Below are 144,179 nucleotides of genomic sequence, written 5' to 3'. Positions count from 1 at the left end.
CCACTTAACATCCAATTTAATACATGGCCCTTCTTAACCGTAATGATATGATACAAAAAGAGCTATATATCACCTTTTTTCTCAGCGTAGCTGAGCTTTTTCATATAATATATGCCCCTTCTTCAGAACTATAAATGCAATCTACATATATATTTTTCATTTCCTTACTTTTTATATTTAATAGGCTACCTTTTTTTCGAAAAATGGTATAAACTTATAATTTGTAATACCTATAAACTAGGGTGTTTCAAAAAAATGCAAAAATCGAAATGTTTTGGTGCACATGGATTTTCTTGTTCATTTTTATGAGAAAAAGGCCCGCGAAATATTTTAGGTAAACTCGTTAATATTTAGAACTGCCCCAACTAGGCTAAGTTTTACCATTGTAAACTAACCCATTTATAAGCAAAAAAACTTACCTTTTCATTTTCCTAATCTGGAACATTATCTATTTGATTATTTTGCCGCCTTTCGATAGGAACATTCTCATTTAATCTAAAATGTAGGTATATTTTATTGAAAGTTATAGCTTTGAATAATTCTGGGTTTCGTTATCCTAAGTCGGACAATTTATCACTTTATTTGAAAGCAAAGTTAACCTTATAATTATTTCACCTGACCAAATTTTAGGGCTCGATCGCTAGCGCCCCTATAGCCAAATATCCAAGGTGAGTATTAAAAGACAATATCTCTAGCGTACCCTACGGTTACTTAGAATATCAAAACGAAGAATTGTAAAAGAAAATTGTCATCTATTAATTATAAGTCTAACGAAAAAATGTTTGTAACAAAAAACCCACAAAACAAGTTTCCTTCAATCATATAGTTGTAGTATATGAAATTTCTCCCGAAAATAGACTAAATACTTTATTTTAAAACAATTTAAGGTTTAAATTTTTAACTTCTAAAATTGAATTTTTACTAAAAAACGGGAATTAATGTTAATTTGTGTTTATTTTTGGTGAAGGAATTATTATGTTTTATTCTTTATTCAAAATGTTATTGTTGTATGTTTTATTTTGAAACGTTATATAAGTGGTGAAGGAATGATTTTAATTAAATAAAAATATATCATGCTTTAATAAAATATTTTTTTTAAATTAAAATGTGTTTGTTGATTTTAATTATATTCTATAAAACCAACAATTAACTAACAAAGTAGGTAGTATATTGTTTTTGTTTAAACAACAATGTCTTATATAAAACTTCTTTCACCCTTCGGAATAATGGTTTCAGGCCCTACCATGTCAGGAAAAACTTCATGGATTAACTCGCTAATTGGATGGTTTTCGTCGTCCAAGTATCCTACGACATTGCATTCTGCATCGGCTCATCTTTGGCCTCGTGTGAGTAGGGGCCAGTGGCGTAGACAAGGGGAGGGTTTAATAAAATTGGTCTGGGATTTGCCGAGAGTTATTTGTTCCCTGAAGATGACCGCGTTCTCCATCTCGGTTTGCAGTTGGTTTTCGTCGTCCAAGTATCCTACGACTTTGCATTCTGCATCGGCTCATCTTTGGCCTCGTGTGAGTAGGGGCCAGTGGCGTAGACAAGGGGAGGGTTTACTAAAATTGGTCTAAGATTTGCAGAGGGTTATTTGATCCCTGAAGATGACCGCGTTCTCCATCTCGGTTTGCAGTTGGTTTTCGTCGTCCAAGTATCCTACGACTTTGCATTCTGCATCGGCTCATCTTTGGCCTCGTGTGAGTAGGGGCCAGTGGCGTAGACAAGGGGAGGGTTTACTAGAATTGGTCTGGGATTTGCAGAGGGTTATTTGTTCCCTGAAGATGACCGCGTTCTCCATCTCGGTTTGCAGTTGGTTTTCGTCGTCCAAGTATCCTACGACTTTGCATTCTGCATCGGCTCATCTTTGGCCTCGTGTGAGTAGGGGCCAGTGGCGTAGACAAGGGGAGGGTTTAATAAAATTGGTCTGGGATTTGCCGAGAGTTATTTGTTCCCTGAAGATGACCGCGTTCTCCATCTCGGTTTGCAGTTGGTTTTCGTCGTCCAAGTATCCTACGACTTTGCATTCTGCATCGGCTTATCTTTGGCCTCGTGTGAGTAGGGGCCAGTGGCGTAGACAAGGGGAGGGTTTACTAAAATTGGTCTGGGATTTGCAGAGGGTTATTTGTTCCCTGAAGATGACCGCGTTCTCCATCTCGGTTTGCAGTTGGTTTTCGTCGTCCAAGTATCCTACGACTTTGCATTCTGCATCGGCTCATCTTTGGCCTCGTGTGAGTAGGGGCCAGTGGCGTAGACAAGGGGAGGGTTTAATAAAATTGGTCTGGGATTTGCAGAGGGTTATTTGTTCCCTGAAGATGACCGCGTTCTCCATCTCGGTTTGCAGTTGGTTTTCGTCGTCCAAGTATCCTACGACTTTGCATTCTGCATCGGCTTATCTTTGGCCTCGTGTGAGTAGGGGCCAGTGGCGTAGACAAGGGGAGGGTTTACTAAAATTGGTCTGGGATTTGCCGAGAGTTATTTGTTCCCTGAAGATGACCGCGTTCTCCATCTCGGTTTGCAGTTGGTTTTCGTCGTCCAAGTATCCTACGACTTTGCATTCTGCATCGGCTCATCTTTGGCCTCGTGTGAGTAGGGGCCAGTGGCGTAGACAAGGGGAGGGTTTAATAAAATTGGTCTGGGATTTGCCGAGAGTTATTTGTTCCCTGAAGATGACCGCGTTCTCCATCTCGGTTTGCAGTTGGTTTTCGTCGTCCAAGTATCCTACGACTTTGCATTCTGCATCGGCTCATCTTTGGCCTCGTGTGAGTAGGGGCCAGTGGCGTAGACAAGGGGAGGGTTTACTAAAATTGGTCTGGGATTTGCAGAGGGTTATTTGTTCCCTGAAGATGACCGCGTTCTCCATCTCGGTTTGCAGTTGGTTTTCGTCGTCCAAGTATCCTACGACTTTGCATTCTGCATCGGCTCATCTTTGGCCTCGTGTGAGTAGGGGCCAGTGGCGTAGACAAGGGGAGGGTTTACTAAAATTGGTCTGGGATTTGCAGAGGGTTATTTGTTCCCTGAAGATGACCGCGTTCTCCATCTCGGTTTGCAGTTGGTTTTCGTCGTCCAAGTATCCTACGACTTTGCATTCTGCATCGGCTCATCTTTGGCCTCGTGTGAGTAGGGGCCAGTGGCGTAGACAAGGGGAGGGTTTAATAAAATTGGTCTGGGATTTGCCGAGAGTTATTTGTTCCCTGAAGATGACCGCGTTCTCCATCTCGGTTTGCAGTTGGTTTTCGTCGTCCAAGTATCCTACGACTTTGCATTCTGCATCGGCTTATCTTTGGCCTCGTGTGAGTAGGGTCCAGTGGCGTAGACAAGGGGAGGGTTTACTAAAATTGGTCTGGGATTTGCCGAGAGTTATTTGTTCCCTGAAGATGACCGCGTTCTCCATCTCGGTTTGCAGTTGGTTTTCGTCGTCCAAGTATCCTACGACTTTGCATTCTGCATCGGCTCATCTTTGGCCTCGTGTGAGTAGGGGCCAGTGGCGTAGACAAGGGGAGGGTTTAATAAAATTGGTCTGGGATTTGCCGAGAGTTATTTGTTCCCTGAAGATGACCGCGTTCTCCATCTCGGTTTGCAGTTGGTTTTCGTCGTCCAAGTATCCTACGACTTTGCATTCTGCATCGGCTCATCTTTGGCCTCGTGTGAGTAGGGGCCAGTGGCGTAGACAAGGGGAGGGTTTACTAAAATTGGTCTGGGATTTGCAGAGGGTTATTTGTTCCCTGAAGATGACCGCGTTCTCCATCTCGGTTTGCAGTTGGTTTTCGTCGTCCAAGTATCCTACGACTTTGCATTCTGCATCGGCTCATCTTTGGCCTCGTGTGAGTAGGGGCCAGTGGCGTAGACAAGGGGAGGGTTTACTAAAATTGGTCTGGGATTTGCAGAGGGTTATTTGTTCCCTGAAGATGACCGCGTTCTCCATCTCGGTTTGCAGTTGGTTTTCGTCGTCCAAGTATCCTACGACTTTGCATTCTGCATCGGCTTATCTTTGGCCTCGTGTGAGTAGGGGCCAGTGGCGTAGACAAGGGGAGGGTTTACTAAAATTGGTCTGGGATTTGCCGAGAGTTATTTGTTCCCTGAAGATGACCGCGTTCTCCATCTCGGTTTGCAGTTGGTTTTCGTCGTCCAAGTATCCTACGACTTTGCATTCTGCATCGGCTCATCTTTGGCCTCGTGTGAGTAGGGGCCAGTGGCGTAGACAAGGGGAGGGTTTACTAAAATTGGTCTGGGATTTGCAGAGGGTTATTTGTTCCCTGAAGATGACCGCGTTCTCCATCTCGGTTTGCAGTTGGTTTTCGTCGTCCAAGTATCCTACGACTTTGCATTCTGCATCGGCTCATCTTTGGCCTCGTGTGAGTAGGGGCCAGTGGCGTAGACAAGGGGAGGGTTTACTAAAATTGGTCTGGGATTTGCAGAGGGTTATTTGTTCCCTGAAGATGACCGCGTTCTCCATCTCGGTTTGCAGTTGGTTTTCGTCGTCCAAGTATCCTACGACTTTGCATTCTGCATCGGCTTATCTTTGGCCTCGTGTGAGTAGGGGCCAGTGGCGTAGACAAGGGGAGGGTTTACTAAAATTGGTCTGGGATTTGCCGAGAGTTATTTGTTCCCTGAAGATGACCGCGTTCTCCATCTCGGTTTGCAGTTGGTTTTCGTCGTCCAAGTATCCTACGACTTTGCATTCTGCATCGGCTCATCTTTGGCCTCGTGTGAGTAGGGGCCAGTGGCGTAGACAAGGGGAGGGTTTAATAAAATTGGTCTGGGATTTGCCGAGAGTTATTTGTTCCCTGAAGATGACCGCGTTCTCCATCTCGGTTTGCAGTTGGTTTTCGTCGTCCAAGTATCCTACGACTTTGCATTCTGCATCGGCTCATCTTTGGCCTCGTGTGAGTAGGGGCCAGTGGCGTAGACAAGGGGAGGGTTTACTAAAATTGGTCTGGGATTTGCAGAGGGTTATTTGTTCCCTGAAGATGACCGCGTTCTCCATCTCGGTTTGCAGTTGGTTTTCGTCGTCCAAGTATCCTACGACTTTGCATTCTGCATCGGCTCATCTTTGGCCTCGTGTGAGTAGGGGCCAGTGGCGTAGACAAGGGGAGGGTTTAATAAAATTGGTCTGGGATTTGCCGAGAGTTATTTGTTCCCTGAAGATGACCGCGTTCTCCATCTCGGTTTGCAGTTGGTTTTCGTCGTCCAAGTATCCTACGACTTTGCATTCTGCATCGGCTTATCTTTGGCCTCGTGTGAGTAGGGGCCAGTGGCGTAGACAAGGGGAGGGTTTACTAAAATTGGTCTGGGATTTGCAGAGGGTTATTTGTTCCCTGAAGATGACCGCGTTCTCCATCTCGGTTTGCAGTTGGTTTTCGTCGTCCAAGTATCCTACGACTTTGCATTCTGCATCGGCTTATCTTTGGCCTCGTGTGAGTAGGGGCCAGTGGCGTAGACAAGGGGAGGGTTTACTAAAATTGGTCTGGGATTTGCCGAGAGTTATTTGTTCCCTGAAGATGACCGCGTTCTCCATCTCGGTTTGCAGTTGGTTTTCGTCGTCCAAGTATCCTACGACTTTGCATTCTGCATCGGCTCATCTTTGGCCTCGTGTGAGTAGGGGCCAGTGGCGTAGACAAGGGGAGGGTTTAATAAAATTGGTCTGGGATTTGCCGAGAGTTATTTGTTCCCTGAAGATGACCGCGTTCTCCATCTCGGTTTGCAGTTGGTTTTCGTCGTCCAAGTATCCTACGACTTTGCATTCTGCATCGGCTCATCTTTGGCCTCGTGTGAGTAGGGGCCAGTGGCGTAGACAAGGGGAGGGTTTACTAAAATTGGTCTGGGATTTGCAGAGGGTTATTTGTTCCCTGAAGATGACCGCGTTCTCCATCTCGGTTTGCAGTTGGTTTTCGTCGTCCAAGTATCCTACGACTTTGCATTCTGCATCGGCTCATCTTTGGCCTCGTGTGAGTAGGGGCCAGTGGCGTAGACAAGGGGAGGGTTTACTAGAATTGGTCTGGGATTTGCAGAGGGTTATTTGTTCCCTGAAGATGACCGCGTTCTCCATCTCGGTTTGCAGTTGGTTTTCGTCGTCCAAGTATCCTACGACTTTGCATTCTGCATCGGCTCATCTTTGGCCTCGTGTGAGTAGGGGCCAGTGGCGTAGACAAGGGGAGGGTTTACTAGAATTGGTCTGGGATTTGCAGAGGGTTATTTGTTCCCTGAAGATGACCGCGTTCTCCATCTCGGTTTGCAGTTGGTTTTCGTCGTCCAAGTATCCTACGACTTTGCATTCTGCATCGGCTCATCTTTGGCCTCGTGTGAGTAGGGGCCAGTGGCGTAGACAAGGGGAGGGTTTACTAGAATTGGTCTGGGATTTGCAGAGGGTTATTTGTTCCCTGAAGATGACCGCGTTCTCCATCTCGGTTTGCAGTTGGTTTTCGTCGTCCAAGTATCCTACGACTTTGCATTCTGCATCGGCTCATCTTTGGCCTCGTGTGAGTAGGGGCCAGTGGCGTAGACAAGGGGAGGGTTTACTAAAATTGGTCTGGGTTTTGCAGAGGGTTATTTATTCCCTGAAGATGACCGCGTTCTCCATCTCGGTTTGCAGTTGGTTTTCATCGTCCAAGTATCCTACGACTTTGCATTCTGCATCGGCTCATCTTTGGCCTCGTGTGAGTAGGGGCCAGTGGCGTAGACAAGGGGAGGGTTTACTAGAATTGGTCTGGGATTTGCAGAGGGTTATTTGTTCCCTGAAGATGACCGCGTTCTCCATCTCGGTTTGCAGTTGGTTTTCGTCGTCCAAGTATCCTACGACTTTGCATTCTGCATCGGCTCATCTTTCGCCTCGTGTGAGTAGGGGCCAGTGGCGTAGACAAGGGGAGGGTTTACTAAAATTGGTCTGGGATTTGCAGAGGGTTATTTGTTCCCTGAAGATGACCGCGTTCTCCATCTCATTTTGCAGTTGGTTTTCGTCGTCCAAGTATCCTACGACTTTGCATTCTGCATCGGCTTATCTTTGGCCTCGTGTGAGTAGGGGCCAGTGGCGTAGACAAGGGGAGGGTTTACTAAAATTGGTCTGGGATTTGCAGAGGGTTATTTGTTCCCTGAAGATGACCGCGGTCTCCATCTCGGTTTGCAGTTGGTTTTCGTCGTCCAAGTATCCTACGACTTTGCATTCTGCATCGGCTCATCTTTGGCCTCGTGTGAGTAGGGGCCAGTGGCGTAGACAAGGGGAGGGTTTACTAAAATTGGTCTGGGATTTGCAGAGGGTTATTTGTTCCCTGAAGATGACCGCGTTCTCCATCTCGGTTTGCAGTTGGTTTTCGTCGTCCAAGTATCCTACGACTTTGCATTCTGCATCGGCTCATCTTTGGCCTCGTGTGAGTAGGGGCCAGTGGCGTAGACAAGGGGAGGGTTTACTAGAATTGGTCTGGGATTTGCAGAGGGTTATTTGTTCCCTGAAGATGACCGCGTTCTCCATCTCGGTTTGCAGTGAGTTTTCGTCGTCCAAGTATCCTACGACTTTGCATTCTGCATCGGCTCATCTTTGGCCTCGTGTGAGTAGGGGCCAGTGGCGTAGACAAGGGGAGGGTTTACTAAAATTGGTCTGGGATTTGCAGAGGGTTATTTGTTCCCTGAAGATGACCGCGTTCTCCATCTCAGTTTGCAGTTGGTTTTCGTCGTCCAAGTATCCTACGACTTTGCATTCTGCATCGGCACATCTTTGGCCTCGTGTGAGTAGGGGCCAGTGGCGTAGACAAGGGGAGGGTTTACTAGAATTGGTCTGGGATTTGCAGAGGGTTATTTGTTCCCTGGAGATGACCGCGTTCTCCATCTCGGTTTGCAGTTGGTTTTCGTCGTCCAAGTATCCTACGACTTTGCATTCTGCATCGGCTCATCTTTGGCCTCGTGTGAGTAGGGGCCAGTGGCGTAGACAAGGGGAGGGTTTACTAAAATTGGTCTGGGTTTTGCAGAGGGTTATTTATTCCCTGAAGATGACCGCGTTCTCCATCTCGGTTTGCAGTTGGTTTTCATCGTCCAAGTATCCTACGACTTTGCATTCTGCATCGGCTCATCTTTGGCCTCGTGTGAGTAGGGGCCAGTGGCGTAGACAAGGGGAGGGTTTACTAGAATTGGTCTGGGATTTGCAGAGGGTTATTTGTTCCCTGAAGATGACCGCGTTCTCCATCTCGGTTTGCAGTTGGTTTTCGTCGTCCAAGTATCCTACGACTTTGCATTCTGCATCGGCTCATCTTTGGCCTCGTGTGAGTAGGGGCCAGTGGCGTAGACAAGGGGAGGGTTTACTAAAATTGGTCTGGGATTTGCAGAGGGTTATTTGTTCCCTGAAGATGACCGCGTTCTCCATCTCGGTTTGCAGTTGGTTTTCGTCGTCCAAGTATCCTACGACTTTGCATTCTGCATCGGCTCATCTTTGGCCTCGTGTGAGTAGGGGCCAGTGGCGTAGACAAGGGGAGGGTTTACTAGAATTGGTCTGGGATTTGCAGAGGGTTATTTGTTCCCTGAAGATGACCGCGTTCTCCATCTCGGTTTGCAGTTGGTTTTCGTCGTCCAAGTATCCTACGACTTTGCATTCTGCATCGGCTCATCTTTGGCCTCGTGTGAGTAGGGGCCAGTGGCGTAGACAAGGGGAGGGTTTACTAAAATTGGTCTGGGTTTTGCAGAGGGTTATTTATTCCCTGAAGATGACCGCGTTCTCCATCTCGGTTTGCAGTTGGTTTTCATCGTCCAAGTATCCTACGACTTTGCATTCTGCATCGGCTCATCTTTGGCCTCGTGTGAGTAGGGGCCAGTGGCGTAGACAAGGGGAGGGTTTACTAGAATTGGTCTGGGATTTGCAGAGGGTTATTTGTTCCCTGAAGATGACCGCGTTCTCCATCTCGGTTTGCAGTTGGTTTTCGTCGTCCAAGTATCCTACGACTTTGCATTCTGCATCGGCTCATCTTTGGCCTCGTGTGAGTAGGGGCCAGTGGCGTAGACAAGGGGAGGGTTTACTAAAATTGGTCTGGGATTTGCAGAGGGTTATTTGTTCCCTGAAGATGACCGCGTTCTCCATCTCGGTTTGCAGTTGGTTTTCGTCGTCCAAGTATCCTACGACTTTGCATTCTGCATCGGCTCATCTTTGGCCTCGTGTGAGTAGGGGCCAGTGGCGTAGACCAGGGGAGGGTTTACTAGAATTGGTCTGGGATTTGCAGAGGGTTATTTGTTCCCTGAAGATGACCGCGTTCTCCATCTCGGTTTGCAGTTGGTTTTCGTCGTCCAAGTATCCTACGACTTTGCATTCTGCATCGGCTCATCTTTGGCCTCGTGTGAGTAGGGGCCAGTGGCGTAGACAAGGGGAGGGTTTACTAAAATTGGTCTGGGTTTTGCAGAGGGTTATTTATTCCCTGAAGATGACCGCGTTCTCCATCTCGGTTTGCAGTTGGTTTTCATCGTCCAAGTATCCTACGACTTTGCATTCTGCATCGGCTCATCTTTGGCCTCGTGTGAGTAGGGGCCAGTGGCGTAGACAAGGGGAGGGTTTACTAGAATTGGTCTGGGATTTGCAGAGGGTTATTTGTTCCCTGAAGATGACCGCGTTCTCCATCTCGGTTTGCAGTTGGTTTTCGTCGTCCAAGTATCCTACGACTTTGCATTCTGCATCGGCTCATCTTTGGCCTCGTGTGAGTAGGGGCCAGTGGCGTAGACAAGGGGAGGGTTTACTAAAATTGGTCTGGGATTTGCAGATGGTTATTTGTTCCCTGAAGATGACCGCGTTCTCCATCTCGGTTTGCAGTTGGTTTTCGTCGTCCAAGTATCCTACGACTTTGCATTCTGCATCGGCTCATCTTTGGCCTCGTGTGAGTAGGGGCCAGTGGCGTAGACAAGGGGAGGGTTTACTAGAATTGGTCTGGGATTTGCAGAGGGTTATTTGTTCCCTGAAGATGACCGCGTTCTCCATCTCGGTTTGCAGTTGGTTTTCGTCGTCCAAGTATCCTACGACTTTGCATTCTGCATCGGCTCATCTTTGGCCTCGTGTGAGTAGGGGCCAGTGGCGTAGACAAGGGGAGGGTTTACTAAAATTGGTCTGGGTTTTGCAGAGGGTTATTTATTCCCTGAAGATGACCGCGTTCTCCATCTCGGTTTGCAGTTGGTTTTCATCGTCCAAGTATCCTACGACTTTGCATTCTGCATCGGCTCATCTTTGGCCTCGTGTGAGTAGGGGCCAGTGGCGTAGACAAGGGGAGGGTTTACTAGAATTGGTCTGGGATTTGCAGAGGGTTATTTGTTCCCTGAAGATGACCGCGTTCTCCATCTCGGTTTGCAGTTGGTTTTCGTCGTCCAAGTATCCTACGACTTTGCATTCTGCATCGGCTCATCTTTGGCCTCGTGTGAGTAGGGGCCAGTGGCGTAGACAAGGGGAGGGTTTACTAAAATTGGTCTGGGATTTGCAGATGGTTATTTGTTCCCTGAAGATGACCGCGTTCTCCATCTCGGTTTGCAGTTGGTTTTCGTCGTCCAAGTATCCTACGACTTTGCATTCTGCATCGGCTCATCTTTGGCCTCGTGTGAGTAGGGGCCAGTGGCGTAGACAAGGGGAGGGTTTACTAGAATTGGTCTGGGATTTGCAGAGGGTTATTTGTTCCCTGAAGATGACCGCGTTCTCCATCTCGGTTTGCAGTTGGTTTTCGTCGTCCAAGTATCCTACGACTTTGCATTCTGCATCGGCTCATCTTTGGCCTCGTGTGAGTAGGGGCCAGTGGCGTAGACAAGGGGAGGGTTTACTAGAATTGGTCTGGGATTTGCAGAGGGTTATTTGTTCCCTGAAGATGACCGCGTTCTCCATCTCGGTTTGCAGTTGGTTTTCGTCGTCCAAGTATCCTACGACTTTGCATTCTGCATCGGCTCATCTTTGGCCTCGTGTGAGTAGGGGCCAGTGGCGTAGACAAGGGGAGGGTTTAATAAAATTGGTCTGGGATTTGCCGAGAGTTATTTGTTCCCTGAAGATGACCACGTTCTCCATCTCGGTTTGCAGTTGGTTTTCGTCGTCCAAGTATCCTACGACTTTGCATTCTGCATCGGCTTATCTTTGGCCTCGTGTGAGTAGGGGCCAGTGGCGTAGACAAGGGGAGGGTTTACTAAAATTGGTCTGGGATTTGCAGAGGGTTATTTGTTCCCTGAAGATGACCGCGTTCTCCATCTCGGTTTGCAGTTGGTTTTCGTCGTCCAAGTATCCTACGACTTTGCATTCTGCATCGGCTCATCTTTGGCCTCGTGTGAGTAGGGGCCAGTGGCGTAGACAAGGGGAGGGTTTACTAAAATTGGTCTGGGATTTGCAGAGGGTTATTTGTTCCCTGAAGATGACCGCGTTCTCCATCTCGGTTTGCAGTTGGTTTTCGTCGTCCAAGTATCCTACGACTTTGCATTCTGCATCGGCTTATCTTTGGCCTCGTGTGAGTAGGGGCCAGTGGCGTAGACAAGGGGAGGGTTTACTAAAATTGGTCTGGGATTTGCCGAGAGTTATTTGTTCCCTGAAGATGACCGCGTTCTCCATCTCGGTTTGCAGTTGGTTTTCGTCGTCCAAGTATCCTACGACTTTGCATTCTGCATCGGCTCATCTTTGGCCTCGTGTGAGTAGGGGCCAGTGGCGTAGACAAGGGGAGGGTTTAATAAAATTGGTCTGGGATTTGCCGAGAGTTATTTGTTCCTTGAAGATGACCGCGTTCTCCATCTCGGTTTGCAGTTGGTTTTCGTCGTCCAAGTATCCTACGACTTTGCATTCTGCATCGGCTCATCTTTGGCCTCGTGTGAGTAGGGGCCAGTGGCGTAGACAAGGGGAGGGTTTACTAAAATTGGTCTGGGATTTGCAGAGGGTTATTTGTTCCCTGAAGATGACCGCGTTCTCCATCTCGGTTTGCAGTTGGTTTTCGTCGTCCAAGTATCCTACGACTTTGCATTCTGCATCGGCTCATCTTTGGCCTCGTGTGAGTAGGGGCCAGTGGCGTAGACAAGGGGAGGGTTTACTAAAATTGGTCTGGGATTTGCAGAGGGTTATTTGTTCCCTGAAGATGACCGCGTTCTCCATCTCGGTTTGCAGTTGGTTTTCGTCGTCCAAGTATCCTACGACTTTGCATTCTGCATCGGCTCATCTTTGGCCTCGTGTGAGTAGGGGCCAGTGGCGTAGACAAGGGGAGGGTTTACTAGAATTGGTCTGGGATTTGCAGAGGGTTATTTGTTCCCTGAAGATGACCGCGTTCTCCATCTCGGTTTGCAGTTGGTTTTCGTCGTCCAAGTATCCTACGACTTTGCATTCTGCATCGGCTCATCTTTGGCCTCGTGTGAGTAGGGGCCAGTGGCGTAGACAAGGGGAGGGTTTACTAAAATTGGTCTGGGTTTTGCAGAGGGTTATTTATTCCCTGAATATGACCGCGTTCTCCATCTCGGTTTGCAGTTGGTTTTCATCGTCCAAGTATCCTACGACTTTGCATTCTGCATCGGCTCATCTTTGGCCTCGTGTGAGTAGGGGCCAGTGGCGTAGACAAGGGGAGGGTTTACTAGAATTGGTCTGGGATTTGCAGAGGGTTATTTGTTCCCTGAAGATGACCGCGTTCTCCATCTCGGTTTGCAGTTGGTTTTCGTCGTCCAAGTATCCTACGACTTTGCATTCTGCATCGGCTCATCTTTCGCCTCATGTGAGTAGGGGCCAGTGGCGTAGACAAGGGGAGGGTTTACTAAAATTGGTCTGGGATTTGCAGAGGGTTATTTGTTCCCTGAAGATGACCGCGTTCTCCATCTCGGTTTGCAGTTGGTTTTCGTCGTCCAAGTATCCTACGACTTTGCATTCTGCATCGGCTCATCTTTGGCCTCGTGTGAGTAGGGGCCAGTGGCGTAGACAAGGGGAGGGTTTACTAAAATTGGTCTGGGATTTGCAGAGGGTTATTTGTTCCCTGAAGATGACCGCGTTCTCCATCTCGGTTTGCAGTTGGTTTTCGTCGTCCAAGTATCCTACGACTTTGCATTCTGCATCGGCTTATCTTTGGCCTCGTGTGAGTAGGGGCCAGTGGCGTAGACAAGGGGAGGGTTTACTAAAATTGGTCTGGGATTTGCCGAGAGTTATTTGTTCCCTGAAGATGACCGCGTTCTCCATCTCGGTTTGCAGTTGGTTTTCGTCGTCCAAGTATCCTACGACTTTGCATTCTGCATCGGCTCATCTTTGGCCTCGTGTGAGTAGGGGCCAGTGGCGTAGACAAGGGGAGGGTTTAATAAAATTGGTCTGGGATTTGCCGAGAGTTATTTGTTCCCTGAAGATGACCGCGTTCTCCATCTCGGTTTGCAGTTGGTTTTCGTCGTCCAAGTATCCTACGACTTTGCATTCTGCATCGGCTTATCTTTGGCCTCGTGTGAGTAGGGGCCAGTGGCGTAGACAAGGGGAGGGTTTACTAAAATTGGTCTGGGATTTGCCGAGAGTTATTTGTTCCCTGAAGATGACCGCGTTCTCCATCTCGTTTTGCAGTTGGTTTTCGTCGTCCAAGTATCCTACGACTTTGCATTCTGCATCGGCTCATCTTTGGCCTCGTGTGAGTAGGGGCCAGTGGCGTAGACAAGGGGAGGGTTTACTAAAATTGGTCTGGGATTTGCAGAGGGTTATTTGTTCCCTGAAGATGACCGCGTTCTCCATCTCGGTTTGCAGTTGGTTTTCGTCGTCCAAGTATCCTACGACTTTGCATTCTGCATCGGCTTATCTTTGGCCTCGTGTGAGTAGGGGCCAGTGGCGTAGACAAGGGGAGGGTTTACTAAAATTGGTCTGGGATTTGCCGAGAGTTATTTGTTCCCTGAAGATGACCGCGTTCTCCATCTCGTTTTGCAGTTGGTTTTCGTCGTCCAAGTATCCTACGACTTTGCATTCTGCATCGGCTCATCTTTGGCCTCGTGTGAGTAGGGGCCAGTGGCGTAGACAAGGGGAGGGTTTAATAAAATTGGTCTGGGATTTGCCGAGAGTTATTTGTTCCCTGAAGATGACCGCGTTCTCCATCTCGGTTTGCAGTTGGTTTTCGTCGTCCAAGTATCCTACGACTTTGCATTCTGCATCGGCTCATCTTTGGCCTCGTGTGAGTAGGGGCCAGTGGCGTAGACAAGGGGAGGGTTTACTAAAATTGGTCTGGGATTTGCAGAGGGTTATTTGTTCCCTGAAGATGACCGCGTTCTCCATCTCGGTTTGCAGTTGGTTTTCGTCGTCCAAGTATCCTACGACTTTGCATTCTGCATCGGCTCATCTTTGGCCTCGTGTGAGTAGGGGCCAGTGGCGTAGACAAGGGGAGGGTTTACTCAAATTGGTCTGGGATTTGCAGAGGGTTATTTGTTCCCTGAAGATGACCGCGTTCTCCATCTCGGTTTGCAGTTGGTTTTCGTCGTCCAAGTATCCTACGACTTTGCATTCTGCATCGGCTCATCTTTGGCCTCGTGTGAGTAGGGGCCAGTGGCGTAGACAAGGGGAGGGTTTACTAGAATTGGTCTGGGATTTGCAGAGGGTTATTTGTTCCCTGAAGATGACCGCGTTCTCCATCTCGGTTTGCAGTTGGTTTTCGTCGTCCAAGTATCCTACGACTTTGCATTCTGCATCGGCTCATCTTTGGCCTCGTGTGAGTTGGGGCCAGTGGCGTAGACAAGGGGAGGGTTTACTAAAATTGGTCTGGGTTTTGCAGAGGGTTATTTATTCCCTGAATATGACTGCGTTCTCCATCTCGGTTTGCAGTTGGTTTTCATCGTCCAAGTATCCTACGACTTTGCATTCTGCATCGGCTCATCTTTGGCCTCGTGTGAGTAGGGGCCAGTGGCGTAGACAAGGGGAGGGTTTAATAAAATTGGTCTGGGATTTGCCGAGAGTTATTTGTTCCCTGAAGATGACCGCGTTCTCCATCTCGGTTTGCAGTTGGTTTTCGTCGTCCAAGTATCCTACGACTTTGCATTCTGCATCGGCTTATCTTTGGCCTCGTGTGAGTAGGGGCCAGTGGCGTAGACAAGGGGAGGGTTTACTAAAATTGGTCTGGGATTTGCCGAGAGTTATTTGTTCCCTGAAGATGACCGCGTTCTCCATCTCGTTTTGCAGTTGGTTTTCGTCGTCCAAGTATCCTACGACTTTGCATTCTGCATCGGCTCATCTTTGGCCTCGTGTGAGTAGGGGCCAGTGGCGTAGACAAGGGGAGGGTTTACTAAAATTGGTCTGGGATTTGCAGAGGGTTATTTGTTCCCTGAAGATGACCGCGTTCTCCATCTCGGTTTGCAGTTGGTTTTCGTCGTCCAAGTATCCTACGACTTTGCATTCTGCATCGGCTTATCTTTGGCCTCGTGTGAGTAGGGGCCAGTGGCGTAGACAAGGGGAGGGTTTACTAAAATTGGTCTGGGATTTGCCGAGAGTTATTTGTTCCCTGAAGATGACCGCGTTCTCCATCTCGTTTTGCAGTTGGTTTTCGTCGTCCAAGTATCCTACGACTTTGCATTCTGCATCGGCTCATCTTTGGCCTCGTGTGAGTAGGGGCCAGTGGCGTAGACAAGGGGAGGGTTTAATAAAATTGGTCTGGGATTTGCCGAGAGTTATTTGTTCCCTGAAGATGACCGCGTTCTCCATCTCGGTTTGCAGTTGGTTTTCGTCGTCCAAGTATCCTACGACTTTGCATTCTGCATCGGCTCATCTTTGGCCTCGTGTGAGTAGGGGCCAGTGGCGTAGACAAGGGGAGGGTTTACTAAAATTGGTCTGGGATTTGCAGAGGGTTATTTGTTCCCTGAAGATGACCGCGTTCTCCATCTCGGTTTGCAGTTGGTTTTCGTCGTCCAAGTATCCTACGACTTTGCATTCTGCATCGGCTCATCTTTGGCCTCGTGTGAGTAGGGGCCAGTGGCGTAGACAAGGGGAGGGTTTACTCAAATTGGTCTGGGATTTGCAGAGGGTTATTTGTTCCCTGAAGATGACCGCGTTCTCCATCTCGGTTTGCAGTTGGTTTTCGTCGTCCAAGTATCCTACGACTTTGCATTCTGCATCGGCTCATCTTTGGCCTCGTGTGAGTAGGGGCCAGTGGCGTAGACAAGGGGAGGGTTTACTAGAATTGGTCTGGGATTTGCAGAGGGTTATTTGTTCCCTGAAGATGACCGCGTTCTCCATCTCGGTTTGCAGTTGGTTTTCGTCGTCCAAGTATCCTACGACTTTGCATTCTGCATCGGCTCATCTTTGGCCTCGTGTGAGTTGGGGCCAGTGGCGTAGACAAGGGGAGGGTTTACTAAAATTGGTCTGGGTTTTGCAGAGGGTTATTTATTCCCTGAATATGACTGCGTTCTCCATCTCGGTTTGCAGTTGGTTTTCATCGTCCAAGTATCCTACGACTTTGCATTCTGCATCGGCTCATCTTTGGCCTCGTGTGAGTAGGGGCCAGTGGCGTAGACAAGGGGAGGGTTTACTAGAATTGGTCTGGGATTTGCAGAGGGTTATTTGTTCCCTGAAGATGACCGCGTTCTCCATCTCGGTTTGCAGTTGGTTTTCGTCGTCCAAGTATCCTACGACTTTGCATTCTGCATCGGCTCATCTTTCGCCTCATGTGAGTAGGGGCCAGTGGCGTAGACAAGGGGAGGGTTTACTAAAATTGGTCTGGGATTTGCAGAGGGTTATTTGTTCCCTGAAGATGACCGCGTTCTCCATCTCATTTTGCAGTTGGTTTTCGTCGTCCAAGTATCCTACGACTTTGCATTCTGCATCGGCTTATCTTTGGCCTCGTGTGAGTAGGGGCCAGTGGCGTAGACAAGGGGAGGGTTTACTAAAATTGGTCTGGGATTTGCAGAGGGTTATTTGTTCCCTGAAGATGACCGCGGTCTCCATCTCGGTTTGCAGTTGGTTTTCGTCGTCCAAGTATCCTACGACTTTGCATTCTGCATCGGCTTATCTTTGGCCTCGTGTGAGTAGGGGCCAGTGGCGTAGACAAGGGGAGGGTTTACTAAAATTGGTCTGGGATTTGCAGAGGGTTATTTGTTCCCTGAAGATGACCGCGTTCTCCATCTCGGTTTGCAGTTGGTTTTCGTCGTCCAAGTATCCTACGACTTTGCATTCTGCATCGGCTCATCTTTGGCCTCGTGTGAGTAGGGGCCAGTGGCGTAGACAAGGGGAGGGTTTACTAAAATTGGTCTGGGATTTGCAGAGGGTTATTTGTTCCCTGAAGATGACCGCGTTCTCCATCTCGGTTTGCAGTTGGTTTTCGTCGTCCAAATATCCTACGACTTTGCATTCTGCATCGGCTCATCTTTGGCCTCGTGTGAGTAGGGGCCAGTGGCGTAGACAAGGGGAGGGTTTACTAGAATTGGTCTGGGATTTGCAGAGGGTTATTTGTTCCCTGAAGATGACCGCGTTCTCCATCTCGGTTTGCAGTTGGTTTTCGTCGTCCAAGTATCCTACGACTTTGCATTCTGCATCGGCTCATCTTTGGCCTCGTGTGAGTAGGGGCCAGTGGCGTAGACAAGGGGAGGGTTTACTAGAATTGGTCTGGGATTTGCAGAGGGTTATTTGTTCCCTGAAGATGACCGCGTTCTCCATCTCGGTTTGCAGTTGGTTTTCGTCGTCCAAGTATCCTACGACTTTGCATTCTGCATCGGCTCATCTTTGGCCTCGTGTGAGTAGGGGCCAGTGGCGTAGACAAGGGGAGGGTTTACTAGAATTGGTCTGGGATTTGCAGAGGGTTATTTGTTCCCTGAAGATGACCGCGTTCTCCATCTCGGTTTGCAGTTGGTTTTCGTCGTCCAAGTATCCTACGACTTTGCATTCTGCATCGGCTCATCTTTGGCCTCGTGTGAGTAGGGGCCAGTGGTGTAGACAAGGGGAGGGTTTACTAAAATTGGTCTGGGTTTTGCAGAGGGTTATTTATTCCCTGAAGATGACCGCGTTCTCCATCTCGGTTTGCAGTTGGTTTTCATAGTCCAAGTATCCTACGACTTTGCATTCTGCATCGGCTCATCTTTGGCCTCGTGTGAGTAGGGGCCAGTGGCGTAGACAAGGGGAGGGTTTACTAGAATTGGTCTGGGATTTGCAGAGGGTTATTTGTTCCCTGAAGATGACCGCGTTCTCCATCTCGGTTTGCAGTTGGTTTTCGTCGTCCAAGTATCCTACGACTTTGCATTCTGCATCGGCTCATCTTTCGCCTCATGTGAGTAGGGGCCAGTGGCGTAGACAAGGGGAGGGTTTACTAAAATTGGTCTGGGATTTGCAGAGGGTTATTTGTTCCCTGAAGATGACCGCGTTCTCCATCTCATTTTGCAGTTGGTTTTCGTCGTCCAAGTATCCTACGACTTTGCATTCTGCATCGGCTTATCTTTGGCCTCGTGTGAGTAGGGGCCAGTGGCGTAGACAAGGGGAGGGTTTACTAAAATTGGTCTGGGATTTGCAGAGGGTTATTTGTTCCCTGAAGATGACCGCGGTCTCCATCTCGGTTTGCAGTTGGTTTTCGTCGTCCAAGTATCCTACGACTTTGCATTCTGCATCGGCTCATCTTTGGCCTCGTGTGAGTAGGGGCCAGTGGCGTAGACAAGGGGAGGGTTTACTAAAATTGGTCTGGGATTTGCAGAGGGTTATTTGTTCCCTGAAGATGACCGCGTTCTCCATCTCGGTTTGCAGTTGGTTTTCGTCGTCCAAGTATCCTACGACTTTGCATTCTGCATCGGCTCATCTTTGGCCTCGTGTGAGTAGGGGCCAGTGGCGTAGACAAGGGGAGGGTTTACTAGAATTGGTCTGGGATTTGCAGAGGGTTATTTGTTCCCTGAAGATGACCGCGTTCTCCATCTCGGTTTGCAGTTGGTTTTCGACGTCCAAGTATCCTACGACTTTGCATTCCGCATCGGCTCATCTTTGGCCTCGTGTGAGTAGGGGCCAGTGGCGTAGACAAGGGGAGGGTTTACTAAAATTGGTCTGGGATTTGCAGAGGGTTATTTGTTCCCTGAAGATGACCGCGTTCTCCATCTCGGTTTGCAGTTGGTTTTCGTCGTCCAAGTATCCTACGACTTTGCATTCTGCATCGGCTCATCTTTGGCCTCGTGTGAGTAGGGGCCAGTGGCGTAGACAAGGGGAGGGTTTACTAGAATTGGTCTGGGATTTGCAGAGGGTTATTTATTCCCTGAAGATGACCGCGTTCTCCATCTCGGTTTGCAGTTGGTTTTCATCGTCCAAGTATCCTACGACTTTGCATTCTGCATCGGCTCATCTTTGGCCTCGTGTGAGTAGGGGCCAGTGGCGTAGACAAGGGGAGGGTTTACTAGAATTGGTCTGGGATTTGCAGAGGGTTATTTGTTCCCTGAAGATGACCGCGTTCTCCATCTCGGTTTGCAGTTGGTTTTCGTCGTCCAAGTATCCTACGACTTTGCATTCTGCATCGGCTCATCTTTGGCCTCGTGTGAGTAGGGGCCAGTGGCGTAGACAAGGGGAGGGTTTACTAGAATTGGTCTGGGATTTGCAGAGGGTTATTTGTTCCCTGAAGATGACCGCGTTCTCCATCTCGGTTTGCAGTTGGTTTTCGTCGTCCAAGTATCCTACGACTTTGCATTCTGCATCGGCTCATCTTTGGCCTCGTGTGAGTAGGGGCCAGTGGCGTAGACAAGGGGAGGGTTTACTAAAATTGGTCTGGGTTTTGCAGAGGGTTATTTATTCCCTGAAGATGACCGCGTTCTCCATCTCGGTTTGCAGTTGGTTTTCATCGTCCAAGTATCCTACGACTTTGCATTCTGCATCGGCTCATCTTTGGCCTCGTGTGAGTAGGGGCCAGTGGCGTAGACAAGGGGAGGGTTTACTAGAATTGGTCTGGGATTTGCAGAGGGTTATTTGTTCCCTGAAGATGACCGCGTTCTCCATCTCGGTTTGCAGTTGGTTTTCGTCGTCCAAGTATCCTACGACTTTGCATTCTGCATCGGCTCATCTTTGGCCTCGTGTGAGTAGGGGCCAGTGGCGTAGACAAGGGGAGGGTTTACTAAAATTGGTCTGGGTTTTGCAGAGGGTTATTTATTCCCTGAAGATGACCGCGTTCTCCATCTCGGTTTGCAGTTGGTTTTCATCGTCCAAGTATCCTACGACTTTGCATTCTGCATCGGCTCATCTTTGGCCTCGTGTGAGTAGGGGCCAGTGGCGTAGACAAGGGGAGGGTTTACTAGAATTTGTCTGGGATTTGCAGAGGGTTATTTGTTCCCTGAAGATGACCGCGTTCTCCATCTCGGTTTGCAGTTGGTTTTCGACGTCCAAGTATCCTACGACTTTGCATTCCGCATCGGCTCATCTTTGGCCTCGTGTGAGTAGGGGCCAGTGGCGTAGACAAGGGGAGGGTTTACTAAAATTGGTCTGGGATTTGCAGAGGGTTATTTGTTCCCTGAAGATGACCGCGTTCTCCATCTCGGTTTGCAGTTGGTTTTCGTCGTCCAAGTATCCTACGACTTTGCATTCTGCATCGGCTCATCTTTGGCCTCGTGTGAGTAGGGGCCAGTGGCGTAGACAAGGGGAGGGTTTACTAGAATTGGTCTGCAATTTGCAGAGGGTTATTTGTTCCCTGAAGATGACCGCGTTCTCCATCTCGGTTTGCAGTTGGTTTTCGTCGTCCAAGTATCCTACGACTTTGCATTCTGCATCGGCTCATCTTTGGCCTCGTGTGAGTAGGGGCCAGTGGCGTAGACAAGGGGAGGGTTTACTAAAATTGGTCTGGGTTTTGCAGAGGGTTATTTATTCCCTGAAGATGACCGCGTTCTCCATCTCGGTTTGCAGTTGGTTTTCATCGTCCAAGTATCCTACGACTTTGCATTCTGCATCGGCTCATCTTTGGCCTCGTGTGAGTAGGGGCCAGTGGCGTAGACAAGGGGAGGGTTTACTAGAATTTGTCTGGGATTTGCAGAGGGTTATTTGTTCCCTGAAGATGACCGCGTTCTCCATCTCGGTTTGCAGTTGGTTTTCGACGTCCAAGTATCCTACGACTTTGCATTCCGCATCGGCTCATCTTTGGCCTCGTGTGAGTAGGGGCCAGTGGCGTAGACAAGGGGAGGGTTTACTAAAATTGGTCTGGGATTTGCAGAGGGTTATTTGTTCCCTGAAGATGACCGCGTTCTCCATCTCGGTTTGCAGTTGGTTTTCGTCGTCCAAGTATCCTACGACTTTGCATTCTGCATCGGCTCATCTTTGGCCTCGTGTGAGTAGGGGCCAGTGGCGTAGACAAGGGGAGGGTTTACTAGAATTGGTCTGCAATTTGCAGAGGGTTATTTGTTCCCTGAAGATGACCGCGTTCTCCATCTCGGTTTGCAGTTGGTTTTCGTCGTCCAAGTATCCTACGACTTTGCATTCTGCATCGGCTCATCTTTGGCCTCGTGTGAGTAGGGGCCAGTGGCGTAGACAAGGGGAGGGTTTACTAGAATTGGTCTGGGATTTGCAGAGGGTTATTTGTTCCCTGAAGATGACCGCGTTCTCCATCTCGGTTTGCAGTTGATTTTCGTCGTCCAAGTATCCTACGACTTTGCATTCTGCATCGGCTCATCTTTGGCCTCGTGTGAGTAGGGGCCAGTGGCGTAGACAAGGGGAGGGTTTACTAAAATTGGTCTGGGTTTTGCAGAGGGTTATTTATTCCCTGAAGATGACCGCGTTCTCCATCTCGGTTTGCAGTTGGTTTTCATCGTCCAAGTATCCTACGACTTTGCATTCTGCATCGGCTCATCTTTGGCCTCGTGTGAGTAGGGGCCAGTGGCGTAGACAAGGGGAGGGTTTACTAGAATTTGTCTGGGATTTGCAGAGGGTTATTTGTTCCCTGAAGATGACCGCGTTCTCCATCTCGGTTTGCAGTTGGTTTTCGTCGTCCAAGTATCCTACGACTTTGCATTCTGCATCGGCTCATCTTTGGCCTCGTGTGAGTAGGGGCCAGTGGCGTAGACAAGGGGAGGGTTTACTAAAATTGGTCTGGGATTTGCAGAGGGTTATTTGTTCCCTGAAGATGACCGCGTTCTCCATCTCGGTTTGCAGTTGGTTTTCGTCGTCCAAGTATCCTACGACTTTGCATTCTGCATCGGCTCATCTTTGGCCTCGTGTGAGTAGGGGCCAGTGGCGTAGACAAGGGGAGGGTTTACTAGAATTGGTCTGGGATTTGCAGAGGGTTATTTGTTCCCTGAAGATGACCGCGTTCTCCATCTCGGTTTGCAGTTGGTTTTCGTCGTCCAAGTATCCTACGACTTTGCATTCTGCATCGGCTCATCTTTGGCCTCGTGTGAGTAGGGGCCAGTGGCGTAGACAAGGGGAGGGTTTACTAAAATTGGTCTGGGTTTTGCAGAGGGTTATTTATTCCCTGAAGATGACCGCGTTCTCCATCTCGGTTTGCAGTTGGTTTTCATCGTCCAAGTATCCTACGACTTTGCATTCTGCATCGGCTCATCTTTGGCCTCGTGTGAGTAGGGGCCAGTGGCGTAGACAAGGGGAGGGTTTACTAGAATTGGTCTGGGATTTGCAGAGGGTTATTTGTTCCCTGAAGATGACCGCGTTCTCCATCTCGGTTTGCAGTTGGTTTTCGTCGTCCAAGTATCCTTCGACTTTGCATTCTGCATCGGCTCATCTTTGGCCTCGTGTGAGTAGGGGCCAGTGGCGTAGACAAGGGGAGGGTTTACTAAAATTGGTCTGGGATTTGCAGAGGGTTATTTGTTCCCTGAAGATGACCGCGTTCTCCATCTCGGTTTGCAGTTGGTTTTCGTCGTCCAAGTATCCTACGACTTTGCATTCTGCATCGGCTCATCTTTGGCCTCGTGTGAGTAGGGGCCAGTGGCGTAGACAAGGGGAGGGTTTACTAGAATTGGTCTGGGATTTGCAGAGGGTTATTTGTTCCCTGAAGATGACCGCGTTCTCCATCTCGGTTTGCAGTTGGTTTTCGTCGTCCAAGTATCCTACGACTTTGCATTCTGCATCGGCTCATCTTTGGCCTCGTGTGAGTAGGGGCCAGTGGCGTAGACAAGGGGAGGGTTTACTAAAATTGGTCTGGGTTTTGCAGAGGGTTATTTATTCCCTGAAGATGACCGCGTTCTCCATCTCGGTTTGCAGTTGGTTTTCATCGTCCAAGTATCCTACGACTTTGCATTCTGCATCGGCTCATCTTTGGCCTCGTGTGAGTAGGGGCCAGTGGCGTAGACAAGGGGAGGGTTTACTAGAATTGGTCTGGGATTTGCAGAGGGTTATTTGTTCCCTGAAGATGACCGCGTTCTCCATCTCGGTTTGCAGTTGGTTTTCGTCGTCCAAGTATCCTACGACTTTGCATTCTGCATCGGCTCATCTTTGGCCTCGTGTGAGTAGGGGCCAGTGGCGTAGACAAGGGGAGGGTTTACTAAAATTGGTCTGGGATTTGCAGATGGTTATTTGTTCCCTGAAGATGACCGCGTTCTCCATCTCGGTTTGCAGTTGGTTTTCGTCGTCCAAGTATCCTACGACTTTGCATTCTGCATCGGCTCATCTTTGGCCTCGTGTGAGTAGGGGCCAGTGGCGTAGACAAGAGGAGGGTTTACTAGAATTGGTCTGGGATTTGCAGAGGGTTATTTGTTCCCTGAAGATGACCGCGTTCTCCATCTCGGTTTGCAGTTGGTTTTCGTCGTCCAAGTATCCTACGACTTTGCATTCTGCATCGGCTCATCTTTGGCCTCGTGTGAGTAGGGGCCAGTGGCGTAGACAAGGGGAGGGTTTACTAGAATTGGTCTGGGATTTGCAGAGGGTTATTTGTTCCCTGAAGATGACCGCGTTCTCCATCTCGGTTTGCAGTTGGTTTTCGTCGTCCAAGTATCCTACGACTTTGCATTCTGCATCGGCTCATCTTTGGCCTCGTGTGAGTAGGGGCCAGTGGCGTAGACAAGGGGAGGGTTTACTAGAATTGGTCTGGGATTTGCAGAGGGTTATTTGTTCCCTGAAGATGACCGCGTTCTCCATCTCGGTTTGCAGTTGGTTTTCATCGTCCAAGTATCCTACGACTTTGCATTCTGCATCGGCTCATCTTTGGCCTCGTGTGAGTATGGGCCAGTGGCGTAGACAAGGGGAGGGTTTACTAAAATTGGTCTGGGATTTGCAGAGGGTTATTTGTTCCCTGAAGATGACCGCGTTCTCCATCTCGGTTTGCAGTTGGTTTTCGTCGTCCAAGTATCCTACGACTTTGCATTCTGCATCGGCTCATCTTTGGCCTCGTGTGAGTAGGGGCCAGTGGCGTAGACAAGGGGAGGGTTTACTAAAATTGGTCTGGGATTTGCAGATGGTTATTTGTTCCCTGAAGATGACCGCGTTCTCCATCTCGGTTTGCAGTTGGTTTTCGTCGTCCAAGTATCCTACGACTTTGCATTCTGCATCGGCTCATCTTTGGCCTCGTGTGAGTAGGGGCCAGTGGCGTAGACAAGAGGAGGGTTTACTAGAATTGGTCTGGGATTTGCAGAGGGTTATTTGTTCCCTGAAGATGACCGCGTTCTCCATCTCGGTTTGCAGTTGGTTTTCGTCGTCCAAGTATCCTACGACTTTGCATTCTGCATCGGCTCATCTTTGGCCTCGTGTGAGTAGGGGCCAGTGGCGTAGACAAGGGGAGGGTTTACTAGAATTGGTCTGGGATTTGCAGAGGGTTATTTGTTCCCTGAAGATGACCGCGTTCTCCATCTCGGTTTGCAGTTGGTTTTCGTCGTCCAAGTATCCTACGACTTTGCATTCTGCATCGGCTCATCTTTGGCCTCGTGTGAGTAGGGGCCAGTGGCGTAGACAAGGGGAGGGTTTACTAGAATTGGTCTGGGATTTGCAGAGGGTTATTTGTTCCCTGAAGATGACCGCGTTCTCCATCTCGGTTTGCAGTTGGTTTTCATCGTCCAAGTATCCTACGACTTTGCATTCTGCATCGGCTCATCTTTGGCCTCGTGTGAGTATGGGCCAGTGGCGTAGACAAGGGGAGGGTTTACTAAAATTGGTCTGGGATTTGCAGAGGGTTATTTGTTCCCTGAAGATGACCGCGTTCTCCATCTCGGTTTGCAGTTGGTTTTCGTCGTCCAAGTATCCTACGACTTTGCATTCTGCATCGGCTCATCTTTGGCCTCGTGTGAGTAGGGGCCAGTGGCGTAGACAAGGGGAGGGTTTATTAAATTGAACCGCCTTTTCAAACCCTCTCAGGTATTTTACATAGTTTGAACCCCTCCCTTGAAGGATTTCTGGCTACGCCACTGGTCGGTGCTTGCCATCATATTAATTATGTGGTCGATTTTTTCGTAACCACCTTTGTTATACCGTTTCTGTTGTTCTGGCTGATTTGAGTTCTTTACTCTCGGCTTTCGCTTGTGCCACATCCTGCCGTAGAAAATCCCTACAATATTTACAATAGCTTATAATACAACGGAATTTCTTAGATTTTAAATCTGAAAAGCAACATTTTAAAAATACATAGAAAGTTACAGAAACATATTTTAAGACAATTATTGTAATAATATTAATAGGTAATAAAGTCATACAAATTATTTATTATTAATTATTACACTAATTTTATACATTTGGTCATTGTTTTCACCAAATCCAATATTTAAAATTTTAGATTAAAATTTCAAACCTATGGTTGTGAAGTTTCAGTTAGTAAACTATATTATAAATTATTTACAAATATAATTTAAAATTAAGTTTAATTTTCTTTTGTGACAAATTGAGCAATGAAAAAATTGCTGGTATATTTTTCAGTATATTTATCAAATTTGATATTTTGAAAATTATTTTGAAAACCATAATTTAAAATAATGGCTATTTTAAAAAGCTATTCAGTTCCATAATGAGGCTCAAAAAACATAAATATAAAAATGAAGTGCAACAGATATCGCGATGTTTTACAGAGAGATTCAGTAAATTTGGATGCGGCCGTAAGCATATGTGCCGCTTGTAGTAAGAACCTTGGGCCGAAAGAGAAAAATCGAACCCACCGAATCGACCGACAAACAGTTGTCTCCATCTATTGATCAGTCAATGAAGCTCCGTGAATGTTAAACAACGATAAATGTGGCACTTAAGTAGTCTTAGGTTATAATGATTTTTGATTGAAGTAAACCAGATATAAAGAGTGAAAAATATATATAAAATTTTTTCAAGGGCAACGGAAACAACCAGCCACGATTGGAAATATAATGTGGGCACGACGAGGTCTTGTTACAAGTTTTTCCGACGATAGATGGCGACACGCTTCCTATAACGTACACCTAACTATTCCTCCATCGTTTGCCTAGCCCCTCTCCTTACAGATTTTATTTCGTTGAAAACGTGGACATTGCCTGTTTAAACAAAGTACGACGGGCCGCACTATATCATGCTAGTATATTTAACTAGCATTTAGTTACGGGAAAAAACCATATCTTGCATCACCTCGGTTTTCATACTAAAGTATAATTTAAAATTTTGTGCTTATTCATTAATTTTTAAATAAAGCGAAGTATAACATAAAAAACAACTGTCTGCTCTACCATTGCCACCTATAATGATCAGGCCCTTGTTATTAGAAATGGCCATGAATATGGACGATTCTTTGAAAAAATGACTTTACTGGAGAGCGTGGTACCATCTATTAATGGCAATGGAAGCTGAAATTCAAAATAACGAAATGATAACGTCGTCAGATAACCATTTATAATTAATATAACTATACAAATTATACTCTACTTACAACGTTAGTGAACTTTAACCTAAATGATATATCCCATTTAAAATATATTGTTAAAAATTACTATAATTTAAGTTATAGACAAATTTATAAAAAAAAAAACAATCAACGCGAGGGGTACTTTAAGTCCTGCCATTCGGGTCGAAATGTAGCGTAAGCATCTTGTTTTGATTTCGACGCTAGCGACATATGTTGAAAAAAGTGCTACTTCACGTCAAGCCAACCCTTGCTTTAAATATTTAAATATGTGGGAGAGAGTAATTATTCCACTTATAGGGTTGAATAACTATAACTTTTATAAAGTAGGATACATGACAGTTAGCCGGGTTTTCCCCCTAGATTTTCTCTTTCCCCTTTCCATAAAAACTTGTGTAGGTCAAAGGAAATAGTGACTGTTGGCTCGTGTGGCATAACGGACTTGCTACCACCCTCCTACACAATTTAACCCAGCTACCTGGGATGAAGGCAATAAAAGTCTCTAGATGAGGTGGGCCTTGGTGCTTTGGGTCTTAACCTAGCTGGTTATTATTATTGTTATAATTTTCTCATTTATAATTTTCTTATAGCACCTAGCGGTTAAAATTTAAATTTTCAAAAAACGTGAAAATATTTTTCGATTTAGATGCAATTTTGGTAGAAAGTGTCGTCCCGCGGCACGTACAAGTTTCAACTTTCTAGAAAACATAGTTTTTGAAAAAAAATCACTTTTTCGAGCAAAAAGAAACACCCTGTATACTATTGGTACCATATAATTGGTTTTACTTTGATATAATTTATATACTTTGCTGTACCAGTATAGATGGCGCAAAACAGCACAGTGACATATTTTTTTCAACGGGCTGAAACTGAAGAACGAGTTTCGCTGACCCCTATAAAATGATTCCACTAAAACAGTCTATTCGCTACGAAAGCGAAATAAATGGTTTTATTTAATTTCTTATATGTAGTTCCCTGTACACGTATAGATGGCGCAAAACAGCACAACGAGAAATTGTTTTCAGCGGGCCAGACGCGGTTCTAGGGGGTGGCCCAATGGGTCCGTGCCCACCCAAAAATTTATGATTTATATAAACTTCCATTCGATTTCCTCCCCCACCCCTTATTATTTCCTGAAGTATACGCCCACTCCTAAGTATAACTTTCTAGAACCGTGACTGCAACGGGCTGAAACTGGCTGACCTTAATAAAACGATTCTACTAAAACAGTCTATTCACTACGACAGCGAAATAAGTCCTTATATTTAATTTCTTATATGTAATATAGATGGCGTAAAACAACAAAGTTAGATATTTTTTCCCAAGGGCTGAAACTGACGAACGAGTTACGCTGACTTCTCTATAAAAAGATCCTGCTAAAATTGTCTATTTCCCAGGATAGCAAAATGTTTTACAATCTTCGTGGAAGCATCCAGCGGAGAGCGCAAAACACTTTGGTCCGTTGTCGGAACGAATCGCGTCAAACGAGCCCGCCAAGACGGGTAGACAATAAATTTCCATGCGTTCCACCACTACCCGTCCACTCTCCACACGATATTCCCTACACGCCTGGAGACTAAGCTACGTCTAAACTACTCGCAGAAGCGTATAAGATTTCACTTACGCGATAAGTATTCATCTCCGTTTCCCGCTCATATGCTATTCCCTTTCTTCGCAGGTAACATAAATCATTTGACTCGTCTTTTAAAATGGGTTATGTTCTTGAAAATTAAGTGGAGTGCATCGTATAATGACTTACTAAAACTATTACATTGGTAAAATGTTTTTTTATCATGCACAAGGAGTTTAATTCTTACATTTTGCATCGTAAGACGGAGAAACACGCGGTGCATTTGAGCGGTGACGCGATGTACACCTCTGAGGTTGTCGGCAAACTCGCTCTCACTGGAAACTATACCGAGCCTGCAAAGTATAGAGCTGTATTTGAAACAAAAACCCATTCGCATTTCATTCCATATCCGTTCAGATATTGCACTTCCAACCATTCCCATTCCATATCCGTTCAGATATTGCACTTCCAACCATTCCCATTCCATTTCCGTTCAAATATTGCACTTCCAACAATTACCATTCCATTTCCGTTCAAATATTGCACTTCCAACAATTACCATTCCCATTCCATTTCCGTTCAAATATTACACTTCCAACCGTTCCCATTCCATTTCCGTCCAAATATTGTACTTCCATCAATTACCATTCGCATTCCATTTCCGTTCAAATATTGTACTTCCAACCATTACCATTCCCATTCCATTTCCGTTCAAATATTACACTTCCAACCGCTCCTATTCCATTACCGTCCAAATATTGTACTTCCAACCATTACCATTCCCATTCCATTTCCGTTCAAATATGGCACTTCCAACCATCCCCCTTCCATTTCCGTTCAAATATTACACTTCCAACCGCTCCTATTCCATTACCGTCCAAATATTGTACTTCCAACAATTACCATTCCCATTCCATTTCCGTCCAAATATTGTACTTCCAACCATTACCATCCCCCTTCCATTTCCGTTCGATTATTACACTTCCAACCATCCCCCTTCCATTTCCGTTCGATTATTGCACTTTCAACCGTTCCCATTCCATTTCCGTCCAAATATTGTATTTCCAACCATTACCATGCCCATTCCATTTCCGTTCGATTATTGCACTTATAAACCATTCCCATTCCATTTCCGTTCAAATATTGTACTTCAAACCATTCCCATTCCTTTTCCGTCCCAATAATAACTTCCAACCATTCACATTCCATTTCCGCCCAAATATTGCACTTCCAACCATTAACATTCCCATTCCCTTTCCGTCCAAATATTGCTCTTCTAACAGTTCCCATTCCCTTTCCGTCCAGATAATGCACTTATAACCATTCCCATTCCATTTCCACCCAAATATGCACTTCCAACCATTCCCATTCCATTTACGTCCAAATATTGCACTTCCAACCATTCCCATTCCATTTTACACAAATTTTTCCATTACCATTGCATTTTCACCCACATTTTTGTCTTCCAACCATTCCTTTTGACTTAACCCTTCCATTCCGGGCATTACCTGAAATTCCAATTCCCGGTTCAAAGTATTGCGACGAAAGAAAAATCTATCCCCGAACTCATAAATCCGTTCCCCAACCCAGATGCAGACATAAATCTCATCCCCACCCATTCCCGAGCTATTCCCACGGTTACCATTGTAAATGGTAAAAAACTAAAAAACGATTGCACGCCACTCTCTACGGCGAAGTTACTTACAATTCATTTAAAGCCGTCGATAAGGTGATCTGAGCCTTCAATAAAATGATCTCGAACTTAAAAAATTTTATTTAAAAAATATAATAAAATCTTATTTTAAAAATAAGTACTATAAACGAGGAAACCTTGACTTTCAAAAAGGTGTTTTCAATCTTCAAATCAACGATCTTGAAAATTGGAATTTCGCGCATATCTGGCGTAGAAGATACTTCAATCATACAAGAATCATTATAAGCTTCTGGTAGCTGTGAAAGGCGTCAGTCGCGCAACTTTGGAGCGGCTAGAGTTGGGAAAGCCAAAGTTTTGCCGAGAACGATGGCCATTTTGCTGAACAAATCAATTTTGCCAGCGCCAAAAAGCGAGGTTCGGTTGCTACTTTTATTCTGTCACATCTGCTTAGAGAAGTTACTCTCTGCCTGCGCTCTTCCCAGCGCTACAACACAACGGCGGAATTAAGTGCTGTACCTACCAAGATATTTTTTCGGTTATAGGAAGGTATGGGCATCGAGGGATAGAGGCCATTCAGGTACCAAAAAATATGGTGGGGGGGGGGGAGAGGGGGCAGGTAAATTGTCTCGAAAAAACGAATATGGTCCAATCTGGAAGGCTTCGAAATTTAATGGCTAATTAACTAAGCTCGAAATGATTTGTCTCGAATACGAAAACCTTCGAAATTTAGTAACTAATTTACTAAACTCTATAATGGTTTATATCGAATCTGGATATCTTCGAAATTTGGTAACTAATTTAGCAAACTCGAACCTGATTTATATCCAATCAGGATAACTTCGAATTTGGTAATTAATTTTCTAAAATTGATAATGATTTATCCCATATCTGGATACCTTCGAAATTTGGTAACTAACTTAAAAAGGCTCGAAATGATTTGTCTCCAATCTGGATACCTTCTAAATTTGATAATATATTTACTTAACTCGAATGTGATTGGTCTCGAATATGAAAACTTTTGAAACTTGGTAACTAACTTACTGCACTCGATAGTGATTTGTTTCGAATCTGAAACTTTCAAAATTTGGTAATTCATTATTTAAGGATCAAAATATTTTGTCTCGAATATGAAAATTTCTAAATTTGGAAAAAAAATTTTAAAAACTCGAAAATAATTTGTCGTGAATCAGAATTTGCTGGAAATTCTTTGGTTAATAATATAAATTATTCTACATTTTTAAAGCGTCAATTCTAATAAAGTTTAGATCCCCCTAAAGTTATTCTTTTGTTTTAAATTTTTTGCGCAGTTTAAATATTATCTTCCGTAGCTTTCAAAACGTTTTAAATATTTCTTTTTAAAAGTAGATACTGCGCTATATCTTGTCTGCCTTCCTACCAGCTGCGAAACGTCGTTGCGCTGTTGGATTTTGCAGCCACCTAACGGCCACCATACTGTTACATAATGACACTTCCTATTGTTTTAATGCAAATTTTCTGACTGAGCCTTTTAACGACACTGACACCCTCACCTGGGTTTAGGTAAGAACCTTTTATATGTTTGTCGAATTTTTGGATTGCTCGAACGCACCCTAAAATTCTTAAGGGGGGGGGGGCTATGGCCCACATTAGAAACTATTGGGAGGGCTCAGGTCCAATGCGAGGGGTAAGACACACTGCGAACTCGGTGTACACTGCCGTACCTTTGACAGTGCTAAATGGAACTCGCGAACTCTTGAAAATATGTACCTTTAACAGTGCTAAATGCACGAACTCGGTGTACAGATTATCTGAGACTGTCTTACCCCTCGGTCCAATGCGCTTTTAGCGTTACACTGTAAACTGCTGCCCAACGACAACCGTGAATTTCAACTTCATTTTATAGTCTTTCCCAAATGCAAGAATAAAGAGAGGTGATTCCTTCGTACCGTTTGAACTCCGAGCAGCTCCGTTGGTCTGGCAGAAGAAGATATCAATAAAATAAATAATGAAAAAATAAAAATATAAAATGTTTTTATCTGCATCAAGAGCTTAAAGCAACTGTCGGCTCTATCACCTGTATTATTAAAAGGCCCCTGTTATTAGAGATGGCCATGCGTCTATCCGAACCTTCGCAAAAAATTACTTTAGTGGAGAGCGTGGAGCCATCTATTAATGGGAACTGAAGCTAAAATTCAAAATAGCGAAACAATAACGTCGTCAGAGAGCCATTATAGAGTATTATATTTAGACCACTTTTACTCTACTTAGTGAACTTTAACCTAAACTATATATCCCATATAAAATATATTGTAAACAATTATTATAATTGAAGTTATTGACAAATTTACAAACGAGCCAATCAACACGACGCATACTTTTATGTTCCGCCTTTTGGGTCAAAATGTAGCTTCAGCATCTTGTTTTGATTTCGACGCTAGCGACATCTGTTGAAAAAAGAGCTACTTCACCTAGAGCCGACACTTTCTTTAAGCTTATTAGTACTTTATCGGCACGCGTGTTTCGCACGTCGACTTCAAATTCCAAAATCTGTGTCTAATCAAGCACTCTTTATCTTTAATATCTATAGCTATAGTGACGTAGAAAAAACAATTACACGTGACCTCCCGTATTTTATACATACACCTATTATTAGTAAAATGTGTTAACCTATAGTCCCAGAACAGGTGAATAGTATTTAGCGTTCAATTGTTCGTTTTGGGAAACCTCAGATGTGTGACCCCAACTATTCGCGAGATCAGAATGACAGTAAAATGACGTGAAAGACCTCTAACTACCATACCCCGAAATACTCGAATAAACGATAAAAATATCCAACTTAATACTTTTGATGGCTGTTTCTAATTAGATTATTTAAAATAATACATTTTTGATTTTGGAAAATTATCGGACGACGTGTGTCACCATTGTATCTACTGAAACTCATTTTGAAAAATCAGTCGTGCATGATTCGAGCGAATAACATTAGCAGAACAGGGAGATTGATACTTTTATCGTAAGACGATGACTGTGTTATATACCTCTGTATATAGCAAGGCAATCGATAGCTGGAATCACTGTTTGTTTATATTTTAAAACAAAATAGTAAACTTAAAAACATGGTAAGGATAATGGAACATTTCCACCTGTATAATGATAATGATAAGGCCCTTGTTATTAGATATGCCATTAATATAGACGATTCTTCTAAAAGCGATTTTACTGGAGAGCGTGGTGCCATCTATTAATGGCAAAGGAAGCTAAAATTCAAAATAGCGAAACGATAACGTCGTCAGATAACCATTTATAATTATTATAATTAGAAACTTATACTCTACTTAGTGGACTTTAACATAAATTAAATATCCCATTTAAAATATATTGTTAAAAATGACTATAATTTAAGTTATTGACAATTTTACAAACGAGCCAATCAACGCGAGGGGTATTTTTACGTCCCGCCTTTTGGGTCGAAATGTAGGGTAAGCATCTTGTTTGGATTTCGACGCTAGCGACATCTGTTGAAAAAAGAGCTACTTCACAAAAAGCCGACACTTGCTTTAAAGCTATAGTTTATTATTTTTCAAGTTGACGTGATATGGTAAATTTTCTAAAGGTAAAAATAAAATACACTACCTACAAATAAACTACCATGATACAGGGTTGCCAGTTGCGTTTTCCACGAAATGGAGAGACAAAGTCCGCAAGGCAGGTCCGCGGATATTTTCGGAGAAATACGAGAGGCCGGAAAAGGCAGTGGAATGGCAAGCACATCCTGATAAGTAGATAAATCTCCCATCGACATCAACGCGTGTCTACATATAGATGCCGCTAATGGAAATGCCATGGAAATATGACAAGAACATTCTGCCGCTCCCCCTTCTTTTGTAAGTAGCTGTAACAAGAACTTATTTAGGTTCCTAAGAACGTAAGAATTATACTATGTAGAAGCAAATTTTAGAGTTGCTCCTACCCTGAAATATTTATCAATTTTTCACGATATCTCAATGGTTCGCTAAAACTAACGTCTTATTATGCATGACGTAAAATTATAACTTTTTGGTACAGTTGACCCTTGACCTCTTTAATGTAAGTTACAATCTTTGACATTTGACCTTTGACCTTTACACTTAAACTAGGTACTCTTTTATTTTAATTATTTATTTCAAATTTCCTGGATGTATTTCAGTAGAAAATGCTAAAATCCCAACATAATGTTTTTAGTTAGTAACCCCATACCAATAAAAATCTAAGAGTAAAAACGGTTTTGATAGGAGGGTCACTACCAAATATTTTTCTCCTGGAGAATAAAAATTATAATATTGCCATTTTAGCATTGCATAGTAAATAAACTCGGAGAAATCAAAAACAAGGGTGGAAATTATTTTGAGTTCAAAGGTCAGAGTTCAAATATTTTAAACTGCAGTGGTGTAGCCAGAAATTCGTCAAGGGGGGTCGAAGTATGTGAATGTTAAGAAGGGGGTTGAGAAGGGGGTGGAAATTTAGTACAGTTGAAGGTAGGCCCAAGGGGGGTCTGGTCCCGGAAACCCCCCCCCTTGTCTACGCCACTGTGAAACTGCATTTTAAGGGTGAAGGTTTAAGGAAAATTAATTTTCTAAAAATGAGACTGAAAACACAAGAAAATAGATTTAAAATGAGCAACGTCACAATAAAATCGGTAAATTATTGAAAAAGTTATGTTCCTACATTCTTAGGGTCTTGAAAGTTCATTTTTGACAAATAACGGAAAATGAAATATTTTATTGGTATGAGGTTTGATGAATTATTATATTTATCGAAAACTAAAAAGATTAAATTGGGATTTTAGCATTTTCTACTGAAATACATCCAGGGAATTCGAAATAAATATTTTAAATATATAAAGAACCTAGTTTAAGGTCAAATTTTAAAGATATTAAACTACATTAAAGAGGTCAAAGATCAAACTTATTTATCGAACGCGCAGGAAAAGGTCTTTAAATCAAGGTTTGTTTTATTAAGATATTTCAGGGTCAAGGCCATTTTTGGCATTTTTCAATTTTTCGCAAAAAAGAACTACATTAACGAATTTTAAAAGAATCTAAGGGGTAAGGTTGACAACCTGTGACCATTGTCGTGGAATGACCCTCGGGGGACCAGGTCGTCACAATATCGACAATGAAGAAACTATCCCTGAAAAGTTGGATGCGTAAACCCCCACTGGGGATTTCCCCATCACCACCAGCAGCCTTTTCGATTAAATGCCTGGGCAGGTCTAAAAGGCGATAGAGTGGGGTGGCGGAGTGGTTAGCGCTTTCGCTTCGCAGCAAGAGGAGCCGGGTCCGATCCCAGCTTGTGGCACTGGGTGAAAACTCCTTCTACGTTGACGTTGAGTTTGCAAGTTCTCTCCCCACTGGCTTAAGGGGTTTTCCCTCGAGCTCTTCAGTTTCCCCTTTCTATAAAAACTCGAATACCAGACCTCTGTGGCGAGTGAATTTTACGTGGCTTTTAATTTTAAACATTATGTATTTGAAACAATTATTTAATTATTTCAATTAAACAACATTGTTTTACTCAATTTATTTTACAAAAAAGTAATTCTTACGAATCAACCTTTATGTTTACAGTTTTCTGACAACATAGCTTTTGCCTCCTACTACCAACTTGTTTTTTCTTCAAGACATCGTATCTTAGTGAAAAATTGGCCTTTTCCGACAGAACCAACGTTACTAGTAGGTTTTCGAGGATGCTCTGCAAGTTTCTCATTGAATCTTTAAAACTACCAACAAATTTACAAAATAACTATAGTAAATGGTTTTTGAGAAAAATTCTTGGATCCTGCAAATTGGAACACCCTGTATAATATAGATGTTAGAGATAAATATTTATCTATCCATCCTGCTAAAATTATTCGCTTGAAACAGTTTTCAATTTTTAGTGCTTCCACCGTGTTCTTTAAACCACCCTAAAATTCGAGGTAAGGAATTTTATCAAAACTGATGCTTGTAAACGATAAACTTAAACTGCCAAAACGGATTTACTAAGACTTCGGTAAAATACTAATGATAATTTTAAATAATGATAATAAATATCTACTGATTTATTTTCAAAATCAAACATTAAAAGTAAAAATATATTTATAACAGATGGTCTGTAATTTGAAATTTGTGCTTGGTATTATCTTTGTATAAACTCTTAATGAAAATTATGTATATATTACTAAAATGTTTCATTTAATGTTCTTAATATTCCCAATTTTAATTATCGTCAACTAAATGTTAAGAACTTAAATGTTTATATGCCTTCCAACAGCACTACACGGGAGTATAAACAGCGTTCGGGGGTTGTATAAAAATAATAATATGTTGCCTCAGACAACCACTTTCACTTTAAAACCTCCGCATGTTTTATGGAAAGAGGCAACCGCAGTACTCGAAGGGAAACTCCTCAGAAATGGAACAAAATCAATGCAGAATGAGTAATTTCGAGTTTTTACACCACGTCAACAGTTGGGATCGAACCCGGGCTTCAATTGCTGCGAGAAGAAAGTGCTAGACAATCCGCCACCCTGCCATTTAGAACACTTGTATACTTCTCTTTAAAGTAAGTTTCGGCTCGATGTGAAGTAGCTCTTTTTTCAACAGATGTCGCTAGTGTCGAACTCAAAACAAGATGATTAAGTTACATTTTCACCCAAAAGGCAGGACATAAAAGTACCCCTCACGTTGATTGGTTTGTTTGTAAATTTGACAATAACCTAATAATCGAAACTCCATTTGCAAAAAACAGTCTTAAACAAAACTCCATATTTTGTATAGGAACGAGACTTTTTAACCAACTCAATGCGCCAACTAATATTGGTTTGAATAACTTTAAAAAAATTGCACGAGAATTTGTAAAAAAAAAGGTCCCTCCTGGTAAACTCGTAATATATCTAGAATTGCACACGTTTAATTTAAAAATATCTAAAGTTATACACAGGTCTTTAATGTAAAAATATCTAATATTATGTTTTTTTCTGTATTGTCTTTCATTTTTTTTGTTTTGCTCCGGAAATGTAATCTAATTTGATTGTTTTCGGTGTTGTGGCATAAAAGTCGCCTCGCGACTTAGCCCGAAAATATTTGTAATGTGTTTTTGTTTTTCTCCATAAGATAAATAAATAAATAAATAAATAAATAAATAAATAAATAAATTATAGTCATTTTTAACAATATATTTTAAATGGGATATATAAATTAGGTTAAAGTCCACTAACGACGTAAGTAAGGTATAAGTGGTCTAATTTTAATACTCTACAATGGTTTTGTATCGACGTTATCGTTTCGCTTTTTTGAATTTTAGCTTCCTTTGCCATTAATAGATGGCACCACGCTCTCCAGTAAAGTCGTTATTTAGAAGAATGGTAAAGATACATTGTCATCTGTGTTAACAAGGGCCTTATCATTATACAGGTGGCAATTATAGAGCCAGCTGTTGCTTTAAGGGTAGTTTAGAAAATTTGTCAAAACTAAGGCAAATCGATACACAACAGTTACAAGTCAGTTTTTTGCATAAGTAAACTAAATCAATTGTTGCTAAGCTGATAATTGAAATGACAGACAATTCTCGGATGATCGAATTTATATTTCGTTTTCTTTAACGTTGATACCAATTTTGTTCCCATTTAAAAAAAATTGTGTCTATTTAAATTTTTAAACCTTTTGCTGCCTAATTTGGTCTCGAATTGGGTTTCAAACATCTTGCGTCGGTTCGATTCTTTTTGGTTCCTATTTACAAAACATTTGGTGTGTATTTCGCTTTTATTGTTAAAAATGTGGTGTGTATTTGGGTCTATTGTTAAAAGTTTGCTACTTATTGGGCTCCTATTTTCTCATTTTTTTCTCTTTGATTCTTATTTTCAAAGCTTTGGTGCTTATTTGGTTCCTATTTTGAAACAAATCACGTCTATTTGGTTCCTATTTTGAAACAAATCACGTCTATTTGGTTCCTATTTTGAAACAAATCACGTCTATTTGGTTCCTATTTTGAAATGTTTTGTGCTTATTTGGTTCCATTTTTGAAAAGTTTTGTGCTTACTTGGTTCCTATTTTTATGTGTTTAGTGCTTATTAGGTTCCTTTTTTGATACGTTTTGTGTTTTTATGGCTCCTATTTTGAAACAAATCGCGTTTATTTTCTTCCTATTTTGAAACATATCGCGACGGTTTGGCTCCTATATTGAAACAAATTGCGTCTGTTAGGTTCTTATTTTGAAACAAATCGCGTCTATTTTCTTCCTATTTGGAAACCAATCGCGTCTGTTTGGTTCTTATTTTGAAACAAATCGTGTCTATTTTCTTCCTATTTGGAAACCAATCGCGTCTGTTTGGTTCTTATTTTGAAACAAATCGCGTCTATTTTCTTCCTATTTTGAAACACATCGCGTCTGTTAGGTTCTTATTTTGAAACAAATCGCGTCTATTTTCTTCCTATTTTGAAACCAATCGCGTCTATTTTCTTCCTATTTTGAAACAAATCGCAACTGTTTGGTTCCTATTTTGAAGCAAATCGCGTCTATTTGGTTCTATTTTCGAAATGTTTTGTGCTTATTTGGTTCCTATTTTGAAACAAATCGCGTCTATTTGGTTCCTATTTTGAAACAAATCGTGTCTATTTGGTTCCTATTTTGAAATGTTTTGCGCTTATTGGGTTCCTATTTTGAAAAATCTACTGTCTTCTTGGTACCTATTTGAAATAATTATGGGCGTTTATGTTTCCTATTTTCAACAGTTATCGCTCTTAATTTACCCAATTTTGATTGTGCCAAAAAATATCTCCCCCCCTCAATGTTTTCCGGTTTTCGGTAGCCACCCCGAAATTTCCATCCGAAATGTATACTTCTCTCTTAAGATATTATTTTCTTCTGGTTATACGGGATAGCACGCGTGAAATTTATTTTGAGAAGCTATTAAAGTGATTATATAGTAGAAGGTTGAGAGAGATGGTGGGCTTCACTTCGTTTCAGTGTTCGCTATATCTAATTGGTTGTCCGGAGATATGGTCGCCGGAGACGACAGTAGCAGGGCGTTGCGAGACATATTGCAGGGTACCGTCCTTCCACCGTCTTGGCGGAAAATATATTCATTTACGACAACTAAACGGAAGGCATTTGCTATTGAAATTAAACGCAAAGCCACGCGTTGCGGGAAAAGGACAGAATCGAATTTAACGACTAATATCATTAGAGTCGACGCTCTCTGAGCTTGATATTTCAACAGGAAACTAATAATGGACGGAGAATTATATACAGGACGGTAAAAGCTCATCTATTGCTCTTACCATAAGTAACGTAATTAACGTAAGTATGATAATTAATTAAATTTGCGTTTTTGCCTAGAGATATTTAAGGGCTAATTATTTCCGGTAATGATACGACAAAGGGCTACTTGTTTCCTATAATTTTACGACGAAGGGCTACTTGTTTCCGGTAATTTTACGACGAAGGGCTACTTGTTTCCCGTAAATTTACGACGAAAGGCTACTTGTTTCCGGTAATTTTACGACGAAGGGCTACTTGTTTCCGGTAATTTTACGACGAAGGGCTACTTGTTTCCGGTAATTTTACGACGAAGGGATACTTGTTTCCGGTAATTTTACGATGAAGGGTTACTTGTTTCCGGTAATTTTACGACGAAGGGCTACTTGTTTCCGGTAATTTAACGACGAAGGGCTACTTGTTTCCGGTAATTTAACGACGAAGGGCTGTTTGTTTCCGGTAATGACTCGACGTAGGGCTGTTTGTTTCCGGTAACTTTACGACGATGGGCTGTTTGTTTCCGGTAATGACATGACGTAGGGCTGTTTGTTTCCGGTAATGAGACGACGAAGAATAGTGGCAAGCCATCCATTCCACGTGAGCCAACAACTTCCTACATTTACTATTACCCTTCAACACAAATTTGTTTTATTGAACTCGGGGAAAACCCTTTTAACCAGTGGAGAGATATCGTGGAAGGATTTGTTGCGCGTTTTCACCCAGTGCCACAAGCTGGGATCGAACCCGGCTTCTCTCGTTCGCTCACTATTATCGTTACCCTTAAGTGAAAACCCGAAAGTGTCTTCCTACGCGCCAAGAAAAAATTAATTGTGATTGGAAACAACGACGTAAGAGTTGCATTTAAACTGGTGCCCCATTTTGGTCCGACCAGGCACCTATTTTTCTCTCCAGTAACTACCGGCGCTATTAGTCTTCATAATTTTGGTAACCCTCGAAAAAAAGCCAACGAAGGTGGCCGATTGTGTCCTGTTTAAGTGTCTTTGTCGAATGAACTCTGGAGACATTCTGCGAATGAGCGAAAGCCCGCACTCGGAGCTGCGCCAATGAAAGATTCGAAGCCGTCGTTTCGGGGACGCGGCGGAACGGGCGGAGAGGCATAAAATCGGCCGTTTCCAAACAGAGATATCGACATCGTTACGGATTAGAGATTCCCTTCGACAATAAGCCGATCCCACCCTGCCATGGCGACCAGCTCGAGGAGCGCCGATAGCGCCGCCTTTAGGTTCCTTCCCAAACTATTCATTAATAATAAAAATTTAGACGGAAGTCTAATTTAGGAATTTTCGATCGCTACGACATCATTTTAGATTAATTTGAATCTCTATAGTCTCATAAGTAACATAATAAGAATAAGTATGACACTGAACGAATTCGGTGAAAGATATTGCGCAGTTAATAAGTAAACCGGTTCTAGAAACTGTCGTCTGCTAAATAGTGGTTCAGCAACGACTCTAGACATGAAATGGCTACAATTTAGAGCAGGTTGTATATCTATTATCATAGATAACGTAATAAATGTAAGTATGACTCTGAATATTTTGCTCAATCGGAAGTTCCGGAAAAGGAAATTCAACACAGCCTCCTCTATTCGTTGGAAAATTCAATGTCGGTTTACTGTGATGGAAAAAAACGCGTATTGGTCTCAGATTCCAATTATTTATCTTCAGAAATGAAATAATGAATTATGAATCAACTTCATGGTCAGATTCAATAATTGATTCTAATTTATCCAAAGTAAACGCTATTTCTACCGACGTTGAAAGACTTTTAAAAATGTTTGTGTACTGAGAATACGAATTGCCCTACTTGCGCTTATTTTACTTATCTGATTACTAAACTACCTTTTATGTCAGAGGTGTTAAATTTTCCAATTCTAAAGATCGACACTTGAATCGTCGAGATCACCATTATCTAAGTTTATAGCACTTTGCATCCCGGTTTTATGTACTAGTGTTTGTGCAAACGATCTCTTAAAAGTCAAATACACAGTTTCATAACACTCCTGAAAGCTTTTTAAAGCAACAACTCTAAGTAAAAAGCAACTTCATCGCCTTCTATTGATGGCATATTTTTTCCAAGGCTTTTATAATACCTCCGTACTATGAACGTATTTAGGTTTAACTGAGAACGTACGGATGCAAGATGAGCTACGTAGACCAGATTGGGCGGGGCTTGTATAACAATGCTTTTTGTCGAGGACTTGTTTTAGACCGATAAATGACAATCTACTGATTATAAGTCAACGCTGAGCTTCCGGTCCTGATTACGTCAAAATGTCATAGAAGATAAATTATACAAAGCCATTTGCTTAACGGTTTATATGAAAGCAATCGGTTAAAAAAATTAATTCTAGTTAACCGTATCTTTAACGATTTCGGTGGCCATTTTTCCAAGATGGCGGAATTTACACCAACGGCAGAATGTTGGAAACTTCACCACGCGTTTTTCGCGTAATCTTCTTATGGTAGGCTTAATTTCAGAATAAAAGTGATGTAGTACTCTTTTGCCTCGACTAACAAACTGTTTTATTATTTTATTATTTTTATTCACTTAATCCGCGTAATCATTGCTTTACACTCGACGTAATCTATAAATAATCTTCGTAATATTCGTTTAATCTTGGCGTATAATTGACGTACTAATTGATTACGTCATTGGTGTTCGGGCAAACTCGGCATTATTTATTCCCTTCGCCTCAAAATGTTTGAATTAGCGCCATTTGAAATAAATAATAATAATAATCAGCTAGGCTAATACCCAAAGCATAACCTAATGCCTAAGTCATCAAGCGACTTTTAAAGCCATTAATTCAGGTGGCCAGGTTAAATTCCGTAAAAAAAACAATAAAATCTAAGAACGTGATGGCTGATTTGCTGAACCAAAATGTTTTGGTTTAATGTATACAATTACATTTCGTTAGTCGCGAATCCTACTTTAGTTCAAATTTATTTATTTTAAAAACAATCGCTAGACTTGATTCGATGGTTTCAGATTCGGAATTTGACTCACCGTCTAAACTAATTGTCCGCCACTGTTCCAAGGGTTTTCGCTTTAAACGCTTGTTTACCTGCAGTCAATTTCTGAATCGGACTATACTCCTATCTTCATAAAATCCGGAAAAGATGCGCAACAACGTGGCCGGAAAAACGAGCGAATGGGATGAATAGGAGAGAGAGAGAGAGAGAGTTTGGGAGGTCTGTTGTTGTGAGAGAGCGGGGAGCGGCGATCTGATCTAACCCGGCTGTAGTCGGACTCGGACAGTCGCGAAGAGCGGATGAGCGGAGAAAACGTGCTTAGCCCAACTTGAATTCCATCGCGAGTCAAATGATACTAAATAATTATCATTAACAACTGTACTTCATTCAATCTTACTCGTAATTTCAATAATGAATTTAATGAATAAATTCGCGAGGAAGTAATATCGATGTACGTGAATTGGACCCGCTAAACATCGAGTTATTGATATGGGTAAGTTTGAATGTTCTTGTTAATTAAAGGGTGACATTTAATTACCAAGGTTAAAATTAATTACTGCAATGTTAGAAACAAATTGTTTAAATTCTAGAGAGTGACAAAAATAGTTCATTAGGAAAAGGGATAAAAATGCTAAACCCTAAACAAATTTGAGAAAATTCAAAAACTTAAAAATAGCGCGTACCAATAGGTCTTCGAGCAATCAAAAAGACGCGAATCTCGCACCAAATACATCTTCGAGTGAAAATCTAAATTCTAGGAAACCCCGAACTTTATTAATAAATATATAATATATAGTATTATATTACTATTTAATTTATTTATAATAAGTATACACGGTGTTTCTAAAGGTTATGCAAAACTTTGAAGGAGTTGTAGGGGGTGAGTTGAGAAGTATGCCTGGTTTTTCCCATTTTCCTACGATGAGTTAAAAGAGCGCCAGAGAGCTTCAAACTGTGGCCTACTAGCCCCTGGAAATAGGCTGCGACAAGCGCAAAACCAAGCAGTAGGGACTTTAAATACTGTTTAGGTTTACTTTTTTACGCTGGTTACCTCGATTGGGTTGCAAAGTCCTTTTTTACCTATCACACGAACCCAAACATTAATGTTCGCATTTCCCTGCTGTTTGTCTTTGCGCTTGTTGCAGTCTACTTCCAGGGGCTAGTGGGCCGCACTTTCAAGCTCTCTGGTGCACTTTTAACTCATCGTAGGAAAATGGGAAAAAACAGGCATAGTTCTCAACTCACCCCCTACAACTGCGTAACCTTTTTGCATAACCATTTGAAACACCCTGTATAATATATAAATTATACATTATATATTAATAAATTATTATATATTTTTAATAAATATGAATTGAATTTAAAATATATTTTACCCCGCGCACAACAGGTTCAAAAACTATTTTAAATGTGTTACTGTCTTTAAATTAATATATTATTATAATATTATTAAAATTTCAAAACATTTCGTACTAGAACATTGCGTACAAGTTGTTTTCGTTAGTTTTTATACATTCAAAGTTGGAATAATCCAAATAATTTAAAATTAATATTACATACTTGAATTGTCATTAATTTAAAGTTGAAAATTTATGAATTTTTCCTATAATCAATTGCTCTTGATACATTTTCGCCATAAATTCCACATTTTCGTGTTTTGAAATATTATTCGTTAAATGGAAATTAAAAATCTCACTTAAATTTGGTTTCGCTTTTAAAAAACCTTTCTGAAAAGCATTTTCAAAAAATCAGCTAAAGCTTCGGATTTTTAATCAGATGTAAACATTTTTCTACTTCATCGTTTCTATTTTCATTTATTTTAAATTTTAATATTTTATTATAATTAATTTCGCTTAATTATAATTATGATTATTTGTGGCGTTTCAACTACGTTTTTCCATCTAAGTACGACAATTAGAGCCCCCTATTCCTACGCTCTCTGTACTCAATTTCATAAGAATATTAATTAATTTAAAAGTTAACTCCCAAACATTTTCGCTCATTTGAAATGTTTGGGACTCTTTGATCAGATTTTTATTTTATTTTTCGTTACTCGTATAATTAATGGAATGTGTTACGCCTAATAAGACATAATTCATGTACGCTACACAATTTTAAGTTTAAATATATCTATTAAAAATGTAATGTTAAATTGGTAATTATATTAATACATTCCGGATATTTAAATAACGCATTGATTCTGGTAAGGAATTTTTCATATGAATTTAAGTTTCTTAGTTCAATATCAAAATGATTATAAATCTTTGACCGTAAGAAATCCACATTTTTTGGGGTTTCGCTTTTAAACATAGTGGCACTTTTCCATTTTTTCTTCGGTGTTTGCTCTGATTTTCTGACTATGTTTAGTTTTAAAATTATTTTAGAATACAATTTTAAGGAATAATAATTTAACCGGGGAAATTCTAGTTCTTGGTATTAAATACTGTTGGGATTATTCCAAGGTTTTCTTAGACATATTCTTATACATTGATTTTGCAATGCTTCAATACTTTTAACGTGAGGGTCGCAAGCTTCACCTCAACATATTAAACCATAATTTCGCATAGACTAAACCAAGCTAAAATAAACAATACATAAAAGATTCAAGGCAAATAAATAAATTAAAAAAATAAGTCACTCTCGGATGACCTGTACACCGAGTTCGCGTACTTAGTACTGTTAAAGGTACGGATTTTAAAGAGTTAACGAACTCTTATTAGCACAGTCAGAGGTACGGCAGTGTACACCGAGTTCGCGGAGTGACCAACCCCTCGAAATAATGCTGAGCGGATTCTTCTCGTCACATATCTTATATGTACATACCAATTTAAATGGTTATTACCGATTATTCCAAGATATTTACCGTAATTGTTTTTTTGGGCAAGTACATGAACTATTATTTAATTGGGATTCACAATAAATATTTACATGAAGTTTAAATGGTTTCACCAGCTTTTGTAAGATTTTTCAGAGTTTATGCTTAAAACATTAATATGCAATGAGTTTTTAGCGCCTATAAGACCGAGATTAGCTGCTTTTGTAAAGACTTCGACCATTGCAAAAGGGATTCGCTGTATAAGTGTTGATTAAATAAACATTCATTCTGATAAAAAGAAGTTTGGTTGTTACTTAAACTATTTTGGATTTTAACTATAGAATTTCTACTATTTAAATAATTTTTAAACCCTTGCAGAGTATGATCTAGTTTATCAAATAATCGTCGGTGGCTCACAGTGTCGAAGGCTGTAACCAGATTTAGAAAAAATTGCGAGAACTTTACGGTTATTATCCAGCGCATTTTTAATGAAGATCTGGAAGGAACACAGCGCGTCAATTCTACTGAGTCCTCTTCTAACATAAGACCCAAATTGATTTTTAATCTAATATAATTTTAACAGATTTTTCGATAGTGGTCGATAGACAATTATTGAACAGATATTGGTCTATAATTATACACGACAGTTATATCGCCTGCTTTGAAAATCGATGAAATTAAGGTGGTTTTACATAAGGCAGGAAATTTTCTGATACTTAAACTTAGATTAGTTATTTAAGCAATTAGGTCTATAGCCTGGTTTTGATTTTCTTAATCATAACTGAATTTATATTGTTGATTCCTAGGGCGTGAACTAATTCATTTACTAATATAATTTAGGTTAACAGGATTATAAAATAAAGAATTACCTCTGTTACGGGTACAATTTAGATTTGGGTAAAATTGTTGACGGTTTAACAAGTCTCTAGAATTCATTATCTTATTTGCTAAATTTTGGCCGACATCGGAAAAATGTTTATTGAATGAATTTTCTATTTCAAGCGGATTGTTTTCAACATTATTAACCTTCCCTTTTAGTTTAGTTTTTTCCTTAGAAAACGTTTTAATTAGTTCGTGGATCACGGACCAGAGTTTTGTGTTATATATTTCTTTTTGTCGAGCAATATTTTGTTTTGGTATATTTAATTAGGTTAATTAATATATTTTTATAATTAGTATCTCTTGTTTTTAAACTTTTAATTAAGGGAATACGGCTTCTTCGCTAGTTTGATATAGATTTGGAGACTTTTTGTAAACAAGTTCGTGGCTATGTATCTACGTCAGTTTCTGAAGAAAGTTTTCCAACGCTTCAAAGGGTAACCACAAATTTAATTGGTCAAAATCTATATCTATCCTAGTATGCATTTTGTCTTCATTTCTATTTTTGGGTTCATTATCTTTTTTTATTTCAAGAATTATTGGAAAGTGGTCAGTTATAAGAGTATGAATTCTCGAGTATGCTGTAGCTCAAGGTTGTATTAGCAAAAAAGTGGTCTATACAGGTTTTGTTTGGGTCCCCTTTTCAATTTTCAACATTTACATCAAATGTGGGTAATATATTGGTTGGCGTATCTCAATACACGGTTTAACAAATTAAAATTTAGGCCAGGTACCGACAGAGTACCTCGGTCGGTCTAAATTAATTTCAGATATTTCATGAAAATCAGTTAAATTTTACTATGCCTACGACGATGACAAACATTTCGAGATTGAATAATAGCAAAGCTACGCTGTGTTATAGAAGCGATTTGAGACAATTAAAATTCAATAAAAAACTATTGAAATTAATTCAATTATATTAAATTGGCCTATATCGACCTACTGATCCGGTTATTCATCTCGTTATTTTAAGATACCTGAAGAAAATTAGTTAGTAAGATCAGAATTATCTTTTATATCGCCCTTAACTATAGCAAGCTGATCTCAAATTGTATCGGATTAATTATCCCAAGTAACCGATCTGATCTGATCTGCTATTATTAATCTCACCAGATTCAGTTAGCGTAATATAGATAAGCTTTGGGAAGCAATTTAATCGGTATATGCAAAATCGATAACTGCAAGGCGGTTTACGATAAATTCGGATTAGTTTCGGGTTTCAACTATCAGGTTTGCATTTTGACCCTCATCAACTGACCTGATTGAAAATAACTGAGCGTAAATGCAGATAATCTGATGCCTGATTTATCACAATTATATTATCGGTTCAGATAACGCTATACTGGTGTCCCATAATCGGTTTGTTAGCGCTTTCAGGCCGATTTCACTGGTTGGATCTACTCCATTTAAAGAGATTCGCAAATCTGATTGCTAGTAACTTTCTGGCACGTTCAAACCATCCTTAGTAAACCGTAGTAAATTAAAATATTAAAACGTCTGTAATTAGGATTGATTGGCTTGAAATGTAGTCTTCCTATATAAATCGTCTGCTACTTCAAATTGCGTTCATGTAACAAAATAGCTTTTACTCCAATTATTCCTTGATTCATTAAAGCGGAACGGCCAAGCTTTCCCAAATATGACCTTATTTCCGTATCAAAAGATTAACAAGACGTTCAATATACTAACACGTACCTTTTTTTGGCTTGAAAAAATAGCTTTTGGCCCAAAAAGTTGAAACGAAAAATAACGCCGGTTGTTTGGGTTTGTATTTTCGCCGCCATCTTAGGGGCTGCCGCCAGCGCCCCTAACTCCGATTGGCGAACTATCCTAACTTTTAAAATCGCGCAATTTAGGCTTAAGTCTCTTATAACTGGAACGCGCCGCGCGTGCAAAACAAATTTTTCGCGTCTTCAGCAGCGCGCGCTTTTACGTTGTTTTTCTGTCTCACCGACTTCTCACCAGGTGTCGCGGCGGACGCGCGCTTTTCAATTTCCCGAAATTTCTTTATTTTATTAAAAATTAACCACTCAATATTTTTTTATGCGGTTTTCGCCATAAATTTTAGTTTTTAATTGGCTATAGGGCTATCTATCTGGTTTAAGCTTGACCGTTCCCCTTTAAGGTTACAAAAATATCTTGACACTCTTTTCTCGACAATAAGCGAATGATTTCCATCGATTGTTGTATTATATTATACTCACGCAATACCTTTTTGCTCACATTTATACAATAATAATAATCATCATCATCAGCTAACATTGTAAGTTAATACCCAAGGCACCACCTTAGGCCTAAGTCATAAAGCGACTTTTAAAGCCATTAATTCAGGTGACCGGGTTACAATGCATAGGAGGGTGGTGGCAAGCCCTTCATTCCACGTGAGCCAATAGCTCCCTACACTTACTATTACCGTTAACCTCAACAGATTTTTATAGAAGGGGAAACCGAAGAACAGGGGGAATACCCCTTTAACAAGTGGTTTCGAGTTTTCATCCAGTGCCACAAGCTGAAAACAAACCCGGCTACTCTTGCTGCGAGGCGAAAGTGCTAACCACTCCGCCACCCCAGCAAATCCCTCTAAACACTTTCTACGTGAAATAATAGACGTTTCTGAACTCGAAAGTGACCTCTAGCGTTCGTTTCTCTAAAAAGGGATTTGAGTTGTAAGTTTCGGCTGCTTAGAGTATTTAAAATATTATTATTTAATTTTTACAAATTTGAAACAATTTATTAAAAAATCATTAGCAAATATTTTTACAAGTTTCTAAAATTTGGGTAATAATTGTTTTGAAATTAGTCGGATATTTTCAACAGACGACTGTCAGACCACTTACGTTCAATGGGACTCGGAATATACTGCCATCTAGGAGTAACAAACACAAGGAGAACGCAGCTAGTCTTTAAACACGTGAACGCATTGTTGTGTACAAATTTCATTGGACTAGCCTTTACGCTGAACGTTTTACGGGCGGGGGGGGGGGGACAATTTCCGAATTTTCCAGTTCCGATGGCCGCAGGCGCTAAAACGTCTAACCAATGAAAAGTGTACGCAAGAAAATGCACGACTTTTGACGGGTTGCGTTCTTCTTGTGTGGGGTGCTGTGTTTGAGAAATTATTATCGCAGAAACGTGGATAGTTTAAAAAATATCGAGTGAAGTGACATCAAAGCTCAGTACCTGTAAGCTTTGAAGGTGCTTCGTGAATTAATATTTTGTTAAAACATTCGAATAGTTTCTATAAGCTTTGTTAATAAATATTTAGTTAAAAATATTTTTTATTTTACTAATTATTGCGAATCAGTTCTTAGAACGTTCTTATTAAATTAATATTTAATTATTTATTTTTAAATATTTTACGAATTATTATTCATAATTATATTTAAAGGCACCTTAAAGGTTTGCATGAACGGACAAAAGATGGTGCCACCAAAATATATCCTCTATCATCAGGTGACGAATAATTTCACGCCCCTTGGTTTTAAGTGGTCTCCCGTAATAGTTCTAATTTCCAAATTTTAGGAATATTTTATATCTGTTTCTCATAACTTTTTTTGGTACAGATAACATGACAAACAAATTTTACACGTTCACTACCCCTTTATCAGAACAAAAAAATCGGTTTTCCTTATCCAAATATGTTAACTGATTACTATAACTGATTACTATAACTGATTACTATAGCTGATTACGATAACTGATTACTATAGCTGATTACTATAATTGATTACTATAACTGATTACAATAACTGATTACTATAACTGATTACATTAACTGATTACTATAACTGATTACTATGACTTATTACTATATCTGATTACTATAACTGATTACTATAACTGATTACTATAGCTGGTTATATTAACAGATTACTATGACTTATTACTATATCTGATTACTATAACTGATTACTATAACTGATTATATTAACAGATTACTATGACTTATTACTATAGCTGATTACTATAACTGATTACTATAACTGATTATATTCAGTTATAGTAATCAGTTATAGTAATTTAAATATCAGTTAACCAAGCTCTGCTTCAGATTTTTTAGAAAATATAAAAATTAAAGATTATTTAGGCTTAATCGAGTTTTTAAAAAGAATTACCTCTCATGAAGTAAACCCACATTTTTTATTTTCTTTTACTTCTATTCCATTAACAGTTAATCGGAGATGATTAAAATAATCTAGGGGTTACCAGACACGAAAACAGATAAATTATCGCGGTTGGAAGCGCGTTTATCAAAAAATGTCGCTAGAGGTTCATCAACATCTAATCGTGAACAAGCTCTAACGTTTTAGATATGTGTTTCCGTCATTTCCATTTTGTTTGTTGTTAGAACTGTTGTCGGTCTCGGTTTGTTTGCATCTTGGTAGAATGTCAACTGGGTGTGTTATTTATCCAGAGCTATCTGTTCTAGAATATGCGCTTAGCAAATAGTAATCTATGGATGGCCGTCAGACAAGTTCATTGCGCGCCACGAAACACGCAGGGAAAACGTGTTTGAGATTGAAAACGTCATCGTATTGTGTAAGACTGGATTTCTTGCAAGTTCTAATCTCCCCGGGGCTTAACTTTTCTCGAGAAATTCTCCATCGATTGTCATTATATTCATTCATATTTCATCGGTGGTCATTAGTTTATTTTGTGAAGTTTTCCTTCGATGTTTATTCGATTATGTCGTGAAAATGTCGTGAACATGTCGTAACTTGGTAATAAGATTGTGCCTTGGGTATTAGCCTAGCTAATTATTATTATAATTAATGTCCATTAATTATGTCGTGAAAATGTCCATCGATAGTCCTTCGATTATGTCGTTCAGAAATCCATCGATAGTCATTCGATTATGTCGTTGAAATCTCCATCGATAGTCATTCGATTATGTCATTGAAATCTCCATCGATAGTCCATCGATTTTGTCGTTGAAATCTCCATCGATAGTCATTCGATTATGTCGTTAAAATGTCCATCGATAGTCATTCGATTATGTCGTTCAGAAATCCATCGATAGTCATTCCATTATGTCGTTGAAATCTCCATCGATAGTCATTCGATTATGTCATTGAAATCTCCATCGATAGTCCATCGATTTTGTCGTTGAAATCTCCATCGATAGTCATTCGATTATGTCGTTAAAATGTCCATCGATAGTCATTCGATTATGTCGTTGAGAAATCCATCGATTGTCATTCGATTGTGTCGTGAAAATGTCCATCACTAGTCATTCGATTATGTGTTTGAAATATCCATCGATAGTCATTCGATTATGTCGTTGAAATCTCCATCGATAGTCATTCGATTAAGTTGATAAAATGTCCTTTGATAGTCGGGGAAATTCGATAAGGTCAGGGAAGTCTCCATCGATGGTCATATATTATCTCGTGAAAATCTCTATCGATGATCATAAGATTATGTCGGGAAATTTTCCAATGAAGATCACTAAATTATGTCGTGAAATTTTATATGATAGCCACTTGATTCTGCCGTTCAATGTTCCATCGAAAGTCAATTCATTCTGCCCTTAAATGTTCCATCACTGACCATTAGATTCTGTCCTGAAATGTTCCATCAAATGCCATCGTTCCTGTATTTACTCTTAGGTATTACTTTACTACTTCTTTAATTAATGATACATTTACAAACCTTTCTCAGGAAATAAATAAGCCCTTAAGATATTTATTAGTTTGTCTAAAGGAAAAGCCAAACGAAAATAGCTCGGGTTTTTCCTACTGGTTTTTGCTTTAAAATACCCCTTTAAGCCATTATATTAGTTATAATTACTTTTCAGAGTTATTTTCTCTAGAGGTTTTAAGTCTCTATTAAACTATAAAGTATTCTACATAAATTATAAACCTACTTTACAAAACGAGAGTAGTATCCAGCTAATCCATTAAAATGAAATGTGTGCCATCGCGGGATAGAGGATATTTGCTAATATAAGATCCATATTTTCTTCTTCCGAAATGTATTTTGAACAATGCAGCTTTAAAATAAAATTAGCGGGTTAGAAAAGTGAACACTATTGTTAGCGCTTTACCGTTGAAACTTTGCTCGTATTAAAACTAAATAAAAGACTAAATTGCTTAAGACATTAATCTAACGGGTATTTAAATTCATTTTTTTCAGACATCAAGATATAAACTAAAAGAAAAAGTTACCCAAAATGGAAAAACCCCAGTTTTAAAAGTAAGTAATTTTTCATTTGGAAAAATAATATAGTGTTCCTTTTACGGGGGTTTTACAATTGATCAGCTTTTGTTAGTCGAGTTTAAACCGTCGTAACTCTCACTTTTATTGAAAATCTCTTCTGAACATTATCTAAATGAAATTATTAAATAAATAAATAAATAATAAAAATATGTTTCTAATATGGCAGAAAATGGTCAATAATAAATTATTAACAATTATTTAAAAAATTAAATTTAACTCGGAATTTTTCAGTGACTCATTGTAGTATTAATTAAGTACTATTTTTGGGATGTTAACAATATTTAAAAACTTTAATTTAAATTTGATTTTCAACTTAAGCTAGATCTTTCTTAAAACTTGTTAATTTATGTTAACTTTAAAATGGATCTTTCTCAAAATTTCTTTATTTAAGTTAAGTTATCAATTTTAAAAATTTTTAAGTTAACTTTAAATTCAGCTTTTATCAAAACTTGATTTTCCAAGTTAACTTTAATTTTCATTTTTCTCCATACGTTTTTATAGCTAATCCTAAATTTGCGCGTTAACTTTGTTTTATTCTAAAATATTGATTTTTCAAATTTAACTTGAAATTCAATATCTTTCTCAAAACGTGATATTTCAAGATACGATGTTTCGCCAACTCACGCAACGATATACATTGGCTATTCTGGAATCCTGTGCTGAAAATTGTAGCAGTGACGGGTTCACTTTAAAACTAATTAACTGAATATTTTGATAAATTGCTGGACGCCGGTAAAGAAGACTAGATATCCAGGAAGCCTTAAAACCAACAAAGGTTTAGCACGAGAAAAAAATCGCGAAAAAAAGCTTGAAGGGGTTATTCGAAGATTGATAAGTTCCGGAGTTGCGGCCGAGTTGAACGTCAGATTATAGCCAGAAGAATAAATTTGAACGCGAAGTAGAAGAAAGAAAAATACGAGAAGCGTATCAGCCTTTTTTCGATGTATTTCTTAAGCCTAACACGTTTACAGGTACGAGTCGTTAAGCTTATAGGAAACGCTCGACGTAGACGTTTGTTTTGGCCGTTCTTAAGCTCCGTATATTTACCGAATCTGGGATCGAGAAGATAGCTAGATAATGTCGGGGTTAAACAAAGTTCAAAGGGAGAAGTTTGGAAGGCGTTGTCGCCACTGTCAAATAAGCTTGACGTTACGTCTAAGAAGCGGCGTCAAAAGCGTAGACGTTCCCGTTTGAAAACGTCTGGCGCTTAACTTCCTTACTGGGGCGAAGGTGCAATTTATTACGAAATATAAAAGCGAGGTTAGAAAGGTAGTATATTTTAAAGAAAAATATAACACATTTTGTTCGCAGCGCCATCGTACGGAGAAAAACAACGCAGGCCTTAAGGGCAACGAAAAACTTTAATTTATTAGACTACACAGAGCGACACGCCATTACGCGCTATCGCCCCCTGGTGGCCGAGAATTACCCGACTCTATATGTAATTATAGTCCACGGTTGACATACGGAAACTCCGACAAAAACCAGCAGACGCCAGAGACGGTTTCTCCAGAAAGTTGATCAAGATGGCGTCCATAGCTCAAAGGCTGGCTAGAGGGGGGTTTAAATGGGTGGAAACTATAGACGATGACGTCACCCGAAAACTTTACTTACGGCAACGTATAATGTAAAGACGGTGACGTCACCAGCGTCTACGGATCAAACGCAAAGCTTGATGACGTCACCCGAAAACTTTACTTGTAAAAATGACCCACAGGCGGCGTACGCGTATAATTTATGGTCAAAATGCCGCCATCCATTCCGTTATCTGCATATTTATGACGCCCACAAGAAAGAGTGTTTACTGCAGGCGACGTCCAAATAATGCTAAATTTGGATAACTTGTAAATTTCCCAGATTCCCCCCCACCCGCGGCCTCTTCCTTTGAAGACAACTCCGCGTATTATACCCCAATCAAAGGACACAACCAAAAGTAAATAAATTCGCTTTTTACAAAAAGAAGTAGAAGTCAGCTAAGTTATAAAGAATTTGATAATTATGGTATGAGGTTACGCGTCAGAAACCTTTCCAAGTAAGTTATTCTGAGAACTTACGTTCTTGGTGTACAAATGGTGGAAATCGAAATAATGATTTCCGGAAATCTAGAAATACCGGAGAAATATTAGAAATATTTTCGATATTTCTGGAAATCTAGGAATACAGGAGAAATATTAGAAATATTTTCGATATTTCTGGAAATCTAAAAATACAGGAGAAATATTAGAAATCTAGAGAAATTCAAAGAAATAGTGGAAATCTAGATAAATAAACGGAAATATATGCGATATTTTTGGAAATCGGGAAATCCAAAGAAATATTGGAAATTTCGGGAAATCAAAAAAATATTTTGGAAATCTAGAAATAAACGGAAATATTTTCTATATTTCTAGAAATCGATAAATATAAGTAAATCTCGAGAAATCGAAAGAAATATTGGAAATCTAGAGAAATAAACGGAAATATTTTTAATATTTCTGTAAATCTGGAAATTTTTAAGAAAAATCGGAATTATTTCAGAAATATCGGAATTATTTCAGAAATATCGGAAATATTTAAGAAATATCGGAAATATTTCAGAAAAATCAGAAATATTTCAGAAATATCGGAAATATTTCAGAAATATCGGAAATATTTCAGAAATATCGGAAATATTTCAGAAATATTTACAGAATTTTTCAACCGGCCAGAGAGAAGGGTAGAAAACACGTCACCGGCGTGTGCTTTAATCGCGTCGGAAGACGTAAATCTTAGGTAACCAATGAGATAACCATGCAGAGGTGGGAGGAGCTTACTCTCCGACGATATTCGGAGTAAAGCTAAAAATGTTCTCAACATTTGAAAAATGAGAGGAATCCTGAGAAGCGGCATATTTGAAGTTACATTCAATTTTCGATAAAAGCAAAAAGAGTATAATAAAATTAATTCTATTGATTTAAAGGCTGAAAGACATTTTAGTATAAGCTTGTCCAATTATTTATGTTGTTTGACAAAAAAACTATTTGATCGTTATTTTATTTTATTTATTTTATTCTGTTTTTTTATTGTATTGTATTTTATTGTATTTTATTTTTAATTTTTTTTAATTTAATTTAATTTAATTTTTTGTATTTTATAATAGTACACAATTATTACTGTTATCTAAGTTTTATTCTAAATTTTATAAACAGAAACTAATAAGATGTACTAATTTTATAAATAATAATAACCGCATAATGTAAAAGAGACTGTTTAGCTAATTGTATCTCGCTAGATTAATCCGTTACTTGGGATAATGAATCAGATCAAACTGCTTTGGGGAAATGTAAAAGATAAACCTAATCTGACTTAATGATTATCTACAGATAACTGAGAATCTCAATCTCAAAAACCTGATCGGTAAGCGCTACCAGTTTCAGTGATTACTAATTCGAGCTGAATAGTTAAAGTTGTTTACTTCTGTCTTAACTTTTAGAAAGTAACCGCGCGGGTAGCTGAGAAAAAATGCAATTCTCAGATGGGTTTTTTCAACATGCTACGTAAGCCTCCTGATTCGAATTTTCTCGCTATAAAATTTCCGTTCGTGTAAACGAAAGAAAGTTTTGACGGCGAAAATTACAGCTTACGGGAAAAAAGACTGATTTTCTAGGAAAGTGTCGCGCGTTTTGAATCTCTTGACGGGTGCGGGTCAACTATAGAAAGCGAAGGGTTCGCGAAATGTCATTTTTCGGTCGAGTTCTTTAAGCACCTCCGACTCCCAGAAGCGCCATTTCCCCAGAGAGTTCCATCTAGTCTGGATACAAATTGTCAATTTCAGATCCAGGTACAAACATTCTAGAAATAAAAGTGTATACACGCTTACCATAAATCAAACTTTTCGTCCGTTCCGACGGTGTATTTAGTATACATTTGTACTTTGTTGAAAATCTTTTCACTACGCCTATGTTACACCAACCCAACTATTCTTGAAGGCCGAATTAGAGTAAAAATTAGCTATCGTAATTTGAAACCCCGAAGTACAACTGGAATTCACATTTACACCCAACAATAAATACCAATATCAAAAGTCAAAATTTAGGCCAGAGATTCCAACAGTAGAGCGGTTTCGCCCTTTTGGGGCTCATCAGTACTGTGTAGGAACTCTGGCTAACCTCGGAAATCTGCCGATATCAGTAAAACTAATAAACATTCAGAGCTTGGAATTCAACGGAAGATGTCTGCTGAATAGCGACCACCATGCAATCATTGGTGAAAAATTTCCCTTTAAGTTGCAATGGACTGCTCGCATATAGGGCACTCTGAATGTTTATTAATAGATATCAAACCTTTATAGACTTTCTTAGCCTTCGGAATATTCACCCGTGTAGTAAACGATAGCCAAAGAAACAATATCGTTAAATATTAAACGTTTCTTTAATGGTGTAAATTGACCCTAGGTTATATACAGGATGTTTCAAATGGTTATGCAAAATTTTTAAGGAGTTGTAGGGGATGAGTTGAGAAGTATGCCTGTTTTTTCCCCATTTTCCTACGATGATTTAAAAGAGCGCAAGAGAGCTTCAAAGTGTGGCCTACTAGCCCCTGGAAGTAGGCTGCAAGAAGAGCAACACTTTTTAAGTTTACTTTTTTACGCTGGTTACCTCGGTTTGTTTAATAAGTCCTTTTTACCTATCACACGAACCCAAACCTTAATGTTCGCGTTTCCCTGCTGCTTGGTTTTGTGCTTGTCCATAAGCAACGTAACAACAATTCTGTATCACACTTACTATTATTTAATGCAAATTTCACAACGGAACCTTTTTTCGACATGGGCACTCTCGATCAACTTCTACTTGAGCTTGAACTGAACTCGGTAAAATATTTTCATCCTTGGTTGATAATGTATTTTTTGGGAGCTAAATAGTCACCATTTTACTTAATTTCCATACTTTTGTTATTCAGTTACTTAGGATTAGTTGAGTAAACGTTTGCTTGATTTTTTTCTTTCTGTGTAAATAAAATTGTTGTCTTCAACCTTTAATCGTCTTTGACACCAGTTCACACTCTTAAATTATTTGGGCCACTTAATTGTAAACAAGAAAATTGTATAATGTGAACGGAAAAACTGAAACCATTGTTCCCACTTTTTCAATTAACACTATACAATTTAATTGCTTACAAACAGTTGGATACAATTAAGTGGCCCATTAAAATCAATAGTGTGAACTGGGCTTTACTTTCAGTATTTGAACAATTGACAATCTTGCCTAAGATAGAGAGCTCAAATGGCGAACTTGGAAAATTATAGAGAAGAGGATTTTCTTAGTTAGATAAAGGAGTAGAAACTAAATCGAAAACTCTTCCATGCTAACACGCGCTACGACGACTTTTTAACGCTACTAGCGACAATAATTCCTAGATTCGGTTAAACTTGGTGGTAAAAATGTGAAATTCGTTGATGCACCGAATGTGCGGTATTTTATACTCTCTTTAAGGCTTTTTTATCTAAATTTAAAAATTAATTAGTTGGGCTTGGAGAGGTGTCACCCTTTGGAGATTTTGAGCTTTTTCTAAAACAATAAATTTAGTCCCACTTTCGTTTTGGCTAAAACTAACGAAAAACTAAAAGCTATTGGCTTACAAAATTTACCCTAAATCGTGTAAGATATTCATTAAATAGTTTAAAATCAAGATAAGCGGTTTTTTTAAACAATGTATTCATCCGCGATTTCCTGCCAAAAATGAGTTGGAAGTTTAGAAACGATTTACACCAGTGAAAGGTAAAAAGGGACACGTACCCTATTTAAGGTTCAGGTTTCAGGTAATAAAATATAGTTAATCAATTCAATTTAATAGCCATACTCTTTCTAAAAGATTTGGAAAATAAGATATTATCATTTGGGGAGACAAAAACTATTAATTTTCACTCAAAATCTCTAAATAATTTACTAAGTTTGCGTCGTTTCACAGAAAGTCGACCGAGGAAAGGCACAATAAACGGCTGAGGCTTATAAAACTTAGTATATTTTCCGTGGTTTTGCGGAAAATGCATAATTTACATGTCCTCAAATAAAAATATTTTATTTTCCAAACTTTTTCGAAAAAGTAGGGTTATTATTTGAACTTAATAACTATTTGCAACCGAAAGTATGGATAATGCCTCTTTTAGCATGAGCTGAAACCACTAAGAGGTCGCGCGTAAGCAGACGTTACTGACAATCAAAGTCTTAAATAAAAATATATTTTATCCCTTTGGAATTATTTGTTTAACTATTATAATACAACAGTACAGAACAGAATCGACTCCCAGATTTACGCAATTTCGATTATAGCAGACGATAAAAACACAAGAAATGGCGAGGGAACGGCGGCGTCGCAGCGCCACCTAGAACAGTTTCTGTCGCGAATATTCAATTACCTTAAATTAATTTTTAAATTTACACTAAAAACCGTAACGCTATGAGAAACCATTATCGTCACTGAGAAACTCCTCTTCTGGCGAATTTTCGAAATCCGCCACTAGAGGTCTTGGGCAAGATTATCAAAAAGTCTCTCTATAAAATAACGCGGCCTTTTTGTTTGAATGTTGCTGTTACGTTACTGTCTTTAGCTTTTAAAAGCTACAAAGTGCGCGCTATAGTCACGAGGAACTTCCGGTTTTTTAGTGCGCGTGTTCAAATTAAAAACAAAGCTCAGTCTTGAGACGTAAGAGCAGCATTTTATATTTCTACTTTTCATACTCATTTTATTTTATAGAAAAATATGGTAATACTTTCAGCGATTTTACCTGTGTCTAGCCCTTTTAAATAAAGTTATTTTCGACGATCTATTTTTAAACTACGCAAACCGAAAATATTTTATGAAAAAATATTTAAGTCCTGTTTTATTTCCAAAATAAATTTATTTTAAATGATTAGATACATATATTTTCGACTTTTTATTTATAAACTAACTGTTTTAAAAAATATTTTAGTAAATTTATTTCAAATACTTTTATTCGATTACATTAATTGCAATGTTATTTATAAACAACAACTAAAAAAGATTTATTTTATTCGTTATTCAACAAATGATTTTTTGCCCATCTCTGTCACTGTGTACGCTTTGTAACTTAGCGCAAAATGGACGTCCAGGTGGCGCTAGCGAGCGCTCAAACGCTTATTTCCATCCCTCTAACCCCGACAAATAGGCACCATAGCGACTGGGCATGCGCGAAGGCAACACGTAGAGCGTCCATGTTTAAAAATGAAGTAAGCTACGCCACCTTACAGCTCTTCATGATATCACTACGTCCAATTTAAAAAACACGCGCAAGAATCGTTCCATGAGATTGGTGCTTCCAATTACGTTCACCATTAATTTCTCTAATAACATCTAGATTTTTTTCAACATAAGCCAAATCATATTAACCAATTTTTTACACATCTGCAGTTAGATGTTTTACAGTAATCCGAATAGAAAACATAAAATTCAAAATTTATGTCCTTTTTAAAAAAGTTGCTTCAGCCTAAGAAACCCTTTTTTTAAATAATTTCTTATACACTAATAAGTTAAATAGTCTAGGCATTAACAAGTTCCGTACCCGCCATTTTTAAAAATTTGAAACCACTGAGTTTCAACATAAACTATAAAATTAGGCCTCTGAAGATAAGATTAGCAACGGATGTTTTTTTTTGCAATTTGTTCAATATAATTATTTCAATTTTTTTTAAAGTGTATTCTAAAGGTCTGAATTTTCTTAAGGGCCCCCAATTCTTGTTTTCACAGGCCCCAAATAGTGTTAATCCGGCCCTGACATCAGTACTAGTACGCCATAATTATGTAGTTCCATGGTGGATCAGTCCTGTTATTCGATTTTAATCATGCTGTATGCTTCGCCCAAACGACGTTTTATGATGTACTTCTAAAAGATTGTAACGAACTCAGTTGGAACAAGGCCCTTAATCCCCGGAACCGAGAGGCTGTGAGGGAAAAAACATGAAAGTGGTTATGGAATGTACGCAATCTTTTTCTGGTCTTCGTCTACTTAATTAAAAACTGCTGTCGTCATCTCATTATTCAAACATTTACTCAAAGGAGAAGACAGTCGCGCGGCTAAATTCTTAGTCGCCAAAAGACCTAAAAATTATACCTTTAATCAATAGTTTTTTGGGCCTAAGGAAAAATTAGCTCGTATTTCCTTGATTTAAAGCATAATTTTCACACGTTTTTCTGCGTGCATATTTAGTCAGAAGTTGATAAGAACTCTTTTACGAAGAAGTATCCATGTACTTGATAGTTTTCAATTACGAATAATTGTTGTGTTTATTTGTTGATGGCAACAAATTTAATCTGAAAAAAGTATTTTGCTAGGGAAGTATTCGACAAAGACACTTATTATTAAATTTCCCAAAATAAATCATGTATTTTGCTGATGCAAAAAAACTACACTTTGATCTTAGTGAAACGAAAAACCTTTTTATTGAATTTCCAATAATATATTTTCTACTAAACAATGCAAAAAAAACTACATTTTGAAGAATCTTTATATTAAATTTAATGAAGGGTATTTTGTACATGCCTATCTACACATGGTTTTATTTTCAGAATTACACCAAACGCTATATAGCAAAGAAAGGTATATCAATTAATAATTTGATAACTTTCTTACCTTTTAGAGAAATGTAACGTTAGTTATAGTGTCACGACACCAACAAACAAAATCAATTTAGAGTCTAGCAATAGTTAAAGCTCAACCGATTAATAAATCGAATTTGGAACAAGGTTATTTTTCTTTCGAAATATATTTGGAAAAATTCGCGGGTGCTTCCGATGAGACGTGCTTCGAGGGAACCATATTAGCAGAATTAGTGCCAAAACGTATTCGACCCCTCGCCGAAATTACTGCACATTATTGCGAGTGTGATAGGGGACAGTGGGGACTGACAAAGGGCGAAAAATAAATAAACCACGTACACACAAAGGGTGAACAATAAATACACCACCTACACGCAAAGGGTGAACAATAAACACACTTCCTACACACAAAGGGTGAACAATAAATACACCACCTACACGCAAAGGGTGAACAATAAATACACCACCTACACGCAAAGGGTGAACAATTAATACACCACCTACACGCAAAGGGTGAACAATAAATACCCCACCTACGCGCAAAGGGTGAACAATAAATACTCCACCTACGCGCAAAGGGTGAACAATAAATACACCACCTACGCGCAAAGGGTGAACAATAAATACACCACCATGAAGTATCTTGGCTTTTAAAATACTGTTGTTTTTATTTTTAAATTCTAACGCCATGGTTTATCAAACATTTAAAATTAATGATCAAACATTTAAAATTAATGAATAAATACACCACCTACGCGCAAAGGGTGAACAATAAATACCCCACCTACACGCAAAGGGTGAACAATAAATACACCACCATGAAGTATCTTGGCTTTTAAAATACTGTTGTTTTTACCTCTCTGAGGGGACAAAGTCCCCTAGGAGGGGTTATACAACCAGCGTGTCTGTCTGTGGGTCTGTGGATCTGTGGGTCTGTCAGGCCTGCGAACGCGTTCGCATTTTCGGTGCAAAGTGTAATCACTGCGTACGCAGTTTCTCAAAGGGTTGGCAAAACCACCGTGTGACGGTGAGCGTTAACGGATGCATTTGCGGTTTGGTTTGGATGGTGTTTTTTCGCTCACCGTCGTGACGGTTTGGTGTATTACGTTTTTGTAATGTTTATGCGTAGGTTGTGAGTGTTGAATTTGTTGTGTTTGTGTTCTGATGGTTGTGCATGTTGGGTCTGTTGTGTTTATATGAGCGTTTTCTCTCCAACTTCTTCTTAATGACTTTGGGACAGACCGAGTGCTGAGTGTAATGCTACCTCTCAACGTCCAATGGCAGGGTTTCCACCAGTTGTACACGGTATTCGTCTTAGTATCAATTTGCGATCGCATCGGGCGGGATTTGAACCCGAGTCCTCCTGATTGACAGGGGGACGTTCTACTACAGAACCACCGACACTTGTTACGCCTTATTGAAAATTAGACCTTCAGCTTTATCGGAAGCGTATTTAATAGAGTACGAAATTTTGGTTTAATTGAAATAGAATTGAAATTGAAATTATTGCATCGAAGAAATTCTAATTTAGCGTTTCTCTATTGATTAAAAACAAATGCGCCACCCAGGTTTCGAACCCAGACCATTCGGCTTGGCAGTCGAGCGCTCTACCACAGAACCACCGATAGCTGCTTCGATTCATTGAAATTAAGACCGGCATCGTAAGCATAATAGGTAATAAAGTCTTTTTTTATTAATGAATTTATGAAGGCCAAATCTGGTTTTTTTTAAAGGTTAAATCTTGTTTTAGCGCAGTCAGCCGAGATTAGAGGGTTAAAGGGTAGACCCTGTGGGTGGTCCACTTTGTTAGTTTTTTTTGTTATTTATTTACGGGTATTATTAACGACCTATATATAGTTGTGTTAATTCAAAGGAGATAATTTAACGTTAATTGCTTTAAGAGCTGGCGGTTAGTCAAGTGGCTCTCTGTGCTTTGTTGATTGTAAGGTTTTTGCTTCTTGTAAATATATTTGGTGTGGATATTTGGATATCTACGATTTCTAACGCAGTCAATGATTTCTTGGGTGTGCGAGTCATTATATGATATTGGAAATTGGACGGCATTGGTCTTTTTCATGCGGTATGTGTCACAACGTCAACTGGAAGTTGAAATAAAATGAGCGTTAAAGATGCGGCAAGTATTTCGTAAGCGAGAAAAATACAAATACCATCGGTAGATGTTTCTTTCATTAAAATTTGCTTAATATTATATTCAACTGATAAACATGTACTGTAAAAAGGGTTAAATTCAATTGTGCATTGTTTTAGTGAATCTAACTCGCTGTTGTAACTACTTAATTTATAATATTCTGAATAAATTAAACTCGATTGTTTCGTCTCAATTATTTAAATTAAAATTAAAATTTTATACCGGGCAGGATTTGAACCGAGAATACGTTTTTCGTAAATAACTCTGAATTGCGGAGATATCTTTAGGGTCGTATCGAGAAATTAATACCACTAGGGACCATACTTCCGAGGAGAGGTATATTTTGTCTTGCCAACTTGTTATTTTTAAATTCTAACGCCATGGTTTATCAAACATTTAAAATTAATGAATAAATACACCACCTACGCGCAAAGGGTGAACAATAAATACACCACCTACGCGCAAAGGGTGAACAATAAATACACCACCTACGCGCAAAGGGTGAACAATAAATACACCACCTACGCGCAAAGGGTGAACAATAAATACACCACCTACGCGCAAAGGGTGAACAATAAATACACCACCTACGCGCAAAGGGTGAACAATAAATACACCACCTACACGCAAAGGGTGAACAATAAATACCCCACCTACGCGCAAAGGGTGAACAATAAATACCCCACCTACACGCAAAGGGTGAACAATAAATACCCCACCTACACGCAAAGGGTGAACAATAAATACACCACCATGAAGTATCTTGGCTTTTAAAATACTGTTGTTTTTATTTTTAAATTCTAACGTCATGGTTTATCAAACATTTAAAATTAATGATCAAACATTTAAAATTAGTGATCAAACATTTAAAATTAATGAATAAATACACCACCTACGCGCAAAGCGTGAACAATAAATACACCACCTACGCGCAAAGGGTGAACAATAAATACCCCACCTACGCGAAAAGGGTGAACAATAAATACCCCACCTACACGCAAAGGGTGAACAATAAATACACCACCATGAAGTATCTTGGCTTTTAAAATACTGTTGTTTTTATTTTTAAATTCTAACGCCATGGTTTATCAAACATTTAAAATTAATGATCAAACATTTAAAATTAATGAATAAATACACCACCTACGCGCAAAGGGTGAACAATAAATACCCCACCTACACGCAAAGGGTGAACAATAAATACACCACCATGAAGTATCTTGGCTTTTAAAATACTGTTGTTTTTATTTTTAAATTCTAACGCCATGGCTTATCATGTTACAGCGAGAACGCGAAATTAAATATAAAACTGAATTTATCTAAAAAAGGGGTGAAACAACCGGGAAGGGTTCGTACAATTAGTAGCCGCGATTAATTTCTACAATAAACGATCGAAAATAGTTGGTTACAATGGGCGGAGACAGGCACCAAATTAAATAACATTCTACTCTCCTTCACAATAAAAATGCAACTGACTCTTTATTTGATTTAAAAAAAAAATCGTTCGCGGTTTACATGGCGCGCGTTATTTTTTCCTTGCAGCTCGCGTCCCATATTTTATGTGAATTCGCGCGCTCAATTTCGAATATACAAACGCGTAAAGGGTAATTATTTGAATTAGTAAAATAACAAAAATTATATATGTTGAAATGAGATGTGATTTAACATTCTCCCCGCGATTGAACTATTTTTTTTGTTCAATAATTTTAAAAAGGTCCATGTTAAAGTTCTAAATGGTAGAGAAGCTGGATCGGTCTGCGTAGCTTAGTTCTGTCCGGTAATCTCACCATGCAAGATCTGATATGTCCGTCGCGACCTTTAAAAGTCTCGTCTATGATGCCTAGTTTCCAGCTGCGGCGTGGCATTTTCTCTTCTCCGATGAGCACGACGTCTCCGGCTTGAAGAGGGGTTGTAGATTGGTTTGCGGTTCGATGGTGAGCGGACCTGAGTTGTAGGAGATACTCAGACTTCCAACGTTTCCAGAAACTCTCGATGAGGGTTTGGCGGTACTTCAACCGGCGAGTGAGTTTCACTTGGTTGACGGGAAGATTTATGAGCTTAGGGTAGGTTCTAGACGGTAAACTGGCTGTTCGGTCCCCGATGAGAAAGTGATTTGGAGTTAATGGCGCTGGCTCGTTGGGATCCTCGGAGACGAAGGTGATTGGACGCGAGTTGATCGCCGCTTCTGCTTCCGCGAGTATAGTGGAAATTTCTTCGAAAGAGAGTTTGGCGGTTCCGATTGTTTTGCGAAGAGCGTTTTTAACGGAGCCCACTAGTCGCTCCCAAAAGCCACCCCACCAGGCGGCGCGATCCGCGATGTAAGTCCAAGAGATTTGGAGGTTTCCAAAATAACGCCTGACTTCTGGGCTATCTACGTTTTGCAAAAGTTAACTGAGGTCGGTTTTGGCGCGTTTGAAAGTTTTTTGCGTTGTCGGAATAGATGCGTTTGACCATACCGCGACGACTTATAAATCTCCGAAGTGCAAGGAGAAATTTGTCTGTCGACTGGTCTGAGACCAGCTCAAGATGAACTGCTCTCGTGACAGCACACGTGAATAAAGCAACGTAACTTTTGCTTCCGTCTCTCGCGTAGAGAGGTCCTGCAAAATCCAATCCGCAGCTTTCGAAAACTGGGGTTTGGGTTGTCCGGAACTCTGGGAGGGGTGCCATCACCGCGTCCGAAGGTTTGGCACGAAAATATTTGCAAACGTTGCAACCTTTCAAAACCGATTTTACGAAATTACGTGACTTGATGATCCAAAATTTATCGCGTAACGAAACGGTGGTAATAACGACTCCAGCGTGCATTACCCTCTCGTGCGCGTTTCGAACTAGAAGGTCGGTGTAAGGATGATTTGGCGCAAGAATCCAAGGATGTCTTTCTGAGTGTGAGAGTCCGCTTCCTCTCAGTCGTCCTCCTAAGCGCAGAAGTCCGTCCGAGTCGAGGTGTGGGTGAAGAGTCAGGATTTTAGAATTCTTGTCGATACTCGAGTTTTTGGCGAGGCGTTCGATTTCTTGCGGGAACTGTTCTTTTTGGGTAGTGCGAACCCAGTAGATTTCAGCGAGGCTTATTTCTTCGGCGGAAAGCTCCCCTGTAATGCGTTGATCTTTAAAGCGAAGGTTGTGTAGGTAGCGGCGAATCCAGCCAGTATGGCGATAGAGATTTTTTAAGGAGTTGAATGTGCGAATGTTAATCGGCGATTCGTCATTCGTTGCGGAAATGGTTAGCGTGAGCACCCTGTTGCGTAGCTCCTCTTCCACCTCTTCGAAGGTTTCTTCACTAGACGAGGCGTCTTTAAGGTTAGCGGTTTCTTTAAGCCAACTTGGGCCGTGCCACCAGAATTGGTCTTGGGCTAAGTTTAACACATGGCATCCGCGTGTCGGAAGATCGGCGGGATTTTCGGTACCTTTGCAGTGGTTCCAAAACATAGGATTGGAAATAGATTGGATTTCTCTTACTCGGTTCGCGATGAAGGGTTTCCAACGATCAGCTGTTCCTTTGATCCATCCTAGGGTTACATTTGAATCGCTCCACATGAAAATTTTCTTTGGTTTTAGCTCCAGTTTCGCCAGCAGGTGTTTTACGAGTCTGGCAGCTAAGAGCGCTCCCATCAGCTCGAGTCTGGGTAGAGTTAGCTTTTTGAGCGGAGCCACTCTCGATTTAGAGGTAATGAGATTGGTTGCAATGTTTCCTCCTTTGCTTCGGAACCGGATATACGCTACAGCGGCATAGGCTTTTTGGCTGGCGTCTGAAAAGCAGTGGACTTCGAGGCTTTCCTCGTCCAGTTTGTTGGTTCCTTGAAAGTAATACCGAGGAATGACGACCTTTCTCAGATCTCGTAGTTCACAGCACCATGATTCGAATATTTCGGCTAAATCCGCTGGAAGTGGCTCGTCCCAAGGTAAGCCATTTTCCCAAAGTCGCTGGAAAAGTAGCTTGGCTCGAATGGTGAAAGGTGAAAGAAATCCCAAGGGGTCGAAAATCTTCGCGACAGATTTTAGGACCCATCTCTTGGTACTTTCTCGCCTCTGAACGAATTGTAGTAAATCCTTGATCTCAAAAGTCAGAATGTCTCTCGAACTGTCCCATGTGAGACCAAGAACTTTAGTTGTGGCGAAGTCTGTTTGGGTAATTGTGGGCTTCCCATCTTGATTTTTGGTGGCCAATACGTGTCTCAGCCGGGGCGAGTTACTTTGCCATTTGGCGAGCGTCATGCCTGCGTTTCGCATGATTTCGTTCACTTCGGAGATTATCTCCAGTGCTTCTTCGTCTGAATCGGCGCCGGAGATTAAATCGTCGACGTAAAACGAGTCGTTAATCAGTTTGCTCACTCTGGGTTTGACCTCTTGATACTTCTTGGAATGAAGGCGGATCGTAGCGGCCAGTAGAAAAGGGCTGGAATTGGCGCCGAATGGAACACGTGTCATCCGGTAGGTTTGGAGTGTGTGACTTCCGTAGGGCTTATAAACGTCTAACCAGAGGAATCTCAAAGCGTCCCGATCTTCCTCGTGGATTCCGATTTGCAAAAACGCTTTGGTAATATCACCGGTGAAAGCGATTTTCCTTTCTCGAAAACGAAGCAATATATCAAATAGTTCGGGGTTAAGTTTAGGACCTGTTTCCAGGCAGGAGTTGAGGCTTGACACTCCGGTTGCGTGTGAAAACGCGTCATAAACGATACGAGTTCGCGTAGACGTGCTGGATTCTCGTATCACGGCGCGATGCGGTAAATAGTAGAGTACTTTTCCAGTTTTCCGAGCAGGATCAACCTTTTCGACGATGCCCGTGGTGACTTGATCTTTGATGATGTCATTGTATTCGTTGAAAATAGCCGGATCTTTGCGAAGTTTGAAAACCAGGTTTGATGTGCGTTTGGCTGCGACAGCGTAGTTGTCCCCCAAATTAAAATTGCTCGTCTTGAACGGTAAACCGACGGTGTAGCGACCGCCTTCAAACACAGTTGTTTGCGCGAATTTATCTAAAATTCGGTTACCAGATTCGGTGTCTTGATCATTGTCGTACACTCCGATAGATTCCAAATTCCAGAAGCTGCGTAGTTGGGTTGAGAGGTCTTCATCGTCTTGAAAAACGCGTGAACCGGTGTGTATTAGTGAGACGGCGAGTGTACCAACGTTACGTGATGTCGTTGTAACGGGGCCTTGAAGTGTCCATCCGAAGATTGTTTCCACGGCGGTAAGGGTCGGACTGAAGCGTTCAGTTTTTCAACTCAAAGTAACGGCCCATAGATAATCGGCGCCGATGAGTATGTCAACTGCTCTCGAATCTCGATTTGCGATTTCGAATTCGGGACAATCGGCCATTGGAAGTTTCCGTTTCTCGAATTCCTTGGCGAGGTCGGCGCCCGGTACAGCGAATACCGAACCGCAGATTTCGGGGGTTTCGTAGGCGTCGATGACTACGTTCTTTTCGGGTTTATGGCGACTTCTAAGTTCGACGCGAACCCTTCGTCTTAGCATTCGTTCCGGTTTTGAATTTCCGAAACTATTGGTTTCTAGGACCTCTTCGTATAACACTTGTAGACCAAGTTCTCGTGATAACTTTTCTTTGATAAACGTCACGTGACTCCCGTTGTCGAGGAGACACCGAACTGGTTTTTTTGTCGGCCCACGGGACGTTGGGCCACCGCTAAGGCGGTCTGGAGGTAAACGGCCCCCGTTTGGCTCCTCGGGACTCCGGCTGCCATTTGAGCGACTCCGTTCGAGTTTTCCGCAGCCCCTTTGTCGTTTCGGTTTCCAAGTTGATCGCAAATGCTGGTGTGATGTCGGTTGTTACAAATTTTACAGGTACGATATTTTGAAGTACAATCACGCGCTTGATGGCGATCTCTCAAACAGATGAAGCAACGTTTTTTTTGAATGAGTAGGGCTTTTTTCTCGTCTACCGTAAGTTGTCTGCACTGCGTGGTAGTGTGGTCATTCTTCTCGCAATATAGGCAAGACCTAGCGTCGGCATTAACGGCGAGTGCGGCGGCTCCATAAGGCGGTTTAGATCCGCGATTATTGTGACGAGAATCCCGCGATTGCGACTGTCTCTCCGATGTTCCGCGATCTTGATCGGCGTCTCTGCGGTCCGAGTTCGTAGCCCTTCCTAAGACGGAAGCACGTTCTCGGCTAGCGATTTCTTTTTGAGGAAAAAACATTAAATCTGTAATTTTCAATTCTTGTACCGCGGCATATTCTCGGCTGAAAGCTAGCGTGATGTCTTCCGGGAGGCGTTGCGTGATGATTGGACAAAGGAGACTTCCATAGTTTTGATCAATTACGTTTAAGCCTTCTAAACTTCTGAGTTGCGTCATACAGGAATCGTGCAATCTTCTGAGGCCTACTACGTCGCTTGATTTTCTCATGGCGGGAAGGCAGAGTAGGTTGTTCATATGTTCACTAATTATGATTTCTTTACGTCCAAATCTTGTAGTTAGCGTACTGATGGCGGAGTCGTAATTAGCGTCTGACATCGGTAATCCGTCTATGGCCTTTAGTGCGGCGCCGTCTATGTATGATAACAAATAACTGTACTTATCGGTTTTGCTGAGGTTAGGATTATCGTGAATAGCTGTTGCGAAGCGTGCCCAAAAATTCTGCCATTCACTGATTTTTCCGGTAAAGCGGTGGATTTCCAATTTTGGTAACCTTACGCTCGGTGCTACGCCGGTGACCGATTGCGATGGTGGGATGGGTCCCGAGTTAGGGACTCCCGTCTGTGTGTGAACAGGCTGGCTTAAATTGTTAAGCGTGGAAGAGTTCCCAAGTGGCCTAGAATTTGCGACTAAACCTTGTGACATTGAAATCGCCGTGGATGAAGCGAGATTTGCCGCTAGCGATGCGGCTTGCGTAGCGAGCTCGAAAGCTTTCTTCCCTCGAAATATAGAGACAATAAGATCGTCGATATAATCTTGAGCGATTTGCTGATCATCCTCTAATTCTTTTTCCGTGGTGAAAAGGGGTTCAATAGATTCGTTTAAACTGACCAGTAGATTTTCCTTGGCTTGAAGGATTTTTACGTAGCCCTCGATGGCGGCGAAGTCTGGCGAAGGTTTCATCAGCTCCAATTCCAAGTTATTCTTCGTCCGTGTAGCGGATTTTTTCGTAGCGGTTCTCTTAGACTTTAAGCGAGTAAATTCATCCATTGTGAAGTTTTATGGGTTCTTACTCGTAAATCGTAGAGCTCGTTCAATGTAGTAAAAAAAAAGCGTTACCAACTCTCCCGGGTGTCGGCACCACAATGTTACAGCGAGAACGCGAAATTAAATATAAAACTGAATTTATCTAAAAAAGGGGTGAAACAACCGGGAAGGGTTCGTACAATTAGTAGCCGCGATTAATTTCTACAATAAACGATCGAAAATAGTTGGTTACAATGGGCGGAGACAGGCACCAAATTAAATAACATTCTACTCTCCTTCACAATAAATATGCAACTGACTCTTTATTTGATTTCAAAAAAAAATCGTTCGCGGTTTACATGGCGCGCGTTATTTTTTCCTTGCAGCTCGCGTCCCATATTTTATGTGAATTCGCGCGCTCAATTTCGAATATACAAACGCGTAAAGGGTAATTATTTGAATTAGTAAAATAACAAAAATTATATATGTTGAAATGAGATGTGATTTAACATATCAAACATTTAAAATTAATGATCAAACATTTAAAATTAATGAATAAATACACCACCTACGCGCAAAGGGTGAACAATAAATACACCACCTACGCGCAAAGGGTGAACAATAAATACCCCACCTACACGCAAAGGGTGAACAATAAATACACCACCATGAAGTATCTTGGCTTTTAAAATACTGTTGTTTTTATTTTTAAATTCTAACGCCATGGTTTATCAAACATTTAAAATTAATGATCAAACATTTAAAATTAATGAATAAATACACCACCTACGCGCAAAGGGTGAACAATAAATACACCACCTACGCGCAAAGGGTGAACAATAATTACACCACCTACGCGCAAAGGGTGAACAATAAAAACACCACCTACGCGCAAAGGGTGAACAATAAATACCCCACCTACGCGCAAAGGGTGAACAATAAATACCCCACCTACGCGCAAAGGGTGAACAATAAATTCACCACCTACACGCAAAGGGTGAACAATAAATACCCCACCTACACGCAAAGGGTGAACAATAAATACACCACCATGAAGTATCTTGGCTTTTAAAATACTGTTGTTTTTATTTTTAAATTCTAACGCCATGGTTTATCAAACATTTAAAATTAATGATCAAACATTTAAAATTAATGAATAAATACACCACCTACGCGCAAAGGGTGAACAATAAATACACCACCTACGCGCAAAAGGCGAACAATAAATACACCACCTACACACAAAGGGTGAACAAGTCGTGTTTTGTTGAAAATGTCGACGGCAAATAAGGAGATGGATACTTATCTCGTAAGAGAAATGTTATATTACTTCTGGTAGAAGTGCGATGATCCGACATACCTTCGAGCACGGTGAATTAAAAAGAGCGCGGTTGTAAGGTGAGAGAAGAATGTCCGTGAGAGATGCTGAAGTACCGTGAGTTCTTGTTTTTTTCCTTTTGAAATGAAGGACAAGAAATTCAAAGAGGGCACGGCTTCAAAGAATTTGCGTCGCTCCGTCCCTTTGAATGGTAATATTGAATTAGCGTGGGAGTCCTAGAAGAGATTCTTAAAAATATGAGCTAGTTCGCGTTGAAATGAAAACTACTTCAAGTGGCATCTTTTTTTCAAAATTTCTTTACAAACGAGGACAATATTACAAAAGGGAAAGAACCTTTTACAAACATATTTTGAGAACATCATTTTCGTTAATGGAATGGAAAGGGCTGTAGCATTTCCAATTAGAACGTGTTCGGGTTACTGAGGACGTACGGGTCGAGCTGTTTACGGAAGCGATAATTACAGCCCTTAGACCTGACTGAAAGAAAAAGCACTAACGCTATGTTTAGAAATTAAAAAGGTACAAATAGGATTTCAAACGGAAGTCATCCACGTTAGTGTCCCATTAGTTTGTGAGTAAGATCTCAGGTCACTTATAAAACATTTATCGTAAAAATCCCTTTGACTCGTTTATTTTTCATTAGATAGCGTACTTTAATTATCGTTCACTTAATTTCTACTTCACACGATAAATAAAAGGATAATTTTTAATTAAATTTCAGCTTTACAACTGCCACAGATTTCGCTTTGAACGCTCCACAAAAGATCCTCAGAATATTAATTTTAGATCCGAAAAATAAATACAGCACCTTCACACAAAGAGTGAACAAAAATACTCCACCTTTACAAAAAGGTAAAATATAAATACACCACCTTCACACAAAGAGTGAACAAAAAATACTCCACCTTCACAAAAAGGTAAAAAATAAATACACCACCTTCACACAAAGAGTGAACAAAAAATTCTCCACCTTCACACAAAAGGTGAAAAATAAATGAACCACGTATCTGAATCTCCCAAAAACATTATATTGCATTGATATCCAGGTTTGATTGAAAAATCTTACATTGCTTATATCCAAATATCCAAATAATAAATATATCTGGGACATCTTAACATCGTTGATTTCTTCCCAGAAAGTGCCATTAAAATTAATCCTTAAATGTCTAAGTATTGAAAATCTAGAATTATTGCTCAGCACTTTGTTTTATCCATGAAACATTTTATAAAATTAAATACTTTGTTTTGTAAATTTTGTACAATTAATAATATAGGCTCGCGTGGCATGAAAGGCTTGACACCACCCTCCTACGCATTATAACCTAGCCACCTGTTAAAAGGCATTAAAAGTCGCTCGATGACTTGGGCCTAAGGTCATGCCTCGGGTATTAGCGTAGCTGATTATCAAATAAGGTTTAAAAATAACAGAAATGGTCTGAAAAACGCCATTTACTAATTTTACGGGCAGCTTTGAGACCGGAATGGAATAGGTGTTTTCATAAAATCCCCATCAAAGAACAGCCTAGGAGGTGGTATACTCTAGGAAGGGACATGTAACTGGCTGTAGTCTTTGGTTTTTATTGCTTTTTCGGGAAACATGTTTGGCAGCTTATTGACGTACATTAATGCGAGTCGCGCCGATGGTTTTAGAACTGGAACGTACTGAACTGAACTCCCATCAAAGATTGAGGAGGCAATTTTTGTCGGGGGGGGGGGGGACAACATAGCCGGATTTAATGAAAACACCTATTCCAAAATTACCTTATGTCCGACGCCGGTGCTTAACATTCGCAGGGTGTGCCCTTAAATCAGTCATTTATCAAAATATATTTGAACCATAATAAACAAAATTGGAAGGAAACTTGAGAATTCCTCATGAATAGTTAAATAAATTGTGTAAAAAATAAACTAATTATTTTATTATGATTCTATCATCAATCCGTAGGTGTACATGGATGGTTTACTAATTTATTACTTAAAAGTTTAGTTTAAATCAATTGGCGTGTTCGAAAAGAACTAAATAAACTGTAAATAGCAAATATCATGTAAAAATATTTAAATTTTTCTGGCTTTATATAGTGTATTTATTTTTGTTTTTGTTAACTCTGTTTTTTTATTAATAGTTTTCATTTTTTATTAATCGTGTTTAATGTAATTATTAGTGTTTATTTTTATTAATTATGTTTATTTTTATTAATTATGTTTATTTTTATTAATTATGTTTATTTTTATTAATTATGTTTATTTTTATTAATTATGTTTATTTTTATTAATTATGTTTATTTTTATTAATAATGTTTATTTTTATTAATTATGTTTATTTTATTATGTTTATTTTTATTAATTATGTTTATTTTTATTAATTATGTTTATTTTTATTAATTATGTTTATTTTATTAATTATGTTTATTTTTATTAATTATGTTTATTTTTATTAATTATGTTTATTTTTATTAATTATGTTTATTTTTTATTAATTATGTTTATTTTTATTAATTATGTTTATTTTTATTAATTATGTTTATTTTTATTAATTATGTTTATTTTATTAATTATGTTTATTTTATTAATTATGTTTATTTTATTAATTATGTTTATTTTTATTAATTATGTTTATTTTTATTAATTATGTTTATTTTTTAATAATTATGTTTATTTTTATTATTTGTGTTTATTTGTATCTAATGTGTTTATTTTTAAATATTATAGGAAAAAGCTCAGCTACGCTGAGTAAAGAAGGTGATATATAGGTAGACCTGAGTCATTCGCTGCGGCCAAGAAGGGACAGGTATTTGAGTGGATAATAAATGGTTTTAAATGTAAATTAATTACAATAAATTTTATTTTTCGGAGTTACACACGTACGTAATTTACGAGGTTACCGTATACCTTTAAAATTGTGTAGTTTTGGAATATCGCCTTCTAGTGACCGACGCTGTATGTATATATCAAAACACACTAAAAACTACATAACCGTAATGGCAAATAGGCAACCACAATTGTTTACTACCCGTAAACCGCGTATTTGATTAATAAAAAAACGTTGAAATTTTAACAAAGTGTACAACACCAATGTACAAATATCATCTTATGTATTGCTGTTTTCCTTTTCAGCCTATATATAGCGGCCATATTTATTACCTTTCATTACTAATATTCGAAAACGATTCGCCGAAAAGGTTTTAAAACACCACAGTATTAGTTACATATAGTATATAGTACGCAAAAGAGGACCATTTTATAAAAATTGTTTTACTGATTAGAAGGATAACCTTTCAACGATTGTTAGTACACTATAAACACTTAATTTTTAAGGTTTAAATTTAATAAAGTTCGCGTTCGGTCTTGGGCGAGTACGCCGTTTTCAAACACTTATACAAGTGTGACTATTTTACACGTTATTATTGTAAAACTTAGTCTAAATTTTATATATGTACTAAACAGTGTGCTTTTCCACTAAGTTACCAACTTACTTCAAAATGGCCGCTATATATAGGCTGAAAAGGAAAACAGCAATACATAAGATGATATTTGTACATTGGTGTTGTACACTTTGTTAAAATTTCAACGTTTTTTTATTAATCAAATACGCGGTTTACGGGTAGTAAACAATTGTGGTTGCCATTACGGTTATGTAGTTTTTAGTGTGTTTTGATATTTACATACAGCGTCGGTCACTAGAAGGCGATATTCTAAAACTACACAATTTTAAAGGTATACGGTAACCTCGTAAATTACGTATGTGTGTAACTCAAAAAAAAAATTATTGTAATTAATTTACATTTAAAACTATTTATTATCCACTCAAATACCTGTCCCTTCTTGGCCGCAGCGAATGACTCAGGTCTACCTATATATCACCATCTTTACTCAGCGTAGCTGAGCTTTTTCCTATAATATATGTCCCTTCTTAAGAACAATACACGCATATATTTCTTGGACTGTTTTATTTGTTATATTTTATAAATTATATAGTTATTAGGGATGCAACGGATAACCGGAACCGGAACCGGAACCGAGAAGAAACGAGTAAATTCTAGGAACCGGAACCGAAACCGGAACCGATAATATAAAAATTTGATAGCCGTATCCGGAACCGGAACCGATATTTGTAAAAAGTTTATAACCAAAACCGGAACCGGAACTGAGTTTTTCATTGTTTTAAACGGTTCTATAACTTTATTTACCAACATTTAGCGCATGTTGAAATTTAGTAATTAAACCTCCTAATTTACCATTAGTTTTTCATATAAGCTCATCTTTATCCTATCTTAGAGCACTCTATGTGGGTTTCTACGTAACTCTCAACTGACACACCCTTACGTATTCTCCATTGAAAATGGGCTCGTCCTCCAAATGTTTGCTTTATTTTTTTCAGTCGGAAAACTAGACACAATTTCACAAATGTAGCAAAGGCCACAATATCTACTGCCACTAGTGTGTCTTCCGAGCAAATATTTAGTGGGGCAATGGGCAAGCATAATTGTTGATCCCCTTCGCAACCAACTTAGAGGAGAAACGGCAGAAAAGCCAGTGGCGTAAATAACGCCCCGGCAGAGTCCGCAATGTGGGGGGGGGAGAGGCTTCCATCGAGGGGCCCCCAAATTGCCTATGGGGCTGTGTACAGTCCAACCGCGCGAGGCCTCGTCTAGTTTTTTCTCTTGTCAGCTCAAGTTAATGTTTTACTTGCTTCAAATATTTCTTTATGTTTCAAAAGGCGCGCCCAAAACTTTAGAAATACAACCACAATAACCGTCGCATAAATATCCAAACAACGTACATAATGAAAGTAACATACTGAAGTTTGAAAAGTATCGATACAAGTGTTTTATAGCAGATCGTTAAACCTTGTAAATTAATAATTAAGTTGTGTTTCTGAATTTAAAGATTTTAAGGTAAGGCTAATTCTTTTGCATAATATAATCGCTGGCCTGGGTAGTTTTTGTCTAGAAAATCTAAAATTTCAACTTATGCATTTGCTTACATTTCACAAATGACAATGCTTATTGAACGAAATAATATGGACTCCATTTAGAACGATATACTCAAATGAAATCAAAACGAGTCATTGAAATCCCGTCTTTATATTTTTCATTTAAATGAGGCAGGGGCGTAGGAACCAGGGGGGGGGGGCAATGCCCCTCCCTAGAATTTTGCTTTGAGGGGCAACTAATTTTATTGCCCCTTCAACTTTTTGGTCAGTTGAAATCTTCAAAAGCTCAAATTCTCAATTTAAAAGCATATAAAGCTTACAGAAGCTCAACTGTGTCTTTTCCCGCTGTAACGGAGTTTGCCTTACCATTGCCAATACACCGCTCCGTACGTTATAATTAAATTAGTCATCCCGGGTAAACGCTTATCGTTCACTATCGGAGATAGCGTAGCTGCTGGTCTAGATTTTAAGTAGGCTTACACTAGAAATTAAATTACTTATGTCAGGAATTGCCAGGTTTAATAATATAACACTTAAATCAAAATATAACACTTAAATCAACATATAACACTTAAATCAACATATCACACTTAAATCAACATGTAACAACTACATCAACATGTAACACTTTAACACCTTATCTCAAAATAATCGTCAACAACTTAAACCCTAACATTACCGCGCTCACTACCTCACCCTTTGGTATTTCAGCTAGAGTCAAAAGCAATACTTATATGTTCAGTTCTCAGCATCCCTTGGGTCGAGTTCACAACCGCCGAAAACGCGGCACTCCATGTAATGTCTCACGCGTAACCAACCGCACATATCCGAACACCAAAAATCTCGCGGCTCTTGGCACACTGAAGGAACGGCAGCTTAGGCGTTCGCGTACTTCTCAGGGCGCGAGTCGAGGGTTCCTTAACCCTTTACACTGTCTTATAGCAGACGGGTAACTCATTTTACATACTAAATGTTGCTTCAAGTCGCTTTTTGCTCAAGAGCAATATCTTCCGCCAGAACCTGAGATTCAGGTCGTCATCCGGCGCAGAAGTTCAGCAGACACAGTTTTTACTCTCAAAACTTCTCGAAGACACCCTATTCCAAAACCCCCAGATCGTGGTTTTTCCGCGAGGCACTCGCGTCACCAAGGGGCTGAACTGATTTCGCCCAATCGATGAAAGGGGGTCACCCCTTTGCACCGGGCTCGCGTTATTTCCATTTGGGACTAATTGGGGAGTGAGGGTCATAGGTCGAAAGTTGTTTTTCGACTTTGGAGAAATATTTAACTGGGCGCTACAAAACGAATCACACTGGCAATCCTTATTTTCTTAAAAATATGGTTAAGATAAAAGACACTGTTAGGAGCGGGGGTACATATGGTTTCATTTATTAACAAAGGGGATACTTTTAACTTTAAATTCGACACTAGCGCGAGGGGCAGAAAGACAGTAGCTTTACGCTTTCAAGCTACAATAGCGAAAAGGTTTTTACGACAGGAAAGGCGTGGGGAGCGCGGGATTTCGAGGCCTACGGAGGCATCGCGTCCCTTCTAAGAATGTCGACGTTATATGGTTCCAATGGACGCTTCAATAAAAGATACTCGGTTTCTACTCCCCTCTCCAAATTCTTCTGGGAAGGAGCTATTTCCGGTCGGTCGGTTAAACGGTTAGAATGGCTAGCCACAAAGTCATATTTAAGCCAATTTTAGACGCGTTTTGGCCCTCATGAGAATTTTGCGTCAGATAAGAAACGCGTCGGCTCACGTGTATAAGGAACATACTAATGTTTATTTTCGATAATATATTTTAAGGTAACATATATAATGTTTTTTAAAACTAAGTATAAGAAGATAATATTATTATTATTATCATCCTCTTATGGTATAAATAATTAAAATTATATGTAATATTTTTATAATACCAGGCAATTTTAAAGCTTCTCATGGAGGCAGAGTTAATTCATTTCGCATAAAATTATCTTTTGGAAAAAGATGAAAACTCATTCCTTTAGAACTAAACATATAACTTTTGCAATACGGTATGCAACAAGTGTTTCCTTTTAACCAGGTAACATTTTTGGCATGTTAAGGCTTAGCAAAAAACTGATGTTACGTTCGAGAAAGTTTCCAGCTTTCTAATATTTCACCCAGCACTATATAAATAATAACTTATGAGTCCTGGCTGTCGGAAATATTATTTCTTGGCAATTTCTGGGAAGATGTTTTATTTAAGCGCCTATTACTCCACCCACGACCAGCGTGAGATTCGCATTTGGAACCCGCTCGAAGAAACTCTACAATAAGTGCTATTCTAAAAATAGCCGATTCTTTAAATTATTTAATAAGCTAGAGAAAGCCCAGAAAAGCAACTACCATTAATATTTTATTTGTTAAAAGTGGAGAATAAATAAGAATATCTAATAATATACGTTACAAAAGAATATCTATATTAGTCAAACAGTAACACATAAATTCGGTGAAGCTACACTCCTATAAAAATTCAAAACCATTCTCATTTTATTATTGTGGAATTCTGTATCTTAAATTCATAAACGACTCTAAAGACTAAAATACACTTCGTATGATAACTGTTGTTACTGTTAATGCCTTAATGTCATTCGCCACCGATTACTCCCTCTACATGGGGGGCTAAGCTCCTAGACCCCGTTTCGTTTCTCTTTGCCTCCTCCAACTTTTAAAACGTTCCTACGCATTGTAACCTGGCCACCTGAATTAAATGCTTCAAAAGTCGCTTGACGACTTAGGCCTAAGGTGGTGCCTTGGGTATTAGCCTAGCTGATTATTATTATTATTATTATTAATGGTGCCTCTGATTTTTACCTTTTAAAAAAGTTAATAAATATGCATTGAACTGCATTAGAAACATCTTGTTTCTAGTGTGAAAGTAAGATTAAATTAAACATTAACTTAGATAGCAAGTGTTGGGTAGTATTTCAAATACTTTTTCCGTGTTTTATATTTTATTTCAAATACTTCAAAGAAAAGTATTTAGTATTATCAGAAGTAAATGAACCGCAGTTATCAGACTGCTATACTCCCCATGTTGGATGCGTTTTCCTTATGAAGTTACATTTTTACCTCGAATTTGAAATTTTGCGCGCTCCTAGACCGAAAAAAAACCTTTTGGTTTTTTATGAAACCATTTTTTTATACATAGAAATAGCTATACCAACAATTCCCAACTGAAATTTATCACGTCAAAAGACGAGGATGGAAATTAGCTTTTATTCGACTCGATTTTCTCATCATTTTCATAAGGAAAACGCCCTCCGATTCTGAGCGCTATTTCAATAACTTCGGTTAATTTACTTTTAGTATTATATTTTAAATATTTTTTGTATTTTGAACAAAATACTGATTTTTATTAGCAAAAATACTTTATCCATCAAATAGTCTCCATACAACACCATCAAGCGGAAGAAATACGCGTAATTCATACTCACGCACAAACGCGTGAAAAATTCCACTTATCGCACGTGGTGGCGTTGGAGTAGGGACTACTCGAGACTTACGAGACAATCTGCCTTTTAGATCGCGCTTAAAAGTGGAATATTTTCAATCTTTCGAACAGTCTTTAATTTTTTTCCGCTTTTCAAGAATTCACAGTATTTTGAGTATTTTAATATTTTAAAATACTAAAATAAAGTATTTTATTTATTTTAAATACTTTATGCTGTGGGTATTTAGTATTATATTTTAAATATTTTACCGTATTTGAGTATTCAGTATTTTGTTAAATACCGAAATTAAAGTATTTTACCCAACACTGCGTAGCCAGAAATTCGACAAAGGGGGGTCTAACTATGTGAATGTTAAGAAGAATCGAGAAGGGGTGAAAATGTAGTACAGTCAAAGTTAGGTCCAAGGAGGGGGAGTCTGGACCTTGAAAACCCCCTTGTCTACTGAAGAAGAATAATAATAATTGAAATATTATGATCTGATTCCGTTTTGTATAGATTAAGTAAACATGATATAAATTAATTTGTATTATTAAATTAAAATCCTAAGTGTAAATATTATTACTCCCTTTAGATAAGATTCGAGCCCGTCTTTCCCATAACCGCATTCAGCTCAGATATTTCACATTTAATCATTCGACCACGCACGGATTACAAAGAGGATAGTACAAAAAGTGTTAATAATCGAAGTGTAAGCCAAGGCTTACGTAAATCACGAGCTAGTGCATCGCGGCGATACGCCATTTTCTTTTTGATGATGGAGTAGAGACATAATCAATAGAGGCTAGACAACCAAGGTGAAAATATTTGGAGCTGTAGTTATATCGACATCTGGTGGTATTAATTTTTACAAGAATGTTCTTAAATTAATTTTCAAAGACTTATTTGGTAATTAATTTAATAAAATATGCAAAAGCACACAACCCACTCTTAAACGAAGATTCCTTTAAAAAAATTATAACAATCGTATAAACCATTCTTAAGTTAAAAATGCGCCAAAAATAGTATTGGGCATATTGATTTTGCCATAGCGTGAAGCCCATTAGAAAGTCCCATAGCATTTGGTGGAAAAACAGGTTAATTTTTCCATAGCGTTACGATGGGGGAAGGAAGAGGTTTTAATGTTAAACTCGAGACTACCTATATATACACACAGACGACCGTCTGTGTGTCTAATATTATGTATCAAAAATTAAATCGAGAGGGCTATAAGTCGCATGATTACTTGGCCCTCTAATCCAATTGTCAAAAAACTAAACAGAATAATGAAAAATTTTAATTTGAAAAAAAAAGCGTAGAAGTACGCTGTAAACGATAGTAGCAACTTCGACAACCGAAAGGTTCTTAGCATTTCCAATTACGTTAAAATATCAATAATGCTAGATTTTGCATTCGAAGCACTAGACATTTATCCGATTGTAATTTGAGAAATCTACTATATATATATATATATATTATGTTTAATATATTTATCGCTGAAAATGGATTTTTTAAATATCTCTAGTATTTCCCTATAACATCCCCTGGATATTGAATATCCTGCGTTTTCCTATCTACTCGATCTCCAAGCCCGTGATGTTTGGATATCTAGTGATAATCTAATTTACATCGAACCTGGATATCTTAAGGACATCATGAATATACAATGGCCCTATTTGTGTTTGCTGGCTCATTCCACGTTGAGGTGGCAAACTCTCTATCCAGAGATTAACGGGGTTTTTATCCCCGCTAAAAAAAGTTGCCGCCTCCCGACAGCGGACTAAGTGTGGTGGCGCTATCGTTAGTCCGTTAATTATGTAAACTCTAAAGTGCCTTTTCAATCTAATTATTTAATATTTCAACTACATTCTAATTTTCGAAGCTCCGTCAAATCTTATGGAAACTAGTTACAGATGTCGCGTCATTCAACTTTAATAAACTATCCACGTTTCTATGACGGCACATTACACTATTACCATATGTAACATAATTACTCATAAGTATGCCACTGTACGTTTATTCCATTCAAAAATCTTCACTAACGGTTTGTTTCACCACGAACCAGTAAAAAGGTGGACTACGTTAGATTTTAACCTTTTTATTGATCCTAGTAATTTTCTGAGTCACACTATTGTCTACTAACATATGTATTTAAGCCAATGGAAAACATCTAAATTGAGAACGAATTTTCGGTGTCGGAATTTTTGTCAGCCGAATGTAGCTTTATTGAAATTTATAAACTAGCTCGATTTGTGCGGATGAAGTTAAATAATGAGTAGTTTAGAAAAATAATGAGTAGTTTAGAAAAATAATGAGTAGTTTAGAAAATAATGAGTAGTTTAGAAAAATAATGAGTAGTTTAGAAAAATAATGAGTAGTTTAGAAAAATAATGAGTAGTTTAGAAAAATAATGAGTAGTTTAGAAAAATAATGAGTAGTTTAGAAAAATAATGAGTAGTTTAGAAAAATAATGAGTAGTTTAGAAAAATAATGAGTAGTTTAGAAAAATAATGAGTAGTTTAGAAAAATAATGAGTAGTTTAGAAAAATAATGAGTAGTTTAGAAAAATAATGAGTAGTTTAGAAAAATAATGAGTAGTTTAGAAAAATAATGAGTAGTTTAGAAAAATAATGAGTAGTTTAGAAAAATAAAAGGTTGGGGAAAATGACCATGCAATAAAAGATCGCTTTCCGAAAATGGAACAAGTCGTTGAAGTGGGATATTCCATATAATTCCACCAGCGTTATTAAAACCCTAGAAATTTAGGCCTAGGCTCAAAAGAATCTGCGCCAGAAAAGCTCAACCTGAATTTCCACTATTTCTTTCTATAAACCTGCTTCTTTTATTTGACAATGTAAATTTATTTTAGAACGTGAGTCTCCGAGAACTTCATTAATTTGCAAATTAATTACATTAACAGAACTTGACACTATATTGTAGTTCATTTTAGCTCCTAAGCCTTCTTTGTTCAAACCAGTTTGTTTACTAAAATAATGGCCGTCGGTTTATCAGACGTATAGCTAATTCTGCAACGGCATAATCTGCATTTGAGATTCGATGACGTCAAATATGACATCAAATATGACGTCAAATATTACGTAGGGTACAGATGACGCAATATCTGTGAAAAAAAAACCGTTAGTGAAGAAATAGAGCTAGTAGTGCTCATACTTATGAGTAATTATGTTACATATGCTATTACAAGTCTCGTAGGATTTAAGTGGTCTGAGCTCTGACGATGTAAAGGAAAATGAACTTGAGTGTAAACCTTTTACCCTAAATCAAACTATTAGGCTGTTCCGGCGGTGATACTCTGCACCGTAAACTATTGGGCAGTTAGTGCAGAGGATTAGGGCTGCAAACTATTCTCCCCTCAAAAAAATAAGAGTGAAGTAGATAAATTTGATTTGTTCTTCTGTAAAACTCATAGTCATCTGCCTAAATGTCCATCTTGGAGCTGTTCTATTGGTGTGCCAATAGAGTAAAAGTGTACAATTTCAGTTCCAGAACAGTCGAAAGGTATTTAGTATAGAGATTTCTTTTACTCCGGCTATGTTACTTCGAACTATTGGCGAGTGGAGAATTGAAGTAAAATGACCATATTTACTGCATAGCAACAGTTTCATAAAGTCACTATAGGCCCTATAGGGGGTGTTCACAAAATACGCACCACACTAACGGGGAGAGGGGTTTTGTTCAAGCGATTCTGAATGTTACACTGAAATAGGTTACGACGCGTATCATATTTCTATATTGAAACAAAAATTATCAATTTAGTACTTTATTATTTATTATATTACGATTAGTATTTTCGATGGGAAATAAAAAGGTTTGATTTGAATTTCGAATTATGTTGATATTTTAATTGAGGGAGTTTGAGATAAAGATGTTTTCCCACGAGCTCTTCGGTTTCCCCTTTCCCTAAAAGATTGTTGAGGTTAATGGTAATATAGCTAGTGTGGCTTTCCACCTGCCTCCTACATGTAATTTCGGGAGTGGATTCTATTACAAGCGCAATATTTTCTGCGTTCCGTAATTTGTGAACGGTCCCATGTGATTGGAGTGTGCAAAATATTTGATATCAAATCGGATATCAAATGGAGACGAATACTTCTGGTTTAAGCGCTACTATAAGGCGTACTCTATTAGTTTAGCAAGTCTTTAGTAGGAAGTTCTGGTCTTGAGAAGTGGGCTATTAACCTTCTCAAGGAAGAACCATGCTACAGCGGTTTACGTTAATATAGTACGCCGGCTTTTGAAAGGATTACGAAATATTATTCATAAGCATTTTTATACTAATTAATTATTATGAATATATAACTTTTAAAATACGTTGTATTTTGTAATATTAATATATAACGTATTAAGTACATTTCATTCATATTATCTTTCGTTTCTTATTTTATATATATATATAATTCAATTTTAATTCATTAAAATTATATGTGTAAAAAGGGTTTACCCCCATTTCACCCAAAATAGTTCTCCCAATTCCAGTTGCTCCCAATCCCATTTCTTCCAATTCCCATTTATCCCAATCCCATTTCTCCCAATCCTATTTGTCCCAATCCCATTTGTCCCAAAATAGTTATCCCAAATCCCATTTGTCCCAAAATTACACTTGGTATATATTACATGAAATAAGTCCAAGTAACTCTTTATATTACTACAATTAGGATATACCTACTGACCTAATCTAACCTAACCTAACCTAACCGCGCAATTACCATATATTTGGAAAATAATGATTGGGAGAAAGGGGAATCCATATTTTTGGGAATTACACTTGGTATATATTACATGAAATAAGTCCAAGTAATTCTTTATATTACTACAATTAGGATATGCCTACTAACCTAACCTAACCTAACCTAACCTAACCTAACCTAACCTAACCGCGCAATTACCATATATTTGGAAAATAATGATTGGGAGAAAGGGGAATCCATATTTTTGGGAATATTGATCGTTGGGAGAAATGGGAATCCATTTTTTTGAGAAACTTGATCGTTGGGAAAAATGGGAATACATATTTTTGGGTTAAATGAACTCCGGTTCGGAGAAATGGAATTGGGACAAATGGGACACCATGTTTTTGGGAGAACTGATAACTTTGGGAAAAGGTAAAATTGGGTTAAATGGGAACATACCGTAAAAAGTAACCATTTTACATTAAATATTATCTTTATGATATTTTGTATAAGTAATTATGTATATTTAGGATTAGTTAGAAATTGGGAAAGTTTGGTGTTTCCGAAAATTTTCATTAATAATAATTTCGATTTCGGTGTAAGCAATTAAAAAATAGCCATAACTACATGGATATTAAAATTTAGCAGGCAACAAGTTAAACCTCACATAAATCAGTTCTTAACCTTACTATTAACCACGCTAAGTTGTTTGGCTAGGTAATTGTTAAACATCAGGGTTAAGGTCTAATTTTGGTATAAATCTACGGTAGCCTACCTGAAGAGAGTAATTTCGAAATCTAGCAATATTATTAGTGAAAAATTAACACAATTAATGATATATCGTTATTTCTAAAAGTCACCGATAAATGAGTAAAGTTTCGCACTCTGTTGAATATTTGAAGGTTCAACTTAAAGTTGAAGTTAAAATAATACACAATAAACTAAAATCATTGAAATGCAAAATTCTAAATAACATTGTAAACGTAAGTTACGTTACTCTATAAAACTAGAGATGCAGCTAATTTTAATTAGAATAAGGAGATTGTTGCGGAACACCCCTTTTTGTATATAAAATGAACTCTACCCCACAAATAAACATCTATATTGCCCGGGCGTGAGAAAGTCCGTTAGGAACGAAAGTTCGAGAACGTCTCGTTTGAGAATTTGAGAGAACAAAGACCGAAGTAAAAGGGACGCCGTCAAAAACGGTAATTAATTAATTAATAACAATAATTTGTATTTCAACTCCAGTTGAGTTTCTGTAATTCAGTAAATTTATTAAAACCTTTCTTCGCAAGATTATTCAGTCGGTTTTGTTAACATAGTAAAATTTAAGCTAAAAAATGGACCAGGGCGACTATCTCAAAATGTGTTTTAGCTACGATATTGAAATTTTAGGTGCTTTTAGAGCACCAACTATGAAAATTTCAATGACCTTGAACCGTGTCTTCAAGGTCGTTCAAAAATTAACTTGTGAACCGTAAGAGTTACGAAGTTGGTTCCAATTAGAAAAGTGTTCCCCGTCTCATTTTATGGCTTACTAGCTTTGACTCGATCTGATTTGCGAAATAGGAAGTCGAGAAATGTTAGGCCAAAAACCAGAAGGTCGTTAAGTTGATAACGTGTGGAAGACGAGTTTTGGGAGCTGAAATTTTCAAACTAAAGACCCTCAACCACGATTAGGTTGTCTAACAAATTTCAGTACTCTAACAAGAGTACTTTTAAAGTTATCAGTTGAACATCGTCTTTAACACGTTAACAACTTAACGACCTTCTTGTTTTTGGCCTAACATTTCTCGACTTCCTATTTCGCAAATCAGATCGAGTCCAAGCTAGTTAGCCATAAATGTGACGGGGAAAACGTTTCTAATTGGAACCAACATCGTAACTCTTACGGTTCTCAAGTTAATTTTCGAACGACCTTGAAGACATGGTTCAAGGTCAGTGAAACTTTCATAGTTGGTTGACCCCTGAGCGCTCTATAACAACCTAAAATTTCAAAATCGTAGCTAAAACACATTTTGAGATATTCGCCCTGGTCCCTTTTTTAGTTAACACCCTGTATATATTACGTCGAACATAGGGCGTAACACACTCATTTCTAGAAGCGTAACTAATTTATAGGTTTGCGAGATTAGTGAGCCTCCCTGGTTCTAGAAAAATCTGATGAAACTCTCTTACTTTGAAGGGGAGCCTTTCGTGGAATTGAAGTTACGAAAACACTCTCCTTAAATAATTTCCCGTAGACATTTGATGTTCCTGCAGGTACTTTCCTGACGAATTTTAGTACCCAACTTCCCCAAAACATTTTCGGTACTTAACCTCTCCATTATACACACCGAAAGCATTCCGGCAAAAGATAAAACCACGACTTGATGGCATTGCTAATGGGGTTCTACTTAGAGACCTATAAAAATCCAATTCTATTTACGACATATCCGACTGCTCTTCAAACCTGGCCAGAAAAACTTTATATTTTATGGATGCCAAAAAGCCGATCGCACTACCTAAATTGGTAAAAATAAATACTCTCGTAAGTAATGTTATTCTCTTAAGTGTGACACTGACCCTAATTTCTTAATGATAGTCCTTCGGATACGCTATCTTGAGTAAATGTTGACCTTGAAAATGGGGTTCACGAAAATATACCAAAATGGTATAATAAAAAATAACGACAATAATTGAGGGGAGACCAGTTGTGAATTTTCCTGCAGTTAGATTTTTGGTAAAATCATTCTTGTAGGATATAAAACTATGTGTATTATTGAAATTGTTCAGATAAATGTTTTTATTAACCCTTTAGTTTCTGTTCTATTGAATAGAACCTCACGAATAGTGCTTCCAAGGGTCAACTGTTCAGTTAAGACGAACCACGGCTATGGACTGCATTGCAAAGGATGATCAAATAAGCGAATATGAAAAAGGATAAAAAAGCTAAGCCCAAAACAATGAAAAGAAATTTAAAAACATACATATAGCTCGAACCAAATAGATCATCGAGTGAAAACTAAATTAATTGTACAGGTTGTTAAGGTCGTAATTTTAGATAACTAACTGAAGATAATAAAATTATAAGTTTTATCTTTCATATAGGGATGTACCGATATATCGGCCTATTATTCTAATACCGGTATCGGCCAATATCGGCTTCGCTTAAGCCGATATTGACCGATACCGGTATTTGAAAATATTTTAAGAAAAACATTTAACAATATTTAAGAAGCTAGATCATACTTTTTTTAGAAAGGAGGTTAAGAGTGTAAACAAATATAAAACAATGATATTCAATTTGTGATAGAAAATATGTATCACGTAAAACATATTCGGATATGCTCTTGCAAACTTTTTTTCATGAAAAAGTAGAATAAAATGGTATGACAGTGTACTGAACCATCTTTTACAATGATTTTATCATATACACTACTGATATGATAGATAATTTGGTTAATATCGGATGATTTATCTCCCGATATATTACCGCCGATATGTCGGTGCATCCCTACTTTCATATTCTCCCTTCGCAGCGATCTTATCTCAGTTTGTATCTGATTCATTATCATAAATAACGGACCTGCTTTAATTATTAATAATCGTAATCAGCTAAGCTATTACCAATGGAACCATACAAGCCTACGTCAACTAGTGAAGACAAATCCCGGTGCTAAGCCCTTCAAGCCACGCGAGCCAACAGTTCCCTGCACTTACTATTAACCTCAGCAACCTTTTATGGAAAGGTGAAACCGAAGAGCTATAACTTACAAACTCAACACAAGCTAGGCTCGAACCCGGTTCCTCGTGCTAGGATTGGAGAGTACTAACCACTTCGCCACCTCACTTACAAACTCACTTATAAACACACCAAACTCAGTTAGCGGAACAGTAAGCTGACTGAATTTAGTAGTTATATATAATCTTGGGAAAGCAAATCCAAATAAACAGTCGTCAAAATGTTGAAAGAAATTTAATCAGATGATGTGTAAAATCGATTACTGCGAAGCATTTGAAATCTGCTCACATTCTGTATGTCGGTTTGCAATGAATTCGCATTAGTTTCTGGCTTAAATTATCTGCTTTGCATTTGGTCCCATTTCAACTGTTATGATAATATCGAAGCTTAAATGCGGATATAGTTCGATATCTGACTTATCGCGATGGTTTTCTCAGATCAGATCGGTGGGAAGCACTGTATAGTTAAGGTAATGATAGTTAAGGTCATCGCGGGGTTATTTAGCCTACTCTCTTCGTTAGTGTCATATGCCAATAAATTCAAGCCAAAACCATTGAGTTGAGAAAAATATAGAGCCCCAGACCGGGTTTTCTCCCATAGATATAAGAAATTTATATAAAGGTCTAGATACATTTCGGGGCGTCTAAGCCTAACATAAAATACGGAATTGACACTTAGCAGACACCGAGGAAGGCACGTGACCAAGAGCGTGAGCTCTCTTAGCATTTTAGTACTAGTGCTTGACCTTTCCGCAGGCCGTAGTCTTTAGACACCATCTGTTTGGTGACTTTTAGTATAATTTAGCACGAGCTTTCTTACCGATAGATAGCGCCTTATAAGGATAGCCTGCAGAATTTACGCGTTTCTGCTATCTGTCACCTCCGTATTCACTCCCTTTGAAATATTTTATCTAGAAATTTATATACGTTTCCTATATCTATGTTTTCTCCGTAGGCTTTAAGCTTACCATTAGTAGCAACGGGACTGAAAATCAATTAACTTTATCAAAGTACGCCTGGCGCCTTCTGTTGACAATCTTAAACAGCCTTTCAAAGAGCATTAATGTCTCGTGGAGTTGCATGCGCGCGCAGTTTGGCGCGAGACGAGAATGCGTTGTAGAAGGTAAATGATAAAGTTCCTGGATTTTCAGTCCCGTTGCCACTAATGGTAAACTTAAAGCCTATGGAGAAAATCCGCTCTGGGGCTCTATATTATTCTCAACTCAATTTCCAAAACCCGTTTTGGTCTCAATTTTGAAAATAGCTGCCTTCAGAAAAGAAGAGTTTCTTTGAAATAGTCATTTCATTTTCCGAGTTTTTAATTTATCATAATATTATAAACATTTTTATTGTTGAACAGCGTTTCAATGTTCAATAAGCCTTGGCTCATCTTTCAATCTGATTATTGTACTATACTAGAACCGAAGAATTTTTAAACCCAAAAAAATAAATACCACCGAAATAAATAGATGCAATTTGTTTTACTTTCTGAAACATTTAGTAATTTAAAAATTCTTCAGATCACATTTCCAATTTAGATTCTTAATTATTTTATAAACAATGTCTAGAATATAATTGCCGATTCAAGTCACACTTTAGTCATTCACAAAATCGTTCAGTGTCATACTTATTTTAATTATGTTACTTATGAAACTAGAGATTCAAACTAATCTAAAAGAGAAGGCGGTGATGAGGTTTCCGGAACGTCCGATTAAGCAAAATATTCAGTGTCATATTTACGTTTATTACTATACCAATGATAAAAGAGATACCACCTGCTCTAAATTGTAGCCATTTCATGTCTAGAGTCGTTGCTGAACCACTATTTAGCAGATGACAGTTTCTAGAACCGGTTTACTTATTAACTGCGCAATATCTTTCACCGAATTCGTTCAGTGTCATACTTATTCTTATTATGTTACTTATGAGACTATAGAGATTCAAATTAATCTAAAATGCTGTCGTAGCGAACGAAAATTCCGAAATTAGACTTCCGTCTAAATTTTTATTATTAATGAATAGTTTGGGAATGAACCTAAAGGCGGCGCTATCGGCGCTCCTCGAGCTGGTCGCCATGGCAGGGTGGGATCGGCTTATTGTCGAAGGGAATCTCTAATCCGTAACGATGTCGATATCTCTGTTTGGAAACGGCCGATTTTATGCCTCTGCGCTCGATCCGCCGCGTCCCCGAAACGACGGCTTCGAATCTTTCATTGGCGCAGCTCCGGGTGCGGGCTTTCGCTCATTCGCAGAATGTCTCCAGAGTTCCTTCGACAAAGACACTTAAACAGGACACAATCGGCCACCTTCGTTGGCTTTCTTTCGAGGGTTACCAAAATTATGAAGACTAATAGTATTTACTAATATTAATGGGGCACCAGTTTAAATGCAACTCTTACGTCGTTGTTTCCAATCACTATAAAATATTTTCTTGACAAGAAAGAAACGGGTTTTCACCCGAGCTGATGGTTATTTAAAATTTATTTAGACCTAAGCTCTTATAGAGACCATCATTAAGCGAAATCATTCTGTGCCCTCAAAGCTATACTATAAGTAACATAATAATAACTAGTATAACATTTCATATATTGTTATAATGCTAATTTCCTGACCGAACCTTTTTCGACACTGACATTCTCGCCAAGCTCCAATTTGGACTTGCACTCGAATTGACAAAGAGACATCCCGAAGTGTAACCCACCGATTTTGTTCTAACTCGGGGGTTTAGTAGAACTTCATGTAACTTGAAAAATTCTAAAGGGAAATTATTCAATGGGCAACCGTTTTGCCATGGAAACCTTAAGTGTTTTTGACAACACAAAATGGAAATTTTCCCATTGAAAATAACATGAGATTCTGACCAAATTCTGAAAAATTTGAACAAATTTCAAAATTTTGAAATTGCCCACAATTTAAGAAATATATAAAAATTGACGAAAAAAAATCAAAATTGATCAACCTTTGATCAATTTGAACATAATAGGTGAAAATGAACCAAAATGGCTAAAATTTGGGAAAATGTGAAAGAAAATTTTAAAAAGTACAAACATTGAAAATATATTTCGAAATTGTTTGAAATAAATTAATTTTTCAAAATTGAAAAAAAAATTTTGATCTAAATTTGATCAAAAACGATTCTAATTGATAGTAATTGATTGAAATAGATTATTTGTGAAAATTCGGAATAATATATAGATAAATTGGTTTATTTGAAAAAAATGTTGGTCAATCTGGTCAACAATTATCAAAATTCGAATTAATAGATCAAAGTGGGCAAAATTTTTATTTTAAAGAAAAATTTAAATGTCTAAATTTTACCAAAAATCTCAAAATAATTTAAAATATTTTTTTATTGATAAAATTTAATAAATTTGTACCAATTTTATCAAAAAAAGTAGTTTCGATCAAAATTGAAAGGAATTAATTCAAATTTATTAGATGTGTAAAATTGGATTAATATATAGATAATTTGTGTTTTTTGAAAAAATTGATTTATCTTGGTCAATTTGGTGAAAATTGGAAAAACATAAATCGATATTAGCAAAATTTCAAAATTTTTAAAAACAAATGTATAAAAATGCTCAATTCGACAAAACATCTAAAAATTGTTTGAAATAAATTATTTTTTTTTCAAATTAAAATTTTAATAGTAGTTGTTTTGGTTGTGTTTTAGTCTAAAAGTATTAAAAAAATTATTGAATTGAAAAAGTAAAAATGATCTAAAATAACTTTATTTTACCTAACCAATATAATCTTAAATTTCTTTTGTATCAAGATGGATGTCAATCCTATAAACGTTGTAAATTGGTTGAAAGATATAGTGGAATTATAATTTTCTTCTATTATTTTAAGTTCAAATAATTCAACTGAATTTAATGAAAATGAAAAATATTTTGCTCAGCAAATTTTTAGTAGTATGTGTAATTTTTATCGTAGAATATTTTGCAAGAAGAGGAGTTATATTAGTTGGTAAGAATAGATTTCATCTTTTCAAAAGCAAGTGGAGTAAATAAGTAAATATCTTCTTTAAATAGGTACTTAATATAATTTTAATCAATAATTATTATTATTATTAATTTTATAGACATACAAATTTAATTACTTTGATACCAAAATAAATTTCAGTTAAATTAAAATATTAAAAATTAAAAGTAAAATAAAATTTAAAATAAAATAAAGTACAATGAATGAAATGAAATTAATTTATTAATTTTACGGGGAATATTTAGTGATTATGTGAAGAGTACGGGGAATATTTAGAGATTATGTGAAGAGTACGCGTAATATTTAGAGGTTATGTAAAGAGTACGCGTAATATTTAGAGGTTATGTGAAGAGTACGGGGAATATTTAGAGGTTATGTGAAGGGTACGGGGAATATTTAGAGATTATGTGAAGATTACGCGTAATATTTAGAGATTTTGTGAAGAGTACGCGTAATATTTAGAGGTTATGTGAAGAGTACGCGTAATATTTAGAAGTTATGTGAAGAGTACGGGGAATATTTAGAGATTATGTGAAGAGTACGGGGAATATTTGAGATTATGTGAAGAGTACGCGTAATATTCAGAGGTTATGTAAAGAGTACGCGTAATATTTAGAAGTTATGTGAAGAGTACGGGGAATATTTAGAGGTTATGTGAAGGGTACGGGGAATATTTAGAGATTTTGTGAAGAGTACGCGTAATATTTAGAGATTTTGTGAAGAGTACGCGTAATATTTAGAGGTTATGTGAAGAGTACGCGTAATATTTAGAAGTTATGTGAAGAGTACGGGGAATATTTAGAGATTATGTGAAGAGTACGGGGAATATTTAGAGATTATGTGAAGAGTACGGGGAATATTTAGAGATTATGTAAAGAGTACGCGTAATATTTAGAGGTCATGTGAAGAGTACGGGGAATATTTAGAGGTTATGTGAAGGGTACGGGGAATATTTAGAGATTATGTGAAGATTACGCGTAATATTTAGAGATTTTGTGAAGAGTACGCGTAATATTTAGAGGTTATGTGAAGAGTACGCGTAATATTTAGAAGTTATGTGAAGAGTACGGGGAATATTTAGAGATTATGTGAAGAGTACGGGGAATATTTAGAGATTATGTGAAGAGTACGCGTAATATTTAGAGGTTATGTAAAGAGTACTCGTAATATTTAGAAGTTATGTGAAGAGTACGGGGAATATTTAGAGGTTATGTGAAGGGTACGGGGAATATTTAGAGATTATGTGAAGATTACGCGTAATATTTAGAGATTTTGTGAAGAGTACGCGTAATATTTAGAGGTTATGTGAAGAGTACGCGTAATATTTAGAAGTTATGTGAAGAGTACGGGGAATATTTAGAGATTATGTGAAGAGTACGGGGAATATTTAGAGATTATGTGAAGAGTACGGGGAATATTTAGAGATTATGTGAAGAGTACGGGGAATATTGAGAGATTATGTGAAGAGTACATGTAATATTTAGAGATTATGTGAAGAGTACGCGGAATATTTAGAGGATATGCGTAAGTCGAAATATTTTGGATTAAAAATCTCGTAAGTTGATATCTTTTGATTAAATTGGAGATGGCGTTTCCTTGTGTATATTGATATTTTTTTTAAAAATTCGACTTTTACACAATAAAAGTTACTTTATTAAAAACAAGTTGGCAAGCCAAAATATACCTCTCCTCGGAAGAATTGTCCCTAGCGGTATTAATTTTTCGAGATGACTTTTAAAGATATATCTCCGCAATTCCGAGTTATTTACTAAAAACGTAATCCCGGTTCAATCCCGCCCGGTATAAAATTTTAATTATAATTAAAATAATTGAGACGAAACAACCGAGTATAATTTATTCAGAATATTATAAATTAAGTAATTAAAACAGCGAGTTAGACTTACTAAAACAATGCACCCTATTTACGGTACAAGTTTATCAGTTAAATATAATACGAAGCCAATTTTAATGAAAGAAATATCTACAGAGGGTATTTGTATTTTTCTCGCTTACGAAATACTTGCCGCATCTTTAACGCTCATTTTATTTCAAATTAAACAGCTTAATCGGTCGAGAAAAAGATTAAAATAAATTACGAAGTAATGACGACCCAGTTAAAAACCAGATCAACATAAGTGTAAGCGCACGATGTATACAACTCGATAAAAATATACGACTGAAAAAACGAAATAAAATACAAATAAAACGAAAGATATTTAAAATTAAAAAAACTGATCCTAATAAAACGTGAAAATACCCTCCACGTCACGCACATTCGAAATACGCAGAAGTAACGTTATACTTGTAGCGTCTTCGTCTGTTATTATAAGATGTCGGAATCGTATAAGACGCTACGTGAGTTTCGGGAGAGCTGTTCCGACTTTAACTCAAATCATTTGAATTCCCTGTACTATTATGACTATATTAACTAAAAACGCATCTGTTGAGAACAAACAGGTATTTAATAACACTTTTCGGTTATTGCAAACGGAGCTCCACTTTTCGGGAACTTACAAACTCTAATTATATTTCAAATCTAAAGATCGTTGGGTTTTCTTTTTATTAACGTTCGAAAGAGCGCGCGATTTAAAGGAGTGAATTTCAAATCACGCGTCTGACACCGTTAATTTCCTTCAATATACAGGGTCTTTTTTTGCTCGGAAAAGTGTTTTTTTTTTTAAAACTATAGTACCGATTTCAAATTTGGAAGGTCAATTCTCTATACCGGGGGACATCAGTTTGAGAAATTTGAGCGTTTTCGGTAATGTTTTCACCAATTTTGAAAAATTATTTTTCGACCACTAGGTGCGAGATAAAAAAATTCTATTATAAAGTTGTAGGCCGTCATCGAAAACCCTTAAAAATTGTTCACTGGACGAAAAACAATTTATTTATCAGTGAAAATTCGAGCTTGAAAAATTTACAAGTTGGTGAAGCCAAATTACGATTGTTTGAAACGATAATTGAAAAGGGAACAAGTCTAATACAAACGTAGTAGAGTTTTCACACTTGAAAAAATGTACACGTTTGGTTTTTAAATGCAGATATTTTATTCACATAAATTTTTACAAAACATTTTCAATAATATCACCATTGGCTGCAACACAGGTTTGTGCGCGGACAATTAAGTTCTCAAACGATTTCTCTACCATTTCTGGTGTGACGTCTCGGCTTGCTGAAACCACATCTGACGTCTTTCAGCCAATGGAAGGTCGTCGATTGCGTCACTCAGTTCGTTCTGTAGAAAATGTAAATACCTTTGGCCGTTGAGGTTCGTCGGCAGGAAAAAGGGACCAATCAAACGGTTTCCAACAAGTCCAACCCAAACATTGACCCGTTCAAATTGAACCAGGTGATGATATTCAAAACCCCAATGTGGGTTGATGTCAGACCAAAGATGGCTGTTTTGATGATTAAAGGGCCCATCTCTAGAAAATGACGCTTCGTCGGAGAACAAAACATGGCGCAAAAATTGTCTATCTTCTTGGACAGCATTTAGTAACCAGTTGCTAAATTCATAACGTCTTTGATGGTCTCCGTCAATTAGTCCTTGGTGGAGCGTAGCTCTGTATGGGTGATAGCGATTCTTACGAAGAATTTTCCACACACGATTTGCAGAACAACCCAAATCAGCAGCGGCGTTAGCGCAACTGTGACGAGGATATGCCACAAAGTACGCGAGTACATTGTTCTTGAAGTCTAAATCCGGTTGACCCAATCCGCGAAACCTAGGTTGCAAGTTACCAAATTGATTGAAATCGTGAATTGCTCGTCTTACTGTATTTACAGATGGTGCTCCATTTGGATGTCTTTCTGCGAAGATTTCAGTCACTCTTCTAAGGTTTTGCGCTGCTTCTCCATAGTAAATGGCAACTATCTCGGTACGCTCAGCTACTGAATAACGAGGCATTGTTCGAAATATTATCAAACACTGATAATAATCTCCCAAAGTTTTCCTTTAAATACCCAATGCATGTTTAGGATTGACCTATAGCCTCGTGTTTTTTAAATCCGGTCGTTTTTTTAACCAAAGTTTCAACTGGATTAGGTAATTCGGTTTCAATTATCGTTTCAAACAATCGTAATTTGGCTTCACCAACTTGTAAATTTTTCAAGCTCGAATTTTCACTGATAAATAAATTGTTTTTCGTCGAGTGAACAATTTTTAAGGGTTTTCGATGACGGCCTACAACTTTTTAATAGAAATTTTTTATCTCGCACCTAGTGGTCGAAAAATAATTTTTCAAAATTGGTGAAAAACATTACCGAAAACGCTCAAATTTCTCAAACTGATGTCCCCCGGTATAGAGAATTGACCTTCCAAATTTGAAATCGGTACTATAAATAGTTTTTGAAAAAAAACACTTTTCCGAACAAAAAAAAAGATCCTGTATATTACATTGGTTATAGGTCTATATTCTGTTAGACATATATACGGGAATACTATTTGATATAAATATACATGTGTTAAAATTATATATTTTTTCTATACCAACAGTTTTTGCTCTTTTTACATAATAAATTTTGACAGCGTTACATTTTTAAAATCAATAATACAAATAAAACTAATTATACTATTTAATGCGCGATAATTTTCAACACTCCCCCCAAAATAATGCTATACATTAGTATTATTTTACTCCTTTTTTTTTACACCGTAGCACATTAATCATTAATTTCTAAAGCGTATAGGCGCGATATCGGTCGTCTTATAATGTTTCCATTTGGGACTCTGACTAAACACGATCTAATTTTCCCATCGCGACCCCTTTGTGTTTCAGTTATCACTCCCAATTTCCACATGTGTTTGGGATATTTCTCTTCGTGTACCAGTACTTCGTCATTTTCCTTTATTGACGATTCTTTTCGCACTTCACTGTCGTAATGCGCTGAGCGCAATTCAAGTAGATATTCTTTCCTCCACCGATTCCATAACCTATCTAAAAGCGCACTTCTATGTCGCTCCCGTCGGGTCATTTCTAATTGATTTCTCGGTATTTCTATTTCTCTACCTCGCTGAGACGGTAGACACGTTAAACGTTTTCCGGTTAAAAAATGGGCAGGGGTTAATGGTGATGGTTCATCAGCATGACTGGGTACGTATGTAATCGGTCTAGAATTAATCATTGCTTCAGTTTCTGCGAGACTTGTTTCCATTTCTTGATACGTTAACGCTGCACGACCCAGAATTTTCCTTAAAGTTGTTTTTGTAGAGCGAACTAATCTTTCCCACCATCCACCCCACCACGCTGCTCTTTCACCGATGTAGCGCCATCGAATACCCTTGTTGGCAAAGATCTCTTGAGTTTCAGTACTCTTCATATTTTTCCATAGCAATCGTAAATCCTCTTCAGCTCGTCGAAAAGTTCTCGCGTTGTCCGAAATGGATGGCTCTTGTTACTGCGCAAGTACACAGACAAATATAACATTTCTCTAGATTTCTATTCATCTTCACGAATAATGGTCCGGCGAAATCTAAACCAATTATTTCGAAAGGTGGAGACTCTTGGATTCTCTCCATAGGAAGTGGAGCTGTTGGGGCTTCACCTGGTTTGGATCTCAATCTCCTACAAAGCATGCACCCTTCGACAACAGATTTTGCCAATTGCCGACCGCAAATACACCAATATCGACCTCTCGCTTGTATTTTGTAGTCCCGAATAAAGAACTTCGATGTGGCTTCTAATCATTAACAACTTCGACAAGTCTTGTTTGTACGGAAGAATTATAGGGTGTTTTTCATCTTCACTTAAATCAGCTTGTTCGAGGCGTCCACCGACACATAACAGACCATTCCTTAAAATCGGTCGTAGCTTCATGATATTAGATTCCTTGGGAATCCCTTGGTTCCTTTTCAAAGATTCTATTTCTGATCCGTACTCCAAGATTTGAACATTTTTAATCCATATTTGTTCCGCTTCTCGTATTTCATCAACCCCGATGGGCCCCGAGTTGACTTCTCTCCTCCTGATTTTGTTCACAAATCGTAGAACGAAAGCAGTTATTCTGAACACCTTGTTTACATCGCTGTACCTTTTTAACTGCAATATATTGTGGATTCCATTAATTGTTTCACGGTGAATCGTGAGGACTGTCTTTCTCTTCTCAAAATCAATCTCTTCAATAGGATCTGCTTTCATTTTCTTTTCTTCAATTGTAGGCCATGTAAATTCTTCCTTTAAAATCCACTTCGGACCATTCCACCATCTATCACTTTCAACTAACTCAGTTGCCCTTAATCCAGAAAGTCCGCTGGATTATCTGTACCGGGACAATATCGCCATTCCTTGGCCCTAGTTATGTTTTGAATCTCTGCTACACGATTTTGTACGAACGGTTTCCAAGTTTTAGGTGATTTCTTCAGCCATGAGAGCGCGACCATAGAATCTGACCAATAGACAACCGGTATTTCTTCGATCTTCAAAGCGGCCTTTACGTTTTTTGCGAGTCGAGATCCCAACAAGCAACCCATTAATTCCAACCGAGGAAGAGATAATTTTTGTTTCATTGGCGCCACTCTTGCCTTTGACGTCACAAATGACGTTCCCACCCTTCCAGTGTTTGTTTCATAACGAAAATACACCACACTGCCATACGCCTTTTGACTGGCATCGCAAAACACGTGTAATTCTTTCCAGGCCCCTTCATTACTTCCCCCGAAGTAATAGCGATCAAGATGGATTTTTCGAATTGTGGCTACTTCTTGGCACCACGCTTGGAACTTGTTGTTCAGACTTTCTGGTAGTGGTTGTTCCCATTCAAAAGGAGGATCCCATAGTTCTTGGAACAGTAATTTGGCGCGTATCGTGTACGGCGCTAACATTCCGAGAGGATCAAATATTTGAGAAACTGCACTCAGTACGTGGCGCTTCGTTCCCTTAGTATTTTGTAAAATTTCTGCCAATTTGGATAGATCAAACGAAAAACTGTCCCTTTCTGGGTTCCATAGCAGTCCTAAGATTTTCTGCTCGACGTTGGTTTCGTGTTCGATTTTTGTATTTTCGTTCGAATCTGCCGCTTCACTTCCCCATTTTTCCAGTAATTCGTTGGAGTTTGATTTCCATTTTCGAAGGTTCATATTTGCTTCTTTCATAATTTGCAAGGCTGCGTTCGACAATTCGTAGGCGCCTTCGACATTTTCCGCACCAGAGAGATAGTCGTCCACGTACAAATCTTCATCTAGTGAACGAACGACTTCGGTTTCATCACCTTTGTATTTTTCAATATGTACTTTAATCGTAGCTGCCAACAGAAACGGACTGGCCAAAACGCCGAATGGAACTCTTGTCATCTGAAGTATTCGAAAATCGTCTCTTCGAAACCCTCCATCTTCGTGGATTTTCACCCATAAGAATCTCACTGCGCTCCTATCTTCTTTAGAGAGGCCGACCTGAAGAAATGCCTTTTCGATATCAGCAGTGATGGCGACACGATGGCTTCGAAAACGAATAATGAGCTTCAACAGATCCGGATTTAAGTTTGGTCCGCTCGATACGCAATTGTTTAATGACGGTGAACCCTTGACGTGTGACGATGCATCAAATACGACCCTTAATTTTGTGGTCGCACTGGCTTCGCATTTAACACCGTGATGTGGCATGTAATATGTACCGACTTCATTTGTGCCTTCACCTGGCAAAACCTCTTCGACTACGCCTAGCTGAATTTGTTCTTCGACAATTTTCCGGTAGTCTTCAAAATATACTGGATCTCTTGAAAATCGCTCCAGAAGATGTCTCATTCGCCTGGTGGCCACCGATTTATTATCTGGTAGAATTTCTTTAGCAACAATCCAGGGAAATTTCACTTCATATCTTCCTTCTTCGAAGATGATCTCATTTTTAAACCTGTTCATTATTTCGTCTTCACTTCCAGTTTGATTTTCATCGCTGTTGATACCTAGCGATTCAATTTCCCAAAAGGATTTCAACGTTTTGGCCACTTCCGATTCGTGGAGGCCTGTTTTCATCACAGTAATTCGGTTTGTATTTACACCGATCAAATTTGACGTTGTGGGACCTTGGATAGCCCATCCTAATTTCGTTTCAATCGCAACTAACGAATTAGTCAATCGCTCGAATTTTCCAGTAACTACCTCATAGTAGGAATCTGCTCCAATCAAAATACCCATGCTTGATAGAGCAGGTGTCGTTTCGTTTGGCTCGTCCGCCAGTTGATAACCCTTCGATTCCACGAGATCCTTAATTTTTTCACATTTTACGAGCGAAAGAGCGTGACATAAATACGGGACTTCTATGGCCGTTATAGCGATCACTTCTCTTGGATCTTTCACATTCTGTAAATTCACTCTAATGATTCTTCGATTTGATTTCGTGGGGTTTTCGTTACCGAAGTTCTGGATTTCGATTACTTGTTGCCCCAGCACTGGCAGTTTCAGTCTTCGCGCCACGTCTTCTCTTATAAAAGACGCTTGGCTTCCTGTGTCCAACAGACATCTTACTACCAGAGATTCTCCGTTGTTATTCGGGCCCTTTACTGTGGCTTTAGCAGTTTGTAGAAAAACAGTTTTCTGGCAATCTATCAGAGAAACCACCTTAACTGACGTTTCATCTTGAACTCCTTTAATTTGTGTTTGCGGTTGTGTCTTCTTGTTCACTTTATTCTCTTCGCATATTGCAACGTTGTGTCTTCGTTTACAAATTTTGCAAGGATGGAATCCAGATCAACAGTTTTTCATTCGATGGCCCACCTTCATGCAAATGTAGCATCTGTTCGAATCTTTCAAAAACTTCAATTTGTCTTCTAAGTTCATTTTTGCGCATTGATCGCGGAATGAGTGTTGTTCTTACAGAAAATGCAGTAGGGTCCTCGTTGTGATACGTTGGTTTGTAGCGCTGTTGCACTCGCGATGATTTCTACTTCAAGTTCTTCTTTATAAAACTTCTTCGCAGTGGCCTGTTTACGTGATTCCTTGACTTGAGTAGGTTTGGCACTTTCCTTTAACATAGCGCATCTCTCTCTACCTTCAACTTCTTTTTGAAAAAATGCCATTACCTCGCTTATATCCCACTCTGAATTTCTACCCTTTTTCATGCTATACTTTAAACGAATCTCGTCAGGCAGTCGACCGAGAATTATGGGACAAAGGGACACTCCATTGGCTTCGATATCGACTCCTAACGCCATTAAACTTCTAATATTAGACTCACAAGTATCATACAACATTCTAAGAGCTGACAAATCATTACAATTATACACTGACTCTATAGAGTGAAGTCTTTTCATGAGCTTGTGTACGATCATGTCTTTACGTTCGTATCTTTCTCTTAATATTCTCACAGCGACATCGTAGTTTACGGCCGACGCCTTCATGCCTCCCAAAGCGCTTTTGGGTTCTCCCTCCAAATACGAAAGTAGATAATTAAACTTCTCTACCTTATTTAAAGTTGATCTTTCACCAATCGTCGACTGAAACTGAGACCAGAAGCCAGGCCATTCGGTTATCTCTCCACTGAACTTGGTGATGACGAGAGTGGGAAGTCTTGGCTGATTTCTCGAAGCTGTAATTGCTGTTGAGTTGACTGATGTGGCATCCGAATCGTCGTCCGAGCTCGATGATACCTCAGTTCTTCGTCGTTTTAGCGATCTCCGAACCTTATTCTTGAAAAGAATGATTTGGTCGTGACATTCGTGGCACTCCTTCGCTTCCAGTTCAATTTCTCCCTCACTAGCTGTCGTCATCAACGCCGCTATTTTCTCGTCGACTTTAAGAAGGGCCTTTTCTTTCTGTTCAAGTAGGGCTAGTTGGTCTTCGAATTCGTCGCGTGATGCACCATCTTGTAGTAATGATTTAATCTTATTTATGATTTTCGTTACGTTGTTTCGAGTAACTTTCCGGAACGTCTTTGCTACGGCAAACTCTGCCATTTCGTCGCCGTCAACTGTTAATCTTGTCGTCAACTATATACTTGTACCATGGTTCTTGTCCCGGGTTTCGGCACCAAAATGTAGCGTCTTCGTCTGTTATTATAAGATGTCGGAATCGTATAAGACGCTACGTGAGTTTCGGGAGAGCTCTTCCGACTTTACTCAAATGACCGACTGAAAAATCATTTGAATTCCCTGTACTATTATGACTATATTAACTAAAAACGCATCTGTTGAGAACAAACAGGTATTTAATAACACTTTTCGGTTATTGCAAACGGAGCTCCACTTTTCGGGAACTTACAAACTCTAATTATATTTCAAATCTAAAGATCGTTGGGTTTTTTTTATTAACGTTCGAAAGAGCGCGCGATTTAAAGGAGTGAAATTCAAATCACGCGTCTGACGCCGTTAATTTCCTTCAATATATATTACATTGGTTATAAGTCTATATTCTGTTATACATATATACGCGAATACTATTTGATATACATATACATGTGTTAAATTTATATATTTTTTCTATACCAACAGTTTTTGCTCTTTTTACATAATAAATTTTGACAGCGTTACATTTTTAAAATCAATAATACAAATAAAACTAATTATACTATTTAATGCGCGATAATTTTCAACAATACTATATCTAGTTTAAAATATTAGAGTGTCAAAAAATAAAAATAACGAATAGAAAAATACACAATAACAACCCAACAATCAGACTTCAGAAACAAAACTCATAGAAAAATATTATAACGCAGTCAAGCAATCAGACTTTAGAATCAAAATAATTCATAGAAAAATATTATAACGCAGTCAAGCAACAAATTAGTTCAAATACTTAGAAATCAAGCAATAGAAAATATAATATCAAGAAGCGCAACACCTTACCATTCACAAATACGATTTTTCACGTTATTATAATGAAACCGGATAAGCTTTTGGGCATGACTTACGCTCTTAAATGTTCATCTAAGACTGGACGATTTTGCGGGAAAAAGGAAATAAACTTAAAAAATAATAGATACAAATATAAGACAGAAAAAACCAACAATACCAAAGATTAGACAAAAAAGAACGTAATCTCGATCAGTTAAAAAACACAACAAACAAGATTTGACCTATAAATTTTCATACGTAAATAATGTAGACTTTAAAAACCATTAATATACTCTTCTGCTAAGCTGAGTTTATAATTTTCTAAGAGGTGTTATATGCAACGGTGGTTCTGTGGTAGAATATTCGCTTGTCATATAGACGGGCTTGGGTTCGAATACTGAACGGCGCATTCTTTTTAATCAACAGAGAAGACGTTACATTCGATGCAATAATTTAAATGAAACACGAAATTTCGTTCTCTTTTAAAACCTGAAATTTAATGCTCTGTTAATTTGTAATAAACGATTCCGCTTAAGCTGAGCTTATAATTTTCTTTGAACCGTAACATGTAACGGTGGTTCTGTGGTAGAACACTCGCCTGTTGCCGGGAGTAGTGGCTCACTCCTGTAATCCCAGGCGTCCGGGAGGCAGAGTTTGTGAATGGCCGTGTGAGGACGACCACCAATCCCCCAACGGGTGGTCGGCATACTTCCGCCACGGGTGTCCCCACCCCTGTCCCCACGTATCCCCCCCGTTGGCGTGGCCGTTACACATATCTCGCCCTGATTAATCAGTTATTGTGTGTGCTGGTGTCTAAGGCCTTGGGTCGACCCCGATGTGTGGATGTCAAAAAAAAAAAGAAAAAAAAAACACTCGCCTGTCATGCAGGAGGGCTCGGGTTCGAATCCCGACCGATGCGATGGCAAAATTTATACTAAGACGAATACCGTAAACAATTGGTGGAAACCCTGCCATTTGGACGTTGAGACGTTTTTCGTAACCCTCAGCACTCGGTCCGTCCCAAAAGTCAGTGTGAAGAAGTTGGATAGCAAACACCCATACATACAAAACGCATACACAACAAAATCATCACCCACAACCGCCATAACTCAACATTCCCACACTACACATTACAATAATAACATTTCCAATGAAACTAAATTGAAACCGTCTTGACGGTGAGTGTTCGCAGAATATAGACACACACCCACACAGACAGACAGACAGACACCCAGACACGATGATTTTAAAACCCCTTCTAAGGGACATAGTCTCCTCGGAGAGGTAACAATAAAGGCACTACATATTTCGACGTTCACTCACGTGACGACGACGTGAGTTACTTTATTAAAAACATGTAGTGCCTTTATTGTTTTTAATAAAGTTACTTTTATTGTGTAAAAGTCGAATTTAAAAAAAAACGATATATTTTGGATAAAAAATATCGTAAGTCGAAATATTTTGGATTAAAAATCTCGTAAGGCGAAACCCTTTCGATTAAAAATAAACGATATTAATTATTTGTAAAAAGTAAATTAATTTTTATAGAAACTTGTAGCCAGAAGGACTGCCTAGATCAGACTAAAAAACGCATTTTAAATTGAAATAGTCACACCATCTGAATGGGACCACTTTAAAATGTTTTATCTCAACAAAACAAAACTGAGAATATACTTTTCTACAGGCCCGTAGCCACGGGGGGGGGGGCATTCGCGGGGCCATGCCCCCCAAAAATAAATGTTGCCCCTCAAATGAAATTTTGATTTGCCCCCACCTACCCCCTCAATTTAATCCATTCCCCCTCAAATAATATTCTCTGCCCCTTCATCTTTATTAGTTTTTTAAACTTCTCTTCGTTGAAAATTTCCTTTTGAACCACTTGTCTTTGTCTAAGGTTTAGATCGTTATTTATAGCTAACTATTTCTTAATAAAATACAAGTTGTAGAATGGTCTGCTCGAGAAAGCAAGGTTTAATTTTTTGTGGAACACCAAAACATTTCACGGCGCCACTTATGTTAATTTTCGAAATTAGGTAAACGAAAATAATGTGCCCCTCACAAAGAGCTACTGCCCCCTGAACGACATTTTTCTGGCTACGTGTCTGCTTTTCTATACATAACGAATTAAAAAAATAAAGTGTTCACGTACTAAATTGGGAGTTATATCAAACATTTCGGTACCAATAGCATCTCGATTTTCGGCTGTATGAAATTCGGTCTGGGTCCGATGGCCCGAAGAGCAACCGATCGAATGGGGGTCCAACGGACCGAAGTCCATCCAATCGACCGAAAATTAAAAAATTCCTTTTTTATGAGTTAATTGCAGAAGGTTTCAACGGACCGAAATATATATTTTTAAAAAGCTGAAAAAAAACGTTACTATAATTGAAACCAGGTGGATTATGTTGGCATTATCTGTTAAAAATAAATATCAAAACAAGAACATGCAAAGCAGACCACCTTGAAAGGGCAAAAAATATACACCCCACAAGAAATTGAACGCGCGCGCGTTTTTGTTTTTCACTCGAAGGCCTTTCCTTTCGAATAGTAATTAAGAATAGTAATTTAATGCAATAATTTTGCTTTGGGCCCATTCGACCGAAATCCAATTCGTTGTAAAACGATTTAACATTGAGTTCCAATCGATCGAAAATACCCCAATTGTGCGGTTTACAGCCCAATTTTGCACCTTTATATTTTTTTTAGTACATCGAATTAAGGGTTTTTTTTATAGATATATAACCTAACCTAACCTAACTTAACCTAATCCGAACTAATCTAATCTAAAACGTTTTTCGCGTACCCTGTTATATCTCGGGGCAGAAGTAAAAAACAAAACAGTAAACTTGAACAGTAAAAAAGTTATTTTAATTTATATTTAACGATATACAACTTTTCGGTCCGTTGAAACCTTTTCCCTTTTGTTGCTATAAAAAACGTATGTTAAATTTCGGTCAGTTGGTCCTTTTTTTTTCGGGCCGTGAGTTTTCGATCCGTTGGCCCCTTCGATCGGTTGGCCTTCGGCCCATCGGACCTACCCCTGAAATTCAGATTTATCGATATCTTTTAGAAAGTTTCTTACGATCGACACTAGATGATGCTATACCATTGGTAAAATGGAAGGTTTTATTGAAGTCTCAGTTAGCGGGTGTTCTTGGTAAGATATTAGATAAGCATAGACGAAGAACGGGTAGGTTTACTCGTCCTTCGTCTATGAGACAAGTAACGAAGGCCAGAAACAGTTATTTCGGGGAATGAACGGTTGTGAATATAGTGAGCCGTTCTTCGCAATGCTGGCCACATTGAATAGAAAGGGCCCAATTATTACGGTTCCTAATTGGAGTTTAAAAGATTTGCCTTTTCAATAATTTGTAGTTCCTATTTAAACGGCATCTACCGACTGACGGGGGAATTACTATTCTTCGGGGGGTGCGGTTTATCTTTCGTTTTGATCTCGTTCGACTGACATTGTTGAGGGATAAATAATTGTGACTCTTGATTAATAAGTTGACCAAGGGAAAACTACCGTCGGCGCTTGTGTCGCCATCCACATTCGGAAAACCGAACATATTTGGCGACAAAAAACCACAGTATTAATATTTTTATTATTAAGTTTATTAAATTAATTTAATATTAATTTAATTTATTCACTTTTAAGTTAAAATAATTAATTTAATATTAATTTAATTTATTCACTTTTAAGTTAAAATTATTAATTTAAAATTAATTTAATTTATTCACTTTTAAGATAAAATAATTAATTTAATATTAATTTAATTTATTCACTTTTAAGTTAAAATAATTAATTTAATATTAATTTAATTTATTCATCACTAAGATAAAATAATTAAATTAATGTTAATTTAATTTATTCATCATTAAGATAAAATAATTAATTTATTATTAAGTTAAAATAATTTATTTATTATAAAGGAAAATATTTAATTTATTATTAAGTTCAAATAATTTATTTATTATAAATTAAAATAATTAATTTAATATTAAGTGAAATTATATATTATTAAGTTAAAATATTTAATTTATTACTAAGTTAATTTAATTAATTAATTACTAAGTTAATATAATTATTTTGATTAATTAAATAATATGTTAATACTAAGTTACTTAATTAATTACTAAGTTAATATAATCATTTTAATTAAATAATGTGTTAATATTAAGTTAATTAATTAATTACTAAGTTAATATAATCATTTTAATTAAATAATATGGTAATATTAAGTTAATTTTATTATTTTATTAAATTAAATAATGTGTTAATATTAAGTTAATTAATTAATTACTAAGTTAATATAATCATTTTAATTAAATAATATGGTAATATTAAGTTAATTTTATTATTTTATTAAATTAAATAATGTGTTAATATTAAGTTAATTTTATTATTTTATTTTATTAAATAATAAGTTAATATTAAGTTAATTTTATTATTTTAATTAATTACATATTAAAATTATTTGATTTTATATTAAGTAAATTTAAATAATTTAACATTAATATTAATGTCTTACGAATCGAAATTTGTTTGACAAGAGCGTATCGCGGTCTCTCTTTTCGCCCTCTAACTCCCACTATTGGTAATAATATGGCTTTTTAATTATAGTGGACTAATTAAAGGTGGTCTCTTAAAATGCGCCGTCTATAATGACCCTTAAGACTTCAATATATAATAATAAATAATGAATTGGTATAAATAAACACGTTTAAATATTAATATATTATTAGAAATGAAGGATACACACGCATTTGAAAAATCTGGTTGAAAATCTAGTAGCTCGATGAAACGTATACTATTTAAGCTTTAATGCTTGTAGTAATTCAAAATTTAATATTTCCAGCTTTGGCTTAAAACAAATCCTCGGAAGATGGACCCTTGTACCCGGGAAGAATCCAACTCGTCGGACGCCGTCGGTAACTGCAGCTCGACGGCGGATATCCTGCTGAATGGCACCATGGTCGTGTCCCGAGACACAGCGAACGTCTCCTTCAGCAGCGCCGAGCAGATCTTCAACTACACGGTGGCCATCATTGCCCTTACACTGATCATCGCGTTCACCGTCGTCGGAAACGCGTTCGTCATCTTGGCCATCGTCTACGACAAGACGCTTCGGAGGGTTGGTAATTACTTGGTCCTCTCTTTGGCCGTCGCCGACTTGATGGTATCCGTCTTGGTCATGCCTCTGGGAGCCGTATACGAGGTCCGCAAGAACTGGATATTCGGACCGGAACTGTGCGAGTTCTGGACGGCGAGTGACGTCCTGTGCTGCACCGCGTCCATCCTGCACTTGGTGGCCATCGCGATCGACCGCTACTGGGCGGTGACTCGCGTCGATTACGTTCGTTTCCGCAGCAACCGACAAATATCTGTCATGATCTGCCTTATTTGGTTCTCGGCTGTCGTGGTCTCCTTCGGTCCAGTTTTCGGCTGGAAGGACTCGGACTTCCTACGACGGGTCGAGGAAGACGAACGCTGCCTCTTGAGTCAGGACATCAGCTACCAAATCTTCGCCACAATGGCTTCCTTCTACGTCCCTTTGGTGGTCATCCTCATTCTCTACTACAAAATATTCCGCGAAGCTTCCAAACGGATCCGACACAAGCCGGGAAATCGAATCGCGATCGGATTGCGCAAGATGTCCTCCAGGGTCAGACGCAAGGCGACCGGGTCGACCTCGACGGAACTGACGACCTTCATCGAGAACGCTCCCAGTCCGGACCGCTTGAGCACCACGAATAACGGTGTCAGCGGCACCTTTTCACGAAGCGAAGACTGCGGTTTGGTGGTGGTGACGGCCACGCCCACGGCGCAACCCAAGGTCAAGAAGGCCAAACCCAAGAAGAAGGAGTCGGTGGAAGCCAAACGGGAACGAAAGGCAGCCAAGACTCTGGCGATCATCACCGGCGTTTTCGTCATCTGTTGGTTGCCCTTTTTCATCATGGCCCTCTTAATGGCCTTGTGTCCGGTCGGTTGCGAACCTTCTCCCATCTTATTTAGCGTCTTGCTGTGGTCCGGCTACCTCAACTCGCTTCTCAATCCAATCATTTACACCATTTTCAGTCCGGATTTCCGAACCGCCTTCCGGAAAATCCTGCGCGTCAAAGCGTGCGCTCCCAACAGAGCCCTTTAAATGAAGAATTTCACCCCGTTTCGGGAAAATTTCATGACGATAAAAAAAAAATATTTTTTATGATTATCTCTTGTGTCTAAATAATATTTTGTCTCAAAGTATATTGTTAACCAGAGAGAATAAGAAATGGTGCTTTACATTCAGAGTAACATAATATATAATATTGAAAATAAAATAAATAAAATAAAATAATTTATAATATATAATATATGAACTTAATTTACAATGTATTACGTAATAGACAGGTTAAACCGTTCAGCTAAAACGTGAACGGTGGAACTTATACCAGACTAGATTGCGCATTATAGAGCTGCGTCACAAGATTACCCACTCACGTTTTGGAGGGGTGGTTTAACCTTTCTAATACGTAATATATCATTTATTCATTAGTATCATAAAAACAATTAGTGTGACACCCTTTCTATTATTTTAATGCAAAATTATTTTTTCAACCCTAACATTGTCACCCGCTTCCGAATTGGACTGAGTAGTATATTACACCTTGAGCACATTTAGACCCTAAGGGGTTCTGTGCTGACCACAATAGATCTGGAAATCACTTTGGTAATAGTTTGCGCTAATTGTCATACTTATTGGGATTATGTTATATATTATATATTACATATTATATATTTTATATATATAGAGTATTGTAAAAAGGTATGATATAGAACAGATCAACCCGTATTTACCCCGTAACGAGCCTGTGTATTGTTTCTTTATGGGGGTAATAAAGGGACTTGACTAAGGATAATTTGTAAGTCTGACCATAGACTAAGAAAGGTTTCACAAGGACATTTCGCGTGTGACCCCCCCTTAGCCTTTTCCTCTATAACCGGCGGCGCGAGACCCCCCGACTTCGTTAATGGTGCGAACGGCCGCGCGCCTAGCGGATTTTAAAGAAAGTGGTGATCACGTGCATATTATTTTCATTTGAATTTCAACAGAATTTCGTCTGCATTGCTCTTCTTCATAGTTTCATTTTGAAAATGGTTATATTTTCTAGAATTATTTAATAATTTTAGGAAATTTATTCCTGAACAATAAACTGAAAAGGTAAATTAAATTTTTCTCACATTTTGGAATTTTATTGTATGACCTGTATTATTTTTAGTTCTTTTTTAAACGTTGAAAATGCCGAAAAACAAGGGGTGCGTTCTGATTCGTCATTTAATTCAAATGATTACATAGAATCTGAAACAATAGATATATTATTTAATTAGTACTGGAAAGCTAATTTAATAACTTAATACATACCATGATTGAAGAGACTTTCCAAATCATGCATATTAGTATCCAAGTCATCCATATTTGTATTCAAATTCATTTTTAATTAAATGTATACGTTTTCAAACCCATATACTACCTCACGTGTATCACATCTGATTTCTAAAACACGTGCTAATAAGAATAATATTTGAGTCCTTCGATGCTGTCACGTCTTTGGTAAACTTTCACTAGTCTTTGGTTCGCACCAGCATTTTAATATACGTGGCGCCCTCCCATGCTGAGACTTTACATGGTTTTAAATTCGCGCGCGAAATGTCCTTGTGAAACCTTTCTTAGTCTATGGTCTGACAATCTTACAAAATAGTGGATGCTACTGATTTTCAACCGAAACATAAAATACGCGGGTACGTTACGAGGTAGTGCGAGCAGATTCACAGATCCAAGCGGTACCCTGTGTATAATTTAAAGATGAAAATAAATAAAAGTTCAGAATATTTGTAGAGGTCGGTACGCTAAGCGAATCCATCGTAGGGGCTTCTGTCGGCGTTCTCATTTACTCGAAAATGCAGTTCGTCGATAGGATGGACTCGCTCAGAAACCACAAATATTTTGCTCCATTGAAATCTAACTAAGCATGTTGCCTTGATTTCTCTCCTACTGACTAGATCAAAGGATAATCGATACCCACTAACTAAAGCCATGGCATCGTCAGCGAACAGATAAAATTCACTAACTATAAAGGCACGGTCACAGGACAGCTAAATAAACCTACTAAAGCCACGGCTACAAGACAGATAATTAAGCCCACTTACTAAAGCCCTGACTACAGGACAGCTAAGACCCATTAACTAAAGACACGGCTACCGGGCTATACTACAGCTAAGTCCCACAAATTTTAGCCATGGCTACCGGGCTACACTACAGCTAAATTCCACAAATTTTAGCCACGGCTACGGGGCTACACTACAGCTAAGTCCCACAAATTTTAGCCACGGCTACGGGGCTACACTACAGCTAAATCCCACAAATTTTAGCCACGGCTACGGGGCTACACTACAGCTAAATCCCACAAATTTTAGCCATGGCTACCGGGCTACACTACAGCTAAATCCCACAAATTTTAGCCACGGCTACGGGGCTACACTACAGCTAAGTCCCACAAATTTTAGCCACGGCTACGGGGCTACACTACAGCTAAATCCCACAAATTTTAGCCACGGCTACGGGGCTACACTACAGCTAAATCCCACAAATTTTAGCCATGGCTACCGGGCTACACTACAGCTAAATCCCACAAATTTTAGCCACGGCCAACGGGCTACACTACAGCTAAGTCCCACAAATTTTAGCCATGGCTACCGGGCTACACTACAGCTAAATTCCACAAATTTTAGCCACGGCTACGGGGCTACACTACAGCTAAGTCCCACAAATTTTAGCCACGGCTACGGGGCTACACTACAGCTAAATCCCACAAATTTTAGCCATGGCTACCGGGCTACACTACAGCTAAATCCCACAAATTTTAGCCACGGCTACGGGGCTACACTACAGCTAAGTCCCACAAATTTTAGCCACGGCTACGGGGCTACACTACAGCTAAATCCCACAAATTTTAGCCACGGCTACGGGGCTACACTACAGCTAAATCCCACAAATTTTAGCCATGGCTACCGGGCTACACTACAGCTAAATTCCACAAATTTTAGCCACGGCTACGGGGCTACACTACAGCTAAATCCCACAAATTTTAGCCACGGCTACGGGGCTACACTACAGCTAAATCCCACAAATTTTAGCCATGGCTACCGGGCTACACTACAGCTAAATCCCACAAATTTTAGCCACGGCTACGGGGCTACACTACAGCTAAGTCCCACAAATTTTAGCCACGGCTACGGGGCTACACTACAGCTAAATCCCACAAATTTTAGCCACGGCTACGGGGCTACACTACAGCTAAATCCCACAAATTTTAGCCATGGCTACCGGGCTACACTACAGCTAAATCCCACAAATTTTAGCCACGGCTACGGGGCTACACTACAGCTAAATCCCACAAATTTTAGCCACGGCTACGGGGCTACACTACAGCTAAATCCCACAAATTTTAGCCACGGCTACGGGGCTACACTACAGCTAAATCCCACAAATTTTAGCCATGGCTACCGGGCTACACTACAGCTAAATTCCACAAATTTTAGCCACGGCTACGGGGCTACACTACAGCTAAGTCCCACAAATTTTAGCCACGGCTACGGGGCTACACTACAGCTAAATCCCACAAATTTTAGCCATGGCTACCGGGCTACACTACAGCTAAATCCCACAAATTTTAGCCACGGCTACGGGGCTACACTACAGCTAAGTCCCACAAATTTTAGCCACGGCTACGGGGCTACACTACAGCTAAATCCCACAAATTTTAGCCACGGCTACGGGGCTACACTACAGCTAAATCCCACAAATTTTAGCCATGGCTACCGGGCTACACTACAGCTAAATCCCACAAATTTTAGCCACGGCCAACGGGCTACACTACAGCTAAGTCCCACAAATTTTAGCCATGGCTACCGGGCTACACTACAGCTAAATTCCACAAATTTTAGCCACGGCTACGGGGCTACACTACAGCTAAGTCCCACAAATTTTAGCCACGGCTACGGGGCTACACTACAGCTAAATCCCACAAATTTTAGCCACGGCTACGGGGCTACACTACAGCTAAATCCCACAAATTTTAGCCATGGCTACCGGGCTACACTACAGCTAAATCCCACAAATTTTAGCCACGGCCAACGGGCTACACTACAGCTAAGTCCCACAAATTTTAGCCAGGGTCACTGTACCGATAAAAAACACTAACTAAAAGCCGCCCCTACTTACAGATATTTAGACCCACTATTTAAAGCCACGGTAGTTATGATGGATAAATCACTCGCTTGTTAGCTAGTGGGATAAGCCACAAAAGTGATTTAACGATATTATAGTAGTTGTAAAAAGGCCAAAGGACCGCAGTTAGTGCTTCCCATTGCATTGTTGTGTTCCATACTTTACCCCAAAAAAAACCAGGTCATCATCAAAAATACTAGTAGATTTTTGTGAACAAATAAACTAATATTGAAATCGTTTCCGGTAGCTGGATTTAAACGCAGCGCAGTATAGAAAAATTTGAGCAGCAATTTTCCGGGCCCTAGTCAAAGTCTTCGACTCGGGGCCCATTGTTGCATTTTATTTATTCCTAAAATAACTGTATGCAAACCTATATTTAAACGTGCGGGCCTTATTCATTTGCTTATGTTGCCGTTGCCTATTGAAGTTAACAAAATAATCTGTGGCTCCATCTGATGCATTAAATAGCTAATAAAATAACTTTCCATTCTAAACGAGAAAACCTAAAGACCGCCGTGAATTCAGTTAAGGTCCTATAAACCTTGTTGATAATTAAAACAATTATCGACCTGATTACGTCGTTGAGACATACGTTGCTAGCGGTTTTGGCGCTGTTTATAGCTGCCAAAAATCTCCTTAACCCGTCAATTTTCTCTTAAGACCCAAGCCTTTGGCGAAATTAAAAAGCTTTCGTAATGAGAACTGAAGCTTACTTTGGCGAAATTATTATAAATTATTAAATAGAATCATAATAATCCCTATTTCAAGACACTGGTTTCGTTATTATTAATTTGAGATAGAAAATGCGTATTCACTGAAATTTCTCGCCATCAAGGAAACCTGGTAGTCTATATGACAACTACCAGCTTACCCTCAGTTGCTAAAGTATAGTGTTTCCTCTTTGTAGACGAAGTTTAAAGTAACTTTTCTTTGATAATTGGTTCCTAAACGTTTCACCAGGCTAGAAATCCAATTTAAACAGCCGACCGTTCTCGCGGCCCAATTAATTGCCATAGTCATCCGATATTTAATGGCAAGAATGCATTCGGCTGAACAGAGAACACACCTCGCGATTCCCGGGAGAGAGACCACGCCCCTCCGCCTTCCCTCGCGTGATCTTAACCCGCCCACTCCGGAAAGGGGGGGAGACACTGCTTCGGTCTCCGGCTCTAACTCTCCTTCTGGGCGGAGACTATCTTCAGGGGATCATGAAAACGGAGGCTACAATCGCGGCTTGGTATTCTCTGCTCACCTGAACACATTCTTGTTAAAACGATATGAAAGATGAAAGGCGCTCTTAAGGCAACATTCCGTTCGCGGTGTTGTACCGATCTCAACCGCTACGTGGCGCTTTCAATTATGGAAACCAGATATGGGGATTTTCGGAAAGTGCTTAACGCTTAAAAGTGGGTTTTAATCATTTTCTATATTTAAATTAATTAATCTTTTTGTAATAAGTGCCAATTGATCAGGTTTTTCCGGTCATACTTCTCAGATATCTGAAGATAATCGGTTGATGAGTTTAGGTTTAGGTTTTATATTCCCCTCACAGAGCAATCTGATCACAAGTTGTACCTAATTAACTATCAGAAAGTAAGCGACATTTATCACGGCATTCGTAGTTCACCAAAGAGCAGAAATTCCCCACCTGTGGGTGCTCATGACCTAAATCCCTTGGCTAAGACTAGCTGGTCGACAGAAGTTGAAATGAAATGTTTCGTCTATGTATAAGAAGTTGAAAGCCCCTTTCGTAACGCCTAGAAAACGTATCGAGAATAACAGGCTGTTTCAAAGAATTTCTTAAGCCTAGAACGCGCTTAGCTAAGAGTCTTTATAGCCTATAACCATATGTAACATAATTACTCATAAGTGTGCCAGAAAGAACTTTTTATCAATGAGACCTTGTTGCAAGGATAGGACGTAATTGACGTCACTTCGCCGTCGATGACGGTTTTATCGTCATCAAAACTAGTTCTGGCGGGGAGGGAAGGAAGTTAAAACCAGGTTTACGCGACGTTAGTCCGTATTTTCTTTGGTGGCTGTGAAACAAGGTCTCATTTAAATTTTTAATACAGTGATGTTAAACAGAGGCACACTTATGAGTAATTATATTACATATGCTATAACCTATCGTTATAGCTAGAAAGAGTCAAACAAGGCGAGATTCGTGACTTTGGACCAAATTAAAAATTATAAATAAGAATCCTCGAGTGTTGTTAAATTAGGCTGACTCGTATTGTTAGCTTCTTTTTCGTGCGTTTCATTTTAAGTTTATTATTGTCAGAATGAATAAATTGATGCTTCAATTTATCAGTCTTAATTTTGTAACCGCCTCGAAGGCATATTCTGCCGAAGTATAGCGCGTTTTTATTTTTTTAAATAAAATGAACAGTCCTATTACTATGGTAAATCAATGACGGTGATATTGTTGGCTCGTGGGAATAGGAATTTTAAATCGATAAAATATTTTCACAACGTGTTGGCCTCGTAATTGCTTTTGATTTTCAAGTTATTAATGGTTAGTTTTTCTGACCAAGGCTTTGCTTCATATAGGCCTATTTATATCTATTAACTTTTTTATTGCACTATTAGTTTTTGCAGCCAGTAGCGTAAGGAGTTTTTATGGTACGCAATAACGCGCGTTAGAGGGGGGTTTTTTTTACTCAAAGAAGAAAGGGCTGAATTGAGTCTGAGAAGACCGCGAGCCCAGTGAAGACACCATCTGATTAATCACGGCGAGATATGTGTAACGGCCACGTCAACGGGGGGATACGTGGGGACAGGGGTGGGGACACCCGTGGCGGAAGTATTCCGACCACAAGTTTTTATGGAAGGGGAAACCGAAGAACTCGGGGGAAAACCCCTTAAATCATTTTTCTGTAATATGTCAGTAGCAGCGGCTAGATCATGAGGGCTACCTCGGTGGAGCCATCTAGACTCGTTATCGGTTGCGAATATGTTCCGGAAGAAACCATATCGTACGGCGCTAAATACGTCATTACATTATAAATTAAAACTATAAATATCGTAATAAAGAATTTTCTTAAATTAACTGTAAATATCGGCTTAAAAATTCTTTATAATTACGTAAATGCCCCTACGCAAACAAGGCTTTGCTCCTAGCCTCTGACGTTACCATGACTACGCATATTAAATAATTTAAAATTAAGAAAAGTGAATTACCTTGGTCTACGTGTTTTAACCTAGTTCTTAACTGCCTTCCTCCCCGGCAGCGTCTGCCGCTCCTGCGAGTGCTCGCAATACGTTAGAGATTATCAAATAAATTTAAAATAAATGAATAAAACGTTTATGAATTAAAGGAATTTGAGAATTTAGAATGAGTCATTTTATGCGTTTTATTATAAAGAGACATCTATATAATAATTTTCTAAATATTTGAAATAAAAACAAGACAAGATTAAATTTAAAATAAATAAAATTTTAATGGAATACCGGTTCGCAAGAACTTCGAATATAAGCCTTTCACCTAAAAAAAAGTCGGAAAAAATTGACATATCAATTTCGCGCTGACTTTACGGACGTAAACGTCTAATTTTACTTCGGGGCATTTCGACAAGCTTCCTTCCCGTTAAAAAATCAACGGAGGGCTAGAAGCGCTTAACCTCTAATATCTTTGTCGGCAAGAAAACACGCGATAAAATGTTCCCGGAACTGGAAACTCCATTTTCTTTTCGGACAAAACCATAAAAAAGCCTGTTTTCCGGCTCGAAGAAAGCTTTACATTACTGTCTAGCTTCGCTCCGCGTAACGGCCAGCCGGAATCCGGGTGCCTTATTTCTAAGTGCCCTTGTTATTTATGGTCCGAGGACAGGCGTCAGAAACCTTACCAGGAACGTATTTAGGTTCTACTGAGAACGTTCTTACTCGAGAAGTACTACTAGAGATGAGTCTTGGGCCCGCTAAAGGCGGGCTTACCCGACCCGACCCGACCCGAGGCCGCCTTGGGGTGGGCCGGGTTTTGGATATTGAACTTTTTGGCGGGTCGGGTCGGGTCGGGTTTCATTTTATATTTTTTTTTCGGGCCGGGCCGTGTCGGTCTTTTTTTTTTTGACGGGTCTGGTCGGGTCGGGCTTTTTACATGAAACTGAGTAGGTCGGGTCGGGCTTTTATGTATTAATGATCTGGCCTTCCGAGTTTCTATTCTATTCGCAACCGCTAATCTCATCATGCAGAAAGCGAATTATTTCATTATTGCTTGTTAACAAAAGCGACATGATAAGACTCAAAAACGTTTAAACGCTAGCTTTGCCATCACAATTTTTTTTACTATGAGCTAGTTTCACAACAGAGTACAGACTACATAGTCTATTAATTGGAAAAAACACTTAATATTTAGTCTATATACCCTGGCGCCTTTTCACTCTTAGATTTACTCGCCCGTAGAGAGACATACGTTCTAAAACGCCTCACTTGGCGGCGTTGAAGTAAACCAAAATTTTAATTTGGTTTACCTATGATTCCCCCCTCTCCCGAGTCTCCCACGTGACTCTATCTTTTCACTTCGTGACAAGCGTTGTTGTGGGAAACTGAGAGGTTCACAGTTCATTCGATTTTCGAATTTCTGACTTCAAGTTTATCGGGTCGGGTCGGGTTTCATTTTTATCGGGCCTTGGCGGGTCGGGTTTAAATTTTTTCAAATTTTATCGGGCCGGGTTTCAATTTTGGCGGGCCGGGTCGGGCCGGGTCGGGTCGGGTTTCAGTTTTAAAGAATTTTGGCGGGTAGGGTCGGGTCGGGTTTTCGAAATAAATAATTTTGGCGTGTCGGGTTTCAGTGTTAATGAATTTTGGGCGGGCCGGGCCGGGTCGGGTTTTAGAAATAGCCGGCCCGACTCATCTCTAAGTACTACCAATAATGACTATGCTCAGACGGTCCGCGCAGCTACTATAGTCTAATTCATTTTATTCATTTCGGGGGATGCAGCTCACATTTAAGGCACGATCGGCAAATTACAACGGTAAAGGAATTGTTTAAATAAAAATATTTGTCCCAAAACAAAAGTGGTTGAAAGACTTCGAAGGAAGATGACCTAACAGACGACGTTTTGACGTAGGGAGAAACGAATTTTCACCAGCTGACTTTCGGAATCGATTACACACATTTTGTCGAAAGATGAAAAATGTACTTACGACATATACTAGATGGCGCATTACAAATTAAAAATTTCCTGTTTATTCGCGCCTTCCTGCAACCATTTCTATAATTTAAACTGCATTTTTTTAATTAGCAGTTATTACTTAATTTATACTGGGATTACTTTTAATAATCAGCTAGGCTGGGCTAATACCCAAGACACCACCTTAGGCACAAGTCATCGAGCGACTTTTAATGCTTTTAAACCAAAGTACAACAATAAAATATCTCAAACTGTGGGACAGAGTAAATATCCAATTAAAATAACGATATATCCTAGGAATTAGCCTAATCGCTCAACAACAGAAAAGTTGAATGTATTAGCCTAGCTTATTATTTTGATGGCGGTAGGCTTATGTACAATTATGGGAGACTGTTTCTGAAATCTCAACTTTCAACCTTTATTACAGTTAGCATATGTAACATAAGTACTCATAAATATGCCACTGGCTCTATTTCTTCACTAACGGTTTGTTTCACAGATATTGCGTCATCTGTGCCCTACGTAATACTTGACGTGATATTTGATGTCATCGAATCTCAAATGCCGATTATGCCGTCGCACAATTAGCTCTACGTCTGATAAACCAGCGGCCATTATTTTAGTAAACAAACCGGTTTGAACAACCAAGGCTTAGATGCTAAAATGAACTACAATATAGTGTCAAGTGCTGTTAATGCAATTAATATGCAAATTAATGAAGTTTTCGGAGACTCAGGTTCTAAAATAAATTTGCTTTGTCAAATAAAAGAAGCAGGTTTATTTACAAAAATAGTTGAAATTCAGGTTGAGCTTTTTTGGAGCATCTACAAGATTGGAGTCTTTGCAGATTCTTTTGAGCCTAGGCTTAACTCTTCTAGGCTTGGTATGGGTTTTAATAATTAACGCTGATGGAATATCCCACTTCGACGACTTGTTCCATTTTCGGAAAGCGATCACTGAACCGAACCGTATTGGTCATTTTCCCCAAACCTTTTATTTTTCTAAACTACTCATTATTTAACTTCATCCGCACAAACCGAGCGAGTTTATACATTTCAATAAAGCTACATTGGGCTGACTAAAACTGCGACACTAAAAGTTACTTCTCAATTTAGATGTTTTCCATTGGCTTAAAGACATATGATACTAGCCAATAGTGTAAATCCCAAAATTACTAGGATGAATAAAAAGGTAAAAATCTAACGTAGTCCACCTTTTTACTGGTTCGTGGTGAAACAAACCGTTAGTGAAGATTTTTGAATGGAATAAAGGTACAGTGGCATACTTATGAGTAATTATGTTACATATGCAGTTAGCTATACTGCATCCAGAATATTGGCCCAATGGAGTCGAAGGAGGTGATCGCGTTTTGCCGTGAGATAAAGTCTACAGGTACGAAAAAAAATTACCAAAAATCAACAAAAAATGGGAAAACATGCTTTACATTTTAAAACTCTTAAGATTCGACTTTATTCGACTCTAAAATTAAATGAACTCAAATATTGGTGTATATCAAGTATGGTACTACGAAATAGAGAGCCGATAAATATCAATTTGCTTAAAGCAACACCGGGAAACGGCAGTTTATGGAGAGGTTAAGAACCGCCAAATACGTCAAAGAAATACGTCCTAAATATCTGCACGTGTAAAGGTTAACACGGACATTTAAGTACACACAATCCCACTGATGTATTAACTTTAATTTAAATATTAAATTTAAATTTGAACAAATTTCCAATCATCTTGAATATGAACTTAATAAACCCAAGAGGAATGTTATCGGAAAAGAATTATTTGAGTTACCTGGTTTTGGAAATAAGGTGGCGAAACGCGAACACGTTCATTTAAATTAATTTGTATAAAAACCAAGTTTTTCGAGTTACCTGGTTTTGTAAATAAGGTAGCGAACAAGTTTTTCGAGTTACCTGGTTTTGGAAATAAGGTAGCGAACAAGTTTTTCGAGTTACCTGGTTTTGGAAATAAGGTAGCGAACAAGTTTTTCGAGTTACCTGGTTTTGGAAATAAGGTAGCGAAACGCGAACGAGTTAGATGGCACCTGCATAAATTGGCACGAAATTCAAATATGACAATAGTGCGTACGCGGGTGGTGGGGTACATTTAAATTGAAAATCGACCAAAAACACTAAAGTGGGCTCCGATCCCCAAAATTACGAAAATCCCGTCGAGTCTATAATAGTGCCTACAGATTGAGATATCAGTCGCCTTTGTACCACTAACGTACTGCGAGCAATCATGTGTACGGCGGCTGGTCATAAACATTATTTAGTGGCACACTTATTCTTAACTTCTGGGCATAACAAATATTTAGGGTCACACTTATTTATTACACGCCTGGTCGTACGTTATTCTTACTTCAGGCAGGCTTTCAATCGAATACGAATATAGATTCAGCGCGTAAAGAATTCAGGTATGACGCGAAATGGCTAATTAACTCACTTAAAATTAACTTTTTTCAACGCGACTGCAACCTAAGCTGGAAGGGGCCTAGAAATAACAAAACTTGTGGTTTTTGATCAAATCGTACTTACCTTCTTACTGTCGTACGACGTGCGTAAAAAGGGCGTAAAGCGTGCGTAAAACGTTGAGTGTCACACTTATTGTTACTTCTGGGGATAGGATGAAAGCTCGGCGCGAACGGCCTTGAAAAATGTGAGAGGGAAACTGGCGTTTAGAACTCAATAGACACGCGGATTTACAATGTCGGAAGTTGCGGGGTTCCGTATACGCTGTCTAAAAAGCCTCACTTAGAATTAAAATTAAGCAACGTAATTGCAAATCTAGGTTATATGGAAACCACAGCTATTCAAAAATGTACCTCTCATGAAAATCGGACTTAAATTAAGGAACGTTATGTAGACTTTTAGGCGAAAATATAAAACCGCGAAAATTGGGGTCCCGTAAATTAACCTGAAAACTATCCTTAAATTTAATATTTACTGATATAACTGAAGTTGTAGATCCTCCGAATCCTAACATAACCAATAATATTTTTTAACGTTATCGGACTTAATTTTAAATAAAATATCTACCACACAAAGCGAAACCACCAAAAATAGTAAATAGGGCATTTGCCCAACTTCTCGGGCTCCGATCCCAAAACTACGAAAATCCCGTCGAGGCTATAATAGTGCCTACCGATGGAGATATCAATCGCCTTTGTACCACTAACCTTCCGCGAGCAATCGTGTGTACGGCAGCGGCGGCGGCGGCGGCGCCTACACAGTAGGTGATCGCAATACACACAAATCCCTAAGGATTGTGTGTAAAAAGCGTGATTTGGTTACATTCGACAAATAACTACCGAAGCGAGTGTTTATAGTAGTAAACTTTATGTTCCTATTCGATATTTTATCTTTATTTGATCGAAGTAAACTTAATTTTACTGTTGAAAGCGTTTCAATTTATGGTAAGCCTTGGCTACTCTGGGGCAACTTTACCTGCCAATTTAAAAGGTCGAAATGGTCCTGTTTATAGTAGTTATTATTCATACTCTTATTATATTTAAGGGATAAACGTTTCGATGGTCAATTTCGTCATTTTCAAGGTTGAGGTCACCATCCAGATCACCATTATAAGGTCAAAATAGTCCCATTTAAACTAGTTATTTTGTAAGATTTTTAATATATTTTTGAGATAAAACTAATAAACTATTAATGGTCGCTATTTACTAAAAATAATGTACTATTATGTAACTTATTTTAAACGTATTTCGGGTTCTTAATAATAATAATAATAATAATAATAATAATAATAATAATAATAATAATAATAATAATAATAATAATAATAATAATAATAATAATAATAATAATAATAATCAGCTAGGCTAATACCCAAAGCACCACCTTAGGCCTAAGTCATCAAGCGACTTTTGAAGCCTTTAATTCAGGTGGCCGGGTTACAATGCGTAGGAGGGTGGTGGCAAGCCCTGCATGCCACGCAAGCCAACAGCTCCCTATACTAACTAATAATAGGTACGTTTCTAATTTTCGCAACATATAGAGATAGATTAACGTTGCCCAAGGAGGACACGTACTCTATGTAGACACACGCGCCTACACATTCACCCTAGACGTTTCGCGAATACGTGCTCAGTCTCTCTAATATGACGGAAAATTGTATCAAAAAAAGGTTATTTTTCTAAGGAAGCTCCAGAAGGAAGTGAAATATTAGACGGACTGAAATTCAATTAATAATGGGGTGATGTGTTTTCCTTTCTGCAGGAGAAACGTCAACAAAGCGAATAGTTATTTGATACTGAGCTAGTTTTTACAGATAATAAACGAAATAGATACTTATAGGCATTCCTCTCTAAATCACAAAGACTATATAGCGCGACTTCAGCTGGACTGTGACTATTCTTTGGTTTTCCAAAATTATTGGGTTTTTAAAAAAATTGTTGGTTTTCAAAATTATTGGGTTTTTAAAAAATGTGTTGGTTTTCAAAATTATTGGGTTTTTAAAAAATTTGTTGGTTTTCAAAATTATTGGTTTTCAAAAATCTGTTGTTTTTTTTTCAAAATTATTGGTTTTCAAAAATCTGTTGGTTTTCAAAATTATTGGTATTCCTAAATCGGATGGTTTTCAAAATTATTGGGTTTTTAAAAAATTTGTTGGTTTTCAAAATTATTGGTTTTCAAAAATCTGTTGTTTTTTTTTTCAAAATTATTGGTTTTCAAAAATCTGTTGGTTTTCAAAATTATTGGTATTCCTAAATCGGTTGGTTTTCAAAATTATTGGTTCTCAAAATTATTGGTTTTAAAATATCTTTGGTTTTAAAATATCTTTGGTTTTAAAATATCTTTGGTTTTAAAATATCTTTGGTTTTAAAATATCTTTGGTTTTAAAATATCTTTGGTTTTAAAATATCTTTGGTTTTAAAATATCTTTGGTTTTAAAATATCTTTGGTTTTAAAATATCTTTGGTTTTAAAATATCTTTGTTTTTTTTTCGAATTTGAATATTATTGGGTTTAAGTTTATTACAAAAATCCCCGCAAAGACAATAAAAATAACGTTCACATAGAAAAATTATAATAAATTATGAACTATTTCAAATCCCCTGTCCGTTTTTGAGGGTAGTTATTTATAACGAAAAGACAGACTATAATTACCTTGAGCAACTACCGATTCTCAGACAACAGTTATCTGAACCGATAAAATAATTACGTAGGATCAGATATTAGATTATCCACATATACGCTCAGTTATGATCGAAACAGTTGATACGGTTCAAAATGTAAATTAGATATTACAAAACCTAAACTAATCTGGATTCATTGTAAACCGAACGACAGAGAGGATTTCAGATGCTTCACAGTTATCGATATTACAAGTTTCCCTCCTTTAAAAATTTTAATTAAAGGAAAAGTCCAGGTTGGGTAAAACTTGGGTCTATTTGAAAGATCATGTTTAAATATACTCAAAAATATCAGTCGTAAAATTGTATCTTTTTTTAATGGCGAGAAATTAATTTTTAAATGAGCGAAATTTCCCACCCAAGCGAGCTGCCATTTTCTATCACCTTCCCTTCGCAGACCGCACGCGGAGCAAGCGGGCGCAGGGAACAGAGCGCTGTTATAGCGTGTACCAGCGCGTGATTAAAGTCCTAAAACGTCACCGCGAAACAAAATGGCAGATCGCTTGGCGGGTAAATTTAGCTCGTTTAAAAATTAATTTCTCACCATTAAAAAAAGAAAATTTTACGACTGATATTTTTGAGTTTATTTAAACATGATCTTTCAAATAAATCCAAATCTTACCCAACCTGAACTTTTCCTTTAATGTTTCATTTTATTTGCTACTAAACATAAATCAGATAACTGTTCAGCTATCGGTTACTTAGAATAATGAACCACAAACCATTTGATATTAGATTGTTAGTGAAGGGAATTTAAAAGATATTTCTGATCAGACTATCTGATTATCTTCAGGTATCTGATAATTACGACCCGAATAACCTGAGTAGTTAGCCGTCGGCAGCGTTAATAGCCTAGGTTTTCTTCTGCCTGTTTTCCTTTAAGTTTACTTCCCGCCGCGCAAATATCCTGGTGGTAGGCCAACGTGTTCTGCGGTTGGCCTACCACCAGGATATTTGCGTGGCGGGAACAAAACTTAAAGGGAAACAGGCAGAAGAAAACCTAGGCCTTTAAACTGAACAATGTCATACCTATCTATACATCGTTCCTTATGATATTAAGAGCCCGACAAAGTAACGCATCATCTAATCATTTTCGATAAGGTTATTTAAAATAAACTTTCATTTTAGAAAGCACGTGAAATATATCGCTGTATATTTTTATTTTGTAGACAGGTCTAGACAGGGACGCGGGTTGCTATAAAAATATATCCAAATAGGAAATCATTTTAGTCCGGAGCATCATAGATGGCGAAGGGTTATACTCGGATGATAGGACAAATTTCAAAAATTTTGTTTTCGCTGATGCCATTGCATATAGAATAATAATAATAATAATAATAATAATCAGCTAGGCTAATACCCAAAAATATTAGCTTTAAAATATTGCTGAATTAAAATTAAGAATTTAAAAATTGTTGAATTAAAATTAAGAATTTAAAAATTGTTGAATTAAAATTAAAATATTGTTGAATTAAAATAAAAATATTGTTGAATTAGAATAAAAATATTGTTGAATAAAAATAAAAATATTGTTGAATTAAAATGAAGAATTAAAATATTGTTGAATTAAAATGAAGAATAAAAATATTGTTGAATTAAAATGAAGAATTAAAATATTGTTGAATTAAAATGAAGAATTAAAATATTGTTGAATTAAAATGAAGAATTAAAATATTGTTGAATTAAAATGAAAAATTACAATATTGTTGAATTAAAATGAAAAATTACAATATTGTTGAATCAAATGAAGAATTAAAATATTGTTGAATTAAAATGAAGAATTAAAATATTGTTGAATTAAAATGAAGAATTAAAATATTGTTGAATTAAAATGAAGAATTAAAATATTGTTGAATTAAAATGAAGAATTAAAATATTGTTGAATTAAAATGAAGAATTAAAATTTTGTTGAAATATAATTAAATTAATGTTGTTGTATTTTAATGAAATGAAGAATTAAAATTTTGTTGAAATATAATTAAATTAATGTTGTTGTATTTTAATGAAATGAAGAATTAAAATATTGTTGAATTAAAATAAAAAATTAAAATATTGTTAAATTAAAATTAAGAATTAAAATATAATTGAAATAAAATTATGAATTAAAATATAATTGAAATATTGTTGAATTATAATCAAATTAAGAATTTAAATTTTGTTGAATTATAATCAAATTAAGAATTTAAATTTTGTTGAATTATAATGAAGAATTAAAATATTGTTGAATTTTAATGAAATTAAGAATTTAAATATTGTTGAGTTAAAATTAAGAATTAAAATATTGTTGAATTAAAATATTGTTGAATTAAAATATTGTTGAATTAAAATATTGTTGAATTAAAATATTGTTGAATTAAAATATTGTTGAATTAAAATAAAAAATTAAAATATTGTTGAATTAAAATAAAAAATTAAAATATTGTTGAATTAAAATAAAAAATTAAAATATTGTTGAATTAAAATAAAAAATTAAAATATTGTTGAATTAAAATAAAAAATTAAAATATTGTTAAATTAAAATTAAGAATTAAAATATTGTTAAATTAAAATTAAGAATTAAAATATAATTGAAATAAAATTATGAATTAAAATATAAATGAAATACTGTTGAATTATAATGAAATTAAGAATTTAAGTTTTGTTGAATTATAATGAAATTAAGAATTTAAGTTTTGTTGAATTATAATGAAATTAAGAATTTAAGTTTTGTTGAATTATAATGAAATTAAGAATTTAAATATGGTTGAATTTTAATGAAATTAAGAATTTAAATATTGTTGAATTTTAATGAATTTAAGAATTTAAATGTTGTTGAATTTTAATGAAATTAAGAATTTAAATATTGTTGAATTAAAATTAATAATTAAAATATTGTTGAATTAAAATGTTGTTGAATTAAAATGTTGTTGAATTAAAATATTGTTGAATTAAAATATTGTTGAATTAAAATTAGGAATTAAAATATAATTGAAATAAAATTATGAATTAAAATATAATTGAAATTTTGTTGAATTATAATGAAAATAAGAATTGAAATATTGTTGAATTATAATGAAAATAAGAATTGAAATATTGTTGAATTGTAATGAAAATAAGAATTGAAATATTGTTGAATTATAATGAAAATAAGAATTGAAATATTGTTGAATTATAATGAAATTAAGAATTAAAATATTGTTGAATTAAAATTAATAATTAAAATATTGTTGAATTAAAATAAAAAATTAAAATATTGTTGAATTAAAATAAAAAATTAAAATTTTGTTGAATTAAAATAAAAAATTAAAATATTGTTAAATTAAAATAAAAAATTAAAATATTGTTAAATTAAAATAAAAAATTAAAATATTGTTAAATTAAAATATTGTTGAATTAAAATTAAGAATTAAAATATTTTTTAATTGAAATTAAGAATTAATATATTGTTGAATTATAATAAAATTAAGAATTAAAATATTGTTGAATTATAATTCATAATTAAATTAAAATATCATTACGGTGCTTTTTATACGAAATATTCGGTTGAACGGATATAGATGGCGATTTAAGCGCCGGACATTATTTCGTCATTGGTCAACTTGTTCAAATTATCTTCGGACTTCTTACATCGCTCAAAGCTATCACGACCTTCCAACCAAAAATTAAGAGGGTCACCTGGAAGTTCATTATAGAGTCTAAGGAGGAGGTATATTTGGCGTAGGGAAAGAGACAGGTAAGTGAGTATCTTTGGATCTTTGATTTTCGGCGACGGAGCGGAAGAGATTATCCCAGAGTCACCTGCTGTTGTAAACTCCCCGAGATTCAACAGCAGTTTAACGTCAGTTTTACCAAACCAAGCGAAATGGGCAATTTTCTGGTACGTGCGAAGGGGAAAACAGCCCAGCGCAAAAAAGTACGTCTAAAATATTAAATTGAAATCTTTTTATCCGTTTACGATGATTAGAAAACGTCAAATTGCAGAACGAAAAGTAATAAACGTTACATTTCACATAAATTCGGGACTAAATTGCGCTTCTGAAAAGCAGCCCTCGAAATAATAGTCCTTGCAGGAAACGGAAAATAAAGGAATGAAATCGTCAGAAAATACGGGATTAAAATACAAAAATAGTAAATTAAAATACAAAATATGAAGGATTGTAATTAAAAAAATGGATTAAATTACAAAATATGAAGGATTGTAATGAAATTTTTTTTATTAAATTACAAAAATATTGGATTAAAATACAAAAATATTGGATTTAAATACAAAAATATTGGATTAAAATACAAAAATATTGGATTAAAATACAAAAATATTGGATTAAAATACAAAAATATTGGATTAAAATACAAAATATGTAGGATTTAAATTAAAAAATTTGAATTGAAATTACAAAAATATTGGATTAAAATACAAAATATGTAGGATTTAAATTAAAAAATTTGAATTGAAATTACAAAAATATTGGATTAAAATACAAAAATATTGGATTAAAATACAAAAATATTGGATTAAAATACAAAAATATTGGATTAAAATACAAAAATATTGGATTAAAATACAAAAATATTGGATTAAAATACAAAAATATTGGATTAAAATACAAAAATATTGGATTAAAATACAAAATATGTAGGATTTAAATTAAAAAAATTTAATTGAAATACAAAAATATTGGATTAAAATACAAAAATATTCGATTAAAATACAAAATATGTAGGATTGAAATTGAAAAATATTTAATTGAAATTCAAAAATATTTAATTGAAATTTAAAAATATTAGATTGAAATTCAAAAATATTGTATTGAAATTCCAAAATATGGGATTGAAATTCAAAAATATGGGATTGAAATCTAAAAAAACAGAACGGAAATTCAAAATAACAGAATTCCTATCCAAAAAATTAGAATTGAAATCCAAAAAATATAGAATTGAAATCCAAAAAATATTGAATTGAAATCCAAAAAAATGGAATTGAAATTCAAAAAAATCTAAAATTTAATATAAGATTAAAATAAAAAATGAAAGCATTAAAATAAAAAATATGCGATTGATATTAAAAATATAGGATTAAAATTAAAAATAAAGGCTTAAAATAAAAAATATGTAGGATTGAAATTTCAAAAATATAGTAAAATCGTAAAAGATTTTATATAAAAACATCTAGGATTAAAATTATGAATTTGCAATATTTACGTATAAAAGATGTATTGGTGCTGATTTATGTTAGTTTAATCTGGTGGCTTTACTTTGCGTTCAAAACCAATTACACACCGCCCCAGCGGTTTTTATTTAGAGGTCGTATTTTCCTCCTCCCTAAAAAAACTGCTGAATTGTATAGGATGCTTTTTAATGCTGCTTTGAACGGGGGATTTCGCGACACGTCAACTTAACGTGGGCTCGGTCGGGGCGGATCCTCGGATTGAAACTCGAACGTCAACCGTATTTTTTTGCCGGTGACTTTAAATTCAACCACTAGTGCGATTTTATTTTTGAAAACAGATTTGGATTCCTTGACTTGACTTTTAGTAATAAATTAGTTAACACCGTTAAAAGTAAATTTTTTAAAACATCTGTCAACCGTTCGATACATAACCCTTCCTTCGTGACTAAATTAAATTAATTGATTAATAAAGGACGCATTGAAAGACTGTGATATTATAAACACCACTGAAAATGTTGCTTCTATAACCGCTATTAATCCTGCTAAAATTAGTCCACCCGCAGCTTGTGCCAAAGCAGAAAATGTCTCTGAAGAAACAATTGTAACACAGGAAATCAAATTATAAATCTCTTTCAAAACTTGTTCAATTAAAATAAGAACTTTTCCTACAAAATGAAACATTATTACAAACACTGCAAACAGTTACAGCACGAGCTATACACTTTTTTACGCGCGTTTTTCCCCCCATCAAGGACCCTCCCACGGTTTGCTCCATAGGCAGCTGCCATATACGTACTCCACGTAGCTCTACCGTGGAAAGTTCTTTCCCCCAAAACCCGTTCTCTCGCGTGTAGCACGGTATTGGCGACTCCCATGAAATACGCGCGTAAAAGAATCTATTTGTAAGTTTTTAAATTTATTCAAATTTGTCTAGGGTTTAGCTTTTTTATCCCTTTTCATAATGAACTAATCTACTTATTCGCTAATTCTATCATCCTTTGCATTGCTGTCCATAGGTGGTTCCTTTTACCGTTACTTTTCAAGAAACCACTAATTCTAAAAACCAAAATCACACGAGTGACTCAACCCAAATTTCCCAAAGCACCGCTTTTCTTATAAATGGGCATATATTATCACAAAAACAGTTCTTCGAACTGAAAAACCAGTTTAGAGGTCGTTATAGGTGCAGCCTTAAAGGGACATATATTATTTTTTATTGTTTTAGGTGCGGCCTTGAAGAGGGATATATTATATTTTATTTTTAATTTATATGTCAAGTTAATTACAATAGTATTTAAGAATATTTGTGAACAATGACGTCATTCAGCCTTTCAATTCACGGTTCATTGCTCCTCCATTTTTAACACAAGATTTTGGTCACGTTGGGTCCACAAAGAATGCATATTTATTATATTTATTTTCATCCCTACACAAGTAACAATAAAATTTTAAATTTAATATTATTATTATTATTATTATTTAATTTTTGGTCGCAGATCATCTGCAATAAAAAAATAATAAATAATAAAAATAATAATAAATTTTAAAATTTAAAGGTTTCGAGGGTAGTCAGTAGTTTTTATTCATTTTATGTACGGAAATTGAAATTATCCTTACCTTTTCATCGAATCTAAACTTAAATTGGCAGAAAAACCGGTATTTTTATCGTTTAAAATATCACTCTAATATCGTAAAATCGTGATACCGCTGAGAATAACAGTATCAGTTTAATATTGGTAAAATCGCGACTGATCAAATGAGACCGATAACAGTTGAAACGTAGATAAAATCGGTTTTATCGGTGAAAAGGTGGTATCGGATAATATATCGATATCGATTGAGTTATCGATATCGTGTGCAATATCCGTAAAACCCCGCTATCATTTGAAATATCGCAAAAGTCGTATTATCGGTAAAATCGTGATATTTGGCGAAATATCAGTGAAATAATATTCCCAGTCAAAATGTAGGTGAAGTTGCAAATATTACTTGAATATCGATAAATTAACTTTTCCGGTTGAAATATCTACGCTATCTTGTTACCGGTAAATATCGGTCGGTTTTTAACCAGAATAGTTCTTAAGCCTCGTCCCTAGGCTGTTTGCCAATTGAGAGCGAAATTCCACGAAGAATAAACCATCCCTTAATTGCATTTGAAGCGAGAACAGTATACAGACGAAATGTGCCAAATAGAAAATTGGTTTTCCCCTCCGATATTTGGCTCCGGGTTTGTTGGAGTTCCGTCTAATGAAAAGCTGCCTTTGATTCGGTTCGTGACGCTTCCCCTTTCCCGACGATTATTAGCACTCCTCCGTTTAAGCAGCCTATTTCCATTTCAGACACGGACCAAACGGAAAATTATCAACCTTATTGCGTCTATAAAGATCATCATAAAGACGACCTACTATATACATTTTCCGTCTAACGTTCTTCCAATAATCAGGGTGGTGTTGGTCCATTTGATCGAAAAATATGTGATCGACAGGCGATCATTATACGTTGCAATTGATCGAAATTCCATTTGATCGAATCCCATTTGTCATTTGTTTCATAAGATCGAACCTTCAAATGATCGAATACTATTTCATCGAATTCAAAAGTATTTATAGTACCAGTTGGTATGTTTTTATTTTACCGAATGTCAATATGAAGTGCAGAAGGAATAATGATGGAATAATTCATTGCTTAAGTGCAGAAGTAATAATGATGGAATAATTCATTGCTTTAACTGTATTAAGCCACAAAGATGAAGATATTTTTACTTTATACACTATATGATGGAATTTTTTATGACATCGACGATAACGGCCCGTTGTTTTTGATATATATAAATAGGGTCAGGTTAGGTTAGGTTAGGTTACCCTACAGTAGCTTTCGATCAAATTTCGTTCGATCAAATGCCATTCGATCAAATGCAATACGATAAAATGGGACCCGTTCGATCATTTGGGAATCGATCAAATAGACTCAAGCCATCAGGGTTCGTACGAAATTTTCGGATTTGAATAGAGGTCGGGGATGGTTAACTTTTATTCAATAGATAAAGCTCTCAAAATTATTCGAAAAATGTTTTGATCAAGTAATTTATATTTCTGTATTATCCGATTAATTTTTTGATAAATTTGTAAAATTAATCGGAAAAACGACGTTTTTTTCGATAAAAAGCTCAAATTTTACGAATAATACATGTTTTTTAATAATTTTCCGAAATATTAACCGGTAAATTTCTTTGTTAACATTTTTTTCCCGAAAAAAATCAATTTAAACATGGATAATGATTAACCGTCCCCGACCTCTAGATTTGAAATCCCAAACTTATCCAGGTTATCCCTGACCACTTTTTGGTAATATCCCTGACCTTTTTGGTAATATTACTGGTAATTTTTCATAGGTAAGAGTACAAAGTGAAACAATTTTTTTTGAAATATCTCAAACTCTCTCAGGAAAAGGTGCCGGACATGAGCGCCCAAGAGAAAATACATAATTTTTTATCTGCGATTAAAAATTTGTTGAATAATAAAATCCATGACAGGCTGACTTATCCTACCTAAATTTTCTAAATGTTTATCAAATATATAAATATTGCTGTTTAATATATATCTTTAAAGCTATAACAGTTTATAAAAGTTAAACGTTCCTCATAAATAGTGAAAACTTAACATATACCAGGCGACAAAATTTCCTAGTCATTCCGAAAATTAGAACTACCAAAAAACTAAAATCAATTTTCTATACCGGAGTAAAATTATTTAACGAATGTATATCTACAAATATAAAAACAGTGAACCAATTTAAAAAATCTGCTAAACAATTTGTAATTAATAAAGTGTCATTTAGTTCTAACTAATACTATAAACCCAATAATACTGATAACGCGGCATATATCATTCACATAAGAAAATAAATTCAATTATACTCTGTCTGTGGTAAACGGCCTAAAAGTCATTTTTGACTTGGCATTCGAACTAACGTATGCTGTAAATTCTAAACAAACATAATCAATAAAGCATTATTGATTATTATTATTATTATTATCCCTGACTTTTTACGATATAATTTAAATCCCTGGCTTATCCCTGACTTTTTTCCACAATTTGAGAAACCCTGACTTATCCGTACGAACCCTGATAATGTACTTACTTATTTTTAATTTATTTATTTATTTCTGACCATGTCGAGACTATTTTTTAGCGTTGCCGCCAATTCAACTCAGGCTCCATTAGTAAGGTCATTCCCTTTAAAAAAATAAATCAGATTGTTATCTCATTGATCCCGTAAAGCGATTGAAGAGGACGCTGGTGACCTTTGTCGTACCTGTGGGAAAATTTGACCATGATGCTCACCAATTGTTTCAACATTCTAAATGTGAATACATAAATAGCTGGGGCGCTCGAGCTGGGGTGGCGAAGTGGGGAACAGGGTTCCTTGGGACACTGGGTGAACACGTGGTCCCGTGGAACAAGTCCTTGAGTTTGTATGTTGAAGGGTTTTCTCCTTAGCTGTTGAGGTTAACGGTAATAGTAAGTGTATGAAACTGGTGGCATACAGGGCTTTCCACCACCCTCCTACGCAGAATTAAAGGCATTAAAATTCGCTGACCTAAACCTCGCTGATTATAATTATTACATTCTGAAAATGCGTCTGTTGTGTCGATTATTTTCATTCCTCCCAATCCCCCTCACGATCTCGCGAAGTCATTTTCCAAAAATATAATTCTTCCGCCATTTTACTTCCTATTTTCTAGTGTCAAGAAAGTGGTTTTGATCGTAATCCGCCAAATTCGGAGGTTTAACTAGTGGGTCAATATTTCGACATTGATCTGAGATCCGAGTCACTTTTTACGCTGATGACTACGAAATTAGCAGTAGCCCTCAAATTTGAGCGTGATCTGAGAATTTTGACATGATCCGCAATGTGATTCGAGTTGGTGACTATGGCTGTTATTGTATTAACTTTGAGTCCGAAACTGACCTTTTTCACTACCCAAAATCCTGAAATATTCGGCGAATTTCTCTCCTCCGTAGCACGAGCAATTTTGGGGCAAATCAAAGCTGTAGTTTTATTCCAAAAATTGAAGGAACCGAAGTGCGGGGATTCTGTTTACTTGTAGAAGTTTTCAAACCAGAGGTTTTTAATCATAATATTAGGCGTATTATCGAAATAAAAAATATTTTAAGAAGAATTTACGTAGGCTTGTGTACACTGTTAAAAATTGCTGTTAAAATTTACAGGAATTTACCTGGCAGAAAATTACCAGGAAAATTCCTGTAAAATTACAGGTATTTTTTCCTGTAACCGTAGCAAGTAAAAACCTGTTCTAGACACGATAAATATAAAGTACCATTAACAGTAAATTTAAAATTGCTGTTGTTCCAACATGAAATTTCCCATTACGTTTACGGTAATTTAACAATAGAACCTTATTATCCTGTAGTCGCAAAAATTATGCTGGGGCTATAGGCCTACCCAAAATTAATTCCAAATATTAATTACTACATGATAATTGTACATGAATGGCAATTTTAAATTTAAATAGATAAAACTAAATTATTGATGAACTTTTTTATTTGAAGAACATGATACAGCAATTGAATCAAATCAGGTTATGTGAACAAAATTTTTAAAACATCAAAAAGTGCATAAACCTCACCAAGATTGTTTTTACTAAAAATACTTATACAATTTATAAAATTTAAAGTTCAAACTTTCAAATAAATTAATAAAATAAAATCTGTCAACGTTCGTTAACACTTGTATTTCGGTGAAATTAAATCATAAACGTGAATTTTCTGCTATTTAATACTCTAAGGGTTAGGTTTTCTTCTTCCTGTCACCCTTTAAATTTACTTTCCTGCCACACAAATATACTGGTGGTAGGCCAACTGCATTGTAACCCGGCCACCTGAATTAAAGGCTTCAAAAGTCGCTTGACGACTTAGGCCTAAGGTGGTGCCTTGGGTATTAGCCTAGCTGATTATTATTATTATTTATTAAAACGTTGGCCTACCACCAGTGTATTTGTGCGGCAGGTAAGTAAATTTAAAGGGTAACAGGCAGAAAAAAAGACATTTAATTTAATTTAACAATTGATGTTTTTTGAAATTATCAGCTTCAGCTTTCTTGTCTGTTTGCCATTGATGGAGATACTCGAAATGAAACTTTACTCAAATCCAGCTGTTTCAGTTTCTCAATCTTGATTTTAATAAATTCAGCCAAAATATTTTTCAATTTGAATTAAACTCTTCATCAGTGTTCAATGTCTTGTATGAGTGTACTGCAGCTAAACAATATAATAATTTTAATAACTGGAAATTCTTCATACAAAATCACAATTATTGAACCAAAAACATATGCACATTAAGCATAGTCATTAAGATTTTAGGCAGGTTCTTTCAGCGGTAGTGATTAAAATACAATTACAATTATTTTTAGTAAAAAATTTAAATAGATAACCAAATTTCAAACTCAATTTTAAAAAGGGAGCTAAATGGATTTTTTTTTCACCTAGCTTACTCAATGGGTGACCACAGACTAAGATAGATAATTTTTGGAGATATTTAAAGGCAACTTCTCTTACATTTCACCCAGAATCACATTTATTGAATAAAGAAAATGTAATCCCCTACTTCAAGACTTGGGCAAGGTGGTTTTTTAGAGGTGTTAAAACAATAACTTAAATTTTAAAATAAGTGAAATTTTGGTGGTGTACACGCTAAGCTTTTTTTTTTCAATTTGATACCATCACTTAAAAACAACTTTGCCAAAGTCTGAATAACTATGTAAAGTAATAAAAGGGTGGTTAAATATTTTTGGATTCAATAATTGTGATTTAGGGCAAAACAAATTGAATATATTAAAGTTATCGTAGTGAAATAAAATAGTTTCCTTTAAATGCAGCTGAAAAGAAACATCATTAGTTTGTAATCAGCCATTGAATACGGTAGCAGGTGTAAAATTTTCACTTCGCCAACTTTTTAAAATAAAAAAGTGGTTAAATATCTTTTGGTCCAATAATTGTGGTTCTGGGTTAAAAAAAATCTTAGATAACAGTATTAAGTTGGTTAAATAAAATTTGTCATCTGCTACCATACCCAATGGTCACACATAGACTAACAAAGATAATTTTTAACTATATTTAAAGGCAAAAGCTCGAGCATTTTTTTTTCAAATACATTTTAACCATATCTTAAAACAAGCTTCCCTAAGTCTGACTAGCTTTGTAAGGTAATAATAAAATAGCGAAATATTTTTGGCTTTAATAATTGTGATTCTTATTGAAAATTTTGCATATATTACAGAATTAGGCTGGCTAATTTTATTTTCACCTGCTACCATTCTCAATGGGTGAACATAGAATAACAAAGGTGATTTTCCACTATATGTAAAGCCAACTTTCCTTACATTTCACTATGAAAACACTGAAGCTTCTTTCAATGCGATAACTTTATTACATGCAAATTGTTTTCCCCAGAATTACAATTATTGAATCGAAAAAAATATGTAACCACCTTTGAATTAAACAAACACAGGTATTCAGACTTGGGCATGGTTGTTTTTTAAGTGATGGTGTTCAATTTAAAAAAAATACTTAAGCTTCTTTCAATGTGATAACTTAATTGCATGCAATTTTTTTCCCAGAATTACAATTATTGAATCGAAAAATTACCCAACGCAGCTTATCAGACTTGGGCAAGGTTGTTTTTAAGTGATGGTGTTAAATAAAAAAATATACTTCAGCTTTTGAATAAGATTTTTTTCTATCCTACCTATATAATTTATATAAAAGCTGAAGTAATTTATCCATTCAATCCAACAAGCATTAAAAAACCAGGTTCAAGTCAGAATAGCTGTGCAAAGTACTAATAACGTAGAAAATGTTTTTGGTTCAATTGACCTGATGAAAAATTTTCATATGGTAAAGTTACTGGACTGATGGAAGCTTCAGTGTTTTCAGAGCGAAGTCTTCTGTTCACCCACTGAATATGTTAACGAGTGAAAAAATTTAATTTAGCCAGCTTTTACTAAATTTAAGTTTGAAATTTTGGTATCCATTATCGTGTAATACTTCCCATTCTGTTGCAGGAGGGCATTGACGTTGTCTGCCCAATGCTGAGTAGAATCTATAGGGCTTGTATTGCCCTTGGATATATTCCTAGCACCTGGAAGCTTTCTAGGGTGATCTTTATTCCGAAGCCAGGGAAATCTAACTATCTCGAGGCTAAGGCTTTAAGACCAATCAGTTTGACTTCTTTTTTTCTAAAGATTTTGGAGAAATTGGTAGACAACTATATTAGGGGAGAGGTTATTTCTCATACACCTCTCTCGACGGCTCAGTATGCCTACCAAAAAGGCAAATCTACTGAGACTGCCCTTCATGGCATAACCAATTGCATTGAAAGGGCTATTAACTTTAAGGAAATAGCATTAGCTGTGTTCCTTGATATTGAGGGCGCCTTTGATAAGGTGTCCAGCGCAGTCATCATGAAGGCTGCTAAGCGCTTTGGCATTAATGACACTCTGTGTCTCTGGCTCAAAGCTATGCTGACGAATCGTGTGGTGGTATCCTCCCTGCTCGGTGAATCCCTTATGATCTCCACCAGCCGTGGTTGCCCGCAAGGTGGTGTTCTATCACCTCTGCTGTGGTGCCTGGTTGTGGATGAGCTTTTGGTGAGGCTAGACAGGGATGGGTGCCGCTGCTTCGGCTATGCCGACGATATCGCCATCATCTTTACGGGAAAATTCCCCAACACTACTAGCGATTTAGTGAGAAGGGCTCTTGCATCAGTGGAAAAATGGTGCAGGGAAGTTGGTCTTACGGTTAATCCTAGTAAAACGGTACTTGTTCCTTTTACTCGTAAAAGGCTGCAAAACTCTTTTAATGATATCTCCTTATTTGGGACTATTTTGAGGGAAAGCACGGAGGTGAAGTACCTTGGTGTTATTCTTGACAACAAACTAACGTGGAAGCCTCACCTTGACTGTGTAGTTAAGAAGGCCAAGATGTTACTTTGGAGGACTAGGAGTGCAGTTAGCAGGTCATGGGGGCTTAGCCCTAAAGTGGCCTTCTGGCTGTACACCATGATCATCAGACCACTGCTCTCTTATGCTGCAGTGGTCTGGTGGCCAAGAGTCCGAATTAAGACTGTGCAGAGCGATCTGCGCACCCTACAAAGGCTGGCTTGTGTCAGCATCACAGGAGCTATGAGAACAGCCCCAAGTGCTTCTCTAGAAATTCTCCTGAACATTCTTCCTCTTCATCTTTTTATAGAGGAAGCTGCTGCTATGGGAGCCTATAGGCTCAACCAGAATGGTTGGTGGAAGGCGAATACTTGGGATAATAGCCACACCAAGATCTTTCGGGAAATTTCATGTCAGTTACCTGTATATCTCATGGGTTCTGATTTGATGACTACGAAGCTGCATTTTAGTAAGTCCTTCAATACTTATTTTCCGAGCCGTACAGAGTGGGCCAATCATAGTACCCTCGGGGCCAGAGGAGAAATCGTCTGGTTTACCGATGGGTCTAAGACCCGCTCTGGCTCAGGTTCGGGGATGTATTGCCTTACTAGCAATCTCGGCTTCTTTGAAAGCCTTGGTGTCTATGCTAGTGTTTTCCAGGCGGAAATTGCCGCTATCTGCTTCTGTGTTGATTTTTGTCTTAAGAAGAAGCTTCATGGCAAGGTTATCCAAATTTATTCGGATAGTCAAGCAGCCCTCAAGGCTCTCAACCAGTTTCAGGTCTCTTCAAAACTGGTTTACAGCTGTTTGAACCTCCTCTCGGAGCTAGGCACCAATAATAAAGTTCAGCTCTATTGGGTTCCTGGCCATCGGGGGTACTATGGTAATGAGAGGGCCGATGTCTTAGCCAAGGAGGGGGCAGAGGCTGGGTTCTTTGGTCCTGAACCTGCCGTTCCTATCCCCTCTAGCATAGTTCGCGGCCTTATCTCTAACTCCATGACTGACCGTCAACTCAAGCTTTGGCTTGAGATGGATGGCCAAAGGCAGGCTAAAGAGTTTATCTCGGGCCCCTCTAGGCAGAGAGCTAAGGAGCTGCTCTCGCTTTCCAAATCTAATATCAGGTTGGTCATTGGCCTACTAACAGGTCACTGTCTCCTTAACAGACATCTTCACCTGATTGGAATCAGTGATGATCAAATCTGTAGGGCATGTCAGGCTGAGGAGGAAACCGCCTCTCATGTGCTTTGTAGGTGCGATTACTACGCGGCCCAAAGATTCGAGCATCTTGGTATGCATCAACTGGAAACTTCTGATTTCTATAATATGCCGGCCAAGAGGATTCTCCGTTTTGTGTCGGATATTGGACTTTTTAAGTCTTAAGGTTCGGGTTTTGCACAATGGACCTCTGGTCGACGTGCGCGAACGGGCATTTCCAAAGCCCTTCACCCCTTCATCAATAATAATAATAATAATCGTGTAAAATATACTTAAAAGCTATAGCAAATTTTTTCCAAATTCATTTGAATCATAACTTAAAACAACCTTCCCTAAGTCTGACTAGGGTAATAATATAATATAATATAATAGCTATGCTAAATATTTTTAGTTTCAATAATTGAGATTCTGGGTGAAATATTTGTATATATTACAGTATTAAGTTGGCTAAGTGTTTTTTAACTGCTATTTTGCTTCAAAGTGATAACTATAATATATACAAATTTATCACTCAGAATCATAATTAAAGTTTTAAATTATAGCGTTTAACGGGATAATTAAAAAATTGACGCGTTATTGAGTTAAGCCTAGGCGATTTGTTTATACCAATCAAGCATAAATAAATACATTCTTGACCAAATACACAATACAAATATCTACTTAACTAAAATGGCCCCATTATTAACTTAATTATTACTTTAAAATAATGAAATTTAAAATTCTACTCACTATTTTGTATTTGATGATAATTTGTGTTCCGTGATACGATCATCTTCAATTGCACCACAGCAAAGCCGTTACACTTTGAAACTAGTGAAAACTGCAACCTCCACAAGATGGCGGGCTCAAGCCATCGGTTACACGGTATTACCGAAAATTTACTGTTAATATAACGGTTAATCGACGAACAGGACTATAGCTGTTGCGTACAGCAACTATCTAGTAACTCTAACGGTAAAAGTTGGTACTGGAATTTATCTGTTAAAATTTAACAGGAATTTAACAGGAAGCTACAGTAATTTTTAACAGTGTATGCCTATTTCAATTACTACTGCGTAGGACTTTTTCCTGGGTGTTAAATCAACCTGTTTTTAATCCCAGATGTAAAGAAATGTATTACAGACAATTAGCCAATGATACGCTTCGCATTTTCTGACGTCATGGGTGCCGATAAGAATTTTAGAAGTCAGGAAATTCGCCGAAAAATTCGATTTCCACCATTTCGACTTCTTTTTATAATAATTCAAAGACCACTTAACCGATTTTGATTAAATTTTCTGTACTTGCTATACAATGTTTGCTCTTTCTAATGAATCATTAATTAGCCATAGCTAAAATTTCGTGCAACCAACACTTTAAAGAAATTAATCAAGGTTTTGAAAATTCGTAAAAACTTATTGTACTTCATAAGAAAAGTTATTTTAGAAAAGTAATTAACGAGTTTCAAAATAAATTAGGAGTGCTCAAATGTTCGATTCTAAAGAATCCGCATTTTTTAAGGTCAAGCTCACCTTTCTCAAGTTCGAGATAGAACTAATTATTTTACTCATTTTTCATTATAAGATGTTATTACATTTTTTCGAGCAGCGGAAACAAAAACCTAAATCCATTTGTCATTATGGTCCAAACAGCTACTCCGTGACTGTCTTCGTGTACCCGGTTTTACCACCAAATAACTTAAATCAATTAAATAACTTTGAACCCCATCACCACTGTTTCCTAGATCCCAGTTTGCAACGCTATTTCTTACGTTGTAAATAGTAAGCTTAAAATGTGTTGTAGGTTTCCCTAGCGCCAGCGAATAAAGAGGAGAGTGTTTACTGGTCAGAAAATGTCTAGGGCTATTAGCTTTAAATCTAGGGTATTATGACTAATTAAATAAATGGCAAGTGTAGGGTGTCCAAGTAAAATATATTTCGAACACTTAGACATACAAACATTAAATATTCGATACGGTTAACGTTAAAACGATCCAAATAAATCACAATAAACATGCAATATGCTAAAAATATTTAAAATTCAATAATAAAGGATTATCATGGACGATTTAGATTCAACTAACAAGTACACTAAATAATAATAATCATATAAATAATAATATAGTTCTTTTAACGGGGGAATGACGTGAGCTTATCTCCCTCTCTCTCTCTCTCTCTCTCTCTCTCTCTCTCTCTCTCTCTCTCTCTCTCTCTCTCTCTCTCTCTCTCTCTCTCTCTCTCTCTCTCTCAAATTTGATATTTTGCGCGCTCCTAGGCCGAAAAAAACGTTTTTGTTTTTATGAAACCATTTTTTATACATAGAAATAGCTATATTCACAATTCCCAAGTGCATTTTATCGCGTCCAAAGACGGGGATGGAAATTACCTTTTATTTGACTCGATTTGCTCATCACTTTCGTAAGGAAAACACCTTCCATTCTTAGCGCTATTTCGATAACTTCGGTTCATTTACTTCTGGTACTACTAAGGGTTTGGTTGTACCAAACTGGCTTTTAACTCACCGAAGAAATCTTTTGAAGAACAGCCCCGATGGCGTAGTTTAGTGCTGGCTGCCGTTGAACTCTTTCCTCTTGTCCCAAATCGTAACCGAAGTCCTAACCCGGACTATATGTCTCCAATTATTCCCAGCCCTACCGGAATATTTCGACCAGACGAGAGACTACTTCTTATGTCTCCAACCGGAGATCTCCTAGTGTACCCAACACTGACAAAGGTACAGACTGTAAAGATTACCCGTAATCTCATTAGTGCAGTCAAAGGCACGGGCTTGTACACCGATTACGCGGAGTGACTAGCCCCTCGGAGATCTCTGACCATACATAGTTTGCATCCCTACGTCATCAATAACGCAGTTCCAAGTATAGATATATGCACCAAGAATAAATATGTAATATTTGTAATTTGAGCAAGAATGAACCGTACAATGCCGCCATTTTGCTGGTGCAGATTTCTTACTAATACGCGAGGGTTAACAGTTTCAATCGTCTGTTTATTATTATTTTCAAATGATTAAGAATTTAGTTTCACGTTAAAAATGGTTACCTGCCTTGTTAAAAATTGTTCGATTATTTCAATTAGAAGGTAATTGTAAAGGGGATCACCACAAAGGCCTCATTTGATAAACTTTAAGTATATAAATCAAACCACTATTGTACAATAAAAACTTTTATTAACAAACCGCTACGGCCGTTTCGACGCCAAGACTAGCGCCGTCGTCAGGCAAAATTTACAAGCCATCGCCACGATAGATTAAACGCTATTTTGTATGCTAACACTTACAATTGTTTCAACTGTGTTGAAATCAGATTCACCAAATGTTTTAATCATCTGCAGTAAACAGCAGTAGTCCGAATAAAAACTTTGAAATTTAGGTTCATTCCTTTTCGTTAACCTAATTTAAAATCTGTAATATTTTTTTAAACAATCGATTCTTCTTTCACATTGTGGAAGTTATGTATGTATGTTAAGTATGAATGATAGTCATGTCAATGTTTAACTTTAAATATGACTAACAAAATTTATTATGCAAAATTTATACCAAAAAAACACACATTTAGGGAAAGTGTTCAATAAGGAGGCTGCATTGAAACGATAATATCTATTTTTATGTACGAAATTATCAAATTAAAATAATAATAATCTCATGTTCGTAGTTCATTTTTGTGTTATGACATTTTTTCTTTAATTTTTTGTGCGCTTGTTGGCTTACGCTGTAGTTCAAAATATAACAATATCTTTGGTCAAATTTAATATTAAACTTCTACATTGTTAGGCTTTCATCAAAGTGTACTATTTGTTTTCCAAATTAGATAAAATCGTATAAAACAATTTTGTTTTAATTTAATAACGATATTCTTTCGCATCAACAAAATAGATGATATAAAACCATATATTCTTTAAATATTCTTAAAATAGCACTCTTAACTATGAGCAAAGTTTAGTATCGCGTTCATCATTAAATTCCTCCCAATATTCGTTCTACTTAATCCTATTCAACTTTTGAACACTGGATTACTGATGCTTACTAATGGCGTACATAACTCAGATTTGTTTTCCCAAATTCTCATTTTTTAACGTTATTGCACGGGAGCGACATCAAGCTTAACGTTTTTAAAACATTTAATACATCTATATTAAATTATATTCATAATTAGTCGACCACAACATTATTTCTTATTTTTCACAAGCTTATATTTAGATACAATAGAGGGCGCTGTTCACAAATCACCATACAATCCCTCACCTTCACCCGGTGGGGGTGATAAAGTAGAATGTTTTGTGGACAGGAGTTTCTTTTACTTTTATAGAATAGTAATCCAACTAGTGCTGGGAATTGTTTATTCATTATCCACAAAAAAAACGTTGGTAAAAAGAATATCATTTTAACTTATTTAATTATGTTTTTTACGCAACCAAGTATTTGTTTGAATAAAAGTGGTATTTATTTAAATAATTGTTTGTTTTATTTAAATAATAGGCTTATTCACTTTCGATTATTTAAAAATTTTACAATTTTTATTCAACTATTTGTTATTTAAATAAATATTATTTAAATATCGCCGAGCTTATTTTATTCATGGATAAAAATTAATCGAATGCCGAGCACTAAATTCAACATCTTAAATGCGCAAAAACCCTGCTTTAGGTTAATTTTACCTAATGAAGAAAGTTTTCAGCAAATTAAAGCAAACTTGAAAGAGACCCCGAAATCTCATTACGTTGATAACCAAAGTAGTCCTAACAAAACGACTTCCTCTTATTTTTACGCCATTGAAACGCAACCCCGCAGCTGGTGGGCTGGATTTCAATCAACGAAGGGGTATTAATTAGAATTTTTAAATAAAGCCCCATTCACACCAACTTTTTGATCAACTTTGTTGGTGAGCACACTTTTCGATTCTAGATCCCGAAACACCTTGCCTTTTTTGTCGAGGGGTCAGACATTCAGAAAAATCAGCAATGATTTAAAATTTTTAAATTACGGATTTTAACAACTCCACAAATTACGCGCCTAAAACCTCCTCAAACACACAAAATTAACAACTCCACAAATTACGCGCCTAAAACCTCCTCAAACACACAAAATTAACAACTCCACAAATTACACGCCTAAAACCTCCTCAAACACACAAAATTAACAACTCCACAAATTACGCGCCTAAAACCTCCTCAAACACACAAAATTAACAACTCCACAAATCACGCGCCTAAAACCTCCTCAAACAAACAAAATTAACAACTCCACAAATTACGCGCCTAAAACCTCCTCAAACACACAAAATTAACAACTCCACAAATTACGCGCCTTAAACCTCCTCAAACACACAAAATTAACAACTCCACAAATTACACGCCTAAAACCTCCTCAAACACACAAAATTAACAACTCCACAAATTACACGCCTAAAACCTCCTCAAACACACAAAATTAACAACTCCACAAATTACGCGCCTAAAACCTCCTCAAACACACAAAATTAACAACTCCACAAATTACGCGCCTAAAACCTCCTCAAACACACAAAATTAACAACTCC

General features: G+C 37.8%; 5 protein-coding genes and 1 pseudogene across 6 annotated transcripts; 1 reads left to right on the top strand and 5 right to left on the bottom strand.

Moving 5' to 3' along the window:
* Window positions 1-29,274: 29,274 nt before the first annotated feature.
* LOC149923738 (uncharacterized) lies at window positions 29,275-68,216 on the bottom strand. Its single transcript, XM_090161659.1, has 5 exons — window positions 67,967-68,216; window positions 65,195-67,819; window positions 64,526-65,109; window positions 29,640-29,711; window positions 29,275-29,496 (listed from the first exon to the last, which is right to left on the bottom strand). The coding sequence occupies exons 1-5, from the start codon at window positions 68,214-68,216 to the stop codon at window positions 29,275-29,277; spliced, it is 3,753 nt and encodes a 1,250-aa protein (XP_090017785.1).
* Window positions 42,557-108,907, top strand: LOC149923733 (5-hydroxytryptamine receptor pseudogene; annotated as a pseudogene). The gene is made up of 3 exons (XR_016477106.1): window positions 42,557-42,598; window positions 51,935-51,994; window positions 107,618-108,907. The product of XR_016477106.1 is annotated as a 5-hydroxytryptamine receptor pseudogene (transcript).
* On the bottom strand, window positions 96,657-97,313 carry LOC149923737 (uncharacterized). Its single transcript, XM_090161658.1, has one exon. The coding sequence runs from the start codon at window positions 97,311-97,313 to the stop codon at window positions 96,657-96,659; it is 657 nt and encodes a 218-aa protein (XP_090017784.1).
* LOC149923736 (uncharacterized) lies at window positions 97,559-98,131 on the bottom strand. The gene has a single exon (XM_090161657.1). The coding sequence runs from the start codon at window positions 98,129-98,131 to the stop codon at window positions 97,559-97,561; it is 573 nt and encodes a 190-aa protein (XP_090017783.1).
* LOC149923735 (uncharacterized) lies at window positions 98,227-100,764 on the bottom strand. The gene is made up of 2 exons (XM_090161656.1): window positions 100,702-100,764; window positions 98,227-100,614 (listed from the first exon to the last, which is right to left on the bottom strand). The coding sequence occupies exons 1-2, from the start codon at window positions 100,762-100,764 to the stop codon at window positions 98,227-98,229; spliced, it is 2,451 nt and encodes an 816-aa protein (XP_090017782.1).
* On the bottom strand, window positions 100,761-101,879 carry LOC149923734 (uncharacterized). The gene has a single exon (XM_090161655.1). The coding sequence runs from the start codon at window positions 101,877-101,879 to the stop codon at window positions 100,761-100,763; it is 1,119 nt and encodes a 372-aa protein (XP_090017781.1).
* Window positions 108,908-144,179: the final 35,272 nt, after the last annotated feature.

Source organism: Leiobunum rupestre, chromosome 10 (genome assembly GCF_980474605.1).
Source record: "Leiobunum rupestre chromosome 10, qqLeiRupe1.1.hap1, whole genome shotgun sequence".
In the NCBI taxonomy this organism is placed as follows: Eukaryota; Metazoa; Arthropoda; class Arachnida; order Opiliones; family Sclerosomatidae; genus Leiobunum; species Leiobunum rupestre.
This window is presented reverse-complemented; position numbering and strand designations above follow the sequence as displayed.

What these genes read in the sequence shown, in the direction of transcription:
- LOC149923736 (XM_090161657.1), bottom strand. Translation starts at nt 98,131, where the DNA reads ATGAAAGCAGATCCTATTGAAGAGATTGATTTTGAGAAGAGAAAGACA.
- LOC149923737 (XM_090161658.1), bottom strand. Translation starts at nt 97,313, where the DNA reads ATGAAGAGTACTGAAACTCAAGAGATCTTTGCCAACAAGGGTATTCGA.
- LOC149923735 (XM_090161656.1), bottom strand. Translation starts at nt 100,764, where the DNA reads ATGAACTTAGAAGACAAATTGAAGTTTTTGAAAGATTCGAACAGATGC. An exon ending in GATGCTACATTTGCATGAAG is followed by an intron (nt 100,615 to 100,701) that starts GTGGGCCATCGA and finishes ATATGCGAAGAG; the next exon opens with AATAAAGTGAACAAGAAGAC.
- LOC149923734 (XM_090161655.1), bottom strand. Translation starts at nt 101,879, where the DNA reads ATGGCAGAGTTTGCCGTAGCAAAGACGTTCCGGAAAGTTACTCGAAAC.
- LOC149923738 (XM_090161659.1), bottom strand. Translation starts at nt 68,216, where the DNA reads ATGCTAAGACGAAGGGTTCGCGTCGAACTTAGAAGTCGCCATAAACCC. An exon ending in TCTATGGGCCGTTACTTTGA is followed by an intron (nt 67,820 to 67,966) that starts GTTGAAAAACTG and finishes GCGTTTTTCAAG; the next exon opens with ACGATGAAGACCTCTCAACC. An exon ending in ATGTGGGTGAAAATGCAATG is followed by an intron (nt 29,497 to 29,639) that starts GTAATGGAAAAA and finishes CTGGACGGAAAG; the next exon opens with GGAATGGGAACTGTTAGAAG.